Source organism: Hibiscus syriacus, unplaced genomic scaffold (genome assembly GCF_006381635.1).
Source record: "Hibiscus syriacus cultivar Baekdansim isolate YM2019G1 unplaced genomic scaffold, ASM638163v2 tig00110206_pilon, whole genome shotgun sequence".
In the NCBI taxonomy this organism is placed as follows: domain Eukaryota; kingdom Viridiplantae; phylum Streptophyta; class Magnoliopsida; order Malvales; family Malvaceae; genus Hibiscus; species Hibiscus syriacus.
Genome location: NW_024062627.1, coordinates 2,900,380 through 3,044,558, shown reverse-complemented (window position 1 = coordinate 3,044,558; position 144,179 = coordinate 2,900,380). Strand labels below are relative to the sequence as shown.

General features: G+C 33.3%; 12 protein-coding genes, 1 long non-coding RNA gene and 1 pseudogene across 15 annotated transcripts; 8 read left to right on the top strand and 6 right to left on the bottom strand.

Annotated features, from left to right (window-relative positions):
- Window positions 1–18,119: 18,119 nt before the first annotated feature.
- Window positions 18,120–19,821, top strand: LOC120219297 (probable aspartyl protease At4g16563). The gene has a single exon (XM_039216117.1). It carries the CDS (start codon window positions 18,120–18,122, stop codon window positions 19,569–19,571), a length of 1,452 nt encoding a protein of 483 aa, XP_039072048.1. The 3' UTR covers window positions 19,572–19,821.
- Window positions 19,822–27,189: 7,368 nt separating this feature from the next.
- LOC120113425 (protein arginine N-methyltransferase 1.6) lies at window positions 27,190–31,608 on the top strand. Its single transcript, XM_039134603.1, has 14 exons — window positions 27,190–27,560; window positions 27,775–27,982; window positions 28,122–28,247; window positions 28,343–28,507; window positions 28,591–28,709; window positions 28,787–28,866; window positions 29,141–29,412; window positions 29,587–29,823; window positions 30,169–30,242; window positions 30,552–30,645; window positions 30,792–30,941; window positions 31,023–31,097; window positions 31,188–31,284; window positions 31,374–31,608. The coding sequence occupies exons 1-14, from the start codon at window positions 27,217–27,219 to the stop codon at window positions 31,529–31,531; spliced, it is 2,199 nt and encodes a 732-aa protein (XP_038990534.1). The 5' UTR covers window positions 27,190–27,216; the 3' UTR covers window positions 31,532–31,608.
- Window positions 31,609–48,614: 17,006 nt separating this feature from the next.
- On the top strand, window positions 48,615–50,180 carry LOC120219328 (annotated as a pseudogene).
- Window positions 50,181–55,316: 5,136 nt separating this feature from the next.
- On the top strand, window positions 55,317–58,166 carry LOC120113423 (probable pectinesterase 68). The gene is made up of 5 exons (XM_039134600.1): window positions 55,317–55,633; window positions 55,706–55,895; window positions 56,156–56,362; window positions 57,426–57,664; window positions 57,955–58,166. The coding sequence occupies exons 1-5, from the start codon at window positions 55,350–55,352 to the stop codon at window positions 58,100–58,102; spliced, it is 1,068 nt and encodes a 355-aa protein (XP_038990531.1). The 5' UTR covers window positions 55,317–55,349; the 3' UTR covers window positions 58,103–58,166.
- A 1,444-nt stretch (window positions 58,167–59,610) lies between these two features.
- LOC120113424 (protein transport protein SEC16B homolog) lies at window positions 59,611–83,952 on the bottom strand. The gene is given in 17 exon segments (XM_039134601.1): window positions 59,611–59,955; window positions 70,130–70,407; window positions 70,409–70,517; window positions 71,400–71,698; window positions 71,819–71,968; window positions 72,060–72,383; window positions 72,458–72,566; window positions 72,646–72,773; window positions 73,242–73,376; window positions 73,491–73,616; window positions 74,103–74,258; window positions 74,393–74,515; window positions 74,598–74,720; window positions 75,005–75,325; window positions 81,794–82,079; window positions 82,250–83,342; window positions 83,483–83,952. Coding segments are annotated over 17 exon segments (4,143 nt in total). The 5' UTR covers window positions 83,739–83,952; the 3' UTR covers window positions 59,611–59,828.
- LOC120113422 (protein transport protein SEC16A homolog) lies at window positions 66,185–68,633 on the bottom strand. Its single transcript, XM_039134599.1, has 3 exons — window positions 68,562–68,633; window positions 66,547–68,428; window positions 66,185–66,282 (listed from the first exon to the last, which is right to left on the bottom strand). The coding sequence occupies exon 2, from the start codon at window positions 68,209–68,211 to the stop codon at window positions 66,901–66,903; it is 1,311 nt and encodes a 436-aa protein (XP_038990530.1). The 5' UTR covers window positions 68,212–68,428; window positions 68,562–68,633; the 3' UTR covers window positions 66,185–66,282; window positions 66,547–66,900.
- A 4,951-nt stretch (window positions 83,953–88,903) lies between the features above and the next one.
- LOC120113420 (probable aquaporin TIP-type) lies at window positions 88,904–91,034 on the top strand. Its single transcript, XM_039134598.1, has 3 exons — window positions 88,904–89,088; window positions 89,922–90,172; window positions 90,602–91,034. Exons 1-3 carry the CDS (start codon window positions 88,962–88,964, stop codon window positions 90,974–90,976), a joined length of 753 nt encoding a protein of 250 aa, XP_038990529.1. The 5' UTR covers window positions 88,904–88,961; the 3' UTR covers window positions 90,977–91,034.
- Window positions 91,035–98,057: 7,023 nt separating this feature from the next.
- LOC120113418 (VAN3-binding protein-like) lies at window positions 98,058–102,029 on the top strand. 2 transcript variants are annotated; one of them, XM_039134596.1, is made up of 7 exons: window positions 98,058–98,229; window positions 98,335–98,617; window positions 99,343–99,739; window positions 100,432–100,614; window positions 100,706–100,755; window positions 100,832–100,889; window positions 101,622–101,711. In XM_039134596.1, coding segments are annotated over exons 2-7 (951 nt in total). In that variant the 5' UTR covers window positions 98,058–98,229; window positions 98,335–98,356; the 3' UTR covers window positions 101,624–101,711. The 2 variants fall into 2 exon arrangements, with proteins under 2 accessions (XP_038990527.1, XP_038990526.1); XM_039134595.1 differs by having other exon boundaries at window positions 98,061–98,229; window positions 101,625–102,029.
- A 1,597-nt stretch (window positions 102,030–103,626) lies between these two features.
- On the bottom strand, window positions 103,627–106,673 carry LOC120113419 (formyltetrahydrofolate deformylase 2, mitochondrial-like). Its single transcript, XM_039134597.1, has 8 exons — window positions 106,485–106,673; window positions 106,292–106,404; window positions 105,472–105,622; window positions 105,326–105,399; window positions 105,082–105,241; window positions 104,833–104,931; window positions 104,635–104,721; window positions 103,627–103,775 (listed from the first exon to the last, which is right to left on the bottom strand). The coding sequence occupies exons 1-8, from the start codon at window positions 106,623–106,625 to the stop codon at window positions 103,629–103,631; spliced, it is 972 nt and encodes a 323-aa protein (XP_038990528.1). The 5' UTR covers window positions 106,626–106,673; the 3' UTR covers window positions 103,627–103,628.
- Window positions 106,674–107,511: 838 nt separating this feature from the next.
- On the top strand, window positions 107,512–109,264 carry LOC120113431. 2 transcript variants are annotated; one of them, XR_005515301.1, is made up of 4 exons: window positions 107,512–107,699; window positions 107,812–107,959; window positions 108,166–108,235; window positions 109,105–109,264. XR_005515301.1 is itself a non-coding variant. In XM_039134608.1 (3 exons), the coding sequence occupies exons 1-3, from the start codon at window positions 107,548–107,550 to the stop codon at window positions 108,177–108,179; spliced, it is 309 nt and encodes a 102-aa protein (XP_038990539.1). In that variant the 5' UTR covers window positions 107,512–107,547; the 3' UTR covers window positions 108,180–108,407. The 2 variants fall into 2 exon arrangements, 1 of the variants encoding a protein (XP_038990539.1); XM_039134608.1 differs by lacking the exon at window positions 109,105–109,264 and having other exon boundaries at window positions 107,817–107,959; window positions 108,166–108,407.
- Window positions 109,265–109,932: 668 nt separating this feature from the next.
- LOC120113414 (phosphatidylserine decarboxylase proenzyme 1, mitochondrial-like) lies at window positions 109,933–113,502 on the bottom strand. The gene is made up of 12 exons (XM_039134591.1): window positions 113,286–113,502; window positions 112,964–113,052; window positions 112,737–112,790; window positions 112,568–112,633; window positions 112,346–112,406; window positions 112,087–112,196; window positions 111,738–111,997; window positions 111,311–111,417; window positions 111,149–111,216; window positions 110,598–110,675; window positions 110,339–110,461; window positions 109,933–110,158 (listed from the first exon to the last, which is right to left on the bottom strand). Exons 1-12 carry the CDS (start codon window positions 113,440–113,442, stop codon window positions 110,003–110,005), a joined length of 1,329 nt encoding a protein of 442 aa, XP_038990522.1. The 5' UTR covers window positions 113,443–113,502; the 3' UTR covers window positions 109,933–110,002.
- LOC120113417 lies at window positions 110,591–131,741 on the top strand. The gene is made up of 4 exons (XR_005515299.1): window positions 110,591–110,717; window positions 130,294–130,299; window positions 130,983–130,986; window positions 131,731–131,741. It is a non-coding gene; the product is annotated as an uncharacterized LOC120113417 (long non-coding RNA).
- Window positions 116,115–118,617, bottom strand: LOC120113416 (protein trichome birefringence-like 43). Its single transcript, XM_039134593.1, has 5 exons — window positions 118,370–118,617; window positions 117,529–117,700; window positions 117,278–117,453; window positions 117,034–117,192; window positions 116,115–116,415 (listed from the first exon to the last, which is right to left on the bottom strand). The coding sequence occupies exons 1-5, from the start codon at window positions 118,615–118,617 to the stop codon at window positions 116,115–116,117; spliced, it is 1,056 nt and encodes a 351-aa protein (XP_038990524.1).
- On the bottom strand, window positions 119,190–124,740 carry LOC120113415 (serine/arginine repetitive matrix protein 1-like). The gene is made up of 2 exons (XM_039134592.1): window positions 123,258–124,740; window positions 119,190–119,199 (listed from the first exon to the last, which is right to left on the bottom strand). Exon 1 carries the CDS (start codon window positions 124,598–124,600, stop codon window positions 123,305–123,307), a length of 1,296 nt encoding a protein of 431 aa, XP_038990523.1. The 5' UTR covers window positions 124,601–124,740; the 3' UTR covers window positions 119,190–119,199; window positions 123,258–123,304.
- Window positions 131,742–144,179: the final 12,438 nt, after the last annotated feature.

Below are 144,179 nucleotides of genomic sequence, written 5' to 3'. Positions count from 1 at the left end.
TATAGAATGGGGCAGCATCAATAATTTGGAATAGCAAATTATGTCAAATTAAGGTAGAGGTATTAACCAACAGTCCAGTTGAAATGGAAAGAGGTTCAAGCATAATTTTACTTCTTCTAAATACAGGGTCTAAGTATTGAATTTTAGCACAGTCAAGGGATCAAAATTATCCTTTGAAGTTTGAACTATTAATACTTGTGTTTAATTTCCAACATACTTCTCTAAAAAGTAATACCTTATATTATTTATTATGTTGTTGTTATTATTATTATTATTATTATTATTATTTATTACAAAGCCCAATGCCAATTACAAACCATAAAACCATGTCCATATACAAATCTAAAATTTGACCCAAACCCAAACCCAAACCCAAACCCAAACCCAAACCCAAACCAAAACCCTAGCCTAGCCTAACCCTAACCCTAACCCTAACACATCATTATCAGATGTCACCGCCTCCGCCAAAGTTGAGCCCTACAGTCGCCGACCGAGCTCTCCCCACGTCCAGCCGCGTCGATCGTCCCCACCGTCAAGCCTAGCCAAACCAAATCTCATCAGAGATCTCAACTAAACACGAAAAATTCGCGGCATTTAAAAATACTCATCATCAACCACCATGCATAGTGGATGTCAGAAGGCAATATGATTGGATTTCGTTTTTTATTAATGAAAATCTCTGTAATCTTGGGTATAAAACCCGAAAGTCAGTTTGTAAAAGGGATCCCCTTTATTTTTTTAGAAAGCAATAGAAAACAAAAAAAATAAAGGTAAAAGCTTTGTTTTTAGCATTGTTGAGTTAATCGATTGACGGAATTGGCCAAGAGGGGGGTGAATTGGCAATTAAAAATTTGGTGGAAGCTTTTGCAAAAAATTGAAAGTAATTGCACAGCGATTTAGAGTGGTTCGACTTTCTCAACCAAAGTCTACGTCCACTATCTTAGCTATCCACACTAAGGATTTTCCAACAAATTCACTAATTTGTTCTTTCTTTTGAGGCCAAAGAGATAACCTTACAACACCCTCAAGAATATACCCCAATTATTGAGAACACTCTTTCCCAAAGAGAAGATTACAAATTTGCAAACTTACAATGAAATCCTCACAAGGTAGATTGTTTGCACAATTCTAGAACAAGAAAAGAACACTAAAAAATAATTACAAATGAGCACAAATGGTATTCTTGAAAGCAAAATGAATATTGAAAAGAAAATTGGCTTGATATGCACAAACTTGGTGTTGATGCTTTCTCTCTTGTTTCTCTATGATTTCTTATTGATCAAAGGCTTCAGAACTTGTTTAAATACTCCCTCAATTGATTCTGAACGTTGGGGATGATTAGTGGATTCAATGGAGCCGTTTAAGTGTGAAAATCATTAATAAAACATCTTGGAGCGTGGGGGGAATCGGTTCCCTAAGTGTAAAATTCAAATATTCGACCGTTGAACAGTGGGGGGAATCAAAACCCCCTGGGGGGAATCGGTTCCCTCCGAGCATACTGGAATTTCTCAGAGCAAAACCATTCAGGAGGAATCGGTACCCCCTTGGGGGGGAATCGGTTCCCTCTGGAAATTCTGGAATTTTTGGCTTTGAAACGGTTTGAAATACTTTGTAAAATTATTTTTTGAAATAATTTTAAGATTAAAACTTAATTTTACACTTGAGTAAGGATTAAAAATGACTTTTGAAAGATTTGTAGTAATATTTTGATATTCGAATATACTTAGAAAATCTTTTTTGAAAATCTTAAAATTCATTTATCTTAATTTGTTATATCGAAATATCAAAATGTTTTCAACAATCTCCCCCTTTTTGATATAACAAAACATTTTAGTAATTTTAAGATTTTGAAATCAAGTTTTGAAATTACTCCCCCTTACTCTAACACTTCTCCCCTTTAAAAACACTTTAATATTTCTCTCCTTTTTGTTAAATCAAAAAGACCTTTAAAAGATTTTAAACAAGTTTTTGAAAAACAATTAGCCAATTGATAACTAAATATAGCGTAAGCTGCTAAGATCATAATCAAGAGAAAGATTAGCCATTAGTTCCATAATTCAATATTCATAAACAATGTGAAATGGCAAAAAATTGGTCATAATGCAACTAATATGTAAATGATGCAAAAATAAACATTAAGCTCAAAATGAAAGTGAAAATCAAACCAAATATATAAGCATGTAAGTTCAAATATCCAATTATCCAACAAGTTCAAACACCCAAAATAAAATAATACATGAACATCAAAATGTTTCACAATTAAAAGTTCTGAGTTCGGGACGATAAACCCATTGACCCAAAGACCGAGTTTGATAAACAAATTACAAAGGAGACAACCATAAACCAAGGTTTTTATATTCTTGGAATGAACAATATTTATGGAAACTCACTAAAGATGATTTGTGGCAGATTAATCTTCTTCTTTTTTCTGTTGGATAATATATCCACCATATATCTATGTTCCAAAGGGAGGAGTACCTACCTCCGGATGGTCTAAACCACCAAGAGATCAAATAATGAAGGAAACTATCACGATGAGTTCTTAGGGTACTCTCACTATCCTTAGACTTATAGGGTGAATCCACAGTCTCTTTTTCATTAAACCTGAGTTATCTAGTCCAAAATGGGTAGCGATTATGCGTGAGTCAATAAAAATGAATTGTCCTAAAAGATAGGATCGAATTCCTATAGTTTCATATTGGCGCTCATTTTGGACACATACCACATTGGAATAGAAAAATGTGAATTAATTGATGATAAACCAAAGGTTTGAGTTTAAAGAGTTTATCAAACTTCTAGGATTTAAGAGTAGGAAGATATTGGAAGTCCATATCTTCTATAGCTTGGATCGAAGGGATACGCTCTTCCCAGATTTTGTATGACTCAAAACAATTAAGGTACATATGGTATAGATCTTGTCTACGACCAGGTACGTGAAACAAGAGTTCAAAATGGTCATATTTGGGTTATTTGGATTGGGTGGAGGAATAAGAGGTTGGTTTTAACTTGAGCGACTAGACAATGTCCTAGGTCGTTTAGGATTTGACATGGTTTAAGAATCGGAATAGAATATGTAACCTGCAAATTTAAACACATGTATGCAATATAATCAAACCCAAAACTCAAATGAGTCCTCAATATTTCAAGTTTCTCTAAACCGAATTCTAAAGGGCAATGTTTTGAAAAACTATTTGGAAAATAATGTTTGAAAATCATAATACGTATAGTTTTTATGAAAACAACATAATTGAATCAAAAACATCAATTAAAACAACAATTCTTGATTTTTTAAATTAAAAGATAATTTTGAAAAATTGAGTGTTTTTGACGAAATTGGTTGTAAAATCATCATATAACCAATGCCCGATGTAATGTTCATCTTAGAACTAATCAAAACTAGTCATGAGTTCAAAAATCAATGAAATAGAGGATTTTGAAATATTACTTTGAAAATTTGGATTTTATGAGAATGTGATGTTATTTGCAAGGATTAGAAGTTGAAGAAAGATCTAATTCCGACTTGTATTTGATGATTTTGGCAAAAATGAAGATTTAGAGAGAAAGAGAGGATGAACGACGTTTAAGAAAGAAGAGAGGGTTTGAGAAAATATTGGGTTCTGCCCGTGTTAAAACTAGAACCCATGGGGGTATCCATTCCCCTCCAGGGGGAATCAGTTCCCATTAAAAGGGGAAATCGGTTCCCTTATGGGGGTATCGATTCCCTCTGCCAAATATTTAAAAAATCTGTATTTTAAACATCTAATAGTGCTAAAATAATTAATACTAGTGGTATTGTTCAAACAATCAAATTTATCATTAAAATTTATTTGAACATAAAATCAATTTTTCACAAAGAATCATAAACCCCCTAACTAATAGCAAAGAATGCAATAAAAATACTATTATATGCATTTTTTATTTATTCTTAAAAGTGCTAAAATTATTTAAACACTAAGTGAAGATAGGTCAGTTAAACATAGTTCTCTCCTAAGTGTCCAAAAACGTTCCTTTGTCTAAAGGTTTGTAAAGATATCCGCTAATTGATGCAAAGTATCAACAAATTCTAGAACTACATCTTCCTTAGTGACATGGTCTCTAATGAAGTGATGTCTTATTTCAATGTGCTTAGTTATAGAGTGTTGGATGGGATTTTTAGTGAGACAAATAGCACTAGTATTGTCACACTTGATAGGAATGATACCTACTTCAATTCCATAATCAAAAAGTTGTTGTTTCATCCATAAAACTTGTGCACAACAACTACCAGCTGAAATGTATTCGGCTTCAGTGGTAGATAATGCAACACAATTTTGTTTCTTTGAAAACCAAGAAATCATCATATTTCCAAGGAATTGGCCAGTGTCGGAGGTGTTTTTCCTATCCAATTTGCATCCTCCATAATCCGCATCAGAAAAGGCATGCAAGCTAAAGCTAGAGTCTCTAGGATACCAAAGTCCTAAACTAGGAGTGTCCTTAAGGTATCTAAAGATTCTCTTAACAACTAGTAAATGTGATCCTTAGGACATGATTGAAATCTAGCACATAAACAAACACTAAACATAATGTTTGGTCTACTTGCAGTTAGATAGAGCAAAGAACCAATCATTGACCTATATAATTCAACATCCTCACATTTACATCCTTCATCCAAGTCAAGCTTTGTAGAAGAGCTCATTGGAGTGTCATGAGGTTTTCCATTTTCCAGTCCAAACTTCTTGAGCATATCTTTGACGTACTTAGCTTGATTGATGAAGATGCCATCTTTTCTTTGCTTGATTTGGAGTCCCAAGAAAAATGAGAGCTCCCCCATCATGCTCATCTCAAATTCACTTTGCATTAGCTTGGAAAATTCTTGGCAAAGAACATCATTAGTAGAACCAAATATTATATCATCAACATAAATTTGAACTACTAAAAAATCTTTACCTTTATGCTTTAATAACAATTTAGTGTCAACCTCCCCTTAAAAACCTTTTTCAATTAAAAAGTTTAACAATTTTTCCTACCAACCTCTAGGAGCTTATTTTAAACATAAAGCGCTTTTGTCAATTTAAGAACATGATTTGGAAATTTTGAATCTTCAAAACCTGGAGGTTGTTTCACATACACTTATTCTTTTATAAAACCATTTAAAAATGCACTTTTAACATCCATTTGATATAATTTAAATTCATTAAAACATGCAAATGCTAATAACATTCTAATTGCTTCCATCCTAGCTACGGGAGCGTATGTTTCATCATAGTATATGCCCTCTTCTTGAGTATACCCTTGAGTAACAAGTCTAGCCTTGTTTCTCACTATATTACCACTTTCATCAAGCTTATTCCTAAATACCCATCTTGTACCTACAGTAGATTTATTATTAGGCCTTTCAACTAATATCCATACTTTACTTCTCTCAAATTGATTTAACTCTTCTTGCATAGCCATAATCCAATGTTCATCATTTAATGCTTCTTTAATATTCTTAGGCTCTATGCATGAGATAAATGCAACATAATTACAAATATTTCTAAGAGAATATCGAGTTGTTACCCCTTTGGATGGATCACCTATGATTTCACCATCCTTGACATAGTTGTACTCTATTGGGTAAAATGCTTCCCTTTCTTCAATGGTTGGATTCTCGAGAGGATCATGAGTTTCCTCATCTTTCGTTTCTTCCTTTGATGATGATTCTCCAACGTCATGTCTAACGTCATTTGTATTTATAATACCTACATCATCATTAACACAAGAATCCTTCCTCGGAAGGAGATTATCATCGAAAACAACATGTATAGACTCTTCTACAACTAAAGTTATTTTATTAAATACTCGATAAGCTTTAGAATTTAAGGAATAACCCAGAAAAATTCCTTCATCACTTTTAGCATCAAATTTGCCAAGGTTTTCTTTACCGTTGTTTAAAACAAAACATTTACATCCAAAAGGATGAAAATAGCTAATGCTAGACTTTTTATTTTTGAAAATTTCGTATGGAGTTTTCTTTAAAATTGGCCTAATCATTACTCGATTTATAACATAACAAGCGTTATTTGTGGCTTCTGCCCAAAAATATTTTGGCAAATTATTTTCACAAAGCATGGTTCTAGCCATTTCTTCTAAAGTTCGATTTTTCCTCTCAACAATTCCATTTTGTTGAGGGGTTCTAGGTGCTAAAAAATTATGGCTAATACCATTAGAATTACAAAACTCATTAAATCCAATATTTTCAAATTCAGTGCCATGATCACTTCTAACACTAGTGATAGAGTAACCTTTTTCGTTTTGGATTACTTTTGAAAATGTGATAAAATTTTCTAATGCTTCATCTTTAGTACTTAAGAATAGAACCCAAGTATATCTAGAATAATCATCTACCAGCACAAATGCATATTGTTTTCCACCCAAGCTGGTAGTCTTAGTTGGCCTAAAAAGATCTATATGGATCAATTGTAATAGTCTACTAGTTGACATATCATTAATGGATTTAAAAGAAACTCACTTTTGTTTTCCTTTAGCACAAGCATCAAAGATTTTATCATTATCAAATTTTAGTTTAGGCAGCCCTCGAACTAATTCTTTTTGAACTAACCGTTGCAAAACACTCATGCTAGCATGTCCTAATCTCCTATGCCATAACCAACTATCATGCTCATCCTTAGCAAATAGGCACAAATTAGTCATATTAATAAAATCTAAATGCATCATGTATATATCCCTATTTTATGACCAACAAGCATAATTGAAAATAGATGCAATGTCAATCAATTTTGCAATCATTTAAAATAAAACATTGTATCTTTTATCAAATTTATTTTTCAAAAGATTATGCTTTTAACCCATTCACATATAAAACATTATGCAATGTTGATTATAGAGATTAAGAGCACATGCATAAAGTTTTTGAAAATATTATGCATTAAAACTTTATAATATTTAAACAAAAAATGTATGCATAAACATTAAGAAAAATTTCAGGTCAAAATTTTGCAAAACCAAAGTTCTTGAAAAATCAATATCAATTGTTAAAGAGATATCAATTACATTTTAAAAACAATTTTGACCAAAAATTATTATGATGAACTAGAATTTATAAAATATTACCAAAAATTACCATGTTCATCATACAATATTTTTCAACATACATGAGAAAAAAACATAATTCAACATTTTAAAACCTCATGCATGCATAAACTAAATGAGAAACCAAATAATAAAAACATTAAATTTAGAGGTTACTCATTCCCTTTTTATGTGTGGCTAGAGCATCTTGAATACCATCATTTTTATCACCATTGCTCTCACACACCTACAAGAGACATTTAAGTAAATTTTGGTATCCAAATTGCTTTGGATCCTTGAACATTAGTTTCAATGTCTCTTGTTCCTTTTGGAACCCATACTTGTCTAATTTTAAATCGTTTTCCTTTCTTTAAAGGACAAGTATGTTCCTTATGACCATGATAATGACAATGTGAACATATTGTCATTATTGAACTATATGAATTATTTAAAATGATCTCCTTTTCTCTTGTTAAACATCCAAGCTTATCTTTCAAATTGAAATTTTCTTTTTCAATACTTTCAAATTTCTTTTTTGAGAGTTCTAAATCCTTCTTCAAGATTTCATTTTTCAAAGTTTTCAGATTTTATTTTTGAAAGCTCTAACTCCTTTCTCAACATTTCATTTTGATTTTCCAAGTTTGTTTTAGCTTTCAAAAGAAGATCATTTTTAGCAATAAATTTAGAAATCAATTTATTGTATTTGGAGTTCATGGTCTCAAACTCCAAAAATAATTTATCATAAGCATCTTGTAACTCATTAAAAGATTTTGAATTTGATATATTTGAGTTAGAAGATACCTTTGGCTCTGTGAGAGCTAATAGAGACATCACTTTTATTGGTTCTTCTTATTCCTTGTCTCTATAGATCTCCTCAAGCTTATCCCACATTTCCTTGGCACTTGAACGAGAAGAAACTCCTTTATATACATTAGGATCAATTGCACAACACAACATGTGTATAGCCTTTGAGTTTTGTTGAGCTTCCTTCCGTTCTTGAACACTCCACTTCTTTGCCTTCTTAGTAGGAGAGGAATATCCTTTCTTGATTATCATCCAAGCTTCCATATCAAATGCTTTGATGAATATTATCATTCACCTCTTCCAATGATGATAATTTGTTCTATTGAAGTGTGGAGGAACGTCAATAGGTTTGGATTCTTCCATGGAGAATGAACCAGAAGTAGACGCCATCTTTATAGATTTAACTCTTCCCCGATCGACTCAAGACGCGATTAAACCTTCAAATGAGTGAGGCTCTGATACCAATTTTTGAGTTAATCGATTGACGGAATAGGCCAAGAGGGGGTGAATTGGCAATTAAAAATTTGGTGGAAGCTTTTACAAAAAATTGAAAGTAATTGCACAACGATTTAGAGTGGTTCTACTTTCTCAATCAAAGTCTACGTCCACTACCTTAGTTATCCACACTAAGGATTTTCCAACAAATTCACTAATTTGTTCTTTATTTTGAGGCCAAAGAGATAACCTTACAACACCCTCAAGAATATACCCCAATTCTTGAGAATACTCTTTCCCAAAGAGAAGATTACAAATTTGCAAACTTACAATGAAATCCTCATAAGGTAGATTGTTTTCACAATTCTAGAACAAGAAAAGAACACTAAAAAATAATTACAAATGAGCACAAATGGTGTTCTTGAAAGCAAAATGAATATTGAAAGGAAAATTGGCTTGATATGCACAAACTTGGTGTTTGATGCTTTCTCTCTTGTTTCTCTATGATTTCTTATTGATCAAAGGCTTCAGAACTTGTTTAAATACTCCCTCAATTGATTCTGAACATTGGGGATGATTAGTGGATTCAATGGAGTCGTTTAAGTGTGAAAACCATTAATAAAACAACTTGGAGCGTGGGGAGAATCGGTACCCCTCCTGGGGAATCGGTTCCCTAAGTGTAAAATTCAAATATTCGATCGTTGAACAGTGGGGGGAATCGATACCCCATGGGGGAATCGGTTCCCTCCAAGCATATTGGAATTTCTCGGAGCAAAACCATTCAGGGGGAATCGGTTCCCTCTGGACATTTTGGAATTTTTGGCTTTGAAACGGTTTGAAATACTTTGTAAAATTATTTTGAAATAATTTTAAGATTAAAACTTAATTTTACACTTGAGTAAGGATTAAAAATGACTTTTGAAAGATTTGGAGTAATATTTTGATATTCGAATATACTTAGAAAATCTTTTTGGAAAATCTTAAAATTCATTTATCTTAATTTATTATATAGAAATATCAAAATATTTTCAACAAGCATATTTTGAATAATATAAAAAAAGAAGAAAAGTGGAGACCTTTACCTGTTTTGTGGGTTTCACCAGAGTATGGAGGTTGAGTATAGGGGTCTTTTTTAGATCTGGGTTTTTAGGTAGTTTTGAGGTCGTTAGAGATGGGGAGCCAAAACGTTTGAGGAGTTTTTTGGTATTTAGGAGCCTTGTTAGGTGATTTAGACCCTATATATGAGTTTAAGAGAGTAAAATGAGGGTTATAGGGTCATTTTAGGTTTGATTTAGGAACTCTGGCCATCGTGGGTGGTGGCCGGAGCGATGGTCGAGACGGAGGCAGTGGGTTCGATGTAGTCGGTCGAGTGAAAGAGTTGGGAGAGTTTTTAGTTTTTTTGGGGAATAGGTTTTAAAAAAAGAGGAAATGTGTTTTATAGAAGAATTTTAGGGGAAATCATGCTTATGTCTCTGTAAAGCTTCGGTGTTTTTGCGTTTTGGTCACCTACGAGGACTAAATTGGTTATTTCCTATTTTTCACGCGTGTTATGTATTGATTGGTATAATCACCATTTAGTCCCCCTAGTTTTAGTGTGTTTTTACATTTTAGTCACTTGTTGTGACTTTTTCGCACTTATTTTAATTTTATGGCCTGGTTTTGTGATTTTATCTATTTTGATTGTTCATGTTGATAAAAAAGAGAAAATTATGTTTTAGTCACTCTAGTTTAATCATGTTTTTACACTTAGGTCATTGTTTAATTTCAATTTTGCAAGTTAATTTTACATTTATTTCAATTTAGTCATTATTTTAAAATTTGCATACTAAGTTGAATTTGGTTCCTGTATTATGTTGCTGACTTCAATTTAATCCCTAGATTAATTATTTTATTAATTAACATTAGTATTAGTTAGTATTTAATTTAGACTTTAGACTTTATACTTTATAATTATTCATTTAAATACATTTAAAAAATTTCATGCATGCTTTTGTTGTTTTAATTTATTTTTATTTGTTCCTTAGATTTATTATGTTCTAAGATTTACCCTTATGTTAGATTTTGTCCCTATTAAATAATTTGACTTAGATACTAGGTTTTCACCTTAGTTTTAATTAGGGAATAATCCAACTTGATTTTTTGCATAAAATGGCCCGATCACTCGATTTGGTTGTTTGAATCAATAATTGATTAATTTATCACATTAATTTTTTAAAGCCTTAGCTTAACTTTAGTCCCTTTAACTTTCCGTTAGGTTTACTTTAGTTTAAATAATTAGGGTTAGTTAGAGTCTTAAATCATAGGTTTAGTCCCTTAACTTTAGACTATCACCACCTTAGGACCTTAAACTTTAGAATTTTACATTTAGGACTCTGGACTTTAGATTCCTTGCATTTTAGTCCTTAAAATTTTTCATTAGAATTTTAAATTAACATAATTGATTAGGTTAACAGTTAGAGTCTCCATCTTAGGCCTAATTTCACCTCTAGTCCTTAAATTAAGAGAATTCTTAACTTGGCCCTCACTTTTGCTCAAGGTTCCAATTTAATTATTAGAATATCATAATTGATTAAAATTAATTTAAGTTAATATTAGAGCCTATATTTTCAGGTTTGAGCCTCTAGGTTCTTTAATTTTCATAATTTGACACATTAAAATAGAGAAAGCCTTAATCTACTCTTAGTTTAATTAAGGTCAATAAAATTTTTTGTTAAGTTTCATCATGTTTTAAAACTTAAAACAATATTCACTTATTAGGAAGTCAATAGTATATCTCCAGCAAGTATGCTCAGGGGGTGATTACTAGTGATTCTCGAAATAGGTCGACATCCTTTTCAAGACTACATCATGATTTCTAAAATATCGAGGTAATGTTCGGTTATTGGGCACAATAGCTGATCTCCCGCATTCATGCTAGGAGCGAATGATATTGGCTTTAATAAACGAATACCCTTTTTAATTTTACATCCATGATGATTTTTAAATTAGATAAAGTTCGAACTCAAAATTTTTAATTTTAAATATAAGGCTATCAACTAGGTATCAATTTTTTGGCGTTGTGGGGGTGCTAATGCTTCTCCACACGTAACCGACTTCCGAACATATTTTCTGATTTTTATAGACCCTAAACTTAATATTTTAATAAAAACAAAATATTTTATTAAAATCACCTAAATTTTATAATATATCGATTGTACCTTAAAATGATTGATAAATACTTCTCATATTTCAAAACATTTAAAAAAAACGCTTAAATCGTACATATTTTTCCACCCGGACGAAAAATAATGTCGAAATTTAAGTTGTAAGAAAAGTTGAGGTTGTCGTCGAAAAAAAAGGCCCTTCTCCTTTATAGATGCTCCGTCACTATATATATCCTCCAAATTCAAATCAATCTTTTCGTGTTCCCCTTATGTCTCTTTATATAATTAGTGAGCGTGAAAACAACGCATTACTTTGATTTATAAAGTAAGCATTGATGTGAAAAATGACGGGACCCAAATTTTAACCATTGATTTTATGTAAGAGAAATAAATTTATAAAATTTAAAAAAAAATGAGTATATAAAATTTTACTAGGTGAAAATAAATTATTAATAAAAAATATAATATTTTTTAAAAATTTAAGAAAATTTAAAAATTTTAAGGATGAAATCATATCTGGTTACTTCCCTCTGTCCATCCCTTTCCCATCTTTTTCGTTGTATGTGATTTCAGTGGACGGATTTTCTTTTTGTTTGAACCATACAACTGAGTGGAGGTTTGAATGGACGGACACCTTGGGTGGCTTCAAAATCATGACTTCTCGTCTTTCGTTTTTTATAACATTTATTGTCTTTCAACAATTAGATCCGCACATCTCATTAAGGTCAACAGTTTTTATAGTTTGAGAAAAAATTTACTAAAATTAAGGAATAAAGACTAGTTTAATGAATTATGTAACGTACAAGGACTAATTACATAATTTGACCCTTTTGAAATCATTTGATTTTAAAATATGACACTTTTGTTCCATCAATTTCTATTGAGGTGAACTACAACAATTATTTAACTTTCATTTTTTTCATTATTGATTGTTTTTAAAATATATATATTTCAACCAAGTATGTTATCAATTGTCTTTTTTTACATTTTCTTTTTTATTACTCAGTTAGTTTAATGGCATACATATTAATAAAAAAGCTAATTTTTAATTTTACTTTTCAATTTTAAATAAATATTAATTTGATCCTTAAATTTTAGATAATGTATTATTTTAACTTTCTAAATATTATAAAAAAAAATATTAATTTAACTTATAAATTCGATCAAAGTCATGTCATCAGTCATTTTTTGCGGCCATCAACTGTCTACAATGACTATCGTTAAACCTTCAAAATTTTCTATCTATTCCTTTTGATCTTCTAATTAATGTTTTTTCATCAGAAAATATCCCGAACTCCATAAGTATAACTTAAAACTCTTTAACTTTCTTTAAAATTAAACGTAAATATGAATTTATTATTATTATTATTCTTTAAAAAATAAAGACACTGAAAATCTTAGTTTATATCATAATTAAATCTATACTTTTTAATATTAGTGTTATACTATAATTACATTAATAATAATTTTTTAAAATAATTTTATTCTTAAATTTCTGACCACCAAATTAGTTGATTTGAAAAAACAAAACAAAACTTTAATCGAAAAACACATGTCCATGGATTACTCATAAGGAAATTCCTATTATTTGAGATATGACTTGCTGGATGGCAAGAACGTTGCTGTTTTATTCTCTTGTGGAGCCAGGTCGATGAAGGGGTTATCGTCTGAGGGTGATGTGTTAGAGGCTAATACTCAAATAAATTTGGCAGAATGAGCAGAGGTGTTAATTAAATCCCTACAATAAGCAAATTTTAGAGGATGTTAGGCAAGTAGAAATTGGAAAAGATCAAAATGTCTCCGGTAGGATTATATCCCAAAGACGAAATATAGATCTACAATGGATATTCAGAACAAGTCTTTAGCGGTAACCGAAGGAAAGGAAAGAGAAAAAGCTCTTAAGAGAAGAGTAGTTAGGGATGGAGATGTTCCTACGATTAGGTTAATGTCTCTTTTTCTAATTCGGATCTCAGACATTGTAAAAAGTTTAAGGAAGCTGAGCGAGCAGCGTGGACATTTGCAAAGAAATGGGGCTTTCAAATTGAAGGCGATGAATGAGAGGTTATTACGAAGTTCGCAAGGTTAGATGGATATTAAGGTTCGGGGTTCAGATATGGGGCGATTGTTGATTCTTTTTCCTGAGGTGGTGCTTTGTTCTCAATGTAGTTTGCTTTCGGGAGTTCTGTTGGAGATGTGGGATTCAATATACCATGACAACACAAGTACGAAAGCTGTGAATTTTTTAATCCTCTAAACCATTCGATGCGATCATCGGTTGTTCAACCTCAACCTATAAAACATACCGACTCGGCAATATTAGAGATTTGAACACAATGGCCCAACCCAAGAAATTTCAAACCCCCCAAAAATGGGTTTAAAATAGTTAAAATATGCGTCTAATCCTGATACTTTGGTAAAGTTTTAAAATTCAGTCCATGAGCTTAAAAAGTTACATCTAACTTTTTTAAATTTAAATATTCTAATTCAATTGTTGACGCTATCAAAATTTACTTACCATCAAGTAATTGTTACGAACTTAATAATTGTTTTGCTTTTGAAGTTGGCAGGATTGTATAGGTTTATTAATTACTCAAATTCCATGTATCACATTGCAATTAAATTAAAAATTCATGTATAATTTTTTTGTTGAAATAGTAATATGTTCAATAAAATTTTCAAAAATACCAAAGTAAATCTATCTAAAAAAATCCAATAAATACTAAAATATTAAAGATTCAATTTTAAAACTAATTCAGCCAACGAGGCCTTAGTTATGCTGATGAGATTAAAATTCCAAAACTTTAGGTGTTTAGGTTCAAATTTCACTGTACGTAATTTTATTTGTATAAATATATTACTTATAATTATAATTCTAACTATAAAACAAGTCAAACCCAAAGTATTTTACGGATCCAAATAAGCCTCTTTGACATCTAATGCCTATACAGTAACCAATTATTCAACTTTACAGTATGAATATTCAATTAATTGGCAGGGTAATTTGGAAAAGAAAAACAAGTAACAAACATTGTTGTTTCCTAATCACATTTTCATGTCTCAAATAAGATTCTCACCCGACGCAATGTGACAAATCCCAAGTCAATCACTTATATAGGTATACCCATCCATAAAATTATTAGGTCAAACATTTATTAGATTCACTAATCACGCTTAACAAATCCCAATCCATCATTAAAGTCCATTGTCGTTTCATTGACCTGAAGATTGTTTTTTTTTCATTTAATTTATATAGAAAGAGGAAAAATATATATATATATATATATCAAATAATTAACTATTGATGTTTGGTGATCCCATGCAGCTGGTTCCTGCAATAACTCTGCAAAAAGATAGATAGAATGGTGGGTGAGAAATAGTCTTCTCATTGAAAATTGAAAATTAATATATATTTTAGATATTTTTTTTATATTTTATATTGATAATCTCTTTTAAATCTTAAAATTTCTCTTTTTAAAATTTTAAAAGTTCATATCAAAAAAAATTATGAATTGGCAGTGGATATGACGTGAACGGCAACAACTATATGTTCCTCAAAGTATGGCACCCACCCATAATTTTGAGGAAAATGGGTGAGAAACAACAAATCATTTTGAAGTTTATTTTGTTTAAAAGGTAGTGGGTTAAGCATTAAAAGGTAGTGGGTTAAGCATTTATACAGCTATATATTTGTGGGACTATGTCTATAAATAAAATAGACTCATTTTTGTTTGCATGCATGGGTTGGCGCTTCGCAATCATTTGCAGTAACAGATCAAATGGTATGTTTGGTATTGCTCAAATTACTATTTTTGTCTCTATTATATAATCACTAGTAGACTTGGCGAAAGAGATAGAGTTCTAGATAAAATGTTCAAAATGGGTTCACTAGAGACTAACTCTTTCCTGTGTTTCTTGCCCCATCAGCATTCTCCATCATCCATCCCGCCTATAGTTTAGACCATGCAACCCTTCTCATAGTGTGCTCACAACCGACTAACTCTTTCCTGCAAAATTGATTAGTAATTTAATCCGTAACATCTTAAAAATCGATTCAATAAATTTTCAGACTTCTAACGATAGAAAATACATTATGGTGTCTAATCTGAAATTTAAAATAAATTTGAATATCCTATGTGAAAAGGAATCAAGCTTAATTTTGATACATATTAAATTGTGAACCTTGAGAATAATAGGTGGGACCATCTTGTAAAGGGGATTAAAGTTTTATTTTGCATGGTAATTAGACCACTTCATTCATGTTTGACGAGTCATTAGGTTAGATGTCATATATTTAAAATTTAGCTCAAATTTCTAACTAAAAAAAACTTGAACTTTTGTGCAAATGGACGACAATTGAAAAAGAAAGGAAAGATTTTTTTTTTTTGCTTCTTCAACCTTGTTTTATCCTTCATTGTCGCATTGAGCTCCCAAAGCAAAGAAAAAAATTGATTGGCCATGTGGGTGGAATTTAGCTATTCAACTCAAATTTGTGTATTACTCACCTTAAACTTTCATTGGTTATGCTCCATTTCATAATCCAAACTGGTTTCCACTTGATCCATAAACCTTAAGTTTTGGGTTCTTCAATTTGAGGCTTCGCAAACCTCATTTGAATCCCTACGTGTTGTTCTTGAGATTATATATCCATTGACATTTTATCTCAATTTTTAGTCAGTTGTATTCATTTTCAATTTAAGATTATTTGTCATTTAAGGTTAAATTGGATACATTAATTTTTGGTATGGCTTGTTTTTATTGTAATGTTGAAATCGAAAGTTGTCGAGGGTGAAATGGTAATTCGGTAAGTGTAGTTGTCCTCGATTATGATGTCAAATTCATTAGTTTGATTTAATATTCTAATATTAGTTTGATGTTTAAGGTTAATTAGATGTTTTGGCTCAATTAGATCGATGTTATAAACTTATGGTAAACTTAAATATGTTATAAGATTTCCATGATTTGGTTGTGAATCGCTATGATATGTATGCTCATTATGATAATTTGTCATATGTTTCTATTTTAAATTATATGATATATATATATTCTAAAAAAAGTATATGATGTATACGTTATAGGGAGAAATAATACTTCCTTGAATATATTCTTATCTCCAGTAAAGCTTAAACCATTTTATTATACTTGTTTTGAAAAAGGAAAACCATATGCTTAATTTGAAATTCATGTATAGTCGAATACAAACAAAGAATAAAAGAAAACAATACAAGCATTCCTTCCTTCCTTTTTTTGTCTAGTTGTATAGAATTTTGAAATTTTAGTGGACTCATCGAATAGTTCAAAGAAACTTTTTCAGGAAATTCAAAAGCAACTCCTGAAATTGAAATTTTGAATCAATTGAGTTGAAACTTTTGTGGTAGAATTATGATTTCCATCCCTCTAGTAAACTAATATTTGAGATTCTTTTATGTACTCAAACTCAACATTATTCAGTTATTTATTTTATAATGTAATTAGTTTATTTAAATAAATGATTTTACTTATTATTCTAATTAAAATATTGATGTTGACTTTCTTTAAAACATCTATTCCAGAAAAAAAATGAAATCGATGTCTATGTGATGAGTTGTAAGAGATGGTTTAAAGAGAGAATTATGTCGTACCATTAAAATAGTTAATTATTAGTTATCATTAAGCATCTCAAAATTTTAAAAAATTTAGTTAAAATTCAATTTTTTTTAAAAATATAAATCGTACCCTTCAAAAATTTTAATTTAAACCTTTAATTTTTTTAAAATTCTAAGTTAATTACTCACACTCTATCACTAATTTCCGTCACTACGTGTCAAACTTTGAATTTTTAGAATCGAATCAAATTCAATACTCGAGAGCTTGACTTGACTCATTTATTGTGATATGATATTACAATAAATTCAAACAATGCGGGTAATTTAACCTTGACAACTATCCATTAACTATTTGAAGTGATTATGATATTACAAGAATAAAGAATCAAAATTTATGAAATTAAAATAGAAAGCTTAAGTCTTGAATTTAAAGGAATTAAAGAGGTGAAATGAATTTAAGGAAAGATTTGTTATAATGTAATTCGCACAAATATGATTAGGGATTGCAATGGGTCAGGTCAGGTTTTTGGGTCATCCAACCCGACCCGAAAAGAAAGGGTCCTCCACCCGTGATCTGATTTGACGAAATTAAGGTTTCATCCGACCCGAATATATGACTTAGAAATCCGACTCGACTTGAAATAAAAAAAATAGTTTTATTCAATAAAAATAATGACTTAATTGAAAAAAAATTATATTTAGAAGTGTATTATTGTAATTATCCCTAAATATATAGGGTAAAATTATATGTATTTTTTAGGTCGAGTTGAGTCCGATTTTTTCCACCCGAACTCGAATTTTTAAAAAAAAATCTGACCTAATTGAATCTGGTCAAAATCATCGAATTCGGGTTGAATTGCCATCCCTAAATATGATTAGTATTTAGACCTAAAAAAGATTAGTTTATTAGTAGTTAAGAACGGGCAGCTTTTATTAAGATCCCCGGTTGTATTGATATATATATAAAGAGGAAAAGATGGATAATCCCAGGAACAAACCAGAACCTTTAATTTCTTTCTCTTATGATTTGACTACAAATTTAAGTCTTCTACGTAAACCAAAAACCAAGCCGAAAGGACTCTGTTTTTCCTGCAGTTTTCAAGTCATGGTGGTATCTCCTCTTTGCTGGCTTTACTGCCTACTGTTTTCAACATGGTGGTGGCTTACAGTTTCAACGTCGGAGATGGTGTTTTTTCCTTTAACTCATTCATTATCCAAAACTCAATTCACAACCCCACACCACCTCCTCAAAACCACATCAGCCCGCTCTGCATCCCGATTCCGCCACCGCCACCACCGTCACAAGCAAGTACCACTCCCTCTTTCTCCTGGCAGTGACTACACTCTCTCCTTCACTCTTGGCTCCCCTTCCTCCCCGACTATTTCGCTTTACCTCGACACTGGTAGCGACCTCGTTTGGCTTCCTTGTTCCCCATTCGAATGCATTCTCTGCGAATCAAAAGCTCCACCACTGTCTCCTCCTCTTAATCTCTCCGCCTCCGCCTCCGCCGTCCCATGCAAATCCTCCACCTGCTCCGCCGCTCACTCTTCCCTCCATTCCTCCGACCTTTGCGCCATTGCGCGTTGTCCCCTCGACTACATTGAAATGTCTGATTGCAACTCCTACCCTTGCCCTCCGTTTTACTATGCGTACGGCGACGGTAGCTTAATCGCCCGTCTTTATAAAGACTCTTTAACTCTCCCCAATTCCCTCTCCGTTCAAAACTTCACTTTCGGTTGTGCCCACACCACCTTGGGCGAACCGGTTGGTGTAGTCGGGTTCGGTTTCGGGCGGCTCTCTTTGCCAGCTCAGCTTTCCTCGGTGTCTCCTCAACTCGGTAACAGATTCTCCTACTGTTTAATTTCTCATTCGTTCGATTCCGACAAGGTTAGGATACCGAGTCCGCTGATTCTTGGTCGACACGAGGACAAAGAAAAGCAGCTTGGTAATAAAATTGTCCAGTTTGTTTACACGGATATGCTTTCAAATCCTAAACATCCTTATTTTTATTCCGTGGGGTTGGAGGGTATCTCCGTCGGGAAAAGGAAAATTCCGGCGCCGGAGAATTTGAAGAGGGTGGACAGAAGGGGAAGTGGAGGGATGGTGGTGGATTCCGGGACAACATTCACGATGTTACCGGCGAGTTTGTATGAGTCAGTGGTGGCTGAGTTCGATCACCGAGTGGGGCGTTATTACAAGAGGGCGAGTGAGGTAGAAGATAGTACCGGGTTGAATCCGTGTTATTTTTACGACAAGGTAACCAAAGTACCGGGGATTACGTTTCATTTTGCGGGGAATGAATCGGGTGTGGCTTTGCCGAGGAGGAATTACTTTTATGAATTCATGGACGGTGGTGATGGAGTAGGGAAGAAGAGGAATGTGGGGTGTATGATGCTGATGAACGGTGGTGACGAGGAGGAGTTGAGTGGTGGGCCAGGGGCAACGCTGGGGAACTATCAGCAACAAGGTTTTGAAGTGGTTTATGATTTGGAGAATAGGAAGGTTGGATTTGCAAGGAGAAAGTGCTCTTCTTTATGGGATAGCTTCGAAAATTAAGTCAAGTGGGTAAATACTTGCAAATCAACGCTGCTTTCTTATTAAGTGGGTAAATACTTGCAAATCAACGCTGCTTTTCTTATCTGCACTTCAATTCTTGCTTTATGGACTCTGCCAATTGTGTATATTGTTAATACCTACGTATGAGGTGGGTAAATATTCAAGTGTAATAGAGATTCAATTCTGTAGATAATCGTATGAGAAAAAACATTAATTGTTTTGGGGGTGTTGAATGAATTATCTTTTTAGATGGACGTTTGTTTTGGAATTCTTAAATTGCATACAATCGATATATCAAATTTAATAAAGCAAAAGATATTGTGTGCTTCTTAAAGACGTCAAAGTTTGTGTATCCAAAATCCAAAAAAATGAAGGATTTGTTACATCATGTTTGGTTATGGGCGGAAGATGTTGAAACCAATGATGATAGTAAATATATATGCCAGCGTCGGACCAAAACATTGCCAACCTTCTTCACTGCCCACGTCCCTTTGGTAAACCTTGCCTGGCGGCTGATTTTAAAACCGACTCAAAGTTGTTGCATCCGGAGTTGACTCACTTGCATTTTTTTCATTTCATTTCATTTAAAATTTTGATTTAATTTGTAATTCTATTATTTCGATTCAGTTTTACAAAAAATAAATTTTAGTTATAAAATAGAGTTCGAATAAACTAATATTTTAATAATTATTAGATTGATTTTTAAGTTAGAGTCAAAATTTTCAATTATCAAAACATATATATGTTACATATAAAAATATATATGTATAATGTATATGATTATTTAAATTGAATTTAAATTATATCACTATATAATAAATATTTATAATCAAATTTAAATAGTGTTGAAACAATTCACTTTATTAACAAATTTTCAAATAAGATTTAATGTCTAAAATATGATTTATTAATTAAAATAATCATTTATACCTACATTAAGTCATAAATTATAAGTTTAGTATCTAATTTTTTTTTTATTTTAGTCATTCAATTATTTTTTTTTAAAAATCATACTTAACATTTAGTTTTGATTTTATTTTGATCACACTTCTTTAAAAAAATAATGGTGATACTGATATACAATAGTAAGATAATGTCATTTCATAACTAAAAAAGTTAAAAGAATATCATATCAACTCAAATATGATTTTAAAAAAATAGTTCAGTGATCAAAATATAACAAAAAGGATAGCAGGGGCACTAAAGATGTAGTTTATACATTATAAAAACACTAGATCCAAACTGATGAAGATGCCTTGGGGAAGGGGTGAGTGCGAACCCCAAAGTATGAGGGATTGGACCACACAGTACAACTGCTCCGTCAGATTACTCATGCAATTGCGAACCAGCTGTCTCCCTCTTTTCCACATTAAAATCCAAAATCAACAAGGCTTCTTCTTCTTCTTCCCATTTTCCTTTTTATAAAATCTTTTTCTCACCAACCATTCCTCCACCCAACCCTTATTTTATAAGTATTTCTTTCCACATAAACGTTTATTTATTATACCAAATTGATTGTACGAAATAAATTATCGTAACGATTAAAAGATTTATTGTTTTATCTTAAAATTTTAAGTTCAATCAGTGTATATATTAGTGATATAAATATTTATTATTAAGCAATTAAAATTTTTTAAACAACTACTATCTTATATACACCTTACCTTAGATTTATAAAAAAAATACCAAGTTGATTGATTTGTAATTGCACCTAATCTTTTTAAAGCCAACAGTAAAATATTTGTATGCATTGTTTTAAAACCCAATTTGTTTTTGAAGTACTTGTAACCGGCTAGAGCCATTTTGTTTCTCATTAAAATATTATTATTATTATATAATTTAAGATTTCCTTGACAACAAATAAATTTACCATGTTTTTAAAGTGGCTAGGGCCAGTTTTTAAACTACTTTTGTTATATTTTTACTTGTTTATTTAATTTTTTTAGAATAATAATATTTTTTTTATTTTGAATAGTTTAAAGTGATTACAATATAATAAATGTTTATATTTTTTTAGTTTATGATAATGCACACATTTTCTATATACACTAGTATCATTACGCTCGAACTCGTTTTCTATAAAGAATAACATTTATTTTTACCATTAAATCACTCAATCGATTCAAATTTTTAATTTTTTCTCAACTTTACTTTGTTATATAAATGAAAATATTAAATGATAATGTCAAAAGATTTTTTAAAATTTAAAAAAATATTAATCAATGATTTAGAAATAATTTATTAAAGTTAAAAATTTATTAGGTAAATAAAGAACCTACAGCATGGTTTATTGTTTTTAACTTAAGTTTTGGCAAAATGTCAAAATATTTTTAAGTGTTTGATTAAATAGTTAATTTGATTCGTGTTCTTTTTTTAGAATATTTAAACGTTTATTATTTTATTGTGGGATAAAAAAATCTTCTTATAAGTGAAAATTATTGGTTAATAAACTATTCACGCTCTAAAATAAAAATATTTTTATCTGAAAATAAAATATTAAGAGTCAAAACGCTTAAAAAGATAATAAAGAGTAAACTAACTATTCAGTTAAAGGTTAAAATCATTATAGCTTAAAATAAAACGTTAGAATAAAAATATTTAAAAAAAATTAAAATAATAATTTTGAAAAATATTGGAGGTATAAAATAATAAGAGTGATTTAGAGTTGGTGAGTGAAGGAGTTTGACAAACGTGGCGGAATACGATAGTGACGGCGCCACGAATGCAATTGTGGTTGGGACATGGGAGCTTGATTTGTGGATCTCCCAAATGCTAAAAAAGCGAGCCTGACAGCTATCTGTTGTCTGTAACCGCACGTGTGGTTCTGGATGTTTCTCCGCCACCTCTTCTCTTTCTCCTAGACCTCAACAAATAACATATAGGCTTTGCAACGGCCCAAAAAATAACCAACCAGTTCCCATATTACTTCTCATCAATAAATTTGGACACAGTTGACCTCGAAATAAACGTAAGCCCTTATTGGACAGTTTTCATTTATATGTTTGTTTGGCTGCGATTAGTTTTTCGGAAAATGAATTACTAAAATTTAAATTATTGAAACTGTAAAATAAATTATTGAAATTTGAATTCTGAAAAATGAATTATATTTTTGGAAAATATTTTTTGGAAAATATTTTTTGTAAAATGAATTACATCTTTCTGAAAAACATCTTAAAAACGTTTTATGATATTTGGAAGATGTTATTTAAACCCTTTTCCACTAGTTGAAGAGTTTTTTAAAAATTATTTATTATAAATATTAAATGTAATAAATAATATTATTTATCATAAAACTTTATATTATTATTTTAAAATATTAAAATAATTTATTTATTATTAAATATTATTTTTATAATTTTATTAATAAAAATAATAATTTTTGTATATTTTAGTGAAATAAAATATTATAAATTATATTAATTATTTATTAAAGCAATAGTGTTATATTATATTTTAAAAATATTAATTAATATATTTTAAATATCTTTATTAAAATATTATTTAAATATGTAAATAATATTATTCATTATTAAATATATATAAATTTTTTATTTTATTTTATTAAAATGAAAATATAATATCTTATATTATTATAATATAATTGATTATTTTATATAATATTAAAAATATTTATATTATATTATTATAAATATTAATAAATAAATAAATAATTTTTTGATGAAAATGATATTAAAATATTTTATTAATATTAAATTCATAAAATAAAAATTATTTTGAGTATTTATTCTTTGAAGTGAAAAGTTCGGAAAATGACTTACGGAAAATGAATTCGTAAGTCATTTTACAGAAAACACAAAGGAAATTCTATTACTAGGAAAATGAATTACATTCTGGAAAACCAATTACGTTAAACAAACACGGAAAAATATTTTCCGGAAAACGAATTACATAAAACAAACACGAGAATTCGGGGAAAACCAATTCCGTAATTCCAATTACGGCAAACAAACACACCCTAAATATCACTATTAAAAATTATACTTAAGTTAACCTTATTTATTTTTAGAATTTAACTTTTTATGATAAATAGAATAAAAATGTGTAATATGTATCTTTTGGTAGGTGAGTTTTTTTATAACAATTACTATCCAATCTATTGATCGGTTAATTTAAATCGGGTATTGCAGAGGCGATAGTAATATTCCAATCCAATTTACTCAATTCTCAAACGTTATGATTTAAGCCTTTAATTTCGTTTGAGGGATTTAATGTCTCATCCTATTAGAGTAATTAATTGTTGGTAGAAGGTGAGTTTAATAACGCATACTTATTTATCAAAAACTATTTTTAGTAAGAAACATGGTTCGTGAGATGGGGTAACAACCACAATTTTTTAAAATAATTTTGGTGTTGTATAAAAAATAACATTAAAAGAAATTGAGAGATGGCATTAATAAAAATAAATTAAATTTCAATTGAATTACATTTTTTAAAAATTAAAAATTAAAATTAAGTTGGAATTGAAAAAGATTACACTAAATTATTAAATTTTATGAGAAATTTAAAATAATGTAAACTACAAGATTGATCACTTTTATTTAATTAAGATGTGATTATTGAGAGTTAATTGACATTAGACCTTTAACGAGTTGTTGACGTGGCACAATGAATTTATAAGATTAAAATGGATAAACTACACAAATGATCATTAATGTCTGAGTAAGTTTTTGTTTTCCAAAGTTTCAAAAGTAACAAATTAGTCACTAAAAATCAAATAGGTCATTGAACAATGATTTTATATCTAATTTATTTCAAAAAAATTCTAATTTTTTGTTTATTATTTGAAATATTCAATTGCTTTATGTCCAAAAGTTAATTTTTGAGTTTTACTTTTAAAATTTAAAAATTATATATATATATATATATATATATATATATATATATATATATATAAATTGGAAAAATTAGAAAACTTTTGGGGTAAATTAGATATAAAACCATTGTTCAAGGTCATATTTGATGTTTTAGTAACCAATTGTTACTTTTGAAACTTTAGTGGAAAAAATAAAAACTTACTTAAACGTTAATGATCACTTTTTTAGTTTATCATTTTTAATTTTATAAATTCATCGTGTCACTTCAACAATTCGTTAAATGTCTAACGACAATTAACTTTCAATAGTCACATCTTAATTAAATAAAAATAAAATTAATCATGTATTATATTTTTTTGAATTCAATGAGAAAAAATATACAAAACTTAAACGAAAATAATTAATCTTATAATTTACTCTTTAAAATAGTTTTCACTATTTAACTAGAGAACCCCATCCTTTCAGTTCAATTTTTAATAAAAGATAAATAGAATTACGCTATACAATTTTCTAAAAGTAAAATTGAATGATATAAAAATTAAAGATTTTAATTCAATTTTGTTTTATCATCTTTAACTGTTGATTAGTTTTTAAACTCAACATAAAAAACTTAATTCCCGTTATATAAAATATAAACCATACATATAATTTAGGATAAAGTACACGGGAGACCATTAAATTATGGTCAATAATTAATCTAACCACCAAATTTTTTTATCTCAATCAGATCATTCTTTGTTAAAAAATAACGACATATCCGACGTGACTACTCAATAAACGTATTGTTTCCAGGTTTAACACGCATCACGCCACATCATGGACATCACCACGCCACATCATGGACATCACCACGCCACCTCTACTTCTTTAATGCTTAAAAACTTTCCAGTTTTCAAGCAGGCTTCTTCTTCTCCTCCTTGCAGAAAAAAGATGAAGCGTTTCGTTAAATGCCACCTTGCTCTGATGTTGTAATCGCGGCTTCTTTTCATTGGGTGCTTAATGGCCTTTCTTTTATGAATATGTAGTCTCTCTCTCTCTCTCTCTCACCCTTTTTTTTTTCTTCGTTTCTTTATTTTTCTTCAAAAAGAAGATGCTTCTTTTTTTGTGGGGTCATTGTTTAAAATCATGCCCTTTAAATCTTTCTGATCTATTACGTTGTTAATATTTTGTTCAATTTATCGCTTTTTTTCTCTCCCGGGAATGGACACTGCTTCTAGTAGATCTGAAGTCTATCTTTTCATCCCAGGCAATTCGAGTCATTTTTTGCTTTCATGGGGTATTGCTTGTTTCTCTATATCTCTTGGTTGCTTATCTTCATTATTATATTTTTAAATTTGTATAATGATAATTGCAAACCTTTCTAGGAGCCTACAAAAATTTATCATTTTCTATGTCATCATGATCCTTTGTCATATGACTGGTTCAATTCCTTGTATGTAAGCTATGTTCTTAAGAAACTTTTGGTTCCTGATTACTATTGGCAGTGCCCATTGTTCTCTTCATTTTGTTCCTTTCATGATTAGTAAATGGTTTGCCACCAATTGTATAGCTAATATTTGTAGTTTACCCCAGGTTGTATAGGCATTAATTGAAGTCTAGTCTAGTCACTTAAGAAATATGGATATTGAGCAAAGGAAGAAATGGAAATCAGTGGTGCTGGGGATTTTGAAAAGCAAATCAGCATCTCGTTTTTTTTGCAAAGGTGAAGCCAACTAGTTTTGATCCGAGGTGTGCACCAGTGTATCTCACTGTCTATGACCTAACCCCCATCAATGGCTACTTTTACTGTGCTGGCCTCGGTATCTTTCATTCTGGTGTGGAAGGTACCCTTCATTCCAGTTGTTTTTTATGCTTTTGTTCCATTTAGTTTTGGCCCATTTGCTTCATGCAAAACATGTATTGTTATTTGGTTTTGTGGTCTAAGTTTAAACTGTATATAGTTCAGGATGTGGAGTATGCATTCGGAGCTCATGAGTACCCGACGAGTGGTGTTTTCGAGGTCGAACCGCGGCAGTGTCCAGGTTTCAAGTTCAGGAAATCGATAGTCATTGGGATGACATCATTGGACCCTATCAAAGTAAGGGAATTCATGGAGCGGAATTCAGCAAGGTATCATGGAGATACGTATCACCTGATTGTCAAGAATTGCAACCATTTCTGCAAGGATATTTGCTACAAGCTGACGGGGAAACACATTCCAAAATGGGTGAATCGACTGGGCGGGAATAGGTATATCATCGATATCGTTGTTATTACATCCACTTGCACAAGCATTTTCTGATTTCACGTTCCTCATCTTTTCTTTGTATTAGGTTCAATGTGCAACTGCATTCTTCCTGAAACCCTCAAAGCTTTTAACCAAACATATGCGCTGAATCTCTCTAAACCAGTTTGATTTTTAGAAGATGGTAATGAAAATGGTTTGAAACCGAATGCGTTTGTGTGAAAAAACCCATGTGTCTTCTCAGTTGGCATTAATAACAATATAAAATATAAAAACCTTTGGTGTATGTCGCCGGTAGTTTATAACAGTCACGTCGGACTCGTCGTTATTTTTTTAACAGAGAATGATCTGATTGAATCAATTAAAAAATTTGATGGTCTGATTTAAATAAAAAAATATTCAGTGATCAGATTGATTATTGACCATAGTTAGTGGTCTCCCGTGTAGTTTACCCTATAATTTAAACATATAATATTTTTATTTAATCTATAAAATCCATCTATTCTCTTATATAGATTCTTTTAAAATTCTGTTCATCATTTGTTAACATTTACTCCATAGTTTTAACATTCGTTCCTATCATCATATGAACTCTTTCATCTCCAAAACCCTAATTCCCTCCATTTCTCTTCGTTCCTCAACTCGTTTGACTTTGACCCCCAACTCACTTCGTCACCACAAATTACACTTACCTCGACTCATGAGTTCCCAGTCTTCCCAGCGACTCTTCCAACTCAAACTCGATCCACTCACCGGAAACTCGGAGTGGGTCGTCATCCAAGACAACGACGAACTTCCTGAATGTTACAAGGAACCGCTTTTAGCCGCCACGTCGTATCTCGACATGCTCAACGACTCTTGTCGGAACAAAGCCTTCCGTTTAGCCATTGACAAAACTGTAACTAAACCTTGCCACGTGCTCGACATTGGGTAATTCTTCAAACTTCAACAATAAATGAACTTTTCATGCCTCGCTTGTTAATAATTTCGTTGCTTTTTGAAATTTAACTGATCTTTCATGTAAAGATCGTTAAGGGGAGTAGTACTGTTTCATGTAAGCAAAAGTTTAGGGTTTAGCTTTTGAAAATTTTAAATCTTTGGAATGATTTTATAACTTGAATTGGCTATTGATGATATTATGCAGTGCGGGAACTGGGCTGTTGTCAATGATGGCTGCAAGAGCGATGGGATTAAATGGTACTGTGACAGCATGTGAATCTTATCTTCCAATGGCGAAGTTGATGAGGAAAGTTTTGCATCGAAATGGCCTGGGAAAAGCCATCAATCTTATTAATAAGCGTTCTGATGAACTCGAAGTTGGTATTGATATCCCTTCGCAAGCAGATGTCCTTGTGAGTATATCATTGATTCTAAATTTTGATTGCCTGTTATAAAAAAAATGTGTTTTGGATGTTGAGAGATGGAATGTTGTGGTTTAATTGATTGTTGTCTAATGTTAACAGTGACCATTATCTGATATTGTGAGTGCAGGTTAGTGAGATTTTGGACTCGGAGTTACTGGGGGAAGGGCTAATTCCGACTCTGCAATATGCATACGATAAGCTTTTGGTTGAAAATCCACTAACGGTGCCATACCGAGCTGTTACATATGGCCAGGTCTTTTCCCTATCCTAAAGGACCTGAATTGTTAACCTATTAGTTATGTTGAAGGGTTTCAGAATCTTACTCTTTTAATTTTGTATTTCCTCTAGCTGGTTGAAAGTTCATACTTGTGGAAGCTTCATGTTTTGTATGGTACTGAAGCAAAAGCATCAGATGGTATTTGTCTTGTTCCTACAGGCTTGGATAGTATTTTACATGTCAAATCACAACAGTATCCAATGCATTGTGATGCTATAAGGAATGAAATAAAACTGGTAATCTCATTTATTCATCCACTTCTGTACAGACTTTCAGAAATGTGCTAACAGTTTTGTTCCTAAATTTTGAATTCTTTTAGCTTTCAGAACCCTTCAAAATATTTGAATTTGACTTCTGGAAACGGCCAGAAAGCCATAGGGAAACTAAGGTGCGGATCAAAGCGATTGATGATGGTAACATTCATGCTATAGTTTCATGGTAACTATATTCATGACTGCACTTTTGTGTCTTTCAGCTTTAAAGAATTTCAGTCAATTGTGTGTGTTTGTTTGCAGGTGGGTTCTTCAACTTGATAGTGAAGGAACTGTCTTCTATTCCACTGCCCCTAGATGGATAAATTCACTGACTAATATAGGTTAGTCATCTATGATTGCTTGTGCTTAACTGTTTAATCACATTTATGCTGTCTACTCTTGACGTTCTTCAAATTGAAAATAGATTAACATGGAAATCTTTTTAAAAACCGTATGAGGAATGCATTTCTTATGTTTCTATCCTTAACTTTGTAAACACATTGGATGGAGTTGAGTTCTGCTGAAATCATTTTTCTGTTTTGATGAAATTTTCCTGAAACTAAAATAGAAACTATTTTAACTTATGGCCTCAATTGCTTTATAATGCTTCATTAGGAAATAGGAATTGGTGTGACCATTGGAAGCAGTGTGTTTGGTTCTTTCGAGGGAAGGGTATGCCAGTGTCCGTGGGAAAAGAAGTTCTTTTGGAAGCTACTCACACGGAGACTAGTGTCTTATATAACCTCAATGTCCAAGTCACTCAAACTGACATAAGGCAGCATGATTACAAAATTGGAGATTTTCAGCTGTTATTGTCACCAGAAAGAATTGCAACTTATGGAGACGGTGAATGGCGATTGTCCATGTTGACAGCAGTAAGAAATGCTGTAAGCAATCACTCTATCTTCGAGTGAAGGTTCTCACCCCCTTTACATATCTCATTTGCTTCCCCTGCGCGCACGTATTCTTACATTTGGCTGATTTCACCATTTCCCCCCCCCCAATAGTTTCCTTTTGTATTACACCTTTTAGTTGTAACTCACTAACTCTATTATTTGCAGTTGCATGGAAGAGTTAACACATTATGTGTTGTTGTGGATGATAGCATATTTTTAACCCTACTTGCTGTAAATCTTTCGAAAACGTCACATGTAGTATCATTGTTTCCTGGGTTGAGAGAAAAGGGTGCCCAATATTTGGAAAAAGTTGTGAAGGCAAATGGTTTCTCTATGGATCGTGTGGAAGTTCCCGAAAAGAGGAAAGCATCTTTGACCTTGCATGATACTCATGGAAGAACGGTAATTCTTGTCCTGCTTCAGCTTTACCATTTGCTTGCTTGCATCACATGCTTCCTGAATATATCTCTAATATTTGTATCCAGAAAAGAATGTTACTCTGCTTTTTCATTTTTCCATTGAAACCCATTTTCTCTTTCAATATCACTTCCTTTTATGAAACGAGAGGAGAGGCCAAAGAGCTGGTTTTAGATATGTGAATCTTAGCACATCAAGTCCTATTAATATTTAGAAGTTGATGCTCGTTCTAATGTGTTGTGCTTGAATATTTTTTATATTGAGATTTGAATGTTCTAATATTCTCTTATACAGTATTCAAGTAAATAGGTATTATGCCTTCTTTCATAGGTTGATATGTTGATTGGAGAACCATATTATTATGCAAATGAAGGGATGCTTCCATGGCAGAACCTACGGTTTTGGTATGTCCTCTTCTTGATAGTTTCTGTAATGCATTTTTATAAAGATCATTCAGCACTGTTTAACAATTCAGCCAGAACCTTAGGATGTTGTAATTTTCCTCTATTACTCGGCATACGACAGCTCTTAAAGCCATTTGTAGAGTTAAAAAAAATCCACCACCTTTATACATAGGACAAGTTTCGATTTATTTGTTAAATCCTATAATAGGAAGAAGGCAATAATATTATTTGAATGGTTTCAAGAGGACTTTGTATTTATTAGTCACTCACTCTCGATTGATCTGTTTTTATATTTTGGCTCGGGTTTAGGAGGGACCGTACCTTGCTCGACCCCATCCTTTCAGAAGATGCGCTGATAATGCCTTGTAAAGGAAGACTAAAGGCTTGTGCTATGTCTCTCCCTGTAAGTTGATATTTTTGCTTTGCCGCATTTTGTTTCCTACTACTTCACCAAAAAAGGAATAAAGAATAAAACATTAGACTGAATTTCTCCTCTTATGCACAATTCATATTTCATGATCGTCCAGTTCTGTTATCATACTTGTACAGGATCTTTGGAGTAGTTGTCGTTGCTTAGGTGAGGTCGAAGGCTTTGACCACTCTATTGTAAATACTACCTTAGGGGCATGCGGTGAATTACCGGCCCCGAAAGAGGGTCCATGTCTTCCTTTCTCCATATGGCAGTGCGGTGAGATAAAGGTAATTGATGCCTGCAAAACTGAGTTTAACAATGACAATCATTTTGTTGATACTAATTCAACTGCATTGAATGTGTTTTAGGAGTTAAGTGAGAGATTTACCATCTTAGAATTTGATTTCTCGAAATCAATAACTTCATGTCATGGAAAAGCAGAGGTACCCCTGTTTCCAACCGGCCTATATACTGAAATGCCTTTGTATTCAATAGTTATGGTAATGATGTTATTTCATGCTCTTTCATCATAGGTTCAATTCAGTGAACATGGTATGTGTCATGGATTTGTTCTGTGGGTGGATTGGGTTATGGATGCAGAGAATTCGGTCGTAGTATCGACCGGACCAGGTACGGTTGTGTTTCTCTGTTGACCCTTATTTGAAAAGTATAATATATTTGCATGGGATAACATCTTCTTCGTTTTCATGTTGGTTCAGACCACAGATACTGGAAGCAAGGGGTTAAGCTTCTGAGCAAGCCCGTTGCAGTTGGAATCAATGGATCTAAAAGCACAAGTGAATTTGGTTCAACCGTAGTGGAAGCATTGTTCGAGCCAGCAAGTAGTGAACTCATCATTAAAAATGCTTTCTCATGACTCAATCGTTTGGTTTGTTGGGAGAATTCCCCAATTCTTACTAAAATATTATATTGATGTTTTCATTATTTGCAATATTCTGATGGCATTTATGCATAACACGTAGTGCCTATCATGCAATATAATTGTATGAAATCTACAAACTGAATGAAAGAAACAAGTCATGCTGACATGGCATCAGATATTACCCAAAACTAACATAGAGGAGGAATAAATACTAACATTACTTGCTGAAATTGGGTCTTTGAACAGAGGGAAGCTTGAGTTATTGAATTACTGTCCATGAATAACTCAAAAGCTCAAAGCCCAGATGTTGGGTTTAAAATTGAATTATTTCTTTCATAATGGCTTAAGATCTTATCTTTAGAAGAAACTATATCTTGTTTATGAGTGCTTACTTAGTTGAGCATCTTGTGAGTTGTTTAAATTTTAAGTCTGTTAAAATTTGGTGAACGTTTAATTTGGAGTGAGACTTGAACTCAATTCAAGAGTTTAATGAGTAGAGTCGAGCAAGGACCGACTTGACTCGATAAGTGCGCGAACAGGTGCAAACAGTTTGTTAAATATTTTTTTTATATTTTTTAGTAGTTATCTTTAAAAATTATTTCATTAAAAAATCTATTTAATAATTACTAATTTACTAATAGATAATAAGAAAGATACTAAATTATTAATTAATAATTATTATTAATTTTTTAATAAATAAAAAAAGATATTAAATTATTAATTAATGTGTTTAATTTTTTATTTTTAAGATTGATTATTTATTGTTGATTTTTTTTTCAAGGATGTTTTAAATATGTTAGTTTGTTATATTGTGGATTGATACTTTGGTTGTAATTGTTGGATTAAAATCCATAATTAGGGGTATATATGTACAATGTACAATGTTATCATAAAGTATGACACAAAATTTAAGTGACCAATTATATTACATGTCTCATATGTATTTAAAGTGTAGATACCATAATTTGTATTCATAATTTGATGAGGAGTAAAATTATAAATACTTAATAGATTGACATAATATTCATTCTATATAAAGAGATAATGGTCCCCAAGAAAAGATTAACTTATATTACTCTTATCTCGTTAAATAGTTTTTACAGCAAAAACAAACTTATCTTCTTGGTAGATCACAACCAAAGAAATACTCGATTTTCACATATCGATTAATTCAGATACACTTCCATATCTAGTATTTTATTCTTGATGATTTGACATGATAAATCTTAGGTTCTTGATTTTATATCTTTGAGGTTTTAGTTATAACAATAATATGTTAGTTTGGTGTATTTGTGGATTATTACTTTGGATTTTAGACTTTAAAATTGTTTCATATACTCTTTTGATAATTTATTTGGTTAAATTAGTTGATTTATGTTTATATTAAGTTATTCATAGTATTACTAGATTTTACATATAGGTATAAAAACAAGGTAATTTTTCTAATGAGCTAAACGAGCAACGAGTTGAGTCGAGCAATAAATTTTTAAATGAGCACGAGTTGAGAAATATTTTATCGAGCAACGAGTAGAGCAACAATTTCTTTGAATGAGCTCAAGTCAAGCATTACTTGGCTCGTGATCGACTCGCTCGATAAACACTTCTAATCTTGTGATAAGTAGTACCAAAATTAATATTAAATATTTAAGTTTAACGTCAAACACCTCATTAAAACAAATATTTTAATAAATTTAAATTCACTTTGGGGTAAAGATACTTTATTTTAAGATCATGATAAAATTAAAAAAATGAATGTTAAAATAAAACAATGTATAATTTAAATTAAATTATTAAAATTTTAAAAATATATATAGAAATCATTTTGTGGTAATTCGAATGTGTTGAGTCTTTAAAGAGCTTGTGGAGTCACCATCGGTCGTTTTAAACTAGGTATGACTGAATACCTTCAAGCTCACTCTATGCATAACACTAAGATTGAAATTGGACTCGGAAGTTAATTATGTGTGAGGAAAGTTAAAACACTCACAACACCCAAAATTAATAATTTAGAAGGAGTCAAATGTTGTCTTGCTTTGTAAAATAAGTAAAATAAAAAAAATGTTAGACATAATAATTATAATAAACATAATATAAACAAATATGTAAATAAAAAATTCTAAAATGATCAAATAATTTAATTAATTAACATGCTAGGTCTAAATTACATAAAACATGACTTATAAGGGTCCAAATGGTAGTTAATCTGTAAAGCATGGCTAAACTGAATCAAATCAAAAATTAAAATGACCAAAATAATAAGAAATCGTGACAAGGGATTAAATTGAAACAAATAAATATGTCGAATGATCGTGAAAAAATTTACCCAAAAGATTAAAAAAAATACTCGGATCTAAGATGGTTTAGGTCGGTGCTTAGGTCATGGGTCGAGTGTCCCTAAAATGATATCGTTTTATAGTTTAACTATCAAAAAAAATTTATCATTTAAAGGGGCTTTAAATGCCCTTCTTTTTTTTTCTTCTTTTCTCCCTCTCTTAGAAATTTTTTTGTCTTCTCTCTAAAAAAGGTGTCGATCTTCACCGTTCATCTTCGTTGTAGGGTTGTATCTGGACCTAGATAGGACACTTGCCTAAGGCCTAGAATTTTTATAATGTATTATATTTATAAAAATTTAGTTTTATATTAGTTATAGGGTCTAATTATTTTTAATACTTATTATTAAGGGTTTATTTTTTCAATATTTATTATTATAAGCTGAATTTTTCTAATATTTATTATTAGAGACATAATCTTATAATTATTTTTTTTCTAATATTTGTATAAGTGTCTAATTTTTTGTCAATATTTTTTCTAACATTTGTTATTAATGGTCCAATTTTTTTCAATGCTTGTTATTAGGAACCTAATTTTTTCAATATTTGTTATTAGGGGTATACATTTAAAATTTAATTTTTTCTAATATTTATTTATTATTATGAGTCCAATTTTTCATACTTTTATTAGAGGTCTAATATTTTTTTTCAATATTTTTTTATTATGAGTATACTCTTAAAACTTAATTTTTTAATATTTGTTATTAGGGAATAGGGAGCCATTTTTTTCAATACTTGTTATTATGGGCATACTCTTAGAATTTATTTATTTTTAGCATTTGTTATTAGGAAAAATTATTTAAATAACGGTTTATAACCACAACAACGACTTTTAAGTAGTAGTAACGACATCATCTAAAATTGCGATATCCACAACCGTTATGTCCACAATAGCATATGTTATTAAAAAATCACAATCGCGATACTTGCAATAACCTCAATATCATCAGTTATATCTACAATAGCGATAAAAATAATGTGGTTGAATTAAAAATGCAAAATGTAATTTAAATCTATGATTAGAGTGTTTATTTTTTGTTTGCGGCGACAAAAAAAAACCTACTTCGTTGCCTCCGTCAGCTGATCGTTGTTGGCCATTGCTTTTAGTGATTGAATTACCAAAATGCTATGCTGATTTGTCTGGACACGTTGAACACGATTTCGGTGTTGATTTTGCTAAAAAAACACCTCTGATGGCATAGATTTACACTTAGTTCGATAACCCTTTTGTCGGTCTTCCTCCTTTACCGTCAGATGGAGCTAATACTAGCGTATGCGGCCCTCTTTATAGTGGTGGAGCCTTTCACCGTTAAAATTTTCGAATAGGCTCTCTAGTCACCGAAAACAGTCATACGTCAAAAGGAAGAACTTTTCCCTTTATTTTTTCTTTTCATTTTTTCAGCCTTTTTAACTCTGTTTTTTTCCTTCAGATTTCTTTAGCTAGGTTCGACATCCCATTTTTATTGATTATCATCATATTTTTTAGGTGAGGTTGTAGAGATATGGATATAGGTAGGGCTTGAGGGATATAGATACAAGATAATTTATGGGTGATGGGATAAGGTAATAATGGACTCTGAATGGAGAATGAGGGAATGTGAGACTCTTTTGCCGATGGTGAGGGAAGTTAGTGGAGTGAGACAAGAAACTGGGTATTTTTATACTTGACATATGCAAATAATAAACTTCACCTATGAAAGAAAAATAAAATAATGAGGTTTATAATTGTGATGCTACTTATCATCATATTTGTTTTATATATGTTGAGAGAGCTCAGTAACCGAGAGTTTGCAACATAGCTAGAAATAGATAATGCTCTTCTATATTGATTCCTTCAATCTTACATGCCTTATATAGCTAACAAACTACAAGAGTGCAAGAGACTAACTGCACTACAACTACTCTAACAAGACTCTAACTGCCTAACATCAATAACTGCTGTAACTCCACAAGCAGTGATCTGTTGCACATGAAACTAGAACGTTCCACGAACGTTAGCAGTGACTACCACGCACGAGCGAACCAGCGTGCCACACACTAGCATATCAGCGTGCTTAGGACCATACTTCAACATTCCTCCTGCTTTCTCTCCTCTCATTCTTCTCAGTACGGCTTCATACATAACTTCGCACGAAATTCTTCAAAGGCAATTCATGTTAGCGGTTTTGTTAGTCCACAAGCAATCTGATGAGCAGCTGGTACATAGTTGACCTTCATCAGTTTGGCAGCAACCTTCTCGCGAACGAAATGTATGTCCAAGTCAACATGTTTGGTGTGAGCATGATAGACTGGATTGGCGCTGAGAGCTACAGCACTGGTGTTGTCGCACCATATGACAGGCTCCTCTTTCTGACATATACCAAGTTTAGTCAGCAAGGCTTCAACCCATACAACATCGACAGCTGTGTCGACAATGCTCTTGTCTCTGCTTCCATGGTGGACCTCGACATAGACTTTTGCTTCTTTGAGCTCCATGCAACAAGATTACTTTCAACAAACACACTGTGCCCAAAAACGGACCTCCTGTCATCGATATTGCCTCCCTAGTCGGCATCAGCAAAGGCATCCACCTTCACACCAGCTCCAACAGCAGTGAAAGTTAGCTCAAAATTCAATGTACCAACCAAGTACCGCAAGATTCGCTTAACTGCAGTCAGGTGGGATTGTCGTGGAGTATGCATGAACTGGGAAACTTTGTTAACACATAAAACAATGTTAGGTCTTGTATGGCACACGTACAACAACCCTCCAACAATGCTGCGATAGAAGTGAGTATCGAGAATGAGTTCTCCATCATCACAACGTAGTTTGGTAGCTGTCACCATAGGAGTTGGTGTTGAAAAGGCTTTCAACATACCAGCTTTCTCAAGGAGTTCCATGATGAACTTCTTTTGTGAGAGTGCAAGGTAGCTATTAGTTCGTTTGACTTCAATTCCCAGAAAGTATGCGAGCTACCCCAAGTCTTTTAGGGAGAATTTTTCACTCAGTAACCGAACTACTTCACCGATTCGAGCACTCGAGTGGCCTGTGATGATGATATCATCAACATAGACAAGCAAATACACATAGTGTTGGCCATCCTTCTTAATGAACAACGACACACCTGCTCTTGATTCTTTGAATCCAATGCTCAGCATGCTATCTTGAATATTAGTATGCCAGCTCCTTGGAGCTTACCTCAACCCATACAACGCCTTTTTCAGGCAGCACACCAGACTGCTTCCATCGAGGGCATTTTGTTATGAATGTAACTCATGTTGATAATCTCTATGAGTATCAACAGCAAGAACCTCAGGAGCAACCACAACTCCCAACAATTCTTGATTGGAAGTTGAACCTTGTGGACTGCTCATTGAGATACTTCTGGTAGCACTTAAAGATAGTCTGTTATGACCAAATCGTGAGGACTCTAGCCTGGTAACATCAGTGACCAGTTTGAGTGACTGAGAAATGTTCCCAATTGGGGCAACAATTAAAGCTCGGCCAGTGTTTCCTGCAAAAGGAAAGACATTTTCATTAAAGACATGTCTGGAAATATAGACTCGCCCATTGTTTGCCAAGCATTGAAAACCTTTGTGCTGCGTGTTATACCCCAAGAATGTACATGGCTGGGATCTAAATTCTAACTTGTGTTGCAGAAATGGTCTTAAGTGTGGGAAGCACCTGCACCCAAACACCCGCAGACTACTGTAGTTTAGTGGCTTGCCATATAGCATCTCAAACGGGGACTTGTCTAGAAGCACCTTTGAAGGAAGCTTGTTTACAAGATGTGCAGTGGTTTGAATGACATAGGACCAGTACTTAATAGGTATGGATATGCTTGTGCAAGTAAGACCAAGGCCATCTCGACGAGGTGTCTATGCTTCCGTTCCACTACTCCGTTCTGCTCGGATGTGTGGGGACAGGTGAGGCGATGAATCACACCCGCTTTGCTTAGCTCATTGGTCAAAGGTTGAAATTCTCCTCCCCAGTCAGTTTGGAGGTCCCCACAAATTAGAATACACGAGTTCAAACGGTTTGTTGTATACACTGTCCGAGCAAGGGAATGGTAACTTGTGGCTTTTACCAAGATGACAAGCAATGCAATTCTTATTAATATCATCTAATGCTTTTACATTGAATTGTTTACAAACTTTAGCAAGTGTGTCATGAGCAGGATGACCCAGTCTTCTGTGCCACATTTCTGAGACTGTGGAGGAAGCTATAGCAGTCTATACTTAAACCACATTGTTTTGGCATCGAGCTCTACTTGCTTTGAAAGTATATAACCCATTGCACTCTTCTCCTTGAAGCAAAATTGTCTTGGAGGCCTAATCTAGAACATATCACGTTTTGGAATGAAATTCGAGGAACACACTGTTTTCCTTAGCAAGCTTAGAAATAGAAAGCAAGTTTTTCGTTATTGAGGGAACATGTAGGATATTGCTTAAGGCCAAGGTTCTAGAAGAAGTATTCAACTCAACATTACCAACCAAGTGAACTGGTAGGTAGTCTCCACTTCCTACCATCAACTTACCAGGATTGTTATAGCTCGAGTGAGGTGTGATGGAGGCTTCGTTGAGGGTGACATGGTGTGTTGTATCGGAGTTAATTATCCACTGATCTTGGCCAGAAGATACTGCATGTGCTTGGATTTTCGTAGTACCCCTGTTGTCACCATAATGTGCACTGATGTGATTACAATAAGCACATGTGCCTTCATTGTTACTAGTTGCAGCATAGTATGCTTTAGAGGAGTCAAAGCCAGCCGTGTGATCATCAATCAAAATACCAAAAAATTCCTCATCGAATATGTGCCAACATTGGCTGACAAGATGACCAAATTTGTCGCATAGTTGGCATTGAACTCTCGACCGTGTCCTGCCTCTACCACGAGATCTCCCACGAGAGTAGAACGAGTGGCTTGATCGAGTCTACTGCTTTTCTTGGTTCTTATAAGATTCAACCTCACCTTTTCCTTGTGCAAGATTGGCACTGACATGTAAGGAGTCAGGTTGATAATCAAAGCCTTCAAGCTGAGTTTCAGCGTCAATAAGCATCGTGCATATGTTTTCAAGTGACAATGTGTCATGCATAGCAGATATAACCGCGATGAAGGGTTGATACTCCTTGTGAGGCTCTGGAGAATACTCGCAACGTGCTCAGATACTGCCACTGGGCTATCGCACGAGTACAAGGCATCAGTGACTTCTTTTATTTTTGTGAGATAAGATCTCATGTTATCTCCTCATTTCTTGAGGGATTGGAGCTTGTAGTGTAAGCTCATGACTGTAGTGGTAGAGCGATTGGCAAAGAACTGTAAAACCTTGTTCCATACCTGGGCAGACGTTTCAGCACCAACGAATTGTGGAAGTAAATGGGGACTAATCGTCGAAAGCAACCAAGAAGCTAAGGCACTGTCTTGAGCCAAGAACTCTTCATGTTCTTCATTGGCGGCTACAACTCCATCTTCACCAACCACTGTTTCTGGAGGATGGAGCATTGTACCATTAAGCATTCTTTCAAGGCGATGGCTCTTTGCGGTAAGCAAAACCTGTTGTTTCCACAACAGAAAATTAGTTTCATCAAGCACTATGTTCACTCTTTTATTGGTGAAGACTTTAGTGTTTCTTGATGAGAACTCCATTGATGTGGATGTAGACGAGGTACTGTGATCCATAGGAAAACGAATAGCGAAAGCACACCCTAGGATGTATCAGTGAATGATACCATGTTGAGAGAGTTCAGTAACCGAGAGTTTGCAACATAGCTAGAAACATATAATGCTCTTCTACATTGATTCCTTCAATCTTACATGCCTTATATAGCTAACAAACTACAAGATTCAACAAGAGTGCAAGAGACTAACTGCACTACAACTACTCTAACAAGACTCTAATTGCCTAACAGCAATAACTGATGTAACTCCACAAGCAGTTATCTGTTACACATAAAACTAGAACGTTCCACGAACGTTAACAGTGACTACCACGCACGAGCTAACCAGCGTGCCACGCACTAGCATATCAGCGTGCTTGGGACCATACTTCAACAATATACAACTTGAAAAGAAGAATACAATTCACAGTCATAAATTTTTACGGTTTTGTAATTCACCAAAGTTACATATATACATCACATTCATAATTTTTTACGCTTTGGTACTTCACCGGTTATTTACAAAATCTAAGCTTTCTGCAACAACCCGACCTAAATCTAAAGGCATTTGGCTTATGTATATTAATGCAACAAAAATAGTTAGTCTTTATTTTCTTTAGCATTTTGGTCCATTTCATTTTAGAGCAAAAAACATTTGACTAAATAGTCATTTTGACCCTTATTTTTTCTGAAGCATTTTAACCCTCAACGTTTCGTTTTAGGGTAAAAGATTCTTATTTTGGAGTGTTAATAATGTGTTAACTAACAATTTCCATTCATAGAGTGACATTGTTGTCCTAAAATAAAACGTTGAGAGTCAAAATGCTCAAAAAAAAAAGAGTAAGAACCAAAATGATCATTTTAAAATGTTAAGAGCTAATTTTGATATTGTGTCTTCTTAAATAATGTTTTAAAAAATTAATAATAAAAGAATTTCTTCCATTAAAATAAATTCAATTTAACCAAACTTTAAATGTAATCAGAATTTTTAAAACTATTGAATGCAGAAAGATCTTTGATAATAAAAATTGTGGATAATACTATTTCAGTGATTATTGAAGGTTACTAATATTATTTCAGGTACGATTACAAGAGTTAGAAGTCTATTAATGATTCCAATATTGGTCATGCACTCCTTTATTATAAAAATCATAACATTTACTTAAAAATATTTAAAATTAAACCGCGAGCACTGCATGCTAAATAATTTATATGATTATACATTTTCTATTCTCGTTTCTTCGTCAATATTATATTACGGTCAATGATATAATTTCATAAAGGTTTGTGAAGATGAAGTTGGATGGTTAGATATGATTAATATATGTTATACCTCTTCAATAGGTCATGTTAAATTGTACTTTCGAAGTATCTTCAATCTTTTTAAATTCTATATTCTTTTATCGGTTATAGTTTGATGATATGATTATTTGTAGATTCAAATGATCTACTAATAATTAAATTTTCCATCTTGTCAATTTATGAGTAGTCCTATACAATAAGAGTATTCAGATTAACATGTATAACTGTTATATTTTACAGATTAATTAACTCAACCATTAAAGTTTAACGATTTCAATTAATAGAACTGCTAAAAGGGACAGTTAACAGTTACGATTATTATTATAAATTTTGATAAATGATTAATTATCAGTTAATCTTTAATAAATTATAACTATATTTTATACATGACTTAAAGAAAAAATAGGTGTCCAAATTATATCATTTACTAATTCTAGGTGCCTTTCACTCAAAATATGTGTTTAAAGGTTCCAACATTATTCTTTTTAAGTGTTTATGCTGCAAAGACTGTTAAAACAAACTATTATCTGGCGTAGTGTTTATATTTCTTTTAAAATTTTATTTTTATAAAAAATAAAAAAATATTATTTTTAAAATAACTTTAAAAAATTATTTTTTTTTAAAAAGAAATCCATTTTTTTGGTTGACCTTCAACGTATTATGATATGCTATAAGCCTAACATAACTTCGATAACCTATCTTCCTATTATTATATGCCATGAGGCTGGAGAAATTATATTATAGGCCCTCTTCATAACATAAGATATGGTCCCAACTAATGAAATTAAAACATGACAGTAATTTTCTGTTAATCATCATTAAATTTAGGCTTAATTTTTAATTAATTATTTATTTTCGTATTAACATTAAATTTCTCTTTTCTTCAACCTCATAACTCTTTCTTGTCGTTAATCACAATTACCATGACGGCGAGTTCACTAAGGTTAATGAGAGAACAAGCAGGAAGAAAAAAAAGAAGACTTTGAAAAGTGAATATGATGATATGAATCGAAACCAAGCAGAACAAGACATATTTTTACACTACCAAAACGATGACTAGAAGTTGAACTATGGGCAATTCATCATGTTCAGAGATCGGAGTTTAGGAAGGTCAAAATTAAAAGGGATAAATCGTAAAACATCAAGAATCTTAATTGAAAAAGCTAGCTCTATCATAGTCTCTTCACTAGTTGAATCAATATTAACACTATTGGAGCGTGAATGAGAAATTTGTGTACATCATGATAAGAATAAAGTTGCGGATTTTCCATTATTATTAACTCGTGGAAGGACAGTGAGACAGATCCTCCTTCATCACCCTCCAGTTGAAGTTGCAGAACTCGTGTTGTAAGAAGCTAGTGTAAGTGCTTAAGTCATTTAATGTACTGCTATGATAAATATATATATATATATATATATATATATATGCTAAAGCGTTAAAAGGCCCGAGTGTAAACTAAATCTACATTAAATTTGCGTTGAATTGAACTTTTGACATCGAGAATAATTAATAGTTTTTTAAATTAGATAAAAAGGTATTTAGATAAATATCAAGATTTGAACTCACATAAAATGAGATAATATGGATGTGTTTAACCATTGTCGCGGCCGTCTTTCGGGTAGCCTCGGAATTGGGCTTCGACTTGAATAATTGGGTTAGAGTCGTCACCGATTATGTTGAAAACATTTTTGATGTTTCGATATAACAAATTAAGTATAAATGAATTTTAAGATTTTACAAATGATTTTCTAAGTATATTCGATTTAATTACTCGAATATCAAAATATTACTCCAAGTCTTTTACAGATCAAATTCGATTTTAATGTGGATAGCTAAGGTAGTGGATGTAGACTTTGGTTGAGAAAGTCGAACCACTCTAAATTGTTGAGCAAATATTTTTCAATTTTCTGCAAAAGCTTCCACCGAAATTTTAATTACCAATTCATATCTTCTTGGCTATATTCTTCGATCGATTAACTCAACATATCATTTTAAAAACATTTAGGTGGATTGAACACCATCTTACATGATCTGCGTTTTACCAGAAATGTGTCGGGTTCGGGAGTCGGTTACGGTCAAGGAAGGATTAGCACCCTTGAACCGCCTTTTCGGTACCAATTAATTTTTTGGTTGTCTTTAATAGTGAAAATTAAAAATTGAAATTGAAATTTAAAACATTCGACTCTAATTACTTACCTTTGATTGGTTGAAAAGTATCCCTAAACAATCAAAAAATAATAAATATATATTATATAAATTAAAGGAAAAAATATAATAATAAAAAGAAAAAAAATAAATCAAAGGAAAAAATATTAAATAAATCAAAGAAAAAAATTAATAATAATAATAATAAATAACAAATCAAAGAAAAAATTAAAAAAATAAATCAAAGGGAAAAATAAATAAAAGAAATGTTAAATAAAGTAATAAAATAAAAAGAATAAGAAGTAAAAAATAAAAAATAAATAAAATAAAAACCGCTAAAACTAAAAAGGAAAAAGAATGCTAAAATTAAAAAAGAGAAAAAAATGAATAACTAAAATTTAAAGGACTCAATTGAAATAAATTAAAAATTTAGAGGCTAAAAAAATACCTACTTAATAAAAACATTTATCACACACACAAAAAATAGTTAAAACCGTAACACAATTTTAAAACATATCACGCGCACACATATTATCACATATATTCATTGGCATTAGAAGACCTACAAATATGATGAGTTAAAATGTGAAGTAATAAAAGTTTAACAAACTAAGCAATTAAACGACTAAATAAAAAGCAATAACTTTAAAAGAATATTAATAAAACATGATAGAAATACAAGCACAAAAAAATAGGAGCAAACATATGATTCATAAAAGTGTCTAGTGACCAAAGAGGTAATTGTCCCAATACAAAAGAATTGGAAAGCATATTAATCCCTGGAGTTATATTCACGCCAAACATCAAACTTAAAAATTAAAAGAAAGAAAGAAGTTCATTTGCAACCCACTGAATACAAACTTCCCAGCCTCGAACAATCAACGCAAATAGGGACCAAGCACCAGCGTCTTTGGGTAACTCAGACTTCCGACGACCCTTGAGTTCCCCGACGACCAATAAAAAAGGTAGGCTCTCGTTCTTTCGTTCGTTCTTTTTTCTCAAATTTTTAGGTTTTCGATATTTGCTTCTTGATGTCCTCGAAAACCCCCCATGAATTTATAGGCTTCAAATCCCTTCATTTTCGGCTAGTTTTAGTCTCCCAGTTGGACTCAAAAACTAAATCGTTTGTTTTTGTTTTTATGGTTTGGTTGTGCGCCGGAAATCTCGACGGTGGTGGGCGCGTTGCCGTTGGTGTGAGGACTCTCCAAGAGTCCTCGATTTGAATAGTTATTTTTCTGTTTTGAGTGGGTATCAGGAATTCCGGGTTGTTGGAAGCCTGAGGAGTAGGGAGATGCAGTGAAAATTTAGTATCTACAACTGCCCCTCTTTGTCTTTATTCGTGGAACAAAAAATAGATCAAAGATAAAAAAAGACACAAATTTTCGTTCGGTGGAGTAGAAAATTGACTCTGATATTTCAATTAAGAATAACTCCCTGTTGAATTGAGTTGTAGATGACTCATCCGTCGTGAAGTTGAGTCTATCTTGAAATGGAATTGAATTCGTAGTTCAGAATTTGGCTTCTCGTTGCCTCTCGGTCTTCTTCTCGGTTTAAAGACCTTATATTGGAAACGAACTCAGAAATCTTCGTTAATAGATAGTTTTTCTCGACTTAAGCTATGCTGCTGGAAAACAACTTATTGTCACTAAGGCACGACTAACCCAGGTCTTCTTCTCGACTTGAAAACCTCGATTGCAACCGGGCAGTAGTATGATTGATGTGTCATCGAGCTGAATGGAATCAAACTCTATAATTTTGTTGACAGATATCCCCTCTTGCCCTGAGTTATGCTACAAATTTGATTTACCTTTGAGCTGAGTGTAATCGAACTCGAAAGTCTTTGGCAGATAACCCTTCTAGCCTTGAGTTATGCTGAAAATGTCGTATCCTCGAAGCTGAGTGTAATCGAACTCGAGGGTCTTTGGCAGATAACCCTTATAACCTTGAGTTATGCTGCAAATGATGTGCCTTGGAGCTGAGCGTAGTCGAACTTGAAGGTCTTTGGTAAATAACCCTTTTTGCCTTAAGCTATGCTGCAAATGATGTGCCTTTGAGCTGAGTGGAATCGAACTCGAAGGTCTTTGGAAGATAACCCTTCTAGCCTTGAGTTATGTTGCAAATGATGTGCCTTGGAGTTGAGCGTAGTCGAACTCGAAGGTCTTTGGCAGATAGCCCTTTTTGCCGTGAGTTATGTTGCAAATGATATGCATTTGAGCTATGTTGCAAATGATATGCCTTTGAGCTGAGCATAGTCGAACTCGAAGGTCTTTGGCAGATAACCATTTTAGCCTTGAGTTATGCTATAAATGATGTGTCTTGGAGCTAAGCGTAGTCGAACTCGAAGGTATTTGGTTGGCAGATAACCCTTCTAGCCTTGAGTTATGCTGCAAATGATATGCCTTGAGCTGAGCGTAGTCGAACTCGAATGTCTTTGGCAGATAACCCTTATTGCCTTAAGTTATGCTGCAAATGATGTGCCTTGAAGCTGAGCGTAATCGAACTCGAATGTCTTTGGTTGGCAGATAACCCTTCTAGCCTTGAGTTATGCTGCAAATGATATGCCTTGAGCTGAGCGTAGTCGAACTCGAAAATCTTTTGTTGGCAAATATCCCTTCTTTCCTTGAGCTATATTGCAAATGAAGTGCCTTGGAGCTGAGCGTAGTCAAACTCGAAGGTCTTTGGCAGATAACCCTTCTTGCCTTAAGCTATGCTGTAAATGATGTGCCTTGGAGCTGAGCGTAGTCGAACTCGAAGGTCCTTGCTGACAGATAACCCTTCTCACCATGAGTTATGCTGTCGATTGTTTCTAAAAATATGGCTTCCCTTCACGGGTCTAAGCCGATCATAATTCTTCAGGTGGTTCCTCTGAGCGGATCTGAACCAAGTAATATGATTTTTGGATGACTCTCCTTCACGAGAATGTTCACTGATAAATTCTGTCAGTCGAATATCTTCCGTCGTGGAATTGAAATCTGGCTTGAAAATGTTAACTGGAAACCTTCATTCTGAATTGGCTCTCAAACCCATCTGAAATTGATTCTGAGATCTGTAGATATGTCAAGTCGATTGAGGTGTAACTTTTCACTGTTGAGTCAAGCAGCCACCATCGATCTTTAAAAGAGCTTTTGAATCGAGTATCTTTCATCATGAAGTCGAAACTTGACTCTGAAAACTGCAAAAAATTGTGCATGTGAAAAATGATAAATGTAATGCTCTTAGGTATATCTAAGATGCATGCAGTATGAATTAGCCTTGGACGGAGTCTCGTGCTTTGTCTGCCGATCTTGATCCTTGAAATCGATCATGTCTCATTTTCTTCTTGGGTTGTAGCCTTTCACATTTGAGACTGTCCTGTTTGAAAATGTTTTTTCCTTTCTCTTATTTAGGAGGGAAAAAGGATATAAAAATAGAAGAATTCTGTAAAACATTGCTCTTTAATTCAGGTCCGCAATCGAATCAAATCATAAACATGAGTTCAAAGAATATCAAAGGAATCAATAACTCTTTTAATGCTTTCAGAGTTATAGCTCTTTGACAAATGTTCAAATGGATGAATTGGCTTTGGGTTGGCCTCCTATAAAAAAATGTCATTTTTCGGTCATTGCAACATGTTTTTTTCTTTGACTTGGCATTTTAATTGGATGCGAACAAAATGACGCAACTAGCATGATCAATTACTAGACCTTTTATTTCGATCTTCTGAAATCTTCCATTTGTTCAAGCTTTGTAGACTCCTCTAACAAAGGCAGTGCAGAAATATCGGTATAAAAATGAAATTGTTGCGTGCTCGTGTAAAATTGACTATAACATGTGTTCCTTAACCCCCTTAGTCTATTTTTACCGAAACTCCTTATTTAAATCTGTCATTGTCTAGATAGCTGAATCTATAAAGCCGTGGCGTTTAACCAATTGTTCTAGAAGGACAACTTAATATCATTGTATTATAATAATTATATTTATCAGGCTAGCTGAATATTATCCATAAAGTCGGGGCGTTTAACCAAAATATTATAAATAATTATAATTAAACATAAATTTAAAAAAATAATTTAATTCAATTAAACATAACTTTAAAAAAAATTAATTTAATTCAGTTAAACATAAATTTAAAAAAAAATTAATTTAATTCAATTAAACAAAATTTGAATAATAATTAACTCAAAATTTTTCCTCGGTTTAACTAGACTAGATTGAATAATCGCTCCTATTTACCACATCTGTGAAAAGTATTTCTGCAAATGTATTTGACTATAAAATCTATCCTATTTTACAAGAGGAAAAAAAAAGTAAAAAAGTTTCCGTCTCTACAGGGACTCGAAAACTGTCCATATATTCCTTATCATTTTCAGTGGTTCCATCGTACAATTTGTCCATATATTTGGTTCTTAGAGGCCAAGCTCCAACCTTCTGTTTATCATATCCATGGGGCTGATCTTAGTTGCAGCAATAGCCAAACTCCACCTAACATCCTCCACCCGCAGTTTCTCTCCCATACTTGCAGGTTTTATCTGCCCTTTTATTCTCAAACTTTGCGTCAGTCTGAAGAATGGTCGTCCGCTTTATATTGATGATGTGATTGATGCGTCCAGGCTCTTCTTTTTCCAGTTGAATCAGATAGCCTTTGAAGCTAATCATCAGCAAGCTCCGGCCGCCAATGGCAGCAGATGGCAACGAGCTCTTCGTGTAGTTTGCCGGATAATAACCCGTGTTAGAAGCTCACCGCCCGCAGTAGAATCCGAAGAGGATAGCTTCTATACGCTCACCATGATTTCGCTTTAATCATACAGATGCTCATTTCAGGGTGAGAAACATGAGAATATTGTAAGAGCAAGAGCCAGAAATCTATTTTTCACTAGCCTTAAAACTTTTTTTTTGTAATTGCACTCGATTGAAATTATAGTGTGAACACTTTCAATTTCTTCTGCTGTTACCCGAGTTTTTTTAATAGTATGTAATAATTATAAGATAATATTTATTTATAATTTTTTTTAATAATAATATCTTTTTTTAATTATTAAATTCACTTAATAAAATATACTTTTTAATTAAAAATATATTTAGTTTTAGAAGTTAAAACAAAAACAAGTAATTACCAAAGCTGACACTGTTAAAAGTAATTAGAAAACATATACAATGTTACCATCTAAATAGCATATAAGATTGGGCCTCTTTCTGTTATGTTTTTTAAGTTATTAGACGCAAGTGTGTGAGGATTAGTATCCGTTGATCATTGTTTAAGAGGAGAACTCAGTGTTATGCTTTTCCATGTGTTCCACTTCCAATTAAGAAATGCTTTGTTTGCAAAGAAAATATTTCATATACATTTAAAACTCTATAAATTAATAATGTCATGACCGGATAAATTTATTAATTTATTGATAAATTAATAATTATTAATTTAAAGAGTTTTTAAGTAATTATATTGTACATACCAAACAAAAAGGCAAATTAGTCTATGCCTCTTAGAATTACGTTGCAGCAAACCTTGGGACTCAACGTAAATTAGTAACTATTGTGTTCATATGCATTGGAAATCAATAATGACTTTTGAAGTACATTAAATGTAAACAAGAGGAACAAATGTGTTCAATGTATTCTTAAGCAAGTTTGGCATATATAAATTACATGAATGTGTTAGAGTATTCAAACCGTATCTCACAAGATGGCTTCTCATCTAAAAGGTGTTGCAAAATCAACTATGTCAGATCAAATACGTAATGAGTTGTGTGAGTACAAGAGAGATAAACCTGCAAGCACACAAAAAGACTTGCAGAGATGGCTTGAGGGAAAATTTCAGTTGAAAGTTAGTCAAGGAACAATATCAAACACACTTAAGCGGTCAGATGACTATCTCTCTGCTGAAATAGAAAAGGGAAGAGCATAGATCAAAAGACACAAACCAACAAAATATCCTGACATGGAGAAGGTTGTTTATGAGTGGTTTCTCCAGCATCAAGAACGTGTGAATATCACAGGAGAATTAATTTTGCAGAAGGCAAGAGATACAATGAAACTCGTGTACCCTCATGATGATTCAGATTTTAACTTCTCTATAGGATGGCTTGGGAAATTCAAGCACCGACATGACATAAAGTCATTTTGTCGTTTTGGCGAGAGTGGGTCTGTTGATGTACAAGACTTGGAGCAGAAATTGGTATCGATTCGGGAGAAAATTGATCAGTTCCCTATGAAAGATGTTTTCAATATGGATGAAACATGGTTGTTTTAAAGGCTTCAAGCTGATCATTCACTGGCAACAAAACAACTTGAAGGAAGAAAACAAGATAAAGAAAGGCTGACGGTAGTTATTTGTTGCAATGAAGATGGCTCTGACAAAATCCCTCTATGGATTATTAGGAAATATGCAAAGCCTCGTTGCTTCAAGAATGTCAACATGAATAGCTTGGATTGTCAGTATCGAGCTAACAAAAAAGCATGGATGACTAGTGTGCTTTTTGATGAATATATTCGTTCATTTGACCAAATGATGCATGGTAGAAGAGTTCTACTTGTGGTGGATAATTGTCCAGCACATCCAAGAAATATTGAAGGGCTAAGAAACGTTGAGTTGTTTTTCTTGCCACCCAACATGACATCAAAGATTCAACCTTGCGATGCTGGGATAATAAGAGCTTTCAAGATGCATTACCGTAGAAGGTTTTACCGCAAAATATTGGAAGGTTGTGAGGTGGGACAATCTGATCCAGGGAAGATAAATGTCCTTGATGCTATCAATTTGGCAATCCCAGCTTGGACGATAGATGTTCGAAAAGAAACAATAGTGAATTACTTCCGACACTATAAAATTCGTTCAGCTAGTGATGTTGCAAGAAATTTGGATGAATCCACTTTTGATGAAGAAACTCAAGACCTCGAGACTATGATCAATCAATGTGGCTATCGTAATAAGATGGATATCGACAATCTAATGAACTACCCAGGTGAAAATGAAGCATGTTCGGAGGTTCAGAGTTTAGAAGATATTGTGGGTACTATCATTGAGAATAATGCAGAGGATGACGACGAAGATGATATGATGTCTTTGGAGCCTGTTACACGAAAGGAAGCACTTATGGCGTCGAACACTCTTCACAACTTTATGATACAATACAAAAATACAACACCTGAGCTATTGGATGCAATAAGAAAAGTTAGAGATGAGCTCCAAATAGACTTGAACTTTAAAAGAAAACAGACAACTATTGAATCATATTTCAATAGAGTGTAATATATTTTTTTCAGTTTCTATGAATTATTAATTTATGATTTTCTTGGGACCGAAAATTATAAAGGGATCTCACGAAAAATTATTATCTTATTATTTTATCGAGTTTTTCAATTTTTTACATTGGCCCAAGTCGGGACCAGACAAATTTATTATTTTAGAGAGTTTATTAATTTACCGAGTATTAATTTAAAGAGTTTCTACTGTATTGTTTCATTTGTTTAATATTAGGTTTATATTGGATACCACGTTGGAAGTTTTTTTGGGTAAACAATACGTTTAGTATCCTAATTACCACTTTTGTTTCGTTTTGGTTATTCAACTATTTTTTTTATTTTAAAATCATACTTAACGTTACGTTTTTGTTTCATTTTGGTCATCCTCCATTAAAAACTATCAATGATGTTGACGTGTCATCATTAATTTTTTTTCAAAAAATATCACGTTAGCAGTTCTGTTGATTTTTTTAATAATAGATGTTAAATATATAGTTATCCAAGTTACGTTTAGGAGAAAATTATAAAAATATCAGGTTAGGTCGTTTTCTCTTTTGGTTTCTCAGTCCAAAGGTTTGCCTCGCACGTGCCTATGGAAATACCTGGTCCTGGCAACCGACAGTCTTGAACCAAATTTTTTATTTTTTATTTTTTTATGCAAAAATATAAAGTGATTGACATGGTTATGAATAAAAAGATAAAAATAAAAAGAAAGTTATATTAATTTAATATGTGTGTGTTTTTTCGACATTTGATTTAATTCAAGAGTAAACTATATCAATCTTTACTTAATTATTTTTTTATTTTATTTTAATCATCGATCTTCCAATTTCATTATTTAAATATTATCAATTAAATCATTTATTATTAATATTTAACGGGATAACTGACGTAGTAGTTAAATAAATTAATATATTTGATCTTTATTATTTATATATCTAATCAATTTGATTTTAATCGTAATCTAATTTAATAAATTTATTTTTTAAATCAAATAATGATATGTGTCACCATCTTATTATTAAAGAGAATTTTTTAATTATTAATTTATTTAATAAATTTTTATTCCAATCTTAAGGGGAAATGTGTCAACTTGTGAATGAAAGGTTAAAATAACTTCAAATATCTTTGAACACATCACGATTCTAACCAGCTTGTGAGATGTTTTACAACATAATTTATATGTTCTATTATGCTCAATTGAAGAAAAATAAGGAAACAAAATTGGTTAAATCGGCACTAATGCATATAATATTTCAAAATACATAAAATTCATACAATTTATAAATTACTAAACGTATAATTAATTTATAAAACGTTAAATATTATCGGAGGAGATGGTGTGGTAGTTAATAAAATTTGTATAATTACACATTTAGCCCTCATTACTTACACATTCTATTAATTTGGTCCTAACTTTTAATTAATTCAATTGTTGCCTATATGATTCTTAATAATTAAAAAAATCAATTGTTAGATAATGAATAAAAAAATATCTAGATATTGAAAAAAACTTTTTATTAAAAAATCATATACGTAACAATTTTTTTTAAAAATAAAGCTTGTACCATTATTTTTTTCGAATATTTCATAAAATTATATGAATTTTATGTATTTTGAAATATTTTATGCATTAGTGTCGATTTAACCAAATTTTTTTTCTTATTTTTCTGCAGTTGATAATAATAAAACATATAAATTATATTATAAAATAGATATGGGGTTTGTCCCAGTGGTAGAGGCCCGCCCAAGCCATTCTTTAGGTTGTTGATTTGAGTCTCACTAAGTTAAAAAAAATTAAGTTATTTTAACCTTTAATTCATAAGATGAGATGTGTCACCTTATGATTGAAGTGGAAATTTACTTAACTAAATAAATTAAAAAAAAATCCCTCTAATCAAGTAGTGACACATGTCACTATATGATTTGAGAATTAAATTACAATTAAGATCAAATTGGTTAAATGTGTTAGTAATAAGGACCAAATATGTCAATATACTAATTCATTTAACTGTCACATCAGCTATTCTGTTAAATATTAACGACAAGTGGATTGTCGTTGAAGCTTGGAAGAATGTTGACTTCATATGCCAAAACTACATCCTTAGTGGATTGTCGGATACGCTATATGAAGTGTATAATATCCACAAGATGACCAAAAAAATTATGGATGATATTAGACCATAAATATAAAACGGAAGATGCTAGCATTAAGAAATTTTTAGTGGTCAAGTTCTTAAAATTCGCAATGATAGCACAAACGAGAAGAAAAAATAAATATTTTATTACCTTCATTGGTGATAGCAAAAAGTTGATATTTATATTAGCTTAAGAGCAAAAACGAAACTATAGAGAAAGTTATTATCTGTAAACATGAAGTTGAAAACTAACTTAATAAAAAGAGTGAGAAATGATTATAATGATGAATACATTAAAACATCTAACTAGTAATGCACACAACATGATATATCATTCATGAAGTAACATTATCCTACTCTCTTCAACTAAATAAAGTAACATAACATAAGAATCAAACCTTAGAAGAAATAATGAATACAATACTAAAAAATTATGATTTGCCATGATCATAATATAAAAATAAATTGTTTTATACATTAATTACCATAAAAAATCTTATTATCTCTCCCATGAACCACTAAAAATGTGAAAAAGGGAGGTGACACAAAATGACGCATATGTACCTTACGGACATTCATCATCAACGGCGAGCGTGATTATCAAAGAGAGACCAAAGTTGCAAGGCAGTGGATTATATTCCCTCGATTTGTGGGCAAAACCTATCGGAACTCGCAATGTTGTTGCAAATTAATCCTTCACCAATCACAACCCAAAGTTCTATACTATACTATACAAGCATCTTTTCAATGGATCCTAAGGCTATACTCATTTTATCAATATATATATATATATATAATCAAGCCAGTCATCATAATCTCATAATCCAAGACCTTTTGGTATCGCAACTGACAACCTTTTAGTAAAACTAAAATTTATTTATTTAGTATATATTATGTGTTTAGTCCTTAAACTATAAGTTTTTATTTTTTTTAATATTTGAACTTTTAATTTTTTCAAAACCACACATAATGTTTAGTTTTTTTTTTCATTTTAGTACCCGTTGTAAAAAACTTAACACGTTTAGTACCTAAACTATCAGTTTTGGTCCATTTTAGTACCTAAATTTTCAAAAAAAAAATCAAAACTTAACGTTAAATTTTTAACGGGTACTAAAATGAAACAAAAAATAAACGTTATGTATGGTTTTGATAAAAAAAAAGTTTAGGTATAAAACGGGCCAGAGCTATAGTTTAGGTACTAAATGCGTACTTTACCCATTTATTTATTTTATTAATCTAAGGGTGATTATAAGATAATATTTGTTCAAAAGACTCTCAACTCATTTGATAATAAATGCTCAAACATGTTTGACATATGATTTGTTCGAATCCGAGACATTTAATGATAATAATCATCCTTATAACTATTAAGATAATTTGATTCGTGCAAAATTTATTTATTTTGTTGTACAATTTTGAGAGAAAGTAAAAAAAAATTTTGTAACATAGTCTGCGCAATTTTGTCTCTAGCTCTAGTGGTGAAAAGAAAATATCTAGTCCCAACGTTCAAAAGAAGAACAACTGGACCCCATTAGGGACCAGTGGCCAAAATACTTAAATACACTCTTAAAAACAGAACATCATTCTTCACTCATTAGCAGAAGCCACTACCAACACTTTAACACTAATTTATTCCTAACTTGGCATTTTTCTATATCGAAAAGTTAACAAATTCAGTAGAAAAGGGGGTTTCCTTTTAACCCATGTTGTTAATAATTAGGTCAATTTATGATTTTTGGTTATCTTACTGTACTTAGATTTCAAATTTAATCAATTTATTTTAATTTAGGGTAAACTACACTCATAATCATTAAATTTTTAGATTTTCATTTTTATCATCAAACTTTTAAATTTTGTATTACAAACAATAAACTTCTAATTTATCAATCTGGTCATTACTATTGGAAAATACTGACATGTTAAAGTCTTCTTACTTTTTCAAATTTGAAGCCGCTATAAAGGTTGAATTCTTGATGAAAAGAGCGATTGTCGGTCAATCCCAAGAGTAGGAAGATTCTGTTTAGCTAGAAGATTAACATTGTTTGGTTTCAAGTTGATCCAATGGTTAACAATGACATTTTGTAGTTTTAGTTTTTAGTTTTTATCGGATTATCCCCTCCTTTCGTGGTTGATGTTGTTGTCATTTGATGTTTTCTTTGATCGAAAAGATCATCAAATTAATCATCATCTTCTTCTTTATCTTACTTTCGAGTGAATCTCATCGAAAAATCTTTTAATCTTTTCAAATCTCAATCAAAACTAAAAGTTAAAACTTTTCGATATGCTTCCATCAACCGTTTGACTATTTATAAACCAAACTAAGTCAATCTTTTAATCAAACATATCATTCCCACTGTTGGAATTGATTTACGACTGCTCTGTTCATCATAAAGCTATCCTTGGTGGCGATTACAAATTTGGAACCTTTGGATTTTTTTAGGAAAAATAGTTTAAGGTGTCATGTCAGCATTTATTAATAGTAGTTAACAGCGGTGGTCGTAATAAAAGTGAATTAAAAGTTTAATCGTTATAATGCAAGCTTTAAAAGTTTAGTGATAAAAAAAATGTATAAAAAACTATTGTAATTATAAATAAATAATATTTCTATTATTTACTAATAAAATTGATATTTAATTAATAGATGATACAAGTGTAATTAAATGGGGAGTTTAAATATGCTATATTTATGTAAATAGGGATTATATAGTTTTATATAATGTGATGGTTTTGTTAGGCGAGAAATGAAAATCTAGAAACCGAAATTTGGAATGAATAAAGAAGAAGCAAATCTATGTCGAAAAATGACAAAAATGAGGAACATATACTCGTTGGTAGAGAGATAATGCAACGCCAACCCCACAATTGCAGCCAACACCTACGAGCCAAGGAAGAACAAGATAAATGACCGTTGCAATTGCAAACACCCCGAATTTTGATTATCTCACTTGCTTACAGTACTATATATATATACTTGAACACAAAATAATATTATCTCACTCTTTCTTCATCGTTTCTTATGAGTTCTTAGTGCTATTTTAATGGAGTCTTCTTCTTTGAGTTCTTTGCTATTATTCCACGTGTGTTTTTTCCTATGTCTTGCCCCACCGTTATTAGCAACAAGCTCAGTCGTCAACGCAAATACTTCTTCTAATACGAACACAACGAAGCACAACCATATATGGATCGGACCCATCGGCCACCGGTTGATTACTGTCGATATTAAAGGGTCGGGTCATTTCCGGTCAGTCCAAGATGCTGTTGATGCAGTCCCGGAGAATAATAGGAAGAATGTTCTGATTCAAATCAGCCCGGGAAATTACGTGTAATAATTTGTTTTTTTTTTTGTTTCGCTTATGTAAGCATAACTTTTGCTGAAAATGTGGCGGCGGTGCAGAGAGAAGGTGGTGGTGCCGGAGACAAAGCCATACATAACGTTTCAAGGTGGTGGCAGAGAGTCGACGTTCGTAGAGTGGCATGACAGAGCCTGTGATCGTGGGGCCAACGGGCAACAGTTGCGTACTTATCGAACTGCTTCCGTCACTGTATATGCTAATTATTTCTCTGCCAGAAATATCAGCTTCAAGGTAAATACGGAATATTATGTATATGTCAAACATATATTATTAAGCACCGTACAACCGATAAGATAATTCATTTGATAACCATGCTAAAGAGGTCGATTCTGATTTTACGAAATAAATAATGTCTGTGGTTAAAAAATAATTGTCATCTTTAGAGATTTTGAATTTAAACACAACATATAAGAGTGTTCATTATATGATGATTAAGAATCTTCAAACAAATAAATGTTGCATATTTATAATTTTGGTGTATAAAATGGCAGAATACAGCACCGGCACCGAAGCCGGGAATGCAAGGATGGCAAGCAGTGGCGTTCCGGATATCGGGGGACAAGGCTTATTTTTCGGGCTGTGGATTCTACGGTGCGCAAGATACTCTCTGCGACGATGCTGGTCGTCATTACTTCAAACAATGTTATATTGAGGGCTCAATCGACTTCATCTTTGGCAACGGCCGTTCCATGTACAAGGTAAGAATGTATATATATATAAATTAATAGTGTAAGACGATTATAATGTAATATTGTTCAGATTTTTTTTAACCAATGATAATGTATATATATATCTTCCAAATATAATTATTCTAATTTAAGACCTAATATCTTTTCTAACCACTAAAGTTAATATAAATTTTAAGAATATATACTGTTATTTATTAATTTTTCTGTATCATTAAATTTGTCTTTTTTATTTTTAAAATCATATCATTTAAAATATTCTATTAAAAAAATCAATAAACAACAACACTTATATATATATATATATATATATATATTTACTTTTGTATGTCATATTCTTTTATAATTATCAAATAAATTTTATTAAATCTATCAAAAAAAATTTAAAGATAAATTTAATTTTTTTTAATTAAATATATTTTCTAAAACTATATCCATAATCGATATGAGAGGGAGAGAGCATTTATTAGTGTCGAGGGAATAGGGATAGGGTTTGTCGTGACTATTCTGAATTTGAAATGTGAGCCAAGTTGGCAAATAAAAAGGACTTTACGTTCTTCTGTACCAAATCTTATCCATGAAGGATTGGAAAAGGAAGAGAGCTTTTTGTGTGTTAGAAAGTAGTGCTGCCCACTTTCCAAAACAGCCCTCATCCTCTAATATTTAATGGGTTGACTCAGTATCACATCAAATTTATGTTCGGATGAATTCTGATTTTAGAATTCTTCATTGATTTTTGCTATTTTTTATTATATTTTTAATAATTTTCTATAATTATAAAATAATATATGTTAAAAAAAAGATAGTTATTAAAAACACACATTCGCATACTCAATTATTTAAACTCGGTACTTTTAGGAAATATAACTTTTCTCTTAATCACTTCCTATCAAATGACATCAATAATAAAAGAAAATGTTATTATTTATAGAGATTTCGGATTCAAACAGTTACGTTTTCAGGGTGTGTATATATTATCAAATAATTAAAAAATATATAAACATATATTATCATATAATCGCTCTTTTATCATTGAATTTGATATTTTGATATAGGTTGAAATTGGTTAGTGCAGGATTGTGAGGTACACTCAATAGCAACAAGATTCGGATCCATAGGGGCCCATGACAGAAACAGAGCAGATGAGAAGACAGGGTTCGCATTTGTGAACTGTACTGTGACGGGTACTGGTCCGATTTATGTGGGTCGGGCCATGGGTCAATACTCGAGGATTGTCTACGCTTATACTTACTTCGATGACCTCGTCGCTCACGGTGGCTGGGACGACTGGGGCCATGTTAACAACAACAACAAGTATGTTTTAACAACTCATTATACCCTGGTTTAATTTATGATTGACTTAAACAAATACTTGAAATGTCCAAATTTTAAGGTTAATTTTTTATTTTTAATAATCTGAAGTGATTATGAGATGATATTTATTTAAAATTTTATTAACCAATTGATAACGTACATATTTTGTAGACACAATTACTCAAATCTAAAACCTTGGAGAAGAAGCAAATTTTCTTTTACCGGGTTTTTAGAAAATTTAAAATTGGAACGAAGGTATGAGCTTATATAAGAAAAATAATTGGTTGCAGGACAGTCTTCTTTGGAGTGTATAAATGTTGGGGTCCTGGAGCAGCGACGGTATCAAGGGACAGGGAGTTAGATTTTGAGACAGCCCATCCATTTTTGGCTAAGAGTTTTGTGAATGGAAGACACTGGATCGCACCATCAGATGCTTAGCCCCAACACTCACTATCATCTTATATACTCTAATCATCTTGTTTTTTTCCCTTCAAATTTCATTGATTCAATTCATTGTTTAGCAAGCACACCGTATTGTAATATATGCACTATTTGTTCAATTCATTCTTTCAATGTTTTTTAGGTTTAATATAAAAAAGGTGTTCTAACGATACCTCTTCTTCTAATTAGGTATCTAAACTTTTTTCGGTTAATCCAAGTACTTAATATTATGAATATTATCATTTTAAGTATCTTGATCGTAAAAACAATTGGTTAAGTGACTTGTGTCATTAATTTGATGAAAATTTTATTAAATTTAATTAAAATTATGACTAAATTAATATATCACGTTTTTTTTTCTTTTTATCTGTTTTCCTCACCAATCATTTGTAAATCCACAGCTCGATGCTTATGGTTCTCCTGGAAAACAACCTTATGGTTCTCTTGCAAAACAACCCAACTACCCGAAACCGATGACACCGAATCCATTGAAGACCTTGCTGTAGCTGCTGTTTTGATATCAGCCATTTCAGTGGCACAACCAAAGCTTCCCAAGCTATTGTTTAACCCAGAAGGAGAAGAGCAGAGCTCTTCACAAACGACAGCCTTAATTTTTTATAAATTGATAAAATATATAAATATTAAGTGCTAAATGCATAATTATGTTAATTTTATTAACTATCACATCAATTCTTTTGTTAAATAGTCTGAATTGATAAAAAATTAAAATCAATAAATAAAATGAAAAAAAGACAATAATTTAGTGATCATATGGATAATTTACCCTCAATTTTAATCAACATCCAAGCAAAAATTTAGATACTTCTATTAAATACTCATTTAGAATTTATATAGTATACGAACCAAATTGCTACAATGTTTAAAAAATTATTATTATCCTTTTAAATCTTACAAAGATATAAGCATTTATTGCCTTGGGGAAAATCCCACCGAGTCTAATCAAAATATTAAAAGCAAAATACAAATTTAAACCTAAAAAACAAACTAAAATATTGTAATAGTGTTTTTTTTAATTATTTCCCTGGAATAGATAACGTACATATATTATATCAATTCCTAAACTATCATATCGACAATTACTTCTAATTACTAAAATGATTTTCGAATCTATATACTTTTTAAAAAGTATAATAAAGAAAATAATATCGAAATGAATCATTTATGGTGTAAATATATACAATTTTTTTTAAAAATCAACCAAACCGATTGAGCAGTAAAAAGAAAATAAATACATTTAATTCCCATAAAAAAGATGAGGGGTCAAACAAATATCCCCTTGGGGGATTCCTTTATGACATTTTATCATATTTCTCAACAAATGAACAAATGCTGTACAAATGATGACTGCTCAGGGCATTTCTTTCTTTCTAGTAACCCAAAAAAAAAAAGGAATATATATATATATATATATATATATATAGCTCCTTTAACCCACAGGGTATGCAGAAAATACCTATTGATACAATTAAATAAGACTCCACCGGAACAAAATATACCAACCAAATGAAACCTAAGAAGGCAACTGAATATCAAAATACAAATGCAGATGGGGGAAATGGGCTTAAGAAGTTAATAGCCAAAGAATATAGTTTTGTTTCCATTACCAGTGTTTTAGTGTGCTGCCATTGTTGTATGCTCGGAAATATCGTATTTGGATTTGCAGGAACAAAACTTTGATATTTACATCGTGACAAATCTTGTCTCAAAGCTCCACCTCATGTAGCTCATCCCCAATACTACCATTTATTGGACCAGGCACAACCAATGGTGGAGGCTCTCCCAATGCCTCCCCTGAAGGTCTTATGTCGGCCCCGCTAGGATGACCTAATGAAATATCAAAGTTGCTTTCACTGCATGAGGCTGTTCGACTTGATTGCGATGAAGAGACATTGGCATTCATCATCATGCCTTCCTGATGGATATTATCCATGCTTGGGAACTTTTACTTACTCGTTGACGATGAAAGCTTGGGAGATGGACAAGACTTGTTGGCATTGGCATAGGAAGTGGAAGGGGTAGGATTATTACTTGTAGCATTCTCTTCTTGTGCATTTTCAGTAATTGCCTCCACCGATTGTTCACTTCTTGTCGTTGATACAGGCGTGGGAATAAAGAATTTCGCATTTGCGGCCGCTGCAGGTTTAACAGAGGAAACAGCAGATGACTGAAATAAATTTGCTTGGCCGCCACTACCACCACTACATTTGTTGAAAGTGTCCACATACCTGTCAAGAGTTCATAATGCCATAGGAAAATTAAATGAAAAAAAAAAATTATATCCTCCTGATTTACAAACAAGATAAATATAAACTTCCAAACCCAAAAACCGAATATTGTTAATGTCAACAATAACAGTAATAAGCGAAATCTTAACTGCTATGAATTCTCAGAAACAAATTAACAATAACAGTGAAAAGGGAAATCTTAAATGCTATGAATTCTCAGAAACATTCATGATCAGTTAAATCATTATTTACTTAGCTAGTTATCATCTTATGCTGAGGCAGAAAGCTAAATATTACCCAAGTCTAATGTAATCCTACATTTACCACCTTATCTTACTTTCAACGTTCATTTCCCACCAAATTCATTGCTTAGCACCATTCAAATGTAATAGTGTGCATTGCTAATAAGTAGAACTTCAGAAGTACCTTGATCGAACACCCATCCGTCCACGAGCTGAGAATCGATTGGAGCTCATAGGAATAGGAAGGATCCCAGAAGCATGTTCTATTGGGGTTGGGTTTCTGAATTTTGGGCTTCCGTTAGGAGGAGAACCCTCATTCTTCAATGCAGAGTTCAAGTTGTAGTCAGATGTTGCATTCTTGAATTTAGCAGTGGTCGGAGGTGGTAGCAAGGCTGTTTCTTCAGCTGAAAGTTCAGCACCTTCCTCCACCCATCTCTTAAGTTTTTCATCATAGTGGAATTTGTTCTTTTCACCTAGCTTAGCCTTCAGATAACAATGTAAATTAAATTAAATAAAACATTTTGCGTATCAGGAGTTTAACCATGCTTGTACAACGGAAAGCTAAGAAATATATGAAAATAACAATGGTAAATAAAAGTAGCTACCTGTTTATCAGCACGAGTCCATAAGACAAACCCCACAGTTTTCTGTAAAAGATGTGAGCCAAAACTAAAACCCGAAAACCGAGATGCCCCTACTGAGTCTGATGCTTTGCCTAGTTCAGTGGATGGTCCTGCTTCCTTTGATGAATCAACCTGATACATCAAATATCAGTAAGACATATCCTTAACTATTTTCAATGTAAGATGCACAGGCAGCTACTAGCAAAAATATATTTTCAAGCGGAAGTAACTGTGAACCTGTCTTGGCGTTCTGACCATGTCCGGCTCGGAAACACTTCTATTATGCACTGTCATTTTTCCATCAGCCTCCTTGCCTACCCATTCACTTATGGGTTCCATTGAAGAACAAGGCATCAATGATGACATAGCCATCGTTGATTGGTTAGCAGAGACTCTTGACCCCGTTTGTTGGTTGAAATGATCATTACCTAGAGAATATTCATTTGATGCAGATGTAGGAGGTGGTGGTAGACCCCCCACAACACGATGTGCAGTGCTATCAAAAAAGTTCAGCAATTTACCAACTAATCTTGCTGGAGCCAAATTTGTAGCATATCCCCCCTACAAAAGAAAGCCTGATATGAACAAAGAAAATATTGACAAGAAACCCTAAACTGAGAATCTAAAACTTACCTGTTGATGGAATCTTATCCTCTCCTCAAGAGACAAAACTAAATGTTTCCGAGTTTCTACCTCAGACGGTCGACTAGTTTTCAGAGATTTTAATACAGCTTGACAATACCTGAACTAGCCTTATCATGTTAACAAATTGAATGAAAATACATCCAGAAATCAAATGCAAACAACTTAAAATATGCTTACTTCAATGAATCTGAAACTTTTCCAACTTCAGCCAGCATGTGTGCATAAATAAGTTTATATGGCTGAAATGGTAGCAAGACAAACTGAGAGTTCCCCAACACCTTTGAATATTCAAAAAACTCGGTCCTCTGAGAAAAAATAACAATAGAAAATTTGAAAGGCATAAAGTATAGGTTGATGTCTTAAAAGTTACACAGTGAAAAATAGGAATCTTTCCCATCCATGAACAGCTCGGATTTGGCATTATATACAACCAGTTATAATAGACGACTTTACCATTGAAATAACAAATTATACAAATTTCATGAAGGTGATCAGATGTACGTGCATATGCATTCACGTGTCTTTATGTATGTGTCTATAACATATGTGTTATATATTATAATTGTCAACACACATTTTTCGTCCTACTAGGATTCAAACTCCTAAAAATATGATAGAATTTTAGGATTCAAACTCCTAAAAATAGGATAAAATTTTGCTAGGATTCAAACTCTTAAAAATAGGATAGAGTTCTACTATTATTTAAATTCCTAAAGATAGGATCCACAAGCACTATAAATAGCCATTGTAACTCACCATTGTAAGACAGGATTTACACACAAAACATAGAGGAAAGCACGGGAAGATACAAAGGCAAAATTATTGTAAAGGATTCGAAAAGGAAATAAAATGTAGCATTTTCTTTTTTCTTTCTTTTGCATGTGCACATTATTTTTCTTGAGATTTGGTTTGAATAACTCAAAACGTGGGTTGCGCCGATGACCAAAATGGGTGGGGTTTCGAAGTTTCGAACCTAGATCTACCCCGAGGCTTATTTTTAAAAACCGGTTTGATTTTCGGTTAAAGGAGGGGAAGAGCTTTTTAAAAATCTATATTAGTCCCTTTATTTATTATATGGATATTTTATTCATTTATTTTTATTATTCATGTTATTATTATTATATGTATATATATATATATATATATTAAATTTTTTTCATTTATTTTTTACTATATTTTATTATTATTATATATATATATTTCTTTAATATTTTACTTATAAATCTAATATTACTATATATATATTGTAATTATCTTTATCTAATCGTATATATTTTTTATACTTTTAAATATACTATTATTAAATATATATATTCTTAATTATTTTTATTTGATTATTTCTTTATTTATGTAATATATCTTATAACTTTATATATTTATATTAATTTTTATTATTTTTGTTTTTTTATTCATTATTATTATATTATTTTTAAAAAAAAAAACCTTGTGTCTTTATCATTATTATTATTAAACATTATATTATATACTACTAACCTAGAGAGCCCATTTTTTTGTCTTATTTCTTACTAAAGCCCCCCATTTTCGGTGAATTGGGAGGGTAGCTTTTCTATTTTTAAGTATTTGGTGTATATATATAGCTTATTTATTTTATTAATACTTTGATATATATATATATATTTATATTTTTTTTCTTTTTTTTCAAATATTACTATATATAATTATTACTTTACTATTTTTTTTCTTATCTTACTTATTTATTTTATTTATTTTATTTTTCCCTTGTATCTTATTTGTTTTCTTTACCTTGTTTATCTAACACATTTCTAGATTTTTTTAAAGGATATTTTCAAATCAATCAAGGGTAAGTAATTAGGATCGAAACTTTACCTTTTAATTTAACTTGTTATTTTTCTTAATTAAGACAACTGGAAATTACGTAGTACCGAAAGGGCGGTTCAAGGGTGCTAATCCTTCCTTGACCGTAACCGACTCCCGAGCCCGACATATTTCTGGTAAGACGTAGATCAGGTAGAAATAGGGTATCCGATCAACCCATTTATTTTTAAATAAATGATTGGTGGCGACTCCAATCCACATTTTTCTAAGTCGAAGCCCAATTCCGGGGCACAACCGAAAGACGGTTGCGACAATAATATAGGGGGAGAGAAAGAGAGAAAGATTATAGAATGCACACTTTATTTCCTGTTTAGGTTTCAACCTTATAAATTTTGCTTGAAGATTGATTTTTCATTTACATTTTCCCAACTAAAAAGAAACATTCTCAACCAAATACCGTAAATCAATCATAAAGGGGATAAACTCTAGTAAACATGCTAGAGTACCAACACCATGCTTAACAAATAGTTAATAACACAATGATTAAGGACCAAATAAATTTGAAAAGCACCTGGATAGCCTCTGGACTAGCATAGGTCCGGGGAAACATCAAGTGGTCTGCTCCGATAAGACAAAGTCTAGCACTACCTGAATATGACTCAAAGTTTGCTTCCGCAACTAAGTAACAGATGTGTGCTGCCGTTATCTGGATTTGAACTCTCAAGTAAGAGCCATTTTATAATCATTAAGAATGAATAAATATGCTATATGCGTGCCATCCAAAAGGGAGAAAATGGAGCAAGAGCAGACAATAATGTACCTCACTCCTTTCCTTCCATAAGCAATCTCCAAGATGGATAATTACAAGCTCATCATCTTTGGTTCTATTTGCAGTTATTACAGCCAAATTCTCTTCCCAATCATCAAGCATGCAATCTGCCCGTAACTGCCCATAAAGAAAAAGAGAAGAAAAAGAAAACAGATAAACAAAAGCAACGGAATTCAGCTTCTGATGAGTTTAGGTAAATGTACTCCCATTAATATGAATTCAAACATTTTTGTGTCTGAAATGTAACAGGCGGTAGCTGAATGAAGCATCAGTTCTCACAAAAAAGGTACTCTTCTTACAAATAGTTAGTAAGATCATTCCAAAAAAGTCTACATAGAATAGAAGCATCAAAAGAATCTGAAATACAATCCCTTTAACCTGTGCCATTTTTCTTCTGGTTAACCACTTCACCACACAGGAAATATTTTCTTAAATCTCTTATTGAATAATCCACAATCACGCCAGAAAAATACTCAGACCATATACTGTATTAGTACCCTTTTGGTAGAAAATTTTCCTCCTTCCTAAAAACCCAATTAGTATTAAATTCCATGCACCAATATATTACCTCTTCATGCTGTTGCAACGAATCCATGCTATCAACTGTATGGCCTGTGGAAAAAACTTCGGCTGGTTGCCCCGCAATTAGCAGGCATAATGTCCGTAAAGGAGACCCTGCAACCAGCTGATGAAGTGCCATTTGCCTAACAGTATCAATGTAGAACTACAATGATCCAAAGTCACCACCGGGAACCAGCGGTAAAGAGAGAGAGAGAGAGAGAGAGATTGCAGATTCAGTTAAATTTCCTCAAACATGAAAATAAGAATAGGTTACAGACAATTGAATGAAGTGAAAAAGCAAACCTGTTCACCCAGTTGGGATGCGAGAACAAGTGCAGGTCCCCACAATTGACCTTCTTGTGCACACTGTAGAGCCTTTCTTTTTCTACCAGCAACCAGAAGATTCTGCACCTCAAATGCAGTTGCCTACAACATACATTAAAGATTGAGAAAAAACAAAGAACAGCCTGTAAGAATAAAATAGTGAAGTATAGTCGATGGCATACCCGTACATGCCCTTCAGATGGCAGTTGCTGCAAGCAGTGGCTAAGAGCGCCATAAGGAGTGTCCTTTTTCCTCTTTGCAGACGCAAAGAGATTAGCAACTGCTGATTCTGGAGTACCAGTTCCCTATCAATGGGTACATGCCAATATGAATGAAAAACAATATAACCTAGCAAAAGAAATCAGAGAAGAAAGAAAACAGTCTCATTTTACTTTTTTGTACATGAAAAAAAAACCTTAGTTATATCTTGAGTTGTATGATAGAAAGCCTAAGACCATTAGATTGAAAAAAGAAAAATCACAGGACAGGCATCTTCACAAGATACAATTAAAATTAAGAGTGGAAACTTTTAAGGAAAGTGAAACATCATTGTTAAAAAAAAGGTGAAAATTAAACTAGAAGTATTTACCTTCAATAGGGTGTCAGAGCCGAAAGGAGACCGGAATTTTCCATAATGCTGACAAGCTATTTTAAGCAACGAGAGAAGCATTCTTAACATTTCACTTTTTCCGTAGTCCATGTTAGGTGATTCACAGCTAGCAATCCTGTCATCAATCCACTTGTTCAAGTCTTTACTGCCTACATTTCCACCAACCAATGGACCAGGGAAGGATTGTTGGCACAAAGTATTAAAATAATCAGAGCTTGCTGCTGCAGCACCAGAAATGCTAGTGTTTGAATTGACAACTTCCAACAAATTGAGTACAGAGATAGAGGCTCCTACAGAACCCTTCAAACAAACACAATCATACAACATTAACATTTAGAAAATGAAAATAATAGCAAGAGCATCATGTTTGGTACTTAAAACCCAGTAAGGGCCCCCCTGCTAAAAAACTAGGCTTTAGATCCTCAATCAAGAAAGATATGTTATCTTCTGGAAATTAGAACAAGAGACACAACTTCAGAGAATCTATTTCTTACTTCCATCAGCTTACAGAAAATAAATTAGATTTATACTCTAATACATTATTTCATATATAACTTGTCTAACCTGACTACCAAATGATGAGTTTTGCAGAGGACTACTATCTTTCATTACTATGAGTATTCCACCAAATCCAAAACTAACAAGTGCATGTGGAGGCCGGCCAAAAGACGACCGTCCGGTGTTAGAAGCATAAGGAAGCGACTGGCTAGTCTGACGTGGCTGCTGGGCAACATTTACAGACTTCTGGCCTCCATAGAAATCATTTGAGAAATGCATTTGCTCATTTTGCTTTAAAGTTGTCTGGGTAAACTGGTGGTTGAAGTTTTCAGTAGGAAGAAAGCATTGTAACTCAGTAACCCCATTGGCTTCATTATGAACCTGGTTATCATTATTGACTGACTGAACTTCTGCAGAAAATTATAGGATGACTTGAAGTGAATAGGATGACTTGAAGTGACTTACATGGTTGTTCGCAGGCATACTCAAACCAAAAGATGTATCTGATTGCTGGTTCCCAGCGAGGCTATTTTTGGGAACAGTCTCAGGTTGCAACAAATTCAAACATGGACTATGATTATTATGATAGGGATCTCCCCACGAACGATGTTCACCAGGGCTTTCGATACCAAGTGCCCCATAATTATCACCTTGTTCATGTTCACCATCCATGCCAGAACTGTTAATCTGAGTTAGATAACTCTGAACGGTAGAAGTAAATTCATTTTGATTTTGTTGACCATCACACAGAACGTTTGACTGAGCACAGGCATTGTAGCTCTCCAACACATACCATTGCTGAGCAATTAAGTCATAGTACCAACCAGGGTATTGAGGGTCAAAAACCATATGTTTTGGATACCCGTCATTCACTTGGGAAACCTGATTCCAATTTGCCACACTGCTTTTTACAGTTATCATAGTCCCCACAACAGATTGGAATGTCGGCTGCAAATAAGAAGCCCCTGCTTTCACATCTGTGTTCCCTTTGCCATCACCAGTTGAACCATCCATGTGATACCACTGCCCTGAATTTGCATCATACTTCCATCCTGGATACATGTTCTCCCAGTACTGACTGCTATATAGATCATGCTCATTTCCATTATCTGCAGTAGAAGCTCCAAAAACTTGATCATGGTTGGCATCACAATACTGCTTGAAAGTACTAATTGCATTCCATTCGAATAAACTCGTTTCAGCAATTACATCCGCCCCAGAAGGGAAATCCGCTATGGAATTTTCCCCTAAATTACTGAAAAAATTAGAATAGGAACCGAACCCTTGCACCCCATTCTCATTGGAATCAGTAAAAAGCGAATTCCACCCTACTTTCTTAACCCCAGCGTTCTTAGATCCAATATTCTCATTTAAGTTCTGACTGAATACAGCCCCTGACTGTGCTCCTTGTTGGAGATGATTATTCGAGTCAACCACAATATTATCTATCCCTAATGAATCATTAGGGCCATTACCTGCCTGTGCACTGGCGGGTTCTGGACCTGCATCCACAGTATCTTTTTTCTTTCCACCACGACTGTCAACCTCTTTGCAGCCGGAATCTTCTCCAATTAATAAATTGGAAAAGGCTTTAGCATCGTCGGATTCATTACCCTCCGTGAATTTTGGGACGGTGGGGCCCATGTTATCATTATCGTCATCATTAACTAACTTGTCAAAGAAATCTTCATCCGCTTGATCCTCCACTTGGAATGGAGGATTCGGAGCCATCGAACAAATTGAAACAAAAAATGCCAAGGAGCTAAAATGCAAAAGAAAAGCCTAACAATCTAATAACAAAAACAAACGAAAAAAAAAGGTTGCTTTACTGTAATTTATTCTCCAAAAAAAATAACGAAGAAGGTAATAATTGAGAAAGATGTTCAGAATTCGAGCTGAAACGGTTATGCAGACATCGAAAGCCAGGGTTTTTGAGATCTCTGCAATCCTAACACCATAAATTCAATTGAAAATATTAAAAGGTAGATGAATAAATTGAGGCAAAAAATCAACGCATTAAATTTAAAGGAGGAAGAGAAACCTAATGGATACAGAGTTAATCAAATGAAAAAAATACTTACAGATTCAGGTGAAGATATGACGAGATACAACCAAAATTGTAAGAGAGGGAGAGAATTTTGTTTTTGTTATTTTAGTTTTCTTGTTTTTTGTTCTTTCCGGTTTATTATTATTATTATAGAAAAAAAAATCTATTTCAGTTATCATTAAACTTTGAATATTAATTCGTTTATAAATTAAATTTTTTATTTTATCAATTATAATATTTAACTTAAAATTTGATGTTCACGTTATTTTATTTGAGAAAATTTGACAAAATATCATGTCTAAGAAAATTTGAACATCAAATTTATAAAAACAAAGGTTACAACATAACCACTAAAATAACTTAAATTACTAATATAAACATATCATACAGTTTAGATTATTTATAATTTATATTTAAAATTAAAATATTATTTATAATATAAATATATTATAAATAAGATTAATATATAAATATTTTAATATAGAATTTATAATAAAAATTAATTAATTTTTAAAACCCTTAAATTCTCGAAAATCTCTTAAATTTCTTAAAATCCTTATCTCTGAATCTCTAAATTCATTAGTCATTTTCGCTGAGTCATATCGTTGTTGCTACACTTAAGTCTCCTATTTTTACTGCACACGTCGTTCGTCTTTTTCGTGTCGATCGATCTCCCTTCGTGATTTTACTAGAACATTTCACATTCGATGTTTGAAGATCGATTAACATGTTGTTTGCCGATTTCTAATAACGAGAGAGTGAGATAGTTGATAGTAAGAGTTCGACAACAAAAGTGATAGGCAGCGGCCGTTGATTCAACGTCGATAAAGAAAGAAATTAGGGATTTTGTATTTAGAACTTCGGGTTTCACGTGGAACTTAGGAATTTTAAAATTTTATGGATTTTTCTGAAAAAAATATTTTTTTTGTAAATAATATGAATTATATATTAAATTTGTAAGAATATAATGAAAGTTTAAATAACCAAAGCTCTAGTCTTTGTTTTTAAAAGTCTAAACACAATATTTTAGAGCAAAACAACCCACGTTGGCAGAATGACATCACTTAAAACAGAAATCAAAGTTACTGTTAAAAGTGCCAAAATTAGAAGTTCAATTGTATAAACAAATTAAGAATGTATGTTCAGGGATATTTATCAACTCAAATATTTCCATTCTTCAACATAAGAAAAAGTACAAATGATTTCATTTTAGCAACAAAAAAAGGAATACAAATATCCAGGTTAAATAAGGCTACTTTTGTTCTTAACTATATCTATCCCAAAAATTATAAAAAATCTGAAACAAAAAATACCAATCTAACAAGGCAACTGAAATACAAATGCAGAAAGGGGGTTAACAGCTAAAGAGGATATCTCTGTTTCCATAACCACTGTTTTAGTGTGCTGCCATTGTCGTATTCGGATTGCAGGAACAAAACTTTGATATTTGCATCTTGACAAATCTTGGCTCAAAACTCCACCTCTTGTAGCTCATCCCCAATACTACCATTCATTGGACCAGGCATAAACAAAGGTGGAGGCTTACCCAATGCCTCCCCTGAAGGTCCAATTTCAGCCTTACCAGGATGACCCAAAGCATTATCAAAGTTGCTTCCGCTCCACGAGGCTGCCCGATGCCAGTCTGATGAATAGCCATTGGCATTTGTCATTATGCCTTCCTGAGGAATATTATCCATGCTTGGGAATTTTTGCCTAGTCTTCGACGATAAAGGCTTGGGAAATGGACAAGAAGCGTTGGCATTGGCATCAGAAGTGGAAGTGGTAGTGGCAGGATTATTACTTGTAGCATTCTCTTGTGCATTTCCAGTAATTGGCTCCATTGATAGTTCACTAGTTGTCGTTGATACAGGTATGGGAACAAAAAAACTTTGCATTTGCAGCTGCTGCAGGTTTAACAGAGGAAACAGCCGGTGACTGAAATAAATTTGCTTGGCCGCCACCACCACCTTTGTTGAAAGTGTCCACGTACCTGTCAAGAGTTAATGCCATAGAAAAACCAAATGAAAAACATAAATATTATACTCTCCTGGTTTACAGAGTAACATCACAAATACAACAGAAATCAACTATCAAACCCCAAAAAACATTGTTAATTTCAACAATAACAGAGAAGTGAAATCATAAATGCTTACGAAATCTCAGAAACAGTCATGGTCAGTTAAATCATCATTTACTTTGCTAGTTATTACCTTATGTTTAATTAGAAAGCTAAATATTCACCATCTTATAAACGAGAAGAGTCGAGCTCGAGTATTGCTGAGCTCGACTCAACTCGAAAAGTTTAAAACTGACATCGACTCGAAAACTCGCAAGCTTAAAATTGTCAAGTTCGACTCGAACTCGAAATAACAAATTGAAGCCCGATTGAACTTGAAAGCTCGCGAACTTAAAATTTTCAAGCTCAACTCGAGCTCAAAAAAAACTTGAACTCGAAACATTTTCAGACTTAGCTCGATTTAAGCTCAAACTTGAGCTCAAACATAATTTTAAGTACATGAAAGCCTTGTATTGTATTTTAAAAAAAAAACATATAAATGTTAATATTATTAATAATTTGATTTTAAAAAAATCTAAAATTTAATATTTATTTTTTTGAGTTGCTCGCGAGTTTTTCGAGTTGGGTATCAAGTAGCTCGTTTTGGCTTGTTAAGAATTCTGATCAAGTTTGAGCTCGAATCGAATCTATTTGATTAGAGTGTTGATCAAGCTTTAACCGAGTCGATCTCAAGTAGCCCTAATCTTATTTTCAACATTCATTACCCTTTTAGCCTTTTTCTTCCACCAAGTTTGCTCCATAGCATTACTCAACTACAATAGTGTGCATTGCTAATAAATAAAACTTCAGAAGTACCTTGCTCGGACACCCATTCGCCCACGAGCAGAGAATTGATTGGAGCTTGTAGGAATAGGAGGGATCCCAGAAGCATGTTCTATTGAGGTTGGGTTTCTGAATTTTGGGCTTCCGTTAGGAGGAGAACCCTCATTCTTCAATGCAGAGTTCAAGTTGTAGTCAGATGTTCCATTCTGGAATGCAGCAGTAGTCGGAGGTGGTGGCAAGGCTTTTTCTTCAGCTGGACGTTCAGCACCTTCCTCCACCCATCTCTTAAGTTTTTCGTCATAGTAGAATTTGTTTTTTTCACCTAGCTTAGCCTTCAGATAACAATGTAAATTAAATTAAAACAAACATTTTTTATATCAGGAATGGGTATCCATGTTTGTTCAACAGAAAACTAAGAAAAATATGAATACAATAAAAGTAAAAGGAGCTACCTGTTTATCAGCAATAGGCCTTAAGACTAACCCCACAGTTTTCTGTAAAAGCTGTGAGCCAAAACTAAAACGAGAAAAGCGAGATGCCCCTACTGAGCCTGATGCTTTGCCTTGTTCAGTGGATGTTTCTACTTCCTTGGATGAATCAACCTGATCCATCAAATATCAGTAAGACACCTCCTTAACTTTATTTAATGTAAGATTCACAAGCAGCAAGTAGCAAATATAGGTAACTGTTAACCTGTCTTGGAGTTCTGCTCATGTCCGGCTCTGAAACACTTCTATTATGCACTGTCATTTTGCCATCAGCCTCCTTGCCTGCCCAATCTCTTATACGTTCCATTGAAGAAGAGGGCATCAATGATGACATAGCCATTGTTGATTGGCTAGAAGAGACTCTTGGCCCAGTTTGTTGGTTGAAATGATCATTACCTAGAGAATTTCCATTTGGCGCTGGTGTAGGAGGTGAAGGTAGGCCCCCCACAACACGATGTGCAGTGCTATCAAAAAAGTTTAGCAATTTACCAACTAATTTTGCTGGAGCCAAATTTGTAGCATATCCCCCCTACAAAAGAAAGCTCGATATGAACAAAGAAAATATATTGACGACAAAGCCTACACTGAGAAGCTAAAACTTACCTGTTGATGGAATCTTATCCTCTCCTCGAGAGATAAAACTAAATGTTTCCAAGTTTCTGCCTCAGGCATTCGACTAGTTTTCAGAGATTTCAATACAGCTTGACAGTACCTGAACAAACCTTACTATGTTAATAAATTGAATGAAAAAACCTTCAGAAATCAAATATAAACAACTTAAATATGCTTACTTCAGTGAATCTGAAACTTTTCCAACTTCAGCCAGCATGTGTGCATAAACAAGTTTGTATGGCTGAAATGGTAGCAAGACAAACTGAGAGTTCCCCAGCACCTTTGAATATTCATATAACTCAGTCCTCTGTAAAGGAATAACAGAAAATTTGAAACAAATTAAACAGGTTGGTGTCTTAGAAGTTACAGCTAGGATTTGGCATTATATAGAACCAGATCCAAGATATGGCTTTACCATTGAAATAGCAAATTATACTAATTTCATGAAGGTGATCAGATGTATGTGCATATGCATGCAGGTGTCTGTCTGTATGTGTGTGTGTGTATGTGTTATATAATACACATATATATGTATAGAGAGAGAGATGATAGAATGCACATTGTATTTCCTATTTAGATTTCAACCTAATCAATTTTGCTTGAAGATTGATTTTTCATTTACATTTCCCCCAACAGAGAAAAAACATTCTCAAATTAACATTGTAAATCAATCATAAAACGGATAAACTCCAGTAAACATGCTAAAGTACCAACAGCATGTTTGACAAATGGTTAATAACACAACAATTACGGACCAAATAAATTTGAAGAGCACCTGGATAGCCTCTGGACTAGCATAGGTTCGTGGAAACTTCAAGTGATCTGCTCCAATAAGACAAAGTCTAGCACTACCTGAATATGACTCAAAGTTTGCTTCTGCAACTAAGTAACAGATGTGTGCTGCCGTTATCTGGATTTGAACTCTCAAGTAAGAGCCATTTTATAAACATTAAGAATGAATAAATATGCTAAGTGTGTGCCATCCGAAATGGAGAAAATGGAGCTAGAACAGACAATAATGTACCTCACTCCTTTCCGTCCACAGGCAATCTCCAAGATGAATAATTACAAGCTCATCATCTTTGGTTCTATTTGCAGTTATTACGGCCAAATTCTCTTCCCAATCATCAAGCATGCTATTTTCCCTTAACTGCCCATAAAGAAAAAGTGGGGAAAGAAACAAAAGAAGCAACGGAACTCAGCTTCTCATTGGTTTAGGAAAAAGTATTACTACTAATATGAATTCAAACATATGGACCTCACATGATAAGGAACATGCGGCAAAAGAAAATTGAGAAGAAACAAAATGAAATATAACAGGCAGTAGCTGAATGAAGAACCAGTTCTCCACAACAAAGGTACCCTTCCTCCAAATAGTTAGCAATATCGTTCCAAAAAGGTATTCATAGAATAGAAGCATCAAAAGTATTTGAAATACAATCCCTTTAACCTATGTTGTTTTTCTCATGGTTAACCACTTCATCACAAGCAATTTTTTTCTTAAATTTCTTATTGAAGAATCCAATCACACCAGAAAAATAATCAGAGCATATAATGTCTTACAACTTGTTCGGTAGAAAACTCTTACTTCCTAAAAATCCCAACTAATATTAAATTCCATGCTTCGATATATTACCTCTGCATGCTGTTGCAAAAAATACATGCTATCAACTGTGGGGCCTGTGGAAAAAACTTCGGCTGGTTGCCCTGCAATTAGAAAGCATAATGTCCGTAAAGGAGACCCTGCTACCAGCTGATGAAGTGCCATTTGCCTAACAGTATCAATGTAGAACTACGATGATCCGAAGTCAACCCCGGGGACAAGCAGTAAAGAGAGAGAGAGAGAGATTGCAGCTTCAGTTAAATTTCCTTGAACGTTAAGATAGGAACAAGCCATAGACAATTGAGTGAAGTGAAAAAGCAAACCTGTTCACCAAGTTGTGATGCGAGAACAAGTGCAGGTCCCCACAATTGACCTTCTTGTGCAAGCTGTAGAGCCTCTCTTTTTCTTCCAGAAACCAGAAGATTCTGCACCTCAAATGCAGTTGCCTACAACATATATTAAAATTTGAGGGAAAAACACAAAACAGCCTGTAATAATAAAAATAGTGAAGTACAGTTGATGGCATACCAGAACTTGTCCTTCAGAAGGCAATTGCTTCAAGCAGTTGCTAAGAGCAGCATAAGGTGTGTCCTTCCTCCTCTTTGCAGATGCAAAGAGTTTAGCAACTGCTGATTCTGGAGTACCAGTCTCCTATAAATGGGTACATGCCAATAAGAATGAAATACAATATATCCAAGCCAAAGAAATCAGATAACAAAAACAGTCTCATTTTACTTTATTGTACATGAAAAAAACCCCTCAGAACAGTAGTTATATCTTGAGTTGTATGCTAGAAAACCTAAGAAGATTAGATTGAAAAAGAAAAATCCAGGACAGGCATCTTCACATGACACAGTTAAAAGTTAAAGTGAACTTTTAAGGAGAGCGAACTTCATTGTTAAAAAAAGGGTGAAAATTACAATAGAAATATTTACCTTCAATAGGATGTCAGATCCAAAAGGAGACCGAAGTTTTCCATAATGCTGCCAAGCTATTTTAAGCAACGAGAGAAGCATTCTCAAAAGTTCACCTTTTCCGTAATCCATGTTAGGTGATTCACAGCTGGCAATCCTGTCATCAATCCACTTGTTCAAGTCTTTACTGCCTACATTTCCACCAACCAACGGACCAGGGAAGGATTGTTGGCACAGAGTATTAAAATAATCAAAGGTTGCCGGTGCAGCACCAGAAATGCTAGTGTTTGAATTGACAACTTCCAACAAATTGAGTACAGAAATAGATGCTCCTACAGAACCCTTCAAACAAACACAATATACAACATTAGCATTTAAGAATACCACAATAGGGATGGAGAGAGTTAGAGAGAGAGAGAGAGTTTTCGAAATACAAGGGGGGAGATTCTTGGTCGGCTTTCGTTAATAATCTTAGTAGGAGAGTGCGTCGTAGTGCTTTATGGGATTGTTTTAGTCATTATGGAAAAGTCATTAGGGTGTTCATTCCATTTATTAACAACAGACCGAATTATAAGGTTAGTACGTTTGCGTTTGTCCATTTCGCAAGCAAGGCGGATCTGTGCAATGCAGTGGAAAAGATGAACAATGTCACGATCGATGGAAGGAGGATTTCTGTGACAGTAGCGAAATATGAGAAACTTTCTGGGGTGAGGAAGCAGATTGAAGGAAGGGTTGAGGGTTCAAATAGCAATGACAAAGGAGATGCTAAGCATGGAAGGTTGTCTTCTCCAGCTGATGGGGTAAGGAAGATGGAGATGTTGAATAGGTTCCATGATGGAAGGACCTATAAAGATACGGTGATTGGGGAGAGCAAAGATCATGTGGGTATTCAAGTGGGTAGACATAGAAAAAAGGAGCTGGAAAATCCTATGGAAGTCTTTATTCCGGTGGAGGAGAGGGCCTGGTTAAAATCATCACTTACGGGTATATGTAAAGCAATTTTTGAAGTGGAGTTTTTGCAGAAAGCTCTAAGGAATGACGGCATCAATGCAAAGGTGGTTAAGTGGGGATTTGCAAAAAATGCTTGTTTGGTAATTTTCCAAACGGTGGAGGAGAGAAGGATGGTGATGGAAGAAAAATGGGAAGCTTTGTCCTTTTGGTTTGAAAGATTGGAACTTGTTCTGGATGAGGGAGGTATTCCCCTGCCTTATTGTGCGATCTCCATGGTTGGAGTTCTATTAAATTGCTTGTCGGTTCCTTTCTTTACTAGTTTGGCATCCAGATGGGGAAAGCTAGTGAAGATGAAACTGCTCATAGAGTGGACTGCAGAGTGGCACAGATGCTTCTCAGGATGGCCAGTCCATTTGATATTCCTGAACATATTATCATCAATTCGTTAGGGAGGAAGTTCTTGATTAAGATTAAGGTTGCATGTGCTGAAAATTATTTTCCTGAGTTATCAGATATGGTTGAAGATGTTGTTTCAGAGGATCCATGGGAGGAGAGCTCCTCCGATTGGAGCAAAGGGGTTGTTCAGTTACAGCAGGATGAGCACGTGGGTACTCAGGAGGTGTCAGATTCCCAAAATAGAGTACAGGAATGGGTTCAAGGATCCCAGCAAGGCAAAAACACAAAAATCGAGGGGGGTTTGAATTTTTGCTCAAATTCAAATAAAGTTGTTTCGGTGGACTTGTGCAAGCGTGCGAATGCTGCAAGAGTTGTCTCCTTACTGCAGGAAAATTCTAAAAGCACTAAAAGAGAGAGAAAATAGGAAGCACATGGGGGATGTTCCCCGTGAGTATGCTACTGTGGAATTTGATAATGGGCTTTGGGAAGGCTTGCCTAGACAAGTATTGGATGAGCAGAATAAAGAGAATGGCAGGAAATATTGTGGGGGTCATATTCCCACAGTAGATTATATTGAAGAGCAGTCTCGGGCCTCTCTTCAGTGTGGGCCTGTATCCGGTTCTTTGCAAATTACTAATGGAAAGAGTGAGGCTGGAAGTAAAGTGAGAAGAGGCTCATGTAATCGGGTTTATTCGAGGTCTAGCAGGGGGAGCTAAGAGCTGTGTAGATGTAAGTTCAGATTTTATTTATTCCAGGGAGCCTGCTGGAGGGGTGGAGGCTCTTGAGTGCTGGAATGTTAGCAAACTGTTGGGGGTTAAATTTAGAGGGGGAAAACAAAACTTTTTGGAAAAAACAGGTTCTTTGGTTAAGGAGAGAGAAGGAAACGGGAGTAATTAAGGGGTTTGGGATTGAAGGTTATTCAGTAAGATATAGATGTCTAATTGGAAAATTTTGTCTTGGAATATTCGAGGTCTAGGTAGGAGGGTTAAAGCTAGAGCGGTAAGGAGGTGTGTTGAAGAAAAGAAGCCTTCAATAGTTTTTATCCAAGAATCGAAATTGGAATCAGTGAGTCCTTCATTATTGAGAAAATTGGGAGGCAAATTTCTGACTGGTTCGGCAGTATCTTCAGCTGAAGGTTTTGCTGGAGGCTTAATTACTTTGTGGAATGAAAATTATTGTGTTGTTCAGGAAGAGGTAATTCACAGCAGATTTTTGGCAGTAAGAGGAATTATTGAAGAGTCCTCTGGACCTTGTTGGTTTATTAATGTGTATTGTTCGAGTGTGGATTCTGAAAAAGAGCTGTTTTTTGGGGAGTTGCTTTCATTCCTAGAAAATGCAGACTGCCCAGTGTGTCTTGGAGGGGATTTTAACGCTTTTCTGTCACGGGAAGAGAAAGCTGGTGGTGAAGTTAATTTGGTCTCAATGAATGGTTTTAGACATTTTGTGAACAGTTCTAATTTGGTTGATTTACCTTTGGCTGGAGGAAGATTTACATGGTGTAATAATAGGGATGTCCCAACTTATGTGAGATTGGATCGATTTCTTCTGGATCAGAATTTTCTGTCACTTTTTCCATTGATTTCCTAAAGTCTTCTACCAAGGTCTATTTCGGATCATAATTTGATTTTGCTGGAAAATAGGGGTTGGAATTGGGGTCCTAAACCTTTCAAGTTGTTCAACTATGTCATGGAGGAATAAGGGTTTGGTAATATGATGGAGGCCAAACTACTCAAGTGGTGTAAAACAGACAAGAAAATTCCATTTTCCAGCGTCCTAAAAGGGGTACAGAAAGCTGTTAAAAGTTGGTCAAATAAGGGCTACTTAGAATTTCCTGGAAAAATTAACAGTTTGGAAAAAGAAATTCAAAAGTTAGAGATTGATTTGCAGCAAGACTTACCTGGGGTGTCTATGAAGCAACTATTAAAGGAAAAAAAACAATTGTGGGACCTTTATAAAATTGAAGAGTCTATCTAGTTTCAAAAATCGAGAGTGAAGTGGAGTTCGGAAGGGGATAAGAATACAAGGTTTTTCCATCAATGTGCAGGAGGCAGAGGTCGGAGGAATGGTATTAAGTCCCTCAAATTGGGGAGTGAAATCATCTTAGATCCTAGTAGGATAAAAGTATCAGTGGTGGATTTCTATAAGGATATGTTCACGCAAAAAAATACTCTGGAGGCCGAAGAGTTGGACTTGGATTTTCTAAAACTTTCGACTGATCATAGTCTGGCTCTTGAAAAGCCATTTTCTGAAGAGGAAATATGGGACGTAATTGCCAATTCGGACAGCAACAAATCGCCTGGACCTGATGGGTTAAACTTAGGGTTTTTTAAGAAATTCTGGCCTAGTTTGAAACAAGTAATGCTACTGTTTTTTAAGGATTTTTATGAGGGGAAGGAATGGGATGAGGAGATTAATCACTCTTATATTTCTCTTATTCCTAAAAAGGTGAATCCGGAGGCATTAGAAGATTTTAGGCCTATTAGCCTTGTTGGGGGGTTTTATAAGATCCTATCTAAGGTTCTAGCAAGGAGGTTGAGCCTATGCATTAACGAAGTTATAAGTCCTTCCCAATTTGCTCTTATCCCGGGGAGACACATTATGGACTGCTCTTTTATTGCAAATAAAAGTATTGACTACTGGAGGAAGAAAAGATTGAAGGGAGTCGTTTTCAAGGTGGATTTTAAGAGAGCTTATGATTCGGTGGATTGGGAGATTTTGATGAAATTAATGAGCAAAATGGGGTTTGGTGTTAGATGGTGCTCTTGGATTTATAAATGTGTGTCAACGGCTTCCATTTCAGTCCTAGTAAACGGGAATCCAACGGAGAGAATTAAACCTTCAAGAGGACTAAGGCAGGGATGTTCGTTATCTCCGATGTTGTTTAATCTGGGAGGGGAGTTGTTACATTTATTGTTGGCAAAAGCAGTGGAAAAGGGGTTGTTTTCGGGTTTCGAGCTAGGTTCTCTTGATAGCTCTTTCAAGTTATCACATTTACAATTCGCGGATAATCTAATAATTTTCAGCAAGGCATCAATTCGTGATTTGTTGAATGTTAGAAGGGTTTTGTTGATTTTTGAATTGTTGGTGGGGTTGAAGCTTAACTTAACTAAGAGTATAATTTTTGGAGTGAACGTGGAGGACGAGGTTCTAGATGCTTGGGCAAAGGAAATTGGATGTTCTAAGGGTGCTTTTCCTTCGGAGTATCTCGGGTTACCGTTGGGGCCAAGAGGAACTCTTTTGCTTTATGGGAACCTGTTGTACAGAAATTTTACAGTGCATTATCTGGTTGGAAAGCTAAATCCCTATCGTTGGCGGGAATGGTTGTTTTGGTGAAATCGGTTTTGTGCTCTCTACCCATTTACTTCTTATCTATTTTTCGGATACCAATAAGTGTTTTCAACAAGCTAAACTCGATCATGGCAGCTTTTTTATGGGGAAGCTCGGCAAGAAAAAATAACATTCATTGGTTGAATTGGAAGTTGGTGTGTAAGCCAAAGAAATTGGGAGGTTTAGGGATTTCGAATTTTCTGATTTTGAACAGGGCTTTATTGGGGAAATGGATTTGGAAATTTGCTTCGGAGAAGAGATCATGGTGGAAGATAGTGATGTGCAGTGTGAATAATGTGAACCCAAATTCTATGATGATTGGGAACAATTGCTCAGCCAGAGCTTCTTGGATATGGAAAGGTGTGGTTAATAATTTCTTTTATTCTGACGATTTTGGGGATTGCTTAAGGAATAACATGTGTTTAAGAGCTGGTAATGGGGAATAAGTGCAGTTTTGGAATGATATATGGTTGGGTATGGTTTCTCTGAAGGAGATGTTTCCGAGACTTTTTGCTTTATCAAAAAATAAAATGGGAAAGGTGGCAGAATTCAGGTTGCACAGTATATCCGGTTGGGTTTGGGATATACAATTGAGAAGGAATTTGGTGGATTGGGAGGTTGAGCAATGGTTGAGCAATGGTTGCAGCTTATTTCCTTGTTAAACACCTCATTTCCTTCATTACTCGAGGAAGATTGTTGGATATGGCTAGGTAATGGAGAGTGTTGTTTTTCAACTAAATCCTGCATCACAAAATTTTTCGATAAGGAGGGCATTAATGGAGAAGAGGGTTTTTGGGACAGGCACGTTTGGACAGGGGTTGCACCTCCTCATGTAGAAGCTTTTGTTTGGCAAGTTGCACATCAAAGAGTAGCAGTTAAAGAGGAGCTGTTGAAGAGAGGTGTCGTTGGGATTGATCATCCTTTATGTCCGATTTGTGGGAAGTGTGAGGAGTCAATTTCACATATGTTTCTGCATTGTGAAGTGGTTTGGTTTCTGTGGTCCAGATTTTTGAGGGACTGGAACGTTTCATTTGTGGTTCCTAAGAATATGACGGATTTTTTGATTTTGTGGGATGATTTAGTTCCGAGATCTAATATTTGGAATTTCATTCCAAGGGCGGCTCTGTGGTCAGTTTGGAAATGCAGAAATAAGATTGTTTTTCAAAAAAAAGAAGGTGGATTCTGCTATGCTATTCTTTCTTGCTAGATACAGAACTGCTACTTGGTTCGGGGTGAATTTTAATGATGTTTATATTCCTTTCGATTCCCTAGTTGGGAATCTAAAACTGGCAGATTCGAATGGTAATCAGAAAAAAGGGTGTTCTACTCCTTCTAAGTGGGTACCTCCTCCACAAGGCTTCCTTAAACTCAATGCTGATGGAGCAATGGCTAAGGGTTGGGACAAAGGTGGAATAGGTGGTTTGATTAGAGATGACAGGGGTTTGGTACTGGGTTTATTCTAAGAAAATATTGGAGGTGGTCCTCCAAATCTTGCAGAACTAATGGCGATCACAAGAGGTTTAACTCTCATCGAAGAAGTAGGTTTCTCTCCAAGTCGGAAGATTGTTTTGGAAGTGGACTCCACCACAGTTCTGAAGTGGATTAAACATCCTGACCTCTGTACCCCACTATTTCAGAACTTGGTTAGAGGTTTAGCGTCTAAGGTGGAAGGACAGGGCATCATTTCAAGACATATATTGAGAGCCGCCAATTGGGAAGCGGATGAGTTAGCAAAGGCTGGAATTGTTGATCAAGGTTGATCAAGTTTCTGTGTTCTATGACTACGAATTGGTTGTACGTTATGTTTCAAGGTAATAAAATTCAGAGGTGCTCTTGTCCTCCTTCCGATGTCCTTCATGTTATTGATATAACATGAAGGATATGAAGGGGGTTTTAACCATTAGCATTTAGAAAAAAATGAAAATTATAGCAAGAGCCTCATGTTTGGTACTTAAAAACTCAATAAGGGTTCCCCTGCTAGAAAACCAGGCTTAGACCCTCAATCAAGAAAGATATGTTAATTTCTGGAAATAAGAAGAGACACAACTTCAAAGAATCTATTTCTTACTTCCACTAGCTTCTGAAAAATAAATTAGATTTATACTACTACATTATTTTATATATAAGTTGTCAAACCTGGGTACCAAATGACGAGTTTTGCAAAGGACTACTATCGTTCATTACAATGAGTTTTCCACCAAATCCAAAACTAACAAGTGTATGTGGAGGACGGCCGGCAGATGACCGCCCGGTATTAAAAGCATAAGGAAGCAGCTGGCTTGTCTGAAGTGCCTGTTGGGCAACATTCACATACTTCTGGCCTCCATAGAAATCATTTGAGAAATGCATTTGCTCATTTTGCTCTAAACTTGTCTGGGTAAACTGGTGATTGAAGTTTTCAGTAGGAAGAAAGCTTTGTAACCAGGAAACCCCATTGGCTTCAGTATGAACGCTTGTCTGAGTCCTGTTGGGCAACATTCACATACTTCTGGCCTCCATAGAATCATTTGAGAATGCATTTGCTCATTTTGCTCTAAACTTGTCTGGGTAAACTGGTGATTGAAGTTTTCAGTAGGAAGAAAGCTTTGTAACCAGGAAACCCCATTGGCTTCAGTATGAACCTGATTCGCATTATTGACTGACTGAACTTCTGGAAGAGGAACTTCTGGAAGAGAATTATAGGATGACTTGAAGTGATTTCCATGGTTGTTCACTGGCATATTCAAACCGAAAGATGTATCTGACTGCTGGTTCCCAGCAAAGCTTGAAACTGCTTTAGTTTTGGGAACAGTCCCAGGTTGCCACATATTCAAACCTGCATTAGAATAGTTACCATAGGAATCTCCCCAAGTAGGATGTTCATGTTCACTATGCATCCTAGAGCCATTAGTTTGTGTTAGAGAATTCTGAACGGTAGAAGTATATCCATTTTGCTGACCATCAGCTTGAAAAGTTGACTTAATAGAGGCATTATAGCTCTCCAGTGCACACCACTGTTGAGCAATTAAGTCATAGTACCAACCAGGGTATTGAGGGTCAAAAACCATATGTTCTGGATACCCATCATTCACTTGGGAAACCTGTTTCCAATTTGCCACACTCTCTGTGGCACTGCTCTCTACAGTTGTCATAGTCCCCGCAACAGATTGAAATGTCTGCTGCAAATAAGAAGCCCCTGCTTTCACATCTGTGTTACCACTTCCATCACCACTTGAACCATCCATGTGATACCACTGCCCTGAATTTGCATCATACTTCCATCCTGGATACATATTCTCCCAGTACTGACTGCTGTACAAATCAAGCTCATTTCCATTATCTGCAGTAGAATCTCCACAAACTTGATCATGGTTGCCATCATGATACTTCTCGCAAGTAGTAACTGAATTCTGATATAATAAACTTGTTTTTGCAATTGCATCCACCTCAGAAGGGAAATCCGATGTGGAATTCTCCCCTAAATTACCGAAAAAATCAGAATACGGACCGAACCCTTGCACCCCATTCTCATTAGAATCAGCAAAAAGCGAATTCCACCCTACTTCCTTAACCCCAGCGTTCTTAGATTCAATATTGTCATTTAACTTCTGACTGAATACAGCCTCTGACTGTGCTTCTTCTTGTAGATGATTATTTGAGTAAATCACACTATTATCTATCCCTAATGAATCATTAGAGCCATTACCTGCTGACGCATTGGCGGGTGCTGGATCTGCATCCACGGGATCTGACTGACTACAGCTCTGACTTGTGCTTCTTCTTGTAGATGATTATTTGAGTAAATCACACTATTATCTATCCCTAATGAATCATTAGAGCCATTACCTGCTGACGCATTGGCGGGTGCTGGATCTGCATCCACGGGATCTTTTTCCTTTCCACCATGACTGTCAGCTTCTTCGCCGCCGGAATCTTCTCCTATCGAAAAATTGGAAAAGACTTTAGCATCGTTGGAGTCATTACCCTCCGTGAATTTTGGGACGGTGGGGGCCATGCTGTCATCATCGTCATCGTTAACTAACTTGTCGAAGAAATCTTCATCCGTTTGATCCTCCACCTGAAATGGAGGACTCGAAGCCATCGACCAAATTGATACAAAAAATTCTGAGCTAAAATGCAAAAGAAAACCCTAACAATCTAATAACATAAACAAACGAAAAAGGCTTGCTTTACTGTAATTTATTCTCGAAAAATGAACGAAGAAAGTAAATAATAAGAACTTCAGAATTCGAGCTGAAACGGCTAGGCGGACATCGAGATCCAACCGCTCAACGTTTCAATCAGATGAAATACATGAGGGGGATTTGTTACTATTATTATTAGCTATAAATGTCACTAAATATTTTAGCCACTTGCATTTTGGTTACTAATTTTTAAAATTTGTAATATGGTAGTTGAATTTTCAATTCATTTCATTATGATCACTTTTGTGCTTCTATTAAGAAATAATGATATTCTTTTACCAGCATTATCACCATCATTTCATCTAAGTTTCAAACACCACAATCATGAACTACAACCACCATTCACAATCAGATCAACCCCAAGCCACCGTCATCAATCTCGTTCAGTCACTATGCACAACTACAACCACCAAAAACAATAAATAATAAACAATAACAAACTAATAAAAGAAGTAAAGAAAAAGAAGAGAAAAGGAAAATTATTCATTACAACTTTGGCGAGTTTCTAATGAATAAAGTGGTCGTCAGTCAATCCTAAAGGTGTGAAGACTTTGTTTGGTCAAAAGATTAATATAATTTGTTTCCAAGCAGGTCTAACAATTGACAATGGCAGATTAAAAAAATAACTTATATTTTTTATTAGAATTTTAATAGATTAGAAGTTGATCCGATGAGTTTGAATCGATGAAGAACAAGAGAAGAGGAATAATAGGAATAGTTTGGTGATTTTTTTACTAAAGAAATCACTTAACGATGATAAAAATGACAATAAAATGAGGAACGATGGCGTTCAATTTTAGATCTAAGAAACTTAAAATTTTGGGGGAAGAATATGACTTTCACATATCATATCAATATTTTTTAACTATAATTGATGGTAGTAACCATAATGAAAGTAAATTAAAAAAAAATCAGCAATTGTATTATAAATTTTAAAAGTTTGATGACTAAAATACAAACCCTAAAAAGTTAGATAACCATTTAAATATCAAAAGGGTTATTTCGTTAGAGTTCCCAAATTCTGAACTATATTTTAAATTGATCCTAAATTGTAAAACATTCCGATTAAATTATTAAACTACAGTAATATTCCAATCACATTGTTAACTATCAACTTTGATGTTAAATATTAATATGGATTTAACGTACTTTCTTTTTTAAACGGTGCAGCTTAATAAATATACCTAAACATATTACATCTAAAGCTAATATTTAACATCAAACTTGACGGTCATACTAGGGGGAGGATTTAAGGACCAATTTAGAACTTGATTCATAATTTATGGACGATGACAATTAATCCTTATAGTTTGTTACCAAGATGACTCAAAATTGATGTGTTAAAAATAACAAAAGTAAAATGTAACTAAATAAGCCTTGTTTTTGTCTTCGTTGAAGAGTGTGGGTACCCTAGGACAAATTCGATAAATCATCGAAAAAATAATTTATTAATAATTAATTATTTAAATTATTTAAAAAATTTAAGATACTATTTTTCTCTTTTTATATTTTTTTCTCCTCAATTGTTTAGGAGAATAGCACCGATGACCTTTGATTAAGTGGTTATCATCTATATTTTGTCATAACTATTGGTGTTTTTTTTGTCTTTTATATTATTTTCTTTCTAATTTTTTATTTTTTTTGATTTAATAAATTTTATAATTTTCTAACAAAAAAGATGGGTTTTCTCTATTATTGTAGCACGCTTTCCTCGCTTATGTAATATATTTTTTAAGGTTAGATTTGATGATATTTCGTTAGTTGGCGTTTATTTGATTATTTTGTCAATCTATCTCTAATTTGGACGCCCATACTAATTATCTCATATTGATTGGTGTTCACAATAATCCTTAATAGATCGCGCTTGAGTTGTGATAAGACCATTTATCAATGTTTTATCATCGTTATATTCATTTTTATGTCAGTTTTGATGGTGATTATTTGTTACCGTTAACGGTGGTGTTTTCCGTATTTTATATTGTTTAATTAGATTTTTTACTTTTTTTTTTGTTGATAATCCTAGTTTCATTATTTAAGGGTTAATTTGTTTGTTTGTTTTTATGTTTGCATTAGTCAACTTTAGTTTTTGTCGTGATTATAATTTTGTTGTATTTCCTATTTTTTATTTGATAAAATTAATTGCTCTAGTTTAGTTAAAAAAACGATTTTTAATATGTTTATAATCTAAAATTAAAATTATTCATTCAAATATTTTCAACGAATAAGGTGAAAATATTAAATAAATAGAAACCTACTTATTACTTAAAAGGATAATGTTTTTAATATTTTCTATTTCTTTTAAAAATGAATTTAATTATATTTAATATTTTAATTCTAAATAAGATATCAAACAAATTTATAATTTACACCTAATATTTTATTAAAACTTTTAACACTTAATTTTTTAATTTATCGAACATCATCTTAAATTATAACTTTCTTAAAATAATATAGTAAAAGAGCTCATTAACAAAATAAAAATTTCATTTAATAAACGGTACAATAGTTTTATTCTCTTTTTTCTCTCCAACTTTTTATTCAATATATTAAGAAGGATGAACGATATTCTCAATTATTATAAGGTAAAGTATTCAAATGGTCCTCTAACTATAGGACGATATTTTGTGGAGTCCCTTGATACTATTTTGTTTAGTCATTCGACTATTAAAAATTATAAAATGGTAGTTCAACTATTCATAAGTTCCAAATTCATCATTTTTTTTGTTAAAAAATTGACGATCTTCTGAGTTTGACGTTAGCTTACTGTTGGGATATGATAAAAGTCAATCCAAAAATCGTTTGAGTTGTATTTTATGGATTAAGTCTCCGTTAACATTATGTCGTCTAGTCAGTGCTTGAAACAATATGTTGTTGAACTAGTGCCTGAAAGTACTGACAGTTCTACTAGACATCATTAAAATATGGTTTTATTATAATGCAATTAGTATGTTAACGTCCAACTCAAATAGCGTCAAATTTTTAATATAAAATAATGAATTTATAACATACGAATAGACGAATGACTATTTTGTAACTTTTAATGATTTGGGGCTCAACAAAACACCACTCTATATTCGAGAAATCATTTTATAACTTTTAATAATCAATGAACTCAAAAAAATAACGTACTATAGTCGAAAACCATTTGTATACTTTATCCGTTACTGCATTAGTTAATCTTAAAAAGTAATTTAAACCAAACCAGATGTATTTCATTTGTAAGTTTGATACTTCAATCAATTATTCAATTGTAAATCATTTTTGTTTGTTTTGCACCTCGTATTGTTTTAGCCATCCAAATGAGAGAAGAATGTAGGGATAAATTTCACCCACATCCTTGAAGTTTGATCCTAATTAATCTTTAGCCCACTAAGTTATTAATGATGTTAAAGAAATTATAAAGAGGGTTTGACAAACAACTTATAGCTGGTAGCTGATTCTAGTAGCTGGTAGCTGATTCTAGTAGTTGGTTTGACCAACTGATTTGATTAACTATTTATATAAAAGTGTTTGGTAAAATTTAGTTGATAGTTGATATGAGTAAAATGACAAATAAGGGTATGATACATTTAGTTGTTAAGTACATATATGTTTTATAATATTTTAGTCTTTATTGGGGCGAAATTATTCGGGTAAAATGCTTTTGACAATGAATTGAAAATTTCTTAAGAAAATTAGTTAATATTTTTAAAAATTTTGAATATATTTTTTAAATTTAGTATTTACAAATATTAAATTTGTGAGATTAATACATATTATTAACCTTGTATAAAATATCAACAATAAATTTATTTTTTACTTTCATGTTTTTGCTATATTTTCTTAACATATATGAAACTGTGCCTAGTATGACAGAGTTGGGATAAAGAAGTTCCAGCTGTTTTGTTATAACATATTAGTTGACATCTATAAATTTGGACATGAATTGGGATGAGTTTTATTTATCTAATAACATATATCAAATTGAAACACTTTGTTTACTAAAGCAGTAATTAGTCAAACAAGCACAAGTGCAAACTAATGTTAGGTAAAGTAATATTTTTTAATAATATAGGAATAATATCTATTTAAAATATTTTTATTCATTGACGACGTACGTACACCATGTAGACACAATTATTCTAATCTAAAATCTTAAGAGAGAAATAATACTTTCTTTTACTATTAAAATTGCTTGATAAATTCAGGTAGAATAATATTAAAACTTCGCCATAAACAAAATTTTAATGTATAGAGGCATAAAGACATTTCCACTAGTCACCCCAAAATAAAATAATAATATAAAAACATTTATCTCAAAGAGCTTTTGAAATATATTTTATTGTCATCAACGCAAGCCTAATAAAATAATCCACCGCTTGACGACTTTGTATTAATTTCTAATTCTTTCATCAATTCCTACATAACTAATCAACTAAACAATTCCGCCTTGTGATATCATCAGTGTTAACTAAAAACATTTCATCAATTAATTTCATAGACTTTATGGCTATCATATAATAATTAATGGACCTCCTTTTTTTTAATTTTTTAATAGTAGAGTTTTTCTTTTTATTAACAATATATGGTTAGGTCTTGAGTTCAAATAATTATATTTGTATACATGATTAAATTAATATATATAAACGATAATTCCTCTCACCCCACCTCACATCCCAAACCCATGTCTTTAATATATATATATATATAATGATCATTAGCATTATTGTTATAACAAAGACATTTTCATTTAAAAACCTTTTTTAGGAAAATGACATAAAAGCTCAACAATAATGCAAGGGAGATTAATATTCCATCACATACATACTTATCCTGGAGAGATTTTTAAAACAAAAACCATAGTGCATTTGCTCATAAATTACTAGTTAATATAGTTGTCTTAAGCTGGTAATTCAAATAAATTATGAAAAGGCGGTTGGTCGGTTGCCAATGATGGGGTGCCACTTAAGGCGTGTAGGGCCATAGTGGGTGCCGGCGAAGGCTCATTTTCCTTAACCTGCAACGTATTGAGCTTAATATAAATAGCTTCTTTCCACAATTAAAACTCTCCCAGAGAAAGGTGTAGATAAGCACAAATACAAGTTTGTTGAGTCATCTTCTCTTTGGTTTTAGGAGCCGAAATGGTTAAGATAGCTTTCGGTAGCATCGGTGATTCCTTTAGTGCAGGGTCTCTCAAGGCTTATTTGGCCGAGTTCATTGCCACTTTGCTTTTTGTCTTTGCTGGTGTTGGATCGGCTATTGCCTATGGTAACTTTCATCTCCCTACCACTTTGGAATTAACTAAAATTAAGGCTGTATTCGGCTTGATTCGATTTTTCAATAGAAGATGAATTGAATTATCTTTTGTAGTTTTTTAAAAATTAAAACTGAAATTGAAACCGAATGACATAAAAATCGAGGTCTTCAGTTCGATTTCGATCAATTCAGTTGGACGGTTTTTTATTGTTCATTGTTTTTTCAAATTCAACATCCAAAGAAAAAAAACTTAAAGCTTGAGCCGAGTGCAAACATTTAAGTTTAAACTCATACAAAATATTATTAGTTTTAACATTTTATTTATTTAAGTTTGTCTTATAATAAATTCAAAATGAATTTGTTCTAAATAATTAATTCTGTTAGATTTCAAACAAACGATTTTCATATAGAAAAATTGAAATCGAATTATAAAATTATATTTTAAAATTAAATTTAAATCGTAAGATGAAAAACTCGAATTGACTTAAACCACGTAGTTCAATTCATTGATTTTTTAATTTTTTCGATTTCGTTGCTTAACCCTAACTAAAAGGTATAAACACATTCTGCATATCCTTGTAACTTAGTTTAGCCTGAAACTTGGACTCCATACTTAATATATTAAAAGTGAAATCTTATTGTTTTAAATAATGAAATTAAATCTTAAATTATATGATTTAGTGAAATAAGATAATACATCTTTTAAACAAGGATAAAAATTTAAATTCTGACATTATAAATTAGGAGGATCATTTTAATATTAAACCTTTATAATATCTAATACGAATTATATATGATCATAATTAACTACAGTGAATGCTAATCTTTTATTTATTTATTTATAGGGAAGCTGACGGCTAATACAGCACTAGACCCGCCAGGTCTGGTGGCTATAGCGGTGGCCCATGCATTTGCCCTCTTTGTTGGGGTAGCCATTGCAGCCAACATCTCCGGTGGCCATTTGAATCCTGCCGTCACCTTTGGGTTGGCCGTTGGTGGAAACATCACCCTCTTAACTGGCCTTTTCTACTGGATTGCCCAATGCCTTGGCTCCATCGTTGCTTGCCTTCTTCTCCAGTTTGTCACCAGCGGATTGGTAAGTGATAACTTTATCAATTTAACACATGTCAACTCTTTTACTAAAATCCGAAAATTCAATCCGATCAACTGAATTTAAATATAATTTACTTTCATTTAGTCATAAAAAAATGTAACTGAAATTTATATAATCAAAATTAAAATTGATCTAACATCCAAAATAATTTATAGTCGATAAGATTATAACTTAAAATAACCTATACAAAGATGATTTAAATAAATAAATAAAAACAGTCGGAGATGAATATAAAATAATATTTTTTCGAAAGATTCTTATCATTTGATATTGAATGTTGATACACCCCTACAGAGTTATGCTTGAACATGAGACCTCAATAAATTACAATAATTTCTTAATCGTCAAGTTTGTTTAGTTCGTGCTATTTACATCTTATTATTAATCTTCAATTGATTGAATGTATTGCAGAGCGTACCAACCCACGTCGTTGCTGCAGGAATGAACGCCGTGGAAGGTGTTGTAATGGAGATTGTGATAACATTTGCCCTTGTCTACACCGTCTATGCCACCGCAGCTGACCCCAAAAAAGGCTCACTTGGAATTATTGCACCCATTGCAATCGGCTTCATCGTGGGTGCCAACATTTTAGCTGCCGGTCCATTTAGCGGTGGTTCAATGAACCCAGCCCGTTCTTTTGGACCTGCGGTGGTCAGTGGGAACTTCGCTGATAACTGGATCTATTGGGTTGGTCCATTGATTGGTGGAGGATTAGCTGGGTTGATTTATGGTGATATTTTCATTGGTTCATATTCCCCAGCACCAGCTTCTGAAGACTATGCTTAAATTTGAATGTGGAAAACTGTTGTTTATGCTTTGATTTCTTTTTCTTAATGTTGTGGGTGTTTTTCATGAATGGTTAATAAGGAAATGTAAATAAACCTAGTTGGCTTATGGATATCTCCCTTTATAATCCTCCATGTCTAATTTATTCTTTTAAGAATTCTTTCGTATAGTTTAGGTAATTTTCGGTTAATCATTTTAGTTTTTATGATCCAATTAAATTAGATGAAACAGAGATATATAATAAGTCAAATAATCTAAAACGGGTTGAAGGGCAAAATCACCCAGGTGAAAACAATGTTGTTCAAATAAAGATCACCTAGTTCATTCTTTCATTTAAGGTATTTTCTATGATAGATTGAATAAAACGCATGGATCACTCGACGTCTTCATAAAGACGTATGGAAGAATAGACGTCTTCTCAATGTATGGCTCTAGGTGCGTAAATGGTGATGTCGTTTGTTGGTGTCCTTGAACTAGAGGAGGAGTTGGTCGGAGATAGCAGACCTTATTGATGAAGCTTGAGATTGTTGGTGTCCTTGAGCTGACGGAGGAACTGATTGAAGATGATGGAGGAGCAGGCGCCATTGATAAAGCTTGGGAAGACAATACAAAGCATAATACGAAAAGACGTATCTTTCGAACATTTTTCAAAAGAGGTCAAATGATTCCAAAGACACTTAATTGAAACTATAACATTCATGGAATCTGGAAGAAAAAAAAATTCTTAACCCCCTATGTTATAAAATTCATTTCCCCACAACATTATCCCAAAAAATTTGCTCCGGTTGAAGGCATGCACATGGGCGTGCAAATGAGAATTACATCTTTATTTCAAATGATCTGGGAATTGATTCCTTTAGATGATGTGTGAAGTGATTGAGTTAGATCTGCTTCAGACTGAAGTTGAACTGAAAGCTGGCTTTTGTCATTGGGGTGTGGGCAGATAACTTTTAAAAGAGTAAAATACATGTTCAGTATCTCAATTGCCACTTATGTTTCATTCTGGTCACTCAACTATTTTTCATTTCAAAATCATACCTAACGCTACATTTTGGTTTTGTTTTAGTCACCCATCATTAAAAAAATTAACGGTGATATTGACGTGTGATCAAAAGATAATGTTATGTTATCATTGAAAAATTCTAAAAAATATCACATCAACAGGTCTATTACTTTTGTAACGATGAGTGATTAAAATAAAACTAAAATGTAACGTTAAGTATGATTGGAAATAAAATAATAGTTTAGTGACTAAAACGAAATAAATAATTTACTGAAAGCTGATTTGCTTTCACTGTCGTGTGGGCAGATAGTTTTGGAAAAAGGGTTATGGCGAGTGGATGTCCTTTTTCAAAAGGCAAGCAAGTGGACATACTTTTTTTGCAACCCAACTACAGTTTTAAGCCTTATCATTTCATTCATCTAAGAAAAATTTGGTTTTGTTAGGGTAGGGAAAGAGAGGCAGTACTCTCTAACTTTTATTGATTAAAATCTGTAATATTCTCAATTGAGAATCAGGGTATATACAACAAGAGATAGAGCTAACAACTCTACCAGAAGCACCCTAAACAATCCCCTAGCTGTACTTAGTATGGATACAATCTTTTACATGTTTTAATCGAATTAATCAATTCAATTGAAATTTAATTTAATTTAATGAATTAATCATAGAATTAAATATTGAATCAATTTTTTAAAGTTCACTTAATTCAGTTTAAAATTAATTAAGTAATCGAATTAATAAAAAAATATTATAATTATATCAAATCTCCTTATTCAGCATAATTTCTTTGACAGATTTAAATATTTATTCTAAAATTTAATCCTGTCTAATTACATTATAACATAAATTTAAACTCTACTATTTGAGAGGTACATCTACTTAAATATTAAGGTTTGATAAACCTTTTTAATGACGGGAAATCAGCTAATAATATCCGTTATTAAGCTTTTGTTTAACCTAGTGTATTTTGAAACTTTTCAATTACAAAAGGTAAACTACATTGGTGATCCCTTTTGTTTTTGGTCTATCTTATTTTGGTCACCAATTTTGAAAAAGTAATGTTTTAGTCTCTCTCTTTTTCATTTCGTCTTATTTTGGTCACTTCCTATTATTTTGCTGACGTGATATGTTGATAAAAATGATTAAATTTTAACATAACCACTGAATTTTAGATAGAATACTATAAAATATCAATTTGACCTTGAATCCATCAAAGTTACAGTTTTTATATAGGAATTGAGATAAGATCAATCTCATCGAATACCAACAAGATATTGAAGAGCCCACCTTACTAATAACAGTCAAGAATGAAGAGAACAATGATGCAAGCACATGATATCTTGACAATGGAGCAAGCAATCACACATGTGAAGACAAAGAGGCCTTTGTGAAACTTGATGAGAAAGTTAAAGACAATGTTTTATTTGGAGACTCCTCGAAAGTCCAAATTCAAAGAAAATGAACAATTTTAATTTCTGTAAAGGATAAAAATCATAGCATTATTATTGATGTTTATTGTGGCTAAAGCTAAGAAAGAGTAATATTTTGAGTTTCAGACAATTCATTGAGAATGGTTATGAGATTCATATGAAGGATTGTTGTCTTTGATTAAAAGATCAGTATGTCAATTTGGTTGTTAAAGTATTAGCGTTCAAAACAAAATGTTTGCTTTAATTCTCAAGATAATTGAAGCAAAGTGCTTGAAGACCAACGAGAAAGATGACGCATGGTGTTAGTATATGAGATTTGGTCCTTTTAATTTTGAAATAATTAAGATGCTTGGTGAAAAGAAGATGGCTAATAGAATTATAACCATTAATAATATGAATTATGAGACATGTCTCATACGAAAACGTGTAAATTTGAATTTTTTAAAAGAAATAACATCAAGAGCAACCATGCTCATTAAACTTGTTTATATTGATATATATATATATATATATATATATATAAACCAATCACTTCGACTACATTAGTAAAAATAGACATTTTTTTGTTCTTTATTAATGATTATGGTAGAAAGAATTGAGTTTATTTCTTGAAGTATAAATTTAAGGTCTTCGGTATTTTTAAAATTTTAAAGCTCTTGTTGAAAACAGAAGTGATTATGAGATAAAGTATTTTAAAATATGATATACGAGGATGATTTACTTTTAGTGAATTCAATATTTTATTTATAACGAGTTCTAAAAGTTTTTTATTTATTTTTATTTTTATTAGAATTTTCCGTTTTGTTAGAATTTTTAATGTTTTTAATTATACATAAAAAGGTATTTTTAGATCACGTGAATCTTTTCTTAATATAAATGATCTATTAGTTAACATTATAACAAATTGAAAGTTAGAGACTAAACTGATTGAAAAATAATAAAATGAAAAAAGGGAGAATTTCATTATAATATTACAGTTAAAATAAATATTATTATTTTTTATTGCCATAAATATTAATTTTTTTAATTATATAAGATCATTTAATTTAATGTATTAGAATTATTTAAATAGATAAGGCGAGAACAGCTATGCATCTGTATAACTGTACTTAATATCGAACATCTAAAGTTGCTGAATTTGACTTTATTTCTTTGTTAGGTACCTCTAAGAAGTTGATTGATGTTCTGTGTCATCATCAGAAATAACTTGGAAATGACCACGTTAATTTACTCTCTTAATCACATAGCATTGAAGTATCACAACTCATTGAACCGTCTCAGTAATTAAAATGAATTTTGTTTTCGTTTGAAGTTTTGGATTCGACTAGTTGCATCTGTAAGATGTATATCCATGATTAAAAAATATTTTAAAAAAAAATACTATTTTATAACCACTCAAACTATTTAAAAAAGAATATCACAACTAGTTAACCAAATGAAAATGAAATTTAAAGCCAGAATAAGCTAATCTAATCTTTGATCGTTTGTTAATTTGGACAATACACACAAATGAAAGCAAAAGGCAAACAAATGAAGAGTCAAGCACAAAGACAAAGCTTTGGGTCCCGACCAGAGCAGAAGAGAGCTATGGGTTTGAATAATTGGAGGTGGTTTTAGTAAGAGAAAACAGACGTGAACCTACCATGTAAAATCCACGTGAACTTCGTTTATCTGTCTGGGAACTACCAGATAAGCTTTGGGACAAGAAATAATCAAGTCCACACGGCATTTCTTTATTAAATTAAAATTGATCTTCCCTCTAAAATAGTTAATTTGTTAGGTTTGAGCTAGCTGAGAAAAAGCTACCATTCATAATAAGGAAGAAAACTGAAGTTTTCTGTCATCAACATTAATGTTATGGCTTCAACCACACGTATAACAAATTAGCTTACCTTATATATTAAAGTCTCATAATGATGACAAGATATAGATATATATAAATTTAGTGTTATTTTATGCCTAGACCTCCCATTCAACATAATATACGATCTGAACTCATTAAGCGATTTCAGTAGTAAAAGAGAGTATTGTTTTTATTTAAGTCTTGGGTTCGGGCTATTACGTCTGTATGATATGTGCATATTCATTATCAATTGGCTAAGAAAATTTAGAACATATACTACCTTATAATCACCTCATACTAATAAAATAACTCAATATCAGACTTGATTGAGTTCACTCTAGCCAAAACTATTTGCTAATAATCTAATCATAAGCCCTTTTCTTGGACTAAATATGCAAATAAAGGTCGAACCTTTCTAGATGTTGTTTGTATAAGTATCTAACCTTTCAAAACGGTTAAATAAAATTTTAATATGTATAAATAAGCATCTATTTTTTCAAAATGGTCAAATAAGGGCCTAACGTTTCCAAATATGTTCAAATAAAGTCCTAACATTTCCAGAAATAATTTATTTTTCCTTTATTATTTGAGTAGCTACAAAAAATGTCTTATTTGAGAACATTCGAAAACGTTAGACCTAAGGATGAAAAGAGGATAGAACATCCAGGGGCAAATTGTCGAACTTCAAACTTGACAGGGACCTAATTAAGAAGTATTTTAACCAAATAACAGACAAGCTTGATTTGTTTAATTTCAAATTTTAGAGGAACCTAATAAGTATTTAAACAAAAATAGGAGTTGGGGCTTAACTTGAGTATTTTCAAAATTGATAGGATTTAAAAAGTGATTAAATGAAAATAGGGGGCATGGCTTGAGTTAAAGTAACTTCAAAACTGTTAAGGCCTTAAAAGGTAATTTCACCAAAATAATTGAGGAAGGGGAGAGATGGGCTCCCATTTGCATGGTAGTTTTGTCCTTGGTTATACCTTTATTCAACATTTTGAAAGGTTGAAATCTTATTTGAGGAGATTCAAAAAAAGTTAGGTTATTATTTGATCATTTTCAAAGGTTAGAAATATGTGAGTAATCTCTAAAATATTAGATATTTAAATTTTGTTTGATTTACGTACACGTAATATTTATTAATGGCTAAACTACTAAAAGAACCCTTAAACTAATTTACTTTTATCAAATCAGCTTTTACCTAAATAAGTCCCTATACTTTGGTTCATTTGTATTAATCTTATTTCAAATGAAACCATAGACTTATTTGGATACGAGTTAAAGATTAAGTGATTGTCACTTAAAGTTTTAGAGTTTATTCGAATGTAATAAAAGTTTAAGAGTTTGTTTTAATAGGCGAAAAGATCATAATAATATATGGATTTTGACTGAATATATTATATGATATATAAATTTTGATTTTCCTTTAATTTCCTCAAGCTAAAGCTTAAGGTTAAGTTTTTTAAATAAGATCCGAGATTTAAGTCATAATACTATAAATAAAGTCATTCGAGTCGAGAGAATTATATCATTCCCATAATAAACTTATACACTATATAATCAAATTAAAATCAAATTTAATCTATATATAACTAAAATTAAAATTTCATATATATAATTAAATACCACATCAAAATTTTATAATAAATAACTACTAAAGTTAAATTTTTTATTTTTCTTGATCCAAATAAAAACAATTAATTTTATTAAAAAAGGAAAAATTCAAAATTATAATTAAGGTTTACAACTATAAGCGTAAACTAAACATATAATTATGATATTTCTTATAACCATAGACACAATAAATTAACCACTTGATATCATACAGACCATACAACTATAAGGAAAAGATTAAAAGCTCATCCAAAAAAAAACTCGAATAAATTATAGATACAAATGGATATGACTACATCATCAAAAGAATCGTAAAAGAGGGTCAAACTATTGAAAAACCACAAACAATTGTAAATCATAGTCGAATGTTGTGAGAAAACTATATTCGGACGCAAACCTTGTACCCAAATTCAATAAGAGAATCCAAAACAAGAAAAATCAATATGATAACAAATAAGTATTAACTTGATTAATCAATGTGACGTCAAATCTAACCCTGAGAAAATTAATAAAAAAGAAATGTCAAACGATCGATAAATAAGATATAAAACGTGTCAAAAGACAGAGAAAAGCTTATCATAAAGGTATAGAAAAACATATCATGAAAGTAGAATTATTAAAAAGTAAAAAATTAAAGAAAAATAAAGATATAATATACGAAAATAGATAAAAATAAAATAAAAAATATTGATGATTGATAACTAACACTAAAATTGATATAGCTTCCTTACAATAAAATTACAGAAAAATGGACAAACGGGGACTGAAGTAAAAACCCAAAGAAAAAGTTAAAATTTTTATTATACATTAAATAAAAATAATAATATTTAACCACCCAAATAAAGTGACAATGTTTAAAGGCGTATTTAATATCACCTAAATGTTAATCAGATGGATAGGATAGCTAACAGTAACAGACAGTGGAGTCGTAGATATACAAAATAGATAATTTGCGGCAAACATCCATTGGAAGCATCAAAACCCACTGACCAGTGAAATAGGGCATTGGTTAGCACAGTCTTTTTCTTTCAAAACATTAACAAACCGATAGCGACATGGCCACAATGAAAGAAGAGACGATCTTTATTCTTTTCTTATTAGTATTATTAAAATACGAATTAGACCTTAATTTCATGAAATATTAAGAAACAATCACCCCTTTATCCCGGGCACATGTCCCTTAAGCTAATCTTTGATAGATGGTCGAATCATTATTTCTGGTCCTTTTGTTATTCTCAAATATTAATTTGAATGCCTATACTTTGGGTCTCGTGAATTCTGTTTTGACTACGAACCATACCTGAATTCATGGGCGGTTCAAAGCACTAGACGTCGATATCTGTCGCAGTTTAATTATTTTGTCAGTCACTGTTCCATGTTGTGTTTTCTTTAATACTGTTCTTCTTTGTATACAAATACTACACTTTTTCTGGTTTCAAAAGCCAATAACTTTTTTCATTTACAGTTCAATTCAACGCCAAAAGTTCATGGAGATGGAGAGTGGGGTTTTCTCGGCTTGGGAGAGTGGATTTTTGTCGGAAGATGGCGATGGTCAACTGAAAGCAGCGGCATCACTGCCATTAATCCCTCAGCCACAAACACCCAAGGAGCCCATGGAGTTTTTGTCCAGATCCTGGAGTTTATCCGCGCCGAAAATCTCCAAGGCTCTTGCCCAGAAACACAAACAATTCGATTTCGATAATGTTAATCAAACTTCATCTCCTGATTCCTTTGTTGCACCACAAATTGTAAGTGATATCTTGTTCTTAGCACCAGAGAATTAAATTGCGTTGTAACTATCGCGATTACAAAAGTATGAATTATTGCAGTCATTATGAATATTACCATTATGCAATAATGGATTCAAATTATACTTATAACATCTGCTATTCTGATAGTGGACGCTATTTAAATCTCAACTTAGCTTCATAGGTATGCCCTTTTTCTTCTTCTTCTTCAACCTCGAATCCTCAGAGTCCTTGGCTTTCCGTGGATTAAAAACCGAAAATATTATCCTTTCTTCATAGATTTCTTTGCATATTTTAGCTTCTGTTTCTACTTTTTTCTGATCACAGTTTTAGATCCTCTACTATGTTAAAATTGAATATTTAAATTATGTCATGTCATAATTTAGCCATTCTATTTTATAATATTATTCATATGTATAACTGAGTAATAATATAAAAATGTACATATCATTTGAACGGCTGCATCAATTTAAATCATCTAATAATATTATAAAATCAGAGAGGTGGAACTATGCTAAATTAAAATAGAGGAATTTAATTTCAAAATCTATCATGATAAAGGGACTAAAACAATAATTAAACCCGCTTTCTTCCCTGTAAAGACTGCTAATTTCTTTGAATATGGTTGGATAACAGATTTCAAATTTCTCAGCCATAAAGTTTCATTTTTGAACTTTACTGCCTGGAAAATCCCATTGTTTGTTTTTTTATTTCCGTTTCTGTAGGCAGGGAAAGTGATGAACTCAATTAACGCTCGAAGAACAGGAACAATTGGGAAATGGTTTCATCACCACAAGGAATTAGGAACCAGCACGGTGAAGAAGAAAGATAAAATGCGTGCAGAAAATGCTCGGCTGCACTCGGCTGTTTCCATTGCAGGACTAGCCGCAGGCTTGGCCGCAGTAGCCGCCGCCGGATACTCCAATGGCGGCGGCGGAGCCTCCACGGGCTCAAAAATGAGCATGGCATTGGCATCCGCCACGGAACTTCTAGCATCCCATTGTATCGAATTAGCCGAGCTAGCCGGGGCTGACCATGACCGAGTTGCTTCAGTTGTTAAATCAGCAGTGGATATTCAAAGTGCAGGTGATTTGATGACTCTCACTGCAGCAGCTGCAACAGGTAAGAACAAATTCAAAACCAACTCCATATGAATTTCCACACTGTTTCTTTTTGGGTAAAGTACATAAATGGTGTCTTATGGGGATATTTTTTTTAATTCTCAACTATTAAAAGTTATCAAATATCCCTTGATTATAGGGTATTATTTTGTTGAGTCTTCTTATTATTAAATTTTATAAAATGGTGCCTCAATTATTTATAACTTCCAAACTCAACATTTTCTGTTAAAAATCAGATAACCGTCTGAGTTGTATATTAAGTTGTTGATTGATATATGATAAAATTTTATATTTGAACCATTTGAGCTTTATTTTGTGGATCGACTCTATGTTTATATTGTGCTGTCGAGCCAGTGCTTGAAACATTATGTTGTTGAGCCAGTGTTTGAATACAAAGACGGTGCCAATAGACATCAATAAAATATGATTTTATTATATTTGAGTCAGCAGATTAACGTCAAACTCAAACAGTCGTCAACTTTTTAACAAAATATGACTAGTTTAGAGCACATAAATAATATGGGGATCGTTTTATAACTATTAATAGTCAAAAGACTCAACAAAACAATATCCTATAATTAAGGGATCATTTTGTAACTTTTAAAAGTTAGTATACTCTACCCTTTCTTTCTTTTTTTGTCCCAAGTTGTTGATTTTGTAATTTAATGCGATGGGTTGTGAATCATAATTTAGCCTTGAGAGGTGAAGCAGCTTTGAAAGCAAGATTACCCAAAGAAGCAAAGAAAAATGCAGCTATAAGTCCATATGAGAGGAGTTTGATAGAAACTCATTGGGCTGCTGCTGCTGCTGGTTTTCATGCTCAAATGGACCAGAATCCTCCATGCCAGGGTGAACTATTGCAACACACACGAAAAGGTGGTTCATGAAATCCATTCATATAATTTCAGATTTAAATCATTTTAGGTTCGAATTATACATCCGAATCACTAGTTACTGCTATTTTCAGGTGTCTTGAGAGGGAAACGGGTGAATGTCTACATCAACAAGAAATCTCAGGTACCAAAAAGAAAAACTAATTTGACGTTTGCATATTGCATGTTGCAAGCTCTCACAAAAGCTATACCATTGTCAGGTCATGATTAAGCTCAAAAGCAAACACGTTGGGGGAGCATTCGCCAAGAACAACAAATGTAAGCACTTTTGAGTACAGCTTTACAAAAAGCAATTTTTTTTGCACAGGCATCGTGTACATAAATATATGGATAAAATACACAAATAGTCCCCGACTATAGGATGTTGCTTTTTTGACTCTCTGATTATTAAAAAATTATAAAAAGATCACTTAATTATAGGGTGTTGCTTTGTTGAGTCCCTCGACAATTAAAAGTTATACAATGGTCACTCGACTATTCATATGTTCCAAATTCATCCTTTTTCGTTAGAAAATTAGTGGTCATCTGAGCTAGACATTAACATGCTGACTATGATATGATAAAATCTTATCCCATAATCTTTTGAGCTTTATTTTGTAGATTGAATCACATTTATATTATGTTGCCGAGTTAGTTCTTGAAAGCAACAACATTGACAATAGACATCATTAAAATATGATTTTATCATATCCTGATCAACAAGTTATCGTCTAGCTCAAACGACTATCAATTTTTTAACGGAAAATGATGAGTTTGGAATATATGAATAGTCGGGTGACTATTTTGTAACTCTTAATAGTCTAAGGATTCAATAAGAATGCCCTATAGTCGAAGGATCATTTTGTAACTTTCAATAGTCGGGGGGCTCAACAAAGCATCACTCTACAATCGGGGACCATTTATGTACATTACCCTAAACATATATACTTGAAAGGTTTTTTATTTTATGAAATATTTAAATATCATGTTACTAATTTACTTATGTACTAGAAGGTATTGTTTATGGAGTGTGTGATGAAACTTGTGCATGGCCATATCGAAAAGAAAGGGAAAGTTCAGAGTCAGTGGAGCTGTATTTTGGGGTGAAGACAGGGCAAGGTCTTTTAGAGTTCAAGTGTAAAAGCAAGATTCATAAGCAGAAATGGGTCGATGGCATTCAATATCTGCTGCGACAGGTCTGCTGTGCTGAAGCAGCTGAGCTTTCTATGGAGTCTTTGACTATTAAAGACACTGTATAATCGTAATAATAATATTAATAATATTTTCATAGTATATAGTTCGTGTATACACAACGAAATTTGGTTTGTTTAAATTATGGATTTTATACGGAAAACGAGGAAAAAAGGAACTTTCAATGTGTGAGCAATGAAACAAGTGCTTGAGGGTTGCACGGGAAGAGGTCCCTTTTGCGAGAAAGAATAAATGAATTTTATGTCAAATTGATCATAGTAATATGATCTAATTAAAGTAAAATAATCAATTCATTCAGTGGAGTATAGTACAAGAATGAAAATCATGATTTAGCCATTCATGATTCGGATTAATCCAGCCAGGGTCTCAATCATTGCATCTAAAGTTAAGTTTGTTAACATTATTTTTCTACAAGTGTTATAGAAAACTACTTTTGAATTATTTAATAATATTTACAAAGAATACTTTAAAAAAGATAAATAATAATTATAGACGTGATGTTGGAAGTTAAATATATATATATATATTTTAAAAATATTTTTAAATTCTTTAATATTATAAATATACATACATTTAGGATCGTTGGATGACTAAAAATAAAATGTTGTGAAAAACTTCTTGTTCATTTTCATATGTATATCTTCTTATTTCTTATTGTTAATCTCAAACGTCAACTTCCTCCCATCTAATGGTTCTAAATCTTTATAGAACTAAAAAGTTTTGCATTGTAGAATTTGTTCTTATTCCTATTAAAAAAATGTCAATTTAAATTATAATAAAAATATATAAAAATAATTTTATTAAAAAATAAATATATTTTAATAATTGTACATGTTTTACGAAAATATAAGAAATTATAAATATTTTTATGTAAAAATTTTGACGTGAAAATATATAAATTTTTTAAACTCATAAATAATTTATTAACCAATATAATTATATCTTAATAAAAAAATATAAATTTATAAATTATAAAATAAACACACAATAAAATAACAAAGGAAAGTTAACAGTATATTTGGCTCCAAATATACCATTCCAAACGTAATAGTTAGAAATTTCATCTTCTACGTTTAGCTTGAAAACAATTTTCAAATACATTTTTTTCCTCCACAAATTATCTATTTAATATTACTTGTAACTCTAAAAATGCTTTTAGCCTCAAAAACATTTTTGAAAAATAATAAAAAACGACATTAAGTAATAACGTACCTTTTTAGTTTTTAGAGTAAACTACATATTCAGTCTTCCACCTATTCATACAATTTTGTTTTGGTCATAAAACAATTTTTTCTTTAAAATCATACTTAAACGTTACATTTTGATTCCCTTTTATTCACTTGTCGTTAAAAAATAAATAGAACTGCTAATGTGATAATCTTTTTACTTTTTCAATTATGATATGATATTCTCTTATGGTGACACGTCAGCATCACTATTAATTTTTAAAAACAAGTGATCAAAACGGAACTAAAATGTAACGTAGATATAATTTTCAAAAAATAATTGTATGACCAAAACGAAATCATAAGAATATATGAGTGACTAAATACGTAGTTTACTCTAGTTTTCATTTTCTTATCCCAAGAAACTGGCAATGAAAAAAATCTGGGATTAAAGAAACGTGGTTTGTCGCCCACCAACCAGTTGGTTAGCTACAGCTACTTAGTTTTTGATGTTGGACATAGAAAAGGACAAAAAGGGGAAGAAACAAGATAAGGAAAGGAGAGGGTGCAATGCATTTTGAACCACAAAAAATGCAAGATTTTCGAAAGCTGGCATTAGAGATTTTGTCCATCTTGTGTCTTAGAATACAACGGTCCTGTTGTCCTCGAATGGTAACACTCGCAGATCACAGTACCATCTCAAAGCCTTTGCAAGACATTGCTTCTCAAGGTTCTCTGATTTTTGCACAAAACTCTGCAAATTGTCTCTATGAGTAACTCTTTCAACCTGTCATAAAATGATACATTAACATCATTACCGACATTGAATTGCCCTAAAGAATTCCCACTTTAAGATTTTAGATGCTCTGTATTCACTATGTTCTATCATTTAAGGGTGTTTAATATGTTGGCATGGTCAAGATGTCATTAGCCAAATAATTTGCAGAATATTATGGATTAATAAAAAAAGGGTAAATTGTACATATGACCACTGAACTATTGCCTCTTTTCATTTTGATAACTGATTTTTTTTTTAATTTTATCAATCAATCCACTTAACTATTTAAGTTTGCCAATCAAACCACCAACTGTTAACTTTTAACGGAACAACTTAAGTGGAGGTTAAAATATCTGGTATAATTACACAATTGATCTACAGTATTTACACATTCTATCAATTTTATCATAATTTCAATTTAATAAATTTAATCTCCAATTAAATGTACCAAATATTATGATTGAATTGATAGAATGTGTAAATATTATAGACCAAATATGTAATTATACCAAATAAATTGATAGAATGTGTAAATATTATGGACCAAATATGTAATTATACCAGATATTTTAAGTGCCATATCAATTGTTCCGTTAAATTTTAACGGCTAGTGATTTGATTGAAAAACTTAAATAGTTAAGTGATATGATTAACAAAATTGAAAGATCAGTGGTCAAAATGGAGATGAGCAATAGTTTAGTGATCATAGGTATAGTTTAATTTAACCTAAAAAAACCCTTCATCTAAGTCGAGACAAGTTAACTTCACAAGCCAAAGCATGTTCAGACCACTGGAAATTGCACTTTCAGCTATTACTTGATGTTCAAGAAACAACGTTTAGTGCCGCGGTAAATGAATCGAATAATACCATTTGTTCGATAATAGGCCCCGAATCGAGTTCTTCGGTTACGAAGTGGCTCGTTGCACCAATTAACTTCACACCAGCATCAAATGCCTGCCAACACAGTCTAAAAAAATTAACATGCATCTAGAGTTAGGAAAGAAGCATAATGTGGTCAATAATCTTCAATTACTGATGGATAAGCAAAAAAAAAAAAAAACTCACCTGTTTCGAAGGATTCCAACCTTTAAATGATGGTAAAAGGCCATGGTGAATGTTAATTACGTCCTTCCCATATGTCCTCAAAAATTGACCAGATAAAACCTGCAAAATATACAGTTATTTTCCAGCTTCTAAACATATAGAACTAGTTGATTCATTCGAATACACCTGAAATCTGTGTACGTTACATAATTGTTTAGTATAGACACTGCAAGATTCAGCAAAAAGTTTAATTCTAGTAACCTCATTTACCTGCATGTACCTGGCAAGTACCAGCAAATCGGTATTTAGAACCAACTCCAAGATTTCCCTTTCTCTTTTATTCTCCTCAGTTGTTTGCAAATAATGATATGGAATATTATCCCTTTCAAGAAACCGCATCACATGAGTGTTTGGACCCCTATGATGATTACTGCCAATACAATTGATGAACACCAGAATCTGTATTTAGAATAAGGATTACTTGTGTGAAAAGAAACGATGGTTTATCTATTACCTTATCACGCAAGTAATATCGACCGGTAGTCTTCCTTCTTGCCAACCATAGAGCAAATCTACCAGGCAATGGTCCTAGAGCAAGATAAATATGGTTCAATCATGCATGGCATCAAACAAAATTAGGAGAAAAGAAAACAAGTATACCTGCTTCGAAGCAAGAATGGCGATTTTTAACTTAGGGTCTAGAGCAGGGACCTTGAAAACAGATTTTATAGCACTGAACATCTTTGAAAGCTTGAGGAAATCTTCATCCATTTGGTTTCGAGGCCATTTGACAGGGTCGAAAACGAACTCACTGCAATTTTGCACACAAGAAGACCCAGGTCTAGTTATGGTTGACTCAAAAACCCTTCTGCCACAAAGTACAGTTACCAACACTATTGAACATACAACACCGTTCTTGGACATTCCCAAACAGGCAAGGTGTGATTTAGAAAACAATTTAGATATTGTTGATGATAACAATGTGTTATACGTCGGTTATAGGCAGTTCATTCCTTCTGGTTTGGACTGAAAGTTGCAGCCAGTGTAAGAGGATCGGCCGAGAAAAAGTATAATGAAGAAGATGAACGGTTCAAAAAGTTCGATCCCTTATTCAACGTCAACAGAACAGATTTTCCAGTAACTATTCAACATTCAAATGCTCCAATGATCCGATATTTGATTCTTTCAGAGCATGTTTCATAATGATAAACTAAGCTAGATGAGTTGGGCATGAATTGATGGCCACCCAGACTCAGGCCGTCTCTTGCATTCATCAATGAAAGACAAGTAGCATTAAATTCAAGGATTTGAATATCATTTCGTTACTGGAATAGCGGCCGTCATGCAATGACTACAAATAACACCCGTCATGTTGCAATCACGATAAACACAATACAACCAAAAATATGACTGTAACCGCAATTGAAATCCCTGATTAAATTAGAAAAAGTTAGACCATCGAACTTTGAAATAACCTTACCTTCTGGAATAGAAAACATTCTTTTTGGGAGGGACGAACACATCAGCCCCAAGTATGTTTCCCCCTCTTGAAGCAATACATTCAGATAGCTTTGCAACTATCCCAACTGCATCCTATGACCCACCAAAAGCAAAATTCAATTACAAATAAGTCAACAAAGGAAAACTTGGAATGTGAGAGAGGGGAAGCATACAGGGCAGTGGAAGACGTGGATGCCATAGCCAAGAGAAGGAGAAGAAGAGGGATCTCCGGGTAATTTATAAGAATTGAAGGACCTCTTTGCAAATCCAAGAAAATGGGAGAAGCTTGAAGAGACTCGTCTTGGGAAAGTCATATCCTAGAATCTCACTTCACGCTGCATACCCACCACCAAACTACATATGGAAAGGATACGCCATCGCACTACAACAGATGAATCCTAACCGTTAAACAATCATCAACTCCTCGGCTCTACCTACTATATTTTGCTTTAAATTACTTTACTCAATTTATAAATTTATTATAACTATTTTATTTTAAATTAAGAATTGCAACCTGTCATCTATATGTTTCTAATCAAAATTACGCTATATTGTATATCGCATAGTATTATTTATATCATTAAATTTTCAATTTTTTTATTATAATATATAATTTTCATTTTAATTTTAATTGTATCACTGAATCATTATCTATTTGATGAAAAGTTAAAAATAAATTTTGACAATATATTTTTTTTCATCGTGGGAAAGTGGAATGATCTCCATCTTCTTACCATTCAAGTTCAATTGGTGTCCGGGAATGAAAACTTGGCCTTACCCTCCGCTCACCCGAAATATATACATATATATATAATATCTTCTCAAAATTTAACATAGATGATGTCTTGACCTGGTCTTCATCCCATTCTGATGTTTTGAGTTCAAATATATCATCATTTAATTGATTATAATTAACAAAATAGAATATTATTTTTCTATTTTTTATGACATGGGAACTTGCTACATCATCAATTTAGTTTATGTGGATATATCATATCAGTATCTTTATCCACATAGAATTACTTAGTCGAGATGTGTTGATCATTAATTGATTAACAATTTTCATTTATAGATGAGAACTTTTGTCTCAAAATAAAATATTAGGTATTGAATCGGGTTAAAGTGACTATATTATCAACCATTAGGGGTGTTTATTGTCATTATCTCGATTGATAATACACATAACCCAGGGACCTTGTACAGAAGTTGACTCGTAAACTATGCAATTAATCGCAGATGACCACAACCCTTACTTTTGTGGTCCCTAGTTTTAGCTCATCATCAAAAGCGGATCGGAGCGGACCTGACCAATCCAATCACACAACTGAGGATCCAGTTTTTCTAGACGAAACCGGAAATCACATAGCTCGGAATCTCTGTTTGTATTTGTAAGTGCTTTCCAGATCTCAAATTTCCACAGCTAAGATCTTTCTTTGTTGTTTCGAGTTGTAAATTTGTATTGATATGGCTAATATTGGGTTATGATTGTGTGTGGTATAGTACAGAAAAAGAATGATAGAGGTGGAACCACCGAGCCCGTTAAGATATATGCTCGGAGCAGTGATCATAATGATCGGAGTCGTATTGCCCGTCGGATACACGATGCTCCGTAACAAACGCGACCCTTCCTCTTCCTCGTACTCCAAAGGTGAGCCTTTACTGCTCAATTTCCATTTCATTCGAAGATAAATAGTTTCTTCTTTTCAATTTACAATAGCATGTTGCAAATTAGATATACATTTATTCGGATCTTGAAGGCAGTTTAAAAGATTAAGCAACTTGATTTAAATGGAATTTATACATATTTTCAATTCATGAACATTTTATCGATATACTTGTGTTTGGGCATTTCAGGAACAAAGTTTTGATATAGAGATTAAGGTAGAATACGAGGAACATTGGAAGGCCCCGCAGACACAAAACTGTAAATGGATTAATAAACCTCACTTCTTTTTTATTATGTTAGTTGTTTAGATGTTAATCCTTCAAGTTGATGAAGATATGTGTTGGTTTATTTAGATATTCATGAGCTTTGATTAGGTTTTCAATTTTAGGTTGAATCGAAAATGTTATACTGTACAACTTAAAAAGCTATGCTCTTGATAACATCTTCGATTGTAAACCGATTTCTGTTGTTTTTTAATCTTACTTTATCAAGTTGTATTTTATACTCTCCATGTTTACATTCTTCCATGTGCCCCTAAGAACATCGATCTTTTTGTGATGTTATGAAGATAATGGCATCATGATTTTGTTCGTTTCATGATGGAAATGGCTCCACTTTGGTTCATATACATGTGCTTTGGTTGAAATGGTGGTTGGATATTGTTAGGCTCTTGTATGACTAGGGTTGGATTTTACTGCTTAGTTGATCAACCAAACCATAACATATGTCTTGATGTGGAACTCGGTTCTCATAACATGCATTGATAAAACATTGTTGGTTTTGGCAACTTATGTGAAAACGTGTTTTACATGGCTAAGTAAAATTCGATTCGGCTTTAAAAATCAACATTTTTACTCGATTCAAATTGATTTCAGGTTGTAATTTCATAAACTCGACTCGAAAAAATTTCAAGTTCAAGTCGAGTTATAAATTACAACTTGAATAACTCAATTTTTTTAATAATTAGTGGATTGATTTTCAAGTTCGAGTTATACATATATCATGTATAAAAAGATATGAAGATGAATATATATAATCATATATAAAACCATTTAAATTGAAATTAAATAATATTATAATATTTATAGGTCCCCTGCTTTGTTTTGACTTTTGAATTGATTTTGTAGATTCGTAGCGGTAGATTGTAGCATACAAATATCACGGGATGGTTGGCAACACATTGCTTACTTGAGCATTTATAATCAGCATATATAACACGCAAAAACATAGTATCCGTCATACTCTGTAAAATTCCCACTGTTTCAATTTGTGAGCTCAGCTCATTATTCCTCGAACTACCTGTGTAAGTGTATAAATGAACAAAGCGTTTAATGAATCGTTCATGAACCATTTATATAATATTTTTTTGTGTTTGTTTATTAAGTTAAATAAATAAGTATGAATAAAATTTTATGCTCATTTAATAAACGAAAGACTACAAATAATATTGTGCTCAATTCATTTATATTCACAAATAATCTCATTATTGACTCATTTATAATTGTTTATCGACTCGTTTATAAGTTCGTTCCCTCATTTCTTTTATTTTTTTATTTTTTAAATATCGGCGAAAATATAGACTAAATTGAACATAAGATAAATTTAAGAGTTTAAATTGTGATATTTAAGAAAATTAAGGACTAAGGGCGTAATTCCACCATTTTCGTTTAGCTTGCAAATTAAAGGATAAAATGAGTGTTGATTGTCTGACATTAAATGTAAATTAAACACATTAAATTAAATGAACATGTTCACAAATGTTAAACGAACAATCGACCATATTCGTAAACACTTAATAAACGAACACAAATACCTTTAAAAATAAATAAATAGCGATATTAAAAATTTAAACGAACGCGAACCGAACATGAACACTTTCATAAAATAAACAACCAAACACAAACACAATTTTATTCGCTAAAACTTAATTCATTTACACCCCTAACTACCACAAATAAAAAACAATAGCCTTTTGTTTTACATTATTTGGAACCAGGTGCATCCCCTAGGTTAGCAACTAATGGACTAGTGACTCTCATTATGCCATACTCCCAGAGCTTCTCCAACACGAATTTTGTCTCCAGGCCTAATAGAAAACCGAAACTCTGTAGCATCGCTGTTCTTTGATGTTGGGGCCTGGAAGACAACCACAACCGTCGATCCCATATTGAAAGCAGCAACCTGAAAGGAGGTGCAATGGAGCATGCAAATCATATCTTAATTAAAGGTATGTGGATACTCAACAGGGTATTCAAATTTAATTCATAATCATTTAGCTACTTCCCAAAACGAATCAAATTTTACGGAATAAGCATCCGAAGATCAAAATACAATTCGAACAAAATTTTCTGTACATCTAACCTCATCTCCTTTCTTTAGCACTACACCAACTCCTTCCGGTTCATATAATCGTTCTTCTGGAGGTTCTGATGATAATAACTTTTTTCTTGGCCTGTTTGTCCGAAGTTCTGGTTCTATGAAAAGCTGCAAGTACAAATTATGGAATCAAAACACAGATTCCAATTGAAGAACATTTACTTGTCTATGCATGCAAATGTTTGTCCAAATATGATATCCAAGATTTTTAACGTTCAGGGTGAAAGGGGCATTGGCACCTCACCTCAATTGACCCAATATTTGTTGCACCAATTGCTGCAATTGCAATAAAACCTTGTTGCCATTCACCTTCAAGGACAACCTGATGACACAATTTAGTGAAATTTACTCAACATGTATCCAAGTAACCAAAACATTAGCACTGCACTTTAATGTAAGCTCTAAAATCTGCAAATATTTTTATTCTCCAGGGAATTGAAGCCCAAAACAATGCTTTCTAGGTAATTCAAAGGCCACAGTTAGAATGTTGAGCATAAACATTTACCTACCATCTTGCATTACGATCAACCCTATATAACTCCAAAGTCGAAACACTTTAGGTTTTTATGGTAGGATGTGCCTGACTTAAACTATTCTCAAGTTGCAACAATGTTCTAAATAAACCATTTTATCTTCAACTTTCAGCTTATAATCTTTATCATCAGCTTCTTTATCCTTTCCCAAGTTAGACTATCTTTTAGTTCAACCAATTGCAGACATCAAGACCATAGAAGTCTAGAAGAAAATTTGTGAATTTATGGGAGGGGATTTTAAGAGGTAGCACATCAGATTTACCCTTTCATTCTCGACATAAAGATTCCTGATTGTCCTTGTAGCACGTTCATTCACAGGAAACAAGTGGCCTGTGAAAATTGCAGCGGAACAAATAATATCATTGATATTACCACTGTACAAAGAGAGCCTTTAGTATATTAAGCAACTATGCAATCAAGTTACCTGAAAAATGCCGTCGAACAAGAACATTCCAATCAGCCGGTGAATGTATGCGATGATAATCTCCAGGCTTCAAGTATATTACACAGTAATAGAGGCCTTTCAGTGGGCTGCAAAAAGAGATTTTATGTATGAACATACTTGAACTCATTTACAGCAGTTCTATCATGTAAAGAATTTCAAAGAAACAAATATCTTGGACAGTCCAACAATCTAGAGACACATGAATAATAAACACAACTGCTTAACAAATTCGAAGGCAGATCTAAGGAAAAAACCGAAGACACAACTGACTACGATTATTCCATCAACAACTTATGCTTAATTATTTAAATGAAAAATGGACTAAACAAAACCACATCATTGGTATAAACAAATAATTAGCCAACTATCACACAAACCAAACAGGCAGATATAAGTACAAGATTACCATTCAGAAACTGTTTCCCGGACTTTAGGAGAAGCCAATGAAACCCGCCACCATGACTTCTTACTCTTTTCTATCCGAGTGCTTTCCTGCTCAGTATTACTACTCTCATCTTCGGTATTTTTCTCCGCAACCAGCGAGAGCAAAATGCTAGCACCTAGAAGAGATGACACAGAATAAGAAAATCCTTTGACTTGCTCAATCATGGCCCCTGCACCGTTCAACTTCCCAAATCTGAGAACAGTGCCATCCACAGGACTAACCTTTATACAACAGAACATACTGTTAGCCACACTTCAGAGTGAAATAAAAGAAAAAAATTAACACGTCCAAGTAGCTCGTTACCAGTTACCAGACTATAGGGATTAGGATCAATAGGCCTGCAACCTTCTTTTAATGTGCGAATAAAGAAATCCCTTAAAGATGCATATTCTTCAAGAGGGAGAGCTGCTTCCTCTAGGTCTAGAATGCAAACCACAATACCGTGTCATAATTTGTTCTTCATTTTGAGTTAACTGTACATTTATCTCATCAATTGATTAAATTGATCTAAAGTACAACTAGAGAACAACAGAGAATGAGAAGGGAAAAGATATCTGAGGTAAACATACTTGAGTGGAAAGCACGAGCCCATGCCCTATAAACATGTGGACGCAGCCAAACTGGAATGTCCTAAAAAGTGATCTTAAATCATGTAAAAGGATATAAAAACGGCACAACAAAATAAAAAGCAAGAAGAGAAGCATGGGAAGCTTCCAAATCCCATTAAGATAGGAAAAAGACTTCTTCAAAGAGCCAATGATCTTATCTTCTAAACTAAGAAAATTACTCACCACATTCATTAAAGAGCCCCAAACTCTAGAAATAGATCGCAAAGGTAGCATCCTTAGAAATGTAGCCTAAAAAATCGAAAGGTATATCAAATCATAGCATAGATATATAAACAACAGAAAGAGCAAACCCGTGAAATTCAAATTCGAAAAATTAATTAAAAAGAACAACCTTTACATCCTCTCGGAACTCAAATTCAATCCCTTTCTCTCGTGCTTCTTCGAGCTGTTACCAAAAAACATATATCAATAAATATCCAGAAACTAGTGCTGACATATAAGTTTTAAGAACAAGCAATGCACAAGAAGAAAAAAGTATTGGTTTGACAAACAGATTAGATAATGAATCAGATGAAACAAATAGAAGTAGCCATTATATAATAATAAACCAATTTATACCTTCTTGTCATCGTAAAGCCGTCGAGCATGAAGAGCGCCAAGCATGAGTATAGTGGCTACTGTGGCACCCGACATCACAAAAGCTTTACCTATAGAAATCAGAGCAGCAAGCTTCATATGCTTCTCCAAGAAGAAAAAAACAGGACAAATTTGTGGACCATACTGAATTCGCCGTATTATCATCTACTTTAGCATTAATTACAAAACATATTTGTTTATTATCAAGAATAACAATTTTTATTCTTTATTTCCTCACAAATTTTCTCGGAATCCAAACAAGAAATTAAAATTCTGTTTTTTTTAAATAACAGAGTGATTTAACCTTGAGAATTGGTATTGCCGCCACCGAGAGAGCCGCGGGCTTGCGACGTCGTACGGAACTGCTTGACGTACCAAGAGAAGAGTCGACGGCGGTTGTGAACATTGGCGAGTAAAAAAGGAGGGAATACGGGGATATTTCGGGGAAACCGAAAATTCATAGTGTTAGTTGGCGTTCTACGGTTCCGGTGCCAGAGATGCTTGCTTTTCTGTCGTTACCGATAGGGTTACTCTGGTGTGAGTTTCAGGGATTATATTAAGTAGCTATGAAGAGCTCTAAAACGGTGTTTGTTTGACGCCGTTTTGGCAATTTCCTATGGGATTGAGCCAACGCATCAGTGAAATAATTTCGTTTGCTTAATTTTGCTAGACGAGCTCAAACCATCAATTAATTATTAGATTTTTAGTTCAATCAGCTTGATTAAATAATTCTATCATCTAAGAAATATTAAATATAATAAATTTATAATAATTCAAAAATTAAAAAAAAGCATGAATCAAGCGACTTTAGTAATTAATAAATTATTATTATTTTTGAAGGTTCTAGGTTCAAATGCAAGGGTATGAGCTTTTAATATCAAATGATTGAGAGTCTTTGAACAAATATTATCTTATATTCATTTTATATATATCAATAAAAAAACTCAATTAAGAAATAAAGAATACTTTGAAATCGTAACAAAAGAAATTATATTTTTTTTTTGAAACTAGGGTATCTATAGCTAGTGATAATGATTAATCTTTATTATGAAGGTTTAAAGAGGTCAACGTTCGTCATGAAATATCCTTCGTCCATGTGGATGAAGACAATATATTTTAAAATTTTATTTGTGTTTATCTTATTTAAAAAAATATGTTTTTAGTATATATGTGTCTACTATAAAAAAATATTTATGAATTTATCACTAGATGAACTATTTTATATGATAGAGGTTCCTCCTGTCATCATAAGTTAGAACTGTATAATATTATAAGAGGTTCTAACCCATACCTTTCACCAACTGTTTATTATTAGGGATCAATCTATGATTCCTCGAGAAGGTCTTTCTCGCTATTGTCTAAGAAGCTTGAAATTGTGCAAGCAAGCAAGCTTCGCAACTTGTTTTAGAGACTCTGAATTTGTTGATTTTTCGAACCATAAGAATATAGATTTGATGCAACAGTTGAGAATAATATTGGCCTACATGTTGGCTAGACTGATCATATGCATCATAGTAAGTCTTGCGGGATCCAAATACGACGAAAAATAAGTGTTTTGTTGTTGTTGATAAGGTAAATTAGATGAGTTGAGAGGGTTTTGAGAAGAAGTAGAGATATTGGCTTGATTGTTTTGGTTTCTGGGTCCATTCTAGACTAATTTCGTTTAGATCATAAGTTGTCCACACTCATCCCATCAATTATCGATGGAAACAAATTTGTATCGTCGGTTGTTAGCAGTTCATTCTTTTTGGTTTGGACGTAGAGTCGTGGCCGATGAGGTAACGATCGTTGGCCAATGTTCTTTGTGAGAGATACGAAAGCATAAGGAAAAAAAATGAGTGTGAAGAAGGAGAATAAAGTCTAGTGGATCCCCTCTTTCAGCGTTTCCTCGGGTTATAAAATACCTAGACTATAGGACGACTGGTGTAAGACCTATAATGACAATGATTATTTGTAGGCTGATTAAAACTGTTGGAGCAGATTTAACTCTCATAAATTATATGTGATAGTCAAAGGTCTAATTATGGATTTATAATCATCCGGAAAATATGAGACTTTGGATGAATATGGGCGAAGATAGTATTCTCGAAGGATGTTTTCACAGATATAACAATACTTTTGGGTAAATTTTCATCTTTGTGTAAATATATAATAAAATGAATTTTTTAGGTGTGAAGAAGACTGGTTTCATACTGCCTCAAGGTTTTCTTTTTGCTTGAAAAAAATCTCTAAGGCTTGCACTGCCATGGTCAAAAACCTGAAAGGACTTGTACAGTCGTACTCTAGGCGATTCATCTAGGATGAGAAGAAAGAACTGCAAATGAGCATCTTCCGAGCATGACACCTTTGTGAAGTTTGCTGACATGAATAAGGAAGAAAGGAATCTTCATTGTAAAGTTCTAAGAATGGAATTAGGCTTGGGAACATCATGTTACTTTTGAGTTGGTTAAATGTCCTGTTGGAACTTGGATGGTTCATTATATATAGTTTTCTTTTACAATATATAGTTAAGGGAGAAGAAATAAAACAAGCCATTCGTCTTTAATTTTCTCTTAAAAACTTAATTTAATTATACAATTTACAGTTCAAGATAAAAATTTACACTTCAAGTATTTTATACAATAGACTATATACTGAAAAAAAAATAAAGATGAGAATTTAAAGTAATTTAATAATTTATACAAATGTATATAAATTGAATCGTTATCATACGAATATATTGAGATATAGAGTTATATTTTCGGTGTCTTTATTTTCAAAGGAATATAATGACATATTTATTATTTAAAATTGAATTTTAAAAGGAAATTCATAAATAAAACTGCCAAAAACACAACGTGTTGATATTGTTGTCACACAACTGGGGGTCGGGATACCAAAAAAGGAAATTCAAAATTTGAGTGATAATTTTTTTTTTAAAGTTTGATGACCAAAATAGAAACACAATAAAAGTTGAGTAGTTAAATGCGCAGTTTACTCATATTTCTTTTATGGCGTTTCATATTGTGACACCAAAATGAGTAAATAAATAGTATACATATTATTTAAACGGCAAATTTACTAAATAAACAATGTAGGCATAATTAACCATATTTACGTATGTTGTGTATTACATTAGTAAAAGCAGTCGTTTTCAGTTTTGCATGAGAGATGCAAAGAGCAGTTGGTTCCATATATCAGGAACTCCAGGGAGACACCAATGTGTACAATCGTTACCGCGGTGGCCGCCGTAGCCAAAGGCTGAAGGGTGTCCGTCCTTCCTCAGTTGCGACAACCCTGTTATGTCAAGCAAATGAACTGCCTTTGCCACACTTCGCAACGCTCTCTTTAAAACATCTTGTGCTGCCGGTGGACCACTCGGATACGCCGTGCTTAACGTAGGCCATGTTTCCCCCCGGCAAGTCTTTGTCGTTGGATCCCCCCATTCCCTCGAACTAGCTCGACAAGATCAAGATACCAAGTCAATCCCCATGTGTCTTATAATGGTGCTTAATGAGTTAAGCAGCTCGTGAGTTGTTCGAACTTGACTCGGTCAAGGTTCGATTTGGATTAATTCAACTTGAACTCGAGTTCGACTCAAGATCTTAACAAATTGATTTGAGTCGAGCAAGGTCCAACTTGACCCGATAAATTTGCGAGCAATTTATTAAGATTTTTTTTATTATAAATTTTTAGTAGTTATCTAAAAAAATTATTCCATTACAAAAATAGTTTAATCAATAATTACTAATTTAATAGTAGATAAAAAATGATAAATTACCAATTAATAATTATTACTAGTTTATTAGTTTTCTAATAAACAACAAAAATATTAAATTATTAATTACTAATTATTAATTTGCTAGATTTTACGTATAGTTAAAAGAAGTTTAACGAGCAACGAGTCAAGTCGAGCAACAAGATTTTTTAACGAGCATAAGTTGAGTAACGAGCCGAACAACAAATTTTTTAACGAATACGATTCGCTCAACTTATGATTGACTAGATAATAAACACCCCTAGTGTCTTATCCTAAACAAGTTTGATTCAGAATTAAGATATAAATTACTCACTCTGTATGATTGGGGGAGACTCCTTGAAAGAACACCTTTGTTTTAGCAGGATGTACATTGTGTTTCACCCATCCGGCCCATGTCCCCAATGCTTTCCTATAGGCTACCATACGATTCATGTCTTTGCGAGTTATGTTATTGTATTGGATATAATCCCATCTGCAGAACATCAAGGCCAAAAATGTTATCATCTGTACTAAGATGTCATTGTGTGATTAACTCTCATTGTTTGAACAATACGTACGGTTGTTTTGTTCCCGTAAGAAGCCACCAATACCAAGTGTTAAAGATCAACACGTCGTATCCTTTCCAATTTCGTCCGCCCTCGATTGAGTCCAGTTTTAGAACTCGGCCGTCTTTGTCGTTAATAATATCAACCAGAAATGCATTGCGTATGAACATAATCGAAACTCCGTATGCCTGCAAGGATTGTGTCATATCAGCAAACTATGGAAATCACTGAATCCTTTTAGTTAAGCAAAACAAAAAGATTACCGGGAAACTGAACGTGGAGATGGCTTCAACTCTTTGCGAGATGTATGCCTCTCCAGGTACAGCTCTATGAAGGATACATGTGAGTGACTGCCATTGATTTAAGCTCAATGAGTCACCTACAAACATGATCCTCTTCCCTCTAAATTTTCGTAAAAAGTCTTTCCCATTGAACCTGTTCAGTCAACAATCAATTTAATGATGTACATGTAGGATATTGTATAATTATTTATATGAATATGTGTATTTTTTTAAATAGTCTGGAGTAATTATAAGGTAGTATTTGTTTATAATATTTCTTAACAATTGACAATGCGCACACACTTTACAGATTTGCTTGAACTGAAGACCTCTAGGGAAAACAACATTTACATTCACCTTTTGAGGCAACTTGATGGGTTCAAATATGAATAGGTGTATTTATTCATATGATTAGGTGTAATTATTTATAAAGGATTCTAAGTGATGAAGCAATTGTATGTTTTCATAAGATTATTTTCTATATTCTCTTTCTCTCATAGGATTTCTCTCTCTTTTCCTCCTCCCTCCAACATTGTGTGTATATATAGAGATAAGATCCAATTACACAGTGTTAAACTTTTTAGTTTTATATAAATTTAAGATCGTTTGGATGAGTGAAAATAGACGACTGAGATTAACGATAGAAAATGTGAAGATATTCATTAGGGGGAAAAACAAGGAATTAATATTAGTCATCTATTTCCACTCATACAACAATTTTAAACATGGAATTAATCTTTATAATTTATTTCTCTCATTTTCAGCTGCTGCAAAACCTAAGTATGTATGACAAGTAATAGAAAGAAAGGAAGAGAATGAAGACCTTGGCGAGTTGCATGAGGTGGGTTGCCATCTGAAGTTTTGGTAGAGATGGTCAGGTCGACCATTGTTTTGGCAACTGAATTCTTGGTGTATGAAAGGGCAATTACTTGAATTGTAAAGAGGATAAGAAGCATCATACACCCATTTTCCTTTGTAAATATCACATTTGCTTCCAGTTCCATCAACATGCTGACACAATTCAATAACAAACAAGAAGATTGATGCTGCAAATAATGCTAATGGACCCATATAAACAAAGCTGTGTGAATTGGAATTGCTTTATCGTTGATGTTTTTATAGAGGGGTTAAACACGTAGGAAAACAAAATAATTGGAGTTGACGTAAAAAAATATAAAAGAATATTGGGTCTTATCCCTTCCATGGTTTCAGCTGAGCTAAAATGAAGCAAGAAAAAAAAGTAGAAATCAAACTTCAAGCACATGCTTTTACACCGAATATACAATTAAATTATTTCAAGTTGAGATCGTTGAATCAATTAGCGTCAGTCATCAACCCCATGCTTCATGGAAATTTAATGCAAGTGAATTATTTTCTCTATACGAAAGAGTCAGGTTTGATGGGGAATAAAGCTCTCTACATGACAAAAAGCATATACTATGTGATCGTATATTTAATACTAACAATCAATTGATTTAATAGAATGATATATTAGATTATTTAAAAAAGATCAAGGTTTATATCTTGACGATTGTAAAAGGAGTAAATTAGATTGGGATGATGACCTCCATAATGAGTCTATGCAAAACTAGATCTAGATTAGTCAATCGATATACTAGACATAAATAATTAATTAAAAAAATTATATATTTACTTAATCATCTTAAAATTTCAAATGGAATTAAAAATTGAAAATAACATTCAAGGTAGATTTATATTATACTTTTTAAGTAGTTTCAATATCTCTATCGTATTTATTAATAAAAATGTTTCTTTTTCAATATATATTTTACAATTGAGGCTTTTTTACTTTCGAGCAAAAGTTATATAGTTTTAATTTTTCCAATTCGATTTGATTGTAGAAGTCAATAATTTAAATTCATCTAATTTAAATTAAAAATAATATGACATGAACAAGAAATAACCTGAAAAGTAACTTAAAATGATCCAAATAAATATAAATTTAAAAAATTAATAAAGATAATACCTATAACATAAAATTATTAGTTTCTCTTATTTTACAATTATAATTTGGAATGTATAAATTGATCATAAATGTGTTAATGTTTGTTTTTCTTATTTGGTTGTAAAGAGTGTAATACTTATACGTTTCTAATTAAAATTTGTTCTATGATTATAACCAAATTTTAGTAGAGGATTGGTTTAATTTTTTTAAACTGTTGTTGAAAATTCTAAGTATATTATATAACATTAGTGAAACTGAAATTCTTGGTTAATAAAGTAAACTATTTGTTTAAAGTGGAAGAGATCATTATTCACTACATCGATCTCTCCCCGGATATTCCATTTGAATGTCAAGGAACGTTTATTAAATGATTCGTATTACTTAAATATAATTACTTTTTATACATAATTCATTGATATAAGTTTGTTTGACTTGTTTTTAAAGAATACATTGCATTTGAATTTATATATCTAATGAGAATGTTAATTTGGGATTTTAAAAATCTTCCTTCATTTCACATGATTCGTGCTTCACTTGTGGTTTAAGGAACTATTGTGTATCCGCTTAAAACACAAGTTTTTTTTATTTATTAGTATGGTATTATAATGTAGTATTTTATTAAAGACTTGACCATTTAATAATCAACATTCATATGTCTCTACATACATGGAACATGAATTCTTTACCCCTTTATATGCTCCACCAATAATATAATGCCACGTGTATTAATGAATTTTATTCAAACTAACAGCAACTCACCATGATATTATATTGTTGGTGGGGACATAGAATTCTTGTTCACATACGTGATGCTCAAGCTCGGGACCTTAAAAGATAATAGCAATCCCTTAATCACTAAAGTCGCTTGGTTCATGTCTTAAAATATAAGTTTGATCTTTTATTCTTGTAAAAATATTCATCAATGGCAAAAAATGAAGAACGGCCGGTGGTCGGTATGTGTGAAGAAGTGATGAGATGCGGCGGCTGTGTTTAGGATTTAACTTGCAAAGCAGGGAATGAAAATAGAAGATGAATTTATTATTAGTGAAAATGGTTACAATGCTTGGGTAAAAACCCTCATCTCAGTCCAACTACCATCAGATACTAACAAATTTCCAACTAATTATGGTTACTTCTAACTACATTCTAACATCCACCCTACTTTTTCCATCTGAACTTTCTTGAGAAAAAAATCTGGAAAAATAATTCACTTCTTTCTTCTTCATCATCTACACAGCAACATTTATTCGCTTATCATTTTCTTGCTTCTACTTCTTCTTTCACATAGCACTTATTGAAAACACTGCATCTAAACTGACATTCTCTTCACTTAATTGAATACTGCAGTAAGCTGGTTTGCAGAATGCAGACTTAATCTTTCTTCTTCAACACATTGTTCATTCAGAAATCCTTCAAAATTTCTCTTCCTTCATCAGATATGTTCTTCTTCTCAGTTATTAGGACTTTCTTTTTGGTGGAAGCAAGGCGGTTAAGCTTCGAGCTCCCGGGTATAATCTGAAGCCTCTCTTGGGCAAAAAGACACTCTCAATAAATTTTCTATCATGGACACTTGGTTGTTAAGCGTCAAGTTCCAGTTCACTTTGTGAGAAAAACAAACAGTCGACGAAGAAAACACAATAATCATCTTGTTGTACAAATTGAACTTTTACAATAACCAGCTCATACTAGAAATTCAGCAGGCATATAACGCACGACAGCGATACACATATATCCAAATGATGACGAACAATAGCAGGGTGAATCAAACCAGTAGCTGAACATCCCAGGTTCCAGAATACTTGAACAAACAAGTCAATGGACAGCAAAATTTCTAATCTCCTCACCAGCAAAGTAAATGAAGAACAATCTATTAACATCACCATCTACTAATTGTAGACAGAACTAACAGCTTAAATCCAAACCAACTCTAAAAATTCTTACTTAATACAACTCTAAACGCAGAAAATGAATCATCAAAGCAGATTATCAATCACCAATCTTGTTTTCCAAGTTCCAAACCAAGATGCTGCTGAGAAATAGAAGTCTAAGGTGCTGCTCAAAAAGATGAACAAAAAGAACCGCTGTTAACTCCAACAAAGCAGGAAATCATACCAGAAGAAGAAATCACACTTGACCTCACTGATGCACAAGATAACAATATTCACAAGCCAAATTGCATAATTTTGTGCAAATACGATGGAAATTTCATCATTTGACAATGAACATCCAATCACATTTGCAATCGTTGGTGCTCAAACCCATGGCCTCTAGGAACAACAACGATTCCTTTAACCACTGAGTAAGTTGGTTCGTGCTATTAGACTAGACTTAACTAAATAAATTGAGTGACCTTAATTGAAGTTCGAGTTAAACAACTAAATTAGTGTATGAAAACAGAACAAGAAGGTTTTGAGAGTAAAGATACTCTCAATTGTATCACTCAATTGAGTGACGGATAAAAATGTCATTCTTTTTAGATGATTCGAGTTCGAGCAGTTGTGTTCGTAGGATGTATATGTTATTAATAAGTTAAGAAAATCCTAAACCAATACTACATATAATAAACCCAAACTTATTTTTTAAAAAACTTTTGCTTAGGAATATATCCCAACTTTGTGTACTTGAGCTGCAGAAACCAAAACTGTTGAAGTCAAATTTTCATTTTGAACCCTGAATGTACCACAAGGAGTAGGCCACGGTCCAAAGCTAGAAAGAGAGATTTTAGTTATTTAGAGTTTAAAAAGGATCCGTCAACAAGGAAAACTCAATAAGTTATTGAATCTAGTTCACTTGTAATGCATTCGGCTCAATTGGACCGGCTGTTTCAAAGCTTAAAGACCTAACACCCACATTATAAATAAGTGGACCAACTAGAGTTCCCATAAACCGTATCCATCATTTAGGAGCAAAATTCAAAAAGTTATATCACATTTTCTAATGTAATTGTTCAAATTTAGATGAAATATATTTTCTTTTATCATTACGCCCACTCAGTGAATTCACAGTTAAAATTTATAATAATTCGAAACAAATCAATTTAAACCAAAACAACTTGAACTCAAAATAATTCAAACTTGTAACAACTCAACTCAAAAACCCGAATAATCTAAACATAAAATAATCCAAAAAAAAAACTCAAATTCTTCTGAACCAAGCGCATCCTATACAAAACCAGCATGATTCACCCAATTGTCTTGTCTACTTCTCAACCCTGTTATGAGTACATGAAACTCGAAATAGTATACTAGTATCGAGCACATATCTTATTATAATTACAAGCTAAATTATAGAATTAAACAAGATTGTAGAAGATGCTGTCATGTAAACTGTAGAAATGTAGCTTCACATTCTTTGCTTCAACTTTGAAAGAATATATGCTTTGCTTAGACTTGAAGACAAGTTGTGGTAATTACAATGGCCAGGAAAGAAGAACAAAACTAAAGGTTGGTATTTAATGCCGATTGACGTATTCTTTTCCATTATGATGAATTTGTCCAATAGAATTGCTGCTCCAAAATTTCATATGAATGGCTGGTTAGATGAAGTAACCTATCTTTTCAAATTCAACATATGTCCTTTACTCATAATTGGGTCAAATGCATTGAGAAAAAAGAAGACTATTTTTCTTTTCGTTTACGACAAGTTGAAGAACACACGCACTTCTCCAATGCAGTCGATGGTTAATTTATACATAAACAGTAAGATTATGTCTGTATATAATGAGCAGATCGAAAAGAGAGTAAACACGAATACAAATTCAACTCTATAGGGCTTTAACTGATGTCTTCAACTTTACCTTGTAGAGTTTCTCTTGATTTGGCCACTTGATCTCTTGATGGAATCAATCCTTTGAAGCCTGATTTGCTCTCTTACTTTGGCAATAAACTCATCTGCTTTCTTATCAACATCAGATCCTCCATCTGCTCCATTGCTGTGACTAGGTTCTTCCTCATTGTTTGGATATTTGTTGTTGGTGCTTGGTCTAACTTCTTCATATTCCTCACTCTCTGAATCATCATCTTCATCACTAGTTTCAACAAACCCTTGTTTCTGATCTCCTTGTGGGAATTCCATGAAACTAGGCTTTGGTTTCGGCTTAAAGCTTCCATTCATTTCATTTGGTTTGCTAGCAAACTTCCGTGGGAAAGAAACCCTGTCGTCTGTAAAACTTGAAGCCCGTTTCAAAGGTGACGATTTGCGAACCAACGGTGGCGGTGGGGGTGGGGGAGGGGGAGGATGAGACCTGTAAATGGACTTTTTCCTCAATAAATCCTCACTAGTTTTTGCTTGTATTTCAGTTAACGAAGAAGTAGAGGAAGGAGATAATTTCTTTGGAGAAGAAGAAAAAGATTTTGAACTTGACAAACGAGTCGTTTGGGGCCTAAACGACTCAATATCTTCCTTCACTTCCATTCTTACGGACCTCGACCGCCATGGAATCGGTGAAGGAAGAACAACGTTACTGTCATTCATCTTCTCCACCAGAGTTTCCCCATTTTCCATTATGGAACTCAGACTAGAATTAGACCTACGTAAAGACCCAGACTTGGCAATATTTTCCCCACTTGTCTCAACATTATTCCCCTCCAAAACACGCGATTTCAAGCTCCTAACAGGCAAAAGCAAAGGCTTTTCTTCACCTTGTTTTTTGGCCACGAGAACAGGAGGTTCGATCCTATAGTATTGGCTACTCCATGTCTGGACCTTACCGTCATCAGACCCACATATGTTTTCGGCTTCATCATCGAAAACTGATGAAACGTGGAGGAATCTAGACATCAAAGACTGTAAATTATCTAACTTTGGATTGTTGATTTCCTTCTCCGTTCCATCGTTCCGTCGGCTAAAAAGACCGTAAGAGACTGCTATGCCGACGAATAGAAGGCGGAGAAGCTCCCAGCTACGATTGAGCAGTGATTGGTTGATGAATTCGGGTGCTTGTGAGGGGAAAACTGGGATTATGACCAAGAAAACTATGACCACAAGAACTTTTTTGGAAAGGAAATTGGTGTAGGACTTACTCGGGTTTGCTGGGTTTTGTTCCTTTACTAGTTGCCGCTGTTTGGAGCAGGTATTTGTATCTGCCATCGAAGAAGATAGGGAAAAATGAAAATCAGAGGAGGGTTTTGGCTCTGGTTAGATTGTGCTTTTTTAATGGAAATGAAAGGAGCCTTGGTGATTAAGGAAAAGTGGAGAATAAGGAAAAGATTTTATGGGAGTAGTGAATGCATATTTGAAGCTCATCGCCCTCTTTTTTAAATTTCTTATTCCTTCTCTCTTCTTTCTTCAAATGACATGTATAGCCTCGTCATCCCTTTTCTTTAATTTTGTTATCCAATTCATTTTAAAAATCAAATTATTTTATATTCAATTTAAATTATTTGAATCTGTTAGGTATGACTCAAATATACCGAGAAAGTCTCGTAGTGGGGGTTACGATTATGTGGGTTGGGGTTGCGGGGGCTGCGGCCCCGCGGTACGGTAAATGATTATTTTTGTAAATATGAACCATAGTTTATTTATTATAAAATGAGATGTAACCTAAACATATGAGACATTGAATTGAATACAAATTCTAGCGCCGCATAAGGCACCGAGGACGTAAGCACATTGCTGAATCTCGTTAAAATTCTTGTGTACTTTTCGTTTTCTTTACCCGATTATTCAATAATTGGTATCAGATGTCAGTAGCCAAATTCGATGGTCATGGTAACTTCGGATTATGGCAAACAAGAGTGAATGATCTGTTGGCGCAGCAAGGGATCCTGAAGGCTTTGCGACCTACAAAGCCAGCGTCGATGGAGGAGGAAGATTGGGAAGAATTGCAGCAGCGAGCGACAAGAACCATACAATTATGTTTGGCGGACGAGGTCATTTATCACGTCATGATTCTGTCGTCTCCAGATGAAATTTGAAAGAAGTTGGAAGGTCAGTTTATGTCCAAATCCTTAACGACTAAACTGTATCTAAAGCAGCGGCTGTATGGGCTGAAGAAGTAGGATGATCATGATTTGGCGCAATACGTGAATGTCTTCAATCAAATCGTTTATGATTTAGCTTGTAACACCCTAGACCCGACCTATGCGTTTCGACTAAGTCTAATGGATCACATTCATGATTCTTAAAGACATTTTCTAAAAAACGTTGTTTAATCAATGAAAAATCATATTATAAATGACATTTATGAAATTATAATAGATTTTACTATAAAAACCCAATTCATAAATATAACATTAAGAAGAAATAAATTAATTTAAAACATGTCTTAAAAAAATCCCAATTACGATAAACCAAACATAAATAGCAAAAGAGTAACAATATAAAATCCAATACTTTAAAATAAGACCCATGTTATCAAAATAAAGTCAACTTGAAAGATAAAATATTACAATAAGATGTACTTTAAGAGATATGTTGATCCTCCAAGTGCTTGATCCGAGTTTCCAACCAACAGTATCTGAAAGGGGGAAAACATTTTGAAAAGTGAGCTAGGCTCAGCGTGTCCCATTATTTCAGTAAAAACATCATATGAAAAACCATCAATTATAATCCTGTCAAGTATCATGAAAATCCTGTTAAAGTATAAAATATTAAGTCATATAATATACCATCCTCCCATACACTATATGCAGTTATCAGAACTGTGTCCATGGGGCAACCTTATACCCATTAGTATAAGGGGCCAACCTAAGGGAACATCTTGGGGGCCGAAAGCCTACCTAAATGTTGTCTTAAGTCCGTAAGGATTTACCAGCTTGATCAGAGCTGTACCTCCATACTCCAGCCTACCTAGATAATATCCCCATAATATATTTCAAATAGTAAGTAAAGATTTCCATGATCCCTATCCGGTAAATTAATACCGTCCATTGAAACCAAATATTCAAATATCATATATAAAGTTTCATCATAGTTCATGAACCATCATCCATTGAATCATAAAATTTTAGTGAAATATGTATATATATATATATATATATATATATTTATCAAATCAGTTAAAACCATCAAATAGTACATAGGGAACACACCTCGATAATAGGATTAAATTGTAGATCTACTGAGTACTGGCCTCGCCACGCTCTACTACAGTTTTCGAACGAGTAAATACTGGCACACGCGGTTTAACTAATCTAGAGAAGCTGGGTTGAGCTGTCGAGCGATCAGGAAAGTCTCTTATACCTTCAAACAATAATCATTTATCAGTTCCAAGTCTTACTTAATCATTCAAAGCTAAAACTCTTAAGTGTATATGCATTTTCCAGGTTTGACTATTAATTTGGAGGCTTTCGAGTATGAATTTGACCAAACGGATTGCGGAATCAAAATCAAGACGTCGAAAAACATAAAATATGACTTTTCAAAAATTCAAATTCTTGGTCAAAGTCAAATTCAACGGGTTTGACTGACGATTTGAAGACCTTCGGGTTCGAATTTGGCAAAACAGACTTCGAAAACGGATTCGGGACGTCGAAAACTATCAAAATAGGTATATATGGATAAAGTCAATGGTCTTTTACTAGCCGGTCAAAGTCGGTCAAAGTTCTAGTCAAAGGTGCTCACAATAAACAGTCAACTTTTACAAAAATAACACCATAACAGAAATTAATTACGAAACTAACACCCTTTTAAAAATATTTACGAAAATAACTCCTTTTTAAAAATATTTACGAAAATAGCGTCATTTTAAAAATATTTACGAAAAATAGCACCCGGGTCAAGTCGGGTCTGGTCAACGGGTTGAGTCAAGTCGGTTCAGACCGGTCAAGCCGGTCAAACAATGCATAATCACCATTCTGAAACTCCCCCATGTGCAAGGGCGACGCGTGTAGCCTCCTCCGGTGTTCAAAAATTCCTGAAAAAAAATCCAAAATTTATTTTAAGTAATTTGAGTCACTTACCAAGCTTGGTTCAAATTTTTGAGCGGTGGAGAGCTCGATTTCAACTCGGTCGGAACTTCGATCGTTTCACCTCCCTCACGCATCGCCGCCTACGGAGACAAGGAGGACACCGTCAGACTCGGAATGACACAAGGAACAAGATGGTGCGGGAGGTATCGAAAATGGATTAACGATCAGAGATGAATTTAAGATTTTCTTGGTGGTGGTGCTAAAAACAACGTCGAAACTTTGACTCGAAGTTTATGACGTTTGGCAGCGTTTCACCATAATTGGTTTACTGGGTTTTGTTCACGGGTCGAAGAGGAACACGTTGGTGGTTTTAATTTGACGATCGGAGGTCGGACGGCGTCGGAATCGAGCTTGAAAGTAGAGGTACGGGAGAGGGAAGTTTAAGCAAATTAACATTTGTGTTTTCTGATTTACAATCAAAAAAACGTTTATAACCAAATCTGCCGACACTTCTTAGAGGAATTCAGGACTTGGTCCCTGAATTTCCTTCAACTTCTAAAATAGTCTAAGTGTTTTGAAAACTTTTAATTTAGTCACCAAATTACACCAATATAAATATTATTTTTTTCTCATTTTTTCAGGTTGTTACATGGCTAAACTTAATGTGAAAATTAAGGATGAAGACAAAGCGATGATTCTGTTGTATTCGTTGTCTCCCTATTACGAACATATGGTGACTACTCTTACATATGAGAAAGAGACTATCAAAGTTGAGGAGATTACTATTGCCTTGTTGGCTCACAATCAGCGAAAGCAGAATGTAAGGGAAAGCTCTCAAGATGATAACTTATATGTCAAGCGTAATCGGGACCGTGAACGGAAGCCAGAGAAGGCAGGGTCTGGGAAGCGGAATTTCAGATCCAAATCTAGGGATAAGAAGACAATTCACTGTTACAAGTGAAATGAGACATGATATAGAACCGAGACTGTCCAAAGTTGAAAAAACATATTGATGAGAAGCGTGATGACTCATCTAAGTCTGTGAATATGGTTAAGGATGACAATTCTAATTGCAGTGAGAGTGATATGCTCTCTATTTCAATAACTCAATTGACGGATGCTTGGATTCTTGATTCTGGATGTTCTTATCACATCACGCCAAATAGGGAATGGTTTTCAACATACAGGTCGGTTGATTCTGGTTCTGTTTATTTGGGTGATGATCGATGTTGCAATATTGTTGGTATTGGTGATGTCAGAATTAAGATGTATGATGGTTATGTTCGGACATTATGTGGAGTTCGAAATATCCCAGATTTGAAGAAGAATTTGAATTCTTTGGGCACTTTGTACTTGAATGGTTTTATCCATAAGGCTGGTGACGATAGGGAAACCATTCGGATTGTTAAAGGAGCTTTGACTATGATGAAAGGAAAGATGATTGCAGGGAATATTTACAGATTGTTAGAGAGTACCGTTGTAGGTGAAGTTCATTGTGTTGAGTCTTGTGATGATACTACCAAATAGTGGCATATGTGTCTTGCTCATCTTAGTGAACGTGGTATGGCTGAATTACATAAAAGAAATCTGTTGCATTGTATTAAAAGTTGTAAGCTCAATTTTTGCAAGTATTGTGTTCTTGGTAAACAAACTAAAGTTCGTTTCAAGATAGGGAAGCACACAACTGAAGGGATTCTTGATTATGTCCATTCTGATGTATGGGGGGCCATTCACAACATCGTCTTTGGGTGGATCTAGGTATTATGTTACTTTTATTGACGATTTTTCACGGAAAGTTTGGGTGTATTTTTTGAAACAGAAGTCTGACGTTTTTGAGAAGTTCAAGCTGTAGAAAGCTAATGTAGAAAACCAAATAAGATGAAAAATCAAGTGTTTGTGGTCTGACAATGGTACAGAGTACACATATTCAGAGTTTTTAAACTACTGTAAGGAGCATGGGATTAAGAGGCATTTTACAGTGCGCAAAACATCACAACAGAATGGTGTTACAAAACGGATGAACATGTCATTGAATGAAAGAGCCAGATGTTTGTGGTTGAATGCGGGCCTTCCCAAACACTTCTGGGCTGAGACTGTTAACATGGCATGTTATCTTATCAATAGATCGCCAAGGACATCATTGGATGGGAAAGTTGAAAAAGAGGTATGAACTGGTCATAATGTTAGTTTTGATCACTTACAGATTTTTTGTTGCCCTGCTTATTTGTATGTACCTGCTGATGAGAGATCCAAACTTGATGCAAAATCAAAGGAGTGGATCTTTCTGGGTTACAATAAAGGTGTCAAAGGATTCAAGTTCTGGGATCTAGTTGCGAAGAAAATATTGATAAGTAGAGATGTTATTTTTTATAAACAACCCATGTTACAACAGAAGAGAGACACGACAGTGGTCGATTTCAAGTAGTTTCCAGTTGAGAAAATAGAAACTTCTCAACCGACTTCTGGTGGTTCCGCTACGGATGATTTGTAGGATTATAGTCTCGCCATAGACATGGTGAGACAGACGAATAGAAAGCTTGCGAACAGATTGGGTTTTGAAGACTTGGTATCTTTTGCACTTACTGTTAGCAGTGATGATCCGGTTACTTTCATGATACTGTTACTAGTCAGAAAAACTACAAATGGATGGCTGCCATGGTTGAGGTGATGAAGTCTTTGAATCACAATCGCACATGGGAGTTAATTCACCTTCCTAAGGGTAAGAAATCAATTGGTTGCAAATGGGTGTATAAGAAGAAACCAGTAGTAACAGAAAAAGATGGGGAGAAGTTCAAGGCTCGTTTGGTAGCAAAGGGTTTTTCACAACAGAAAGGAGTTGATTATGATGAAAAATTTTCTCCTGTGGTCAGGCACACTTCAATCCGAGCAGTACTTGCATTGGTAGCTAGTTGGGATTTGCATTTAGAGTAGATGGATGTTAAAACTGCTTTTTTGCATGGTGATTTAGAGGAGCAGATCTACATACAACAGCCTGAAGGTTTCACTCAACCTGGAAATGAGCATTTAGTTTGCAGATTGAAGAAATCTTTGTACGGGTTGAAATAGTCTCCGAGATAATGGTACAAACGGGTTGACTCCTATATGATCAAGATTAGCTACAAGCGTTGTGAGTATGATTATTGTGTCTACGTTAAAAGCTTTGATGGTGTTTTTTTTGTTTTTTTTACTGTATGTTGATGATATATTAATTGCTGCGAAGAACATGGATGATATTATCTGTTTGAAAACTTTATTGAGTCAGGAATTTGATATGAAAGATTTAGGTGCTGCAAAGAAAATTCTTGGAATGGAAATTGGCAGGGACATAGACTCAAGGAAACTGTGGCTATCTCAACGGGGTTATGTTAAGAAAATGCTAGAAAGGTTTGCGATGAACAACACAAAACCAGTGAGCACTCCATTGGCGAATCACTTTAAGCTCTCATCAGAACAGTGACCAAAGACAGATAAGGAAGCTGAAGATATGGCAAAAGTTTTGTATTCTCTTGTTGTTGGCTGCTTGATGTATGCAATGGTATGTACTCGTCCTGATTTAGCTCATGCTATTAGTCAAGTTTGTAAGTACATGTCTAAACATGATAAGCAACATTGGGAAGCAGACAAGTGGATCTTTAGGTACTTAAAGGGTACTGTGGGACATGAAATTATTTTTGGTAGTCAGCGGGATAATCCTTTGTTTGTAGGATATGTGGATTTAAACTATGCAGGTGACTTGGATAATAGAAGATCTACGATAGGGCATGTCTTTACTCTTAGTGGAGGGCCTATTTGTTGGAAGTCTACTGTTCAATCTGTTGTGGCATTATCTACAACTGAAGTTGAATATATGGCAGAGGTCGAAGCTGCAAAAGAAGCTTTATGGCTTACTGGTTTAGTGAAGGAGTTGGGTGTTCAGCAAGGTGGAGTTCAGTTTATTTGTGACAATCAAAGTACTATTCACTTGGCTAAGAATCAGATATATCATGCTAGAACTAAGCATATTGATGTAAGGTTTCACAAGATCAGAGAGTTGGTTGCATCTGGAGAGATTTTGTTTCAGAAGGTACATACTGATGAGAATGCCGCTGATATGTTCACCAAGCCAGTTACGACAGACAAGTTCATGTTTGCTTGGACTTGTTGAGTGTTTTGAGTTGTTAAAGAAATAAGGTAACCCACATTGAATGTTTCCTAAGGGGCAAAATATTCGCCAAGGTGGAGATTTGTTAGGCATGGCTCATAAATATACCGAAAAAGTCTCGTAGTGGGGGTTACGATTATGTGGATTGGGGGTGCGGGGGCTGCGGCCCCGCGGTACGGTACAAGGTTATTTTTGTAAATATGTAATAAGGTTATTAATTAAAAAAGGAGATGTAACCTAAACCTATGAGACATTGAATTGAATAAAAATTCTAGCGCCGTCTAGGGCACCGAGGACGTAATCACATTGCTGAACCTCGTTAAAATTCTTGTGTTCTTTCCGTTTTCTTTACCCGATCATTCAACAGAATCCTTACCGGTTAAATGAGGTTTTTTTCTTAAAAGTGTCAAATTTAAAGTTTCAATTTTAGTATTTGAAACCGAGAATCGCAACGCGAAATGAAAATCGCAACGACATAATCGCAATGCGATTTTAGTTTCGCGTTGCGATTGTCATTTCGCGTTGCGATAGTTAAATTCGCGTTGCGATAGTCATTTTCGTGTTGCGATTTTAAGTTTCAAAAACTATTATTCTTCTGCAAATTGAAACTTGAATGAATTGCATTACTTTAACAAAAAAACAAAGACAAATACTAAATTCACAGTGTTGCAAATTTAAGTTTGAAGAATAAACTACTACTCTTTATGTTTATTGTTGTTTTTAGTATATCTTCACAGTGTAGTTTGTGGTATATCTAACTTGGTATGTTTATTGTTTTTGTAGAACTTTTATTCGGCTCAATTGACCTTAAGAAATAAATTAAGCCTGGCCAAAATAATTGCGTCGAAGCTTTCACCTGCACAAAGAAAAATATTTGAGGATACTTGCTTCGGGCCATGGCTGAAAGTACAACATCCGGGTGGAGATGCTATGTTGACCCATCTGTTTCTTCAAACCATGACTAGCGATTTACCAGAGACTATACAACGTCGTGATGAAGAGATATGGTTTGATTTTTCACCGGCGTATACGTGTTTTGGGCAGGAGGAGTTTTGCTTAATCATCGGTCTACGCTTCGGACACGATGATGTAGGTCGGTACACTAGACATATTACCCGCCTATCATGGTTATCTCGGGTTTTTCCTGAGCTGTCAATGGAGAAACCGAATTTACACGTAGAAGACTTGAGGAGATTATTGAATAAGAAAGATGGTTTTACTCGGATGGATGACATCGATGTTGTCCGAGTATGCCTTCTAATACTTTTGCATGCCGGCTTTTTAGGCAGAGAGGCCAGACAACCTATTCCTAATGATCTAATTAAATTGGTAGAGGACCTAAATGCATGGAACCTGTTTCCGTGGGGTTCGTATCTATGGAAAGCTACATGGAATAAGTTGTCGTCTGCCTTTGATGATCGAAAAAGTTTGCGTGGCGATGGTTCCAAATACACTTTGTCAGGCTTTATTTGGGCCTTTAAGGTAAGAATTTTTATATAATGTTTCCAAAATTATAATTAATTATTATTTAATAATTACTAATGTTTGTTATTATATTGTTTGTAGATTTGGATATTTGAGGCCTTTCCCGCCATGCAGACCTATGCATTAAAAACTGCTAATGATATTCCTAGGCCTATTTCCTGGAAGAGGAAACAGACCTTGCAACAATGGGAAGATTTACTACCGTATACGACAATAAATAATGTAAGTTAACACAAATACTACCATATGTTTATAAACAAGTTATTACTAGTACATGTTTAACTTTGTTTGAGCTTTTATATTGTTAGGAGTCCAACACTCCATTACAGAGGCTGACACCCACGGAAGCTGAGCTTGCCACTGATTGGTGACAAGCTAGTAAGCATTTTTTTGATGGCACGGATGATGAGCAGCCTCGACTTCGAGAGCCATCACCTCACCCAGAGCCATCACCTGATCGACCCGACTATACACCTTCACAACGAGAGCCATCACCTATTCTGTCACATCATCGAGCCTCTTCTCCACCATCACCTCATGATAGGCGACCGGCAAAGATTCCACGACGTTTATCTCCCTATTCTCCACCTCCACCTCCACGGGATGAGTAAGGGGAGTTACGTGATGAGGTCAATGCCTTGCGTGAGGAGCTCGATACTTTACGCGATGACAATGGTGCATGGCGTATTGAGGTGTCTACTTTACGTGGTGAGGTAGCCGCTCTACGTGAGATGGTAGAATCGTTGCAGAATGAGGTTCATACTCTACGCAACGAGGTAAGTTTAATATTTTCCATATTTAACTTGATGATAAATTTACTTGTAATTTAACTTAGATTAACCATTTCACTTAGATTAACCATTTCACTTAGATTGCTTAGTAAATTCATTCGGTTGCTGCCAATACTGCTAAACTGTTTATTCTTTAACCCTGTGAAGTTAGTATTTGTTTTTGGTTGTCTTTTGGTTGAAGTAATGCAATCCATTCAAGTTTCAATTTGCAGAAGAAGAATAGTTTACTTTCGCAACGCGGAAATGACTATCGCAACGCGAATTTGACTATCGCAACGAAAGAATCGCAATGCGAAATGAAAATCGCATTGCGATTCTCTCGTTACGATAGTCAAATTTGGGTTGTGATAGTCATTTTCGCGTTGCGATAGTCATTCGTGTTGCGATTTTAAGTTTCAGATTCTATTCTTCTTCTGCAAATTGAAACTTGAATGAATTGCATTACTTCAACCAAAAGACAAAGACAAATACTAACTTCACAGTGTTGAAAATTTAAGTTTCAAGAATAAACTACTACTCTTTATGTTGTCATTGAACCTGCACTAAACATATATGTTGTCCTTTTAAATGTTTATATAAGTGATTACTTCTGGAATGTTATCTGATGCATTTTGTGAACAATGATAGAATAATGACTTGGGTGAATACCGTGCAAGTTTGAAATATATTTGTCTTTGTTTTCACTGTTTATATCATGTCTGTTTATTTACTGATTTATGTATTAATTTATTTTTAGCGGCCCGCTAAGGTGGATACTCTACGTCGGGTTTTTCTTGCAAGACGGAGTTCACGCATCAGACGGCGTGCACGTTCCATTAAGTCTCCGTTCACCCCAATAGTGCGAAGAATCCGTAAGGAAAAGCCCGACTCACCTGTCATCGTTCAAGAGGCCTCCCCTATCATTCAAGAGGCCCCTATCATCCCTCAAGAGTCCCCTCCCACCATTCAAGAGGCCACTGTCATCGTTGAAGAGGTCCCTCCCAACATTCTAGAGCCCGATTCACACGGCATAATATATCGAATTATTGAGAAACCCCCTCACGTACCGGACATGATGGATGACTGTTGGCTTTCGTATAAGTTACCGACCAGTACCATTCTGGCAGATGAAGTGGAGAGGAAACAACTACCGGAAACAATTCTGGATAATACCCTTTGGGCTAAGACCGCAGTTGATTTTTATCTACATGAGCGGAGCCAAGGGTGTTACGTTGACATATACAAACTCAACGATGATATGCATTTATTGATTGAACGGTCTTGGTGGGGTATGTTATTAGGGGTTGAAGACAATGTCTATTTTGATGGGGGGGTAAGTCTTATATTTCTTCTTATATTTCATTTTGATTAATTTTTTTGAAATTTATGTAATTCACTAATATATGTCTTTTTTTGTAAAACATCATATTGATGCATGGATGTCACGTCTTCTAATAGTAAGGGCTTTGAAGAAAAATAAAAATAAAAAAAATACGCGATATACAATTATGCCGACGTCTTTTCACGTAGTTCACTTGAAGAATCAACAACATGAATCATATGTGTTGGCTAATGGACAAGCTAAACTTTATCCTGTATGGTGGGAGGTCGATAAGGTTAGTATTTATTTTTTTTAAATATTTTAAAGGTGTTCATAAATAAGTGCGCAATTTGAATTATTACTTATGATTGCAGATGTTTATCCCTGTTTTGGAACATACTCATTGGCTTCTCGTCGAGCTTCAGCTCCCATCCCTGGAGACAATAGTATATGACAGCATGATAAATTACATATCATTGTCTGATTTGAGAGATATTATTAAGGGATGGAGCTCTCATTTGGCTAAATTCTTGGATGCGATTAATTATTGGACTTATTCTGGAAATAAGAAGCCAAAGAAGTTCAATGTTACAGTTATCAGAGACGAGACCATACCACAACAAACACCAGAAGCCAGAGGGGATTGTGGTCCTCTCGTATGCATGTGCTTGGAGCGTTTGACGACAGGAAGTACACAGTTTATACCTCCCACCGATAGAGATAGAGGTGCAGTAGGCTTGTGGTTTCGGCATTTTATGGCTAGAGCGATATATTCGAGACGCTACCTACCTGCATCCGCGTTATGAAAGTGTCCATAAACAATTTGTAAGTCAAATGCAAGTGTTGTTAAGTACCTAGAATTCAATAATAATTTGTTGTTTGTTGGTTTTAGATGTGTAGAAAGTGTTATTTAAGAAAATATTTGGTTTCTGCAGGTTAATCCTGAAGTGAGCTGCGTGAAATTAATGTGCATAAACAACTGTCTGGGGTACACTTTTTTTTATTGTAATTGATTCTTAAAAGTCCGACTTGTTTAATTGATGAGAAAAATAATATAATAAGAGTTGATTTGTTTAATTGATGTGTAAATAATTCTTATTTGTTTAATTGATGTGTAAATAATTCCTATTTATGCTTGTTTAATTGATTAAAAGTTGATTATTGATGTGTAAATAATTCTTATTTGTGCTTGTTTAGTTGATTGAAATGTAAAAGTTGATTTGTTTATTTCAATCTGCATCAATTCGCGTTGCGATAGTCAATACACTTTGCGATTTTCTCGTTGCGATAGTCAAATTCCCGTTGCGATAATCAAATTCGCGTTGCGATAGTCATTTCGCGTTGCGATTATCTCGTTGCGATAGTCAAATTCGCAATTCTGCAGGTTAAATTCGCGTTGCGATAGTCATTTTCGCATTGCGATTATCCCGTTGCGATAGTCATTTTCGCATTGCGATTATCCCGTTGTGATAGTCAAATTCGCGTTGCGATAGTCATTTTCGCATTGCGATTATCCCATTGCGATATTCAAATTCACGTTGCGATAGTCATATTCACGTTGCGATAGTCATATTCGCATTGCGATAGTCAAATGAATGTGTAATAAGTGATAACAACTGAACAAATCATAGCAATGTTCAAACTCAAGTTACTAATATACATGGACCTAACTGAAAATGTTAAAAGTTTACACATAAAATACACATAATACAACGTTTGCATTTAAAAATCACTTAAGTTAATAGTCCCAAAAGGTGAAGCCGGTTGTGATTGGGATTTTGATTGCGATTTTGATTGCCTTTTGCTTGACACCATATGAGCTTTGGATTTTGATGATGATCCATATTTTGGTAGAGGAAAAGATGATTGTGATGGCACTGGTGATCCACATGTCAACCTTGTATGACCACTTTCCTTGCACCGACTACATGTCGATCTCTTCTTCTCTTCACCCTTAGACGGTATACGATCGTGACTTTTTGGTCGGCCAGGTAGCCTTCTGTCCATGGCTGGTGGCAAAACTGTTTGTAAGTCATCTGGTATGTCCCACTCAGAAGGATGTGGAATAGGGTAGATAATCTCGGCATAAGTCTGTCGATATACTTCTGTAGTGTAGCAATCCATAGCATATACGCTTGAATCATCTTGGTTTAGATGAAGAGCTACTTTTATAACATGGCCACACGGATAACCAGATGTTTGTCATTTCATACAACTACACATCTTTGCATTTAGATTGACAAGCCCGTTTAAGTTATTATCCAGTACTTCAAACAAAGTGTTTGAACATGGTTCAACTCTCCATGACGTTGACTTCACAACACGTTCCGTTATCTTTTTTTCAGTCCATGGTGTAACACGATGTTCCAATGTTCCTGTAAATTTAAATAAATAATACTTAGTAAAATATATGATAAGTTACGAATTTAAAGAAATAATACATGCATGGTTTCTTTTCTTGTAGTACCACTGTTGAATAGAGGCTCGAAAAAACTCCATTAACATAGTAATGGGTAATTTCCAGGAATGACGACTTAGAGCGTTGATTGATTCTGCACTATTAGACGTCATGAAACCATATCTTGCTCCAAGTTGATGTACTCTTGACCATCTTTCAAACCCGACATCTTCTAGTGTTTGAGCACACTGAGGTAAAACACGTCTTAAACAATTTATATGCTTATTAAAATCTACTTCCCGATAAGCTTTTACAACCTTCCAGTATGTCCATTTGTGATTTTTTATCCCAGCAGACCTTGATTTTAGATTTCTATACAAATGAACACCACAAAGTCCATGAAAAGCATCTGGGAAACACCTTCTAACAGCGTTATCAATTGAGTTTGCCCTATCGGATATGATTGTCAGATTGCTAATATGACCTATGCAATCCCTAAGATGCCCCATAAACCATGTCCATGAATCAGAGGTTTCAGATTTTCCAACCCCGTAAGCTATTGGCAGTATCCCATTGTTAGCATCCATGGCTACTGCTAATAAGTTTACTCCAAGGTATCGACCTTTTAAATGTGCTCTGTCAACTATAATAACTGGGTGCATGCAAGTAATAAACGAACGAACCTACAAAATCATATACACAAGAAATATAATCATTTAAATGTGAAATGCATGTAACTAACAAAAATGAGTCAACAAAATTATATTGATTTACTAACCGCAGCACCAATGGCGATAAACAGCAACTCAAAGCGTCCATCTCTATCTGTTTTGATATGAGTTACCGACCCAGGATTTTTTAGCTTTAAATTGTGACAATAAGCCGGCAGTTGGGCAAACGATGCTTCTGGCGACCCCCTCAACAATTCCAAGGCATAATATTTGGCTCTCCAAGCTTTAGAATATGAGATACTAATCTTGAACCGAGCATTCATGTCAGTCATAATTTCATGTCCCCGATATACCCTGCCATTCAAAAACATTAACTCAGCCAGAAAACCACCCAACACCTTTTTGTTTGCCTGTCTATGGTGAGGAAAAACTTGGGTTCTTGAACATGTATGTTTATCAATAAAAGTCCTAACTTGAAACATTTCGCAATCTTTTATCCTCTTTGCAATCATACGCCACGTACAGTTTTTGTCAATCATACACCTTGTTTCAAAACGATCTTTGCTTGATTTGTTAACTTTTAGTTGATAGCCATCTTCCACACATTTCGTATACAAAGCTATCTTCAAGTCTTCCTTTGTATCAAAACAATCATCTTTCTTGATATGAATAATTTTTGTGTAACAATCAACTGCTATTTTTACCAACTCTTCTTCCGGTATCTGAAGTAATTCTGGCATATTCCAGTTATACTCCCGTGGCATTTTCTTCAGGGACTTTTCGTCGGGGATTTCTTCTTCTTCTTTTTCTTCTTCAGGGTTATATGAATTACAGAATGGATGTTCAATATGTTCATTCATAGTCGTAACTTCCTTCTCATTATTATCAACAACATCTTCCTCGGCAGCGGCTGTTTCATCATCAAAATTTGGGTATTGATCAATATCAAAATCATTACACGCAGGGTTTGTTTCTTCTTCTGAAACATCATCAAAATCCGAGTATTGACCAAGATCAAAGTCCGGGTATTGACCAAGATCAAATTTTGAATACCGACTAGTACTCACAATTTTTTCTGTTGGCTCATCATCGTCTAACTGGTTAATACGAAAACTGGAATTTGGTGCTGAAAGTTGATTGGGATTTGGATTAGGGAAAGGTTGTGGGTTTTGAGATTGTGTTTGGTATTGGAAATGTGGTGAAACAAAATTTGCTTGGTGATGAAATTGTGGTGGAACCATTAAATTTTGAGCACCATAAACTGGGGTTGAAAAACTTAGTTGATTACTACCGCTACTGATCCAACTTCACTACTTCTAGGTTCAACAACATACAATGTAACATCATCTTGCGAAACACTAATATAAGCAATGAATCGTTCAACATCTTCATTGTCGGTTAACAAATAAACTTTACCTTTTCTCTGATAAGATAACCTAAATCCACTTAAGGGCTCTAAATTCAATTTATTTGCAACACGTAACATTAGAGTTTCATAAGTTAACTTTTTTAATGACAGTTTTAGTTGAAGATTCATGGGTAAATGCATATATTGTAAAACACCATGAACATTCTCCCATGACCCTCCAAAACACAAATCTATCCAAACATGATCAACATTAGATGATTTCATTATTGTAAATTAATTTACTAAACAAACAAGTTGCGAAACTAAAACCTGTTGCTGGATGGGGAAGGATTTCGTTGGATATAAGAACGGATGTCGCCGGAGAGAGTGATAGATGGAGATGGAATGAGTTATGATTTAGGGATTTAGGTTATGAGTTGCTTCTGCTGCGTAGTTATATACCCAAAACATTTGTGTTACGAAACTAAAACCTGTTGCGAATTTGAAATTCAGCATTGCGATAGTCGGAAAATCGCAACGCGAATTTGGAAAATCGCAATGCGATAGTCAGAATCGCGTTGCGAATCTGGAAACTGATTTGCGATACCGGAGATCGTGTTGTGAATTATCGATCGCATTGTGATTTAGTTGGTCATTTTGGCAAATCCAAAAAAAAGTTGGTTAAAATCGTATATTATAAGGCATTTTTTGTCACTAAGGTTATTTTCTCTTTTTTATATCACACAATAAGGCTTAATCATTGGAATATAAAATCTTTTTGTTTATAATTATAATGTCATATAAACATTATATATAAAAATAGTATTCTTTTACATCACGTAAAATACAAATATATATTATCAAAAATATATTTCATACAGTACGTCTTTGTCTTATATGATATAATCCGTCACAAAAAAATATTTTATAAAATATGCATTTTTGGATTTTTTTCATTTTCAATTTTTAATTTAGGTAATCGATTTATGATTTTAAGGTAAATTTGTTTTAGTGATTTTAGGTTAATGGTTTTTTACAATCTGACGGTGGAAAATGATACTGAAATGCAAGTGTGTTTTTAATGCCTCATTAATTCTTCTCTAGAAAGTCGAATTAAATTTGGAAATATTTATAAGATATGATCGTTGATGGCACGCAATGAAGCCTTACAATCTCCTCGATATATAATCGAGTTAATCTCTATAAAGTGAAATCTATATGTATCGGTAGGAAGTACTTGGTCTTTATTAATTAATCTACCATATGCCATCATGTATATATCGAATAAATAGAAATTCCGTCACAAAATATATAATCACTTTATCACTTTTTTACTATAGAAACTGAACAGGCTGAAACAAACATGAAGGAATCAAATTTTCTGCATTAATCTATTGTCGGGCCAAACATCTTATCAAAAACTCATATACTTCTCTTTTACCCAACCATGAATATACCTAACAAAGCTCTTAATACATCTTATTACTCAAGAGTGTATGACAAACGGACTACCATAAATCTACCGACAAAAATTTTCTTGTTACACAAATGAAACAACATTTGAAAGGTATTCTATCAAACTCAGACCAGGTGAATCTAGAAGACAAGCGTTACAATTATCACTCTTGACAAACACTCAAATATCAGTGCCTTTGAACTATAGTCACATGTTCATATGTCAACATTGATTACATGGTATACATGGATGATATAGTTTGTCTTTGTCATGTCTTTAAGGTATATGAATATGAGTTCCTTCGATCGAAATTGAAAGATAATAGAATTAGATCTAAACTTGGCCTACAGTGTTATCAGATATTTCATTGCAAAGAAAATCTTAAGTTCGTATGAAAATAACTATGATTCGTACCGATATGGATATCAAAGAGAAGACTAGACAACTTAAACGATGTGGATTCTATAGAAACCCAAATGACAATAGAAAAATATCCTTATCTTTTAACATCTCACAACCCTAAACTATAATTATCAATTCTTATCCTTTGTAATATTTTTCTCTAATAATAATATTTTCCATTTCAAATATTCTTTATCATTTTGAATCTCCATATAAAGGGATTCCATAAATAGGAACAACATTACTCACAATAAATGACTTTTTTTAAGAATGATCAACGAAAACGACAAAGAAGAACAAAGAGCTACAAAGAAAGTAAAGAATAGAGAAACAACAATGGAGGAAAATGAATCAAATCAACCAGCGGATGATATGCAAACTGAAGAAGGAGTTCAAGATGTTAATGAAACAAACAAAGATACATCCAAGAATCCAGAAAAAGTCTCGTATGCTACTATGGTGGCCAGTGGATCGAATTCCAATAAAAATCCCCCTGTCAAGATGCCTGAAGATGAAATAATATTTCAAGAAGGGGATATCACTATGGACAATTCTGGAGATTTTCCAAGGATAAGCTTTTCTAAAAGAATCCATGATCTGATAGATAACAACATGAACCAGGTTATTATTACTCGATTTCTGGGAAAAAAGATTGGATATAAGGCGCTGATTAACAGAATATATGCACTATGGAATCTAATAGGTAATTTTAACTTGATTGATCTTGAAAACGATTACTTTCTAATGAAGTTCGAAAACATGGAGGATTATTCAAGAGTACTTACTGATGGTCCTTGGATGATCTATAGAAGTTACCTAACTGTTCAGCCATGGTCAAGGAATTTTTCCACATTCGAAAAGCACCCTTCACAAGTCATTGCGTGGTTACGCCTACCTGGGTTACCCTACAGGTATTATAATATAATGCTCAGTAGAACAATTGCAAACACCATTGGAAGAGTCATTAAGATTGATTATAATACTAAAGTTGGGGAGAGAGGAAAATTTACCAGAGTTGTTATGGTTATTAATCTAAACAAACCTCTAATTCCATGTGTAGGAATTGATGATTTTATCCAAAAGATTGAGTATGAAGGACTTCAACAGATATGCTTTAATTGTGGCACATATGGTCATGCTAAAGAAACCTGTCAAGACATTCAGCAAGATAATCAGAAGGAAACTACAATCAATAATCAAGACATTGAAGCACAGTCATCGAGTGATAAAAACAAAAAAAACTATTTCGGTCCGTGGATGGTTGTTCAGTCAAGAGGAAGAAACAGTAAATATCAAAGAATCCAAAACAAAAACAAAGAAGTGGAAAAAATAACAAATCAGGGGTCCAGATTTATACCGATTCAAGAAGAAATGTTGGAGGAATAGTCCAGAGATAACAACAAGAATAATCAAGTTATGAACAAGGAAGGGGAAGTGCATAAAGAGAACACAGAACCAAACACATCTAGGAACCAGAGAAGAGATAAAACAAAGGAATGAAGAACGATGAGAAATAAGGACAATGCTATACAGGAAGAGGGAAGTAGTAAACAAAATCAGAATAGAGAGGTATCCACTAGCGCTGGAAGTAAACACAGAATTTTGATTGAAGATCCTACTATGGAAAAAGAAATGGAATTGGGTCATGAACATATCAGGGAACAAAATATTGGAGAAATTCAAATTAATGCTAAGGAAAATGCCAATATTAAGGAACACAAGGCAAAGTTGGGAACTGGAAACCACACAGCCATTTCAATTCAAGAAAATGACTATAACGACAGCCAAACGTCTTGATGGAACTTAAAAAAAACCTAGTCCTATTTCTTGGATTACTAATAAAGGTCTGAAAGTAAGAGAATCTAAAAACCTTATTACTCCTAATGCCTCTTTAGTTTCTAAATGGGTCCAAGAGAATAACATGAATGCAGAAAATCTAGCCCCACTTGATAATAATAGTCCCACTACCAATCAGCCCCAACTTGTGAAGCAAAACAATCAGAATCAGTTGTAAGAAATTGATCAGAGGGGGAAGGAACAAGTTGATAGTATCACTTTGCTTTCTCATGATTAATGAAAATCCTATTTTGGAACACCCAAGGAGTGGCCAAACCCTCCTTTAGAAGACATTTCAAGGATTGTGAGAATATCTACAAGCCTAATATCATCACTCTTATGGAAACACACGTTAGCGGAAGTAAAGCAGACAAAATCATCAAAAATATGGGTTATAACAGTTTTTTCAGAATCGAAGCTCAAGGACACAGTGGTGGCATTTGGATGCTATGGGATAATTCGGTGGAAGTTAAGATTCTAAATGTTTCTAATCAGTATATTCATGCTGGGTTCAGATATAATAATCGTAAATGTTGGGAATACCTTACAGCAGTATATGCTAGCCCTAACCCTAATATTAGAAGTAAGCTTTGGGAGTTTTTGTCGAATCTTAACCCTCACAATAACGCTCCTTGGATCTTAGGAGGTGACTTTAACTGCATCCTAAGAGCTGAAGAAAGGATTGGTGGTAGAAATCAGTATAGAGCTATGAGTAAACTATTTCAAGATTTCATCTTCAACAATGAATTGATGGATACTAATTATCAAGGAGATGAATTCACTTGGCGAAGAGGTAACCTTTGGCAAAGACTTGACATATGCTTGATGAATATGAAATGGCTTGGGTTATTTCCTTATACTAGAGTGCAGCATCTTGACCGTATCGGCTCAGATCACTGTCCTCTCCTCATTCACACGGATCAACTTTCTAATGACATAAAAAATAAGCCTTTTAGATTCCTGTCTGCCTGGATGGAACACCCGAATTT

Bases quoted from the DNA above. Each gene is read 5' to 3' on its own strand.
- LOC120219297 (XM_039216117.1), top strand. From the start codon at position 18,120: ATGGTGGTATCTCCTCTTTGCTGGCTTTACTGCCTACTGTTTTCAACA.
- LOC120113425 (XM_039134603.1), top strand. From the start codon at position 27,217: ATGAACTCTTTCATCTCCAAAACCCTAATTCCCTCCATTTCTCTTCGT. The intron at 27,983-28,121 runs GTGAGTATATCA...TTGTGAGTGCAG, and splicing joins CTTCGCAAGCAGATGTCCTT to GTTAGTGAGATTTTGGACTC. The intron at 28,867-29,140 runs GTTAGTCATCTA...ATGCTTCATTAG, and splicing joins AAATTCACTGACTAATATAG to GAAATAGGAATTGGTGTGAC.
- LOC120113423 (XM_039134600.1), top strand. From the start codon at position 55,350: ATGGAGTCTTCTTCTTTGAGTTCTTTGCTATTATTCCACGTGTGTTTT. The intron at 55,634-55,705 runs GTAATAATTTGT...GCGGCGGTGCAG, and splicing joins ATCAGCCCGGGAAATTACGT to AGAGAAGGTGGTGGTGCCGG. The intron at 57,665-57,954 runs GTATGTTTTAAC...AATTGGTTGCAG, and splicing joins CATGTTAACAACAACAACAA to GACAGTCTTCTTTGGAGTGT.
- LOC120113422 (XM_039134599.1), bottom strand. From the start codon at position 68,211: ATGGCTCCGAATCCTCCATTCCAAGTGGAGGATCAAGCGGATGAAGAT.
- LOC120113420 (XM_039134598.1), top strand. From the start codon at position 88,962: ATGGTTAAGATAGCTTTCGGTAGCATCGGTGATTCCTTTAGTGCAGGG. The intron at 89,089-89,921 runs GTAACTTTCATC...ATTTATTTATAG, and splicing joins TGGATCGGCTATTGCCTATG to GGAAGCTGACGGCTAATACA. The intron at 90,173-90,601 runs GTAAGTGATAAC...AATGTATTGCAG, and splicing joins AGTTTGTCACCAGCGGATTG to AGCGTACCAACCCACGTCGT.
- LOC120113418 (XM_039134595.1), top strand. From the start codon at position 98,357: ATGGAGATGGAGAGTGGGGTTTTCTCGGCTTGGGAGAGTGGATTTTTG. The intron at 99,740-100,431 runs GTAAGAACAAAT...ATCATAATTTAG, and splicing joins CACTGCAGCAGCTGCAACAG to CCTTGAGAGGTGAAGCAGCT. The intron at 100,756-100,831 runs GTACCAAAAAGA...TACCATTGTCAG, and splicing joins ACATCAACAAGAAATCTCAG to GTCATGATTAAGCTCAAAAG.
- LOC120113419 (XM_039134597.1), bottom strand. From the start codon at position 106,625: ATGACTTTCCCAAGACGAGTCTCTTCAAGCTTCTCCCATTTTCTTGGA. The intron at 105,623-106,291 runs GTAAGGTTATTT...GCAAAATTGCAG, and splicing joins AATGTTTTCTATTCCAGAAG to TGAGTTCGTTTTCGACCCTG. The intron at 103,776-104,634 runs GTATTATTCGAT...ATTTTATGACAG, and splicing joins GGCCTATTATCGAACAAATG to GTTGAAAGAGTTACTCATAG.
- LOC120113431 (XM_039134608.1), top strand. From the start codon at position 107,548: ATGACCACAACCCTTACTTTTGTGGTCCCTAGTTTTAGCTCATCATCA. The intron at 107,700-107,816 runs GTAAGTGCTTTC...GGTATAGTACAG, and splicing joins CGGAATCTCTGTTTGTATTT to AAAAAGAATGATAGAGGTGG.
- LOC120113414 (XM_039134591.1), bottom strand. From the start codon at position 113,442: ATGAATTTTCGGTTTCCCCGAAATATCCCCGTATTCCCTCCTTTTTTA. The intron at 112,791-112,963 runs GTATAAATTGGT...TTTTGGTAACAG, and splicing joins GGCTTTACGATGACAAGAAG to CTCGAAGAAGCACGAGAGAA. The intron at 110,676-111,148 runs GTAAATCTGATG...TTGTGTCATCAG, and splicing joins TTTATGTCGAGAATGAAAGG to GTTGTCCTTGAAGGTGAATG.
- LOC120113416 (XM_039134593.1), bottom strand. From the start codon at position 118,617: ATGGGTCCATTAGCATTATTTGCAGCATCAATCTTCTTGTTTGTTATT. The intron at 117,193-117,277 runs GTACGTATTGTT...GATGTTCTGCAG, and splicing joins CTTACGGGAACAAAACAACC to ATGGGATTATATCCAATACA. The intron at 116,416-117,033 runs GTGAGTAATTTA...TTGTCGAGCTAG, and splicing joins GTCTCCCCCAATCATACAGA to TTCGAGGGAATGGGGGGATC.
- LOC120113415 (XM_039134592.1), bottom strand. From the start codon at position 124,600: ATGGCAGATACAAATACCTGCTCCAAACAGCGGCAACTAGTAAAGGAA.